The 133300-nt window shown below is 49.4% G+C and overlaps 8 protein-coding genes and 1 pseudogene across 24 annotated transcripts; 5 read left to right on the plus strand and 4 right to left on the minus strand.

Annotated features, from left to right (window-relative positions):
* The first annotated feature begins 4225 nt into the window (after positions 1–4225).
* Positions 4226–8172, plus strand: GCHFR (GTP cyclohydrolase I feedback regulator). The gene is made up of 3 exons (XM_019725475.3): positions 4226–4598; positions 6322–6416; positions 7687–8172. The coding sequence occupies exons 1-3, from the start codon at positions 4563–4565 to the stop codon at positions 7808–7810; spliced, it is 255 nt and encodes an 84-aa protein (XP_019581034.1). The 5' UTR covers positions 4226–4562; the 3' UTR covers positions 7811–8172.
* Positions 8173–8348: 176 nt separating this feature from the next.
* Positions 8349–44521, minus strand: DNAJC17 (DnaJ heat shock protein family (Hsp40) member C17). Of its 2 annotated transcripts, none has more exons than XM_019725473.3 (11): positions 44389–44521; positions 19376–19445; positions 19023–19081; positions 18701–18788; positions 17213–17304; positions 16877–16973; positions 16297–16334; positions 15770–15847; positions 15206–15286; positions 14629–14739; positions 8349–8533 (listed from the first exon to the last, which is right to left on the minus strand). In XM_019725473.3, exons 1-11 carry the CDS (start codon positions 44464–44466, stop codon positions 8411–8413), a joined length of 915 nt encoding a protein of 304 aa, XP_019581032.3. In that variant the 5' UTR covers positions 44467–44521; the 3' UTR covers positions 8349–8410. The 2 variants fall into 2 exon arrangements, with proteins under 2 accessions (XP_019581032.3, XP_074184005.2); XM_074327904.2 differs by lacking the exon at positions 8349–8533 and adding an exon at positions 13738–14532.
* Positions 8530–13671, plus strand: C3H15orf62 (chromosome 3 C15orf62 homolog). Its single transcript, XM_074327907.2, has one exon. The coding sequence runs from the start codon at positions 10991–10993 to the stop codon at positions 11513–11515; it is 525 nt and encodes a 174-aa protein (XP_074184008.1). The 5' UTR covers positions 8530–10990; the 3' UTR covers positions 11516–13671.
* On the minus strand, positions 24912–44487 carry LOC141570599 (elongation factor 1-alpha 1 pseudogene; annotated as a pseudogene). The gene is made up of 2 exons (XR_016020846.1): positions 44389–44487; positions 24912–32713 (listed from the first exon to the last, which is right to left on the minus strand). The product of XR_016020846.1 is annotated as an elongation factor 1-alpha 1 pseudogene (transcript).
* A 99-nt stretch (positions 44522–44620) lies between the features above and the next one.
* ZFYVE19 (zinc finger FYVE-type containing 19) lies at positions 44621–50968 on the plus strand. Of its 2 annotated transcripts, XM_088797144.1 has the most exons (12): positions 44621–44896; positions 45371–45494; positions 46172–46293; positions 46461–46514; positions 46860–46978; positions 47078–47223; positions 47526–47634; positions 49062–49268; positions 49698–49771; positions 50084–50182; positions 50323–50447; positions 50529–50968. In XM_088797144.1, the coding sequence occupies exons 2-12, from the start codon at positions 45480–45482 to the stop codon at positions 50605–50607; spliced, it is 1149 nt and encodes a 382-aa protein (XP_088653270.1). In that variant the 5' UTR covers positions 44621–44896; positions 45371–45479; the 3' UTR covers positions 50608–50968. The 2 variants fall into 2 exon arrangements, with proteins under 2 accessions (XP_088653270.1, XP_019581030.3); XM_019725471.3 differs by lacking the exon at positions 45371–45494 and having other exon boundaries at positions 44624–44896.
* An 836-nt stretch (positions 50969–51804) lies between these two features.
* Positions 51805–69637, minus strand: PPP1R14D (protein phosphatase 1 regulatory inhibitor subunit 14D). Of its 4 annotated transcripts, XM_019725469.3 has the most exons (6): positions 69505–69637; positions 61636–61684; positions 60961–61168; positions 52528–52611; positions 52291–52323; positions 51805–52100 (listed from the first exon to the last, which is right to left on the minus strand). In XM_019725469.3, the coding sequence occupies exons 2-6, from the start codon at positions 61650–61652 to the stop codon at positions 52035–52037; spliced, it is 408 nt and encodes a 135-aa protein (XP_019581028.1). In that variant the 5' UTR covers positions 61653–61684; positions 69505–69637; the 3' UTR covers positions 51805–52034. The 4 variants fall into 4 exon arrangements, with proteins under 4 accessions (XP_019581028.1, XP_019581023.1, XP_019581022.1 ...); XM_019725464.3 differs by lacking the exon at positions 61636–61684; XM_019725463.3 differs by lacking the exon at positions 61636–61684 and having other exon boundaries at positions 60961–61201; positions 69505–69636.
* Positions 69638–69885: 248 nt separating this feature from the next.
* Positions 69886–80897, plus strand: SPINT1 (serine peptidase inhibitor, Kunitz type 1). 2 transcript variants are annotated; one of them, XM_019725462.3, is made up of 10 exons: positions 69886–70360; positions 76826–76953; positions 77161–77299; positions 77390–77560; positions 77739–77765; positions 78115–78240; positions 78357–78407; positions 79130–79300; positions 79523–79570; positions 79990–80897. In XM_019725462.3, exons 1-10 carry the CDS (start codon positions 69886–69888, stop codon positions 80193–80195), a joined length of 1542 nt encoding a protein of 513 aa, XP_019581021.2. In that variant the 3' UTR covers positions 80196–80897. The 2 variants fall into 2 exon arrangements, with proteins under 2 accessions (XP_019581021.2, XP_074184002.1); XM_074327901.2 differs by lacking the exon at positions 77739–77765.
* A 3380-nt stretch (positions 80898–84277) lies between these two features.
* On the minus strand, positions 84278–109828 carry RHOV (ras homolog family member V). 9 transcript variants are annotated; one of them, XR_016020847.1, is made up of 9 exons: positions 109650–109828; positions 107176–107308; positions 105901–106017; positions 94223–97307; positions 93966–94024; positions 93380–93770; positions 92333–92395; positions 90135–90234; positions 84278–88843 (listed from the first exon to the last, which is right to left on the minus strand). XR_016020847.1 is itself a non-coding variant. In XM_088797148.1 (9 exons), exons 5-9 carry the CDS (start codon positions 94428–94430, stop codon positions 90188–90190), a joined length of 768 nt encoding a protein of 255 aa, XP_088653274.1. In that variant the 5' UTR covers positions 94431–97307; positions 98018–98123; positions 105901–106017; positions 107176–107308; positions 109650–109828; the 3' UTR covers positions 84278–90187. The 9 variants fall into 9 exon arrangements, 7 of the variants coding, with proteins under 7 accessions (XP_088653274.1, XP_088653275.1, XP_088653273.1 ...); XR_016020848.1 differs by having other exon boundaries at positions 92328–92395; XM_088797148.1 differs by adding an exon at positions 98018–98123 and having other exon boundaries at positions 84278–90234.
* Positions 109829–110010: 182 nt separating this feature from the next.
* On the plus strand, positions 110011–117859 carry VPS18 (VPS18 core subunit of CORVET and HOPS complexes). 2 transcript variants are annotated; one of them, XM_019725459.3, is made up of 5 exons: positions 110011–110438; positions 111516–111657; positions 113719–113810; positions 113969–115839; positions 116553–117859. In XM_019725459.3, the coding sequence occupies exons 1-5, from the start codon at positions 110348–110350 to the stop codon at positions 117276–117278; spliced, it is 2922 nt and encodes a 973-aa protein (XP_019581018.1). In that variant the 5' UTR covers positions 110011–110347; the 3' UTR covers positions 117279–117859. The 2 variants fall into 2 exon arrangements, with proteins under 2 accessions (XP_019581018.1, XP_019581019.1); XM_019725460.3 differs by lacking the exon at positions 110011–110438 and having other exon boundaries at positions 111520–111657; positions 113676–113810.
* Positions 117860–133300: the final 15441 nt, after the last annotated feature.

The following is a 133300-nucleotide window of genomic DNA, read 5'->3' on the forward strand; positions in this document are numbered from 1 at the left end:
ACCAAAAATTAACAACATTGTTTGGGATTAGTGTCACTATGTTAGCTTATCTGCATCAGTAGAAATGCCTTTCTTTTATTGCTATTACAGTGGTACCTCGGTTTTTTAACATAATCTGTTCCAGAAGACCGTTCGAGTTCTGAAATGTTCGAAAACTGAGGCACGGTTTCCCTGTAGAAAGTAATGCAAAATGGATTAATCCGTTCCAGACCTTTAAAATCAACCCTGAAAACTGCAAATTTAGCATGAATTTTACTATCTAATCATACCATAGATCCATAAAATTTATAGCGTTCGTAAACCAAAACGTTCGTCAACGGAGACATTTGAAAACTGAGGTACCACTGTATTTCCTTTCCTTTTCTCAGACATACCCCTTGCCTTTGTCTCCTTATCAGAATATTATTTGGACTAAATCAATGCTTCTCAAATAACTTTTTTTTTAAATCTCATATAAATGCTTGTTGCTTCTCACTTGGCCTTTTATTTTTAGGTTAACAAATGAACATAGGGGTATGTATATCTTTACAAATAAATGTTTTCATATTAAGAATGTTTTAATATCCTTTTCCCGTATTTTTTCTCATTTTTCTGAAATAAACATGTTTCTTTTGTAATAAGGAAAAATATTAACTTAATTTTGGAGGGAATAAAAATTAATTTCCTCTGGGAAACTTTCCTTGGCAGAATTAATCTTTTTATCTTCCTTTGCTCCTGAGGCTTTGTTACCTTCATTACACTTGGTTCCGTGATTATTTGCTTTCTAGTCCGTCTACCCCACTGGACTGCTCGCTCTTCTAGGGTGGGGTTCGTGCCTGATTTAGCTCCATGTCCCCCGTGTCCAGCACAGCTCTAATGCAGAAGCCATCCCTAAAAGCTGAATGGAGGAGGAAGGTAATGGAGGAGGAATGACCAATATCCAGGCCCTGCCACTTTGACCATGTTTTCATGATGAAAAGCTGAGTTATGGAAGAACAATTTCTCCTCTATTTGTGGGGGAGGAAGCTCTGCCAGACAAACTGACTGTGGCAAGAGATGAGGCCAGATGGGCAGTCCAAGCGAGGGAATTCATTTCCCCCTGGTTATTAAAGATGCTATCTGACGGGTGTGCGGCTGCCAGGGGCAGTCAGCAGTGGGGTGGGTTGTTCTGAATGAAGCTCTCTATCTTATGCTGCATCTGCAGGCCAGTTCTGCAAATGTAATAAAGCCCTGGCAGCTGGAGATACGCACTGACCTTCCATCTCCTTCCCACCCCTCTACAGCCCAGGCTGAGAGAGGTTAGCAGAGCAGGCTCCAAACTCCCGTTTTGCTCTCTGCCCAGAACGTGACACCCCCATCTGCTTGGCTCTTCCAAGACAGGAGACATAGTCAAATGCTTCGGGATGGTGTCCTTACCCCTTGTGTCTAAGTTGTAAGGGACTTGACACTTTAAAAAAATTGGTTTTGGGGTGGACAGGTGGCTCAGTTGGTTAGAGCACAAGTCTGGGCAATGGGGCTGCCGGTTCGATTCCCACATGGGCCAGCGAGCTGCGCCTTCCACAACTGAATTGAAGTCAATGAGCTGCAGCTGAGCTCCCCGGTGGCCAAATGGCTCAGTTGATTGGAGCGCGTCCTCTCAACCACAAGGTTGCCGGATTCGACTCCCACAGGGGATAGTGGGCTGCGCCCCCTGCAACTAGCAACGGTGACAGGACCGGGAGCTGAGCTGCGCCCTCCACAACTAAGATTGAAAGGCCAACAACTTGACTTGGATGGAGCTGATGACTCCTGGGAAAACCACACTGCTGTTCCCCAACAAAAAGTCCTGGAAACACACACTGTTCCCCCATAAAGTCCTGTTCCCCTTCCCCAATAAAATCTTTAAAAATAAAATAAATAAAATAAAAAATTGTTCTTGTTTTTTTTTTTTCAGTTGTTCTTATAAATTATTTAATGGCTACAAAGGAATATGTATAATACACATGTAAAGGTTGAGTACACTTATAACTCTTTGCAGCCACGTCCTAGTATAAGCAAGAGAACATCACTTTTTCCTTTTAAGACGCCTGCGTGTCGGTCCTCATCCCATCCCTTTCCCTTCTCTCCGAGATAACCCTTACCCTGAATTTACATTTATCATTCCCTTTTCTTTATAATTTGACCACATGTTTTTTATCCTCAAACAATATATCATTTAGTTTTACAAGTTTGTGAGCTTTATGTAAATAGACTTGTTCTGTATTTTTCCTAGACTTGCTTTTTCACTGAGCATTTTCGTTGCTATGCATTTCCATTATATGAACTGAGGATTTATAAGAACTTTAATTTCATAACGTGTGGCCCAACACTTGGATTTTTGCCGTTTGAACTCTCAGGCTGCATACAGAGCATGACTTTACTTCTTGGACTTGGAATCTGTCTACAGAACGAACAGTCTCTCTGTGCTGTTTGATTTCTGTTGATAAGTAACCCAAAAGCCTTTTTCTACAAGCCTGAACTAGAACGAGGACATTGACAAATGCCTAATTGATTGCCCATTGTTCTTGTACCACAGCCCCACTTGCTGACCACTGAATCAGCCACTGTTGAAAGTCCAGTTGTCCCCACCAACCGGAAAACCAACGATCTAAGTTTATGGTCTTGTTTTCCCAGCAACCGATCTCTGATGATCAGCTGCGAGCAACTTACACCTTTTAAAAACCCTGTTCTCCCCCGCCCACCTCAGAACATGTCTTTGGTTCATACCAAGGGCTAACTTCTCTAATTTGCAAATCATGTATGAATAAAACTCTCTTTTAATTTTTTCCGTAACTTTTGTTAACAGAATCAACCAAAAATTTACTCCCCTTTTGATGACATAAAGACTATTTGCAGTTTTTTGCTAATCATGTTCTTGTACATGTATCCTGAGCATGTCAGTGAGTTTTCCTGAGGTTTATTAGGAAAGGTGTGGCTGGCTCACATCTTCACATCTTCAGCGTTAACAGATGACGCCAAATTGTTTACCCTGGTACAAGGCGGTTGCATCAACCACAACAACTTACAATCCCACCAGTAGTGTTTCAGTTGTTAGGCATCTTCACCAATACTTGATGTTTCCTTTTTTTTCAAATCATTAAGACAGTATCTCATTGTGGTTTGAAATGTAGTTTAGTTTGCATTTCTGGGATTTCTAATGATATTGAACATCATGTTATATGTGTATTGGCCATTTCCTTTCCCTGTTTTGAAAAGTGCCTATTCGAATCATTTGTCCATGTTTCTTCTATTGATTTATCTTTTTCTCATTGATTTGTAGTTCTTCATATGTCCTGGGCACTAATCCTTTGTCACTTTAACAAATCCTTTCTTAAGCAGAAATACGTTTTATCTGTCTGACTAAACTGTAATCCTGGGGGTAGAAAGCACAAAATTCTAAATTAGACCAATGAGGATCCTTTGGGATTACAACTTCGATTTCCCGGCTGCTCCCTCCACATCTGTCAAAGTGCTGGAGGCACTTGAGTGAAGTTAAGATTTTTCAATGGCTGAGCGGGAAGGTTACAGGCTGTTTTTGTTTTGCTTTGTTTCATAAAGAACCAATCACAAGACTAAGAATATTGAGTTGTCAGATTTTGATACCTCCAGAGGAGGGCGTGGACACGTTGAAGTGAGCTCGCCGCCCTCTCACCGGTGACTGGCGCGGGGGAAGCTGTTTCTTTTGCCCCAGGTGCTGCCTTGTGATCTGCGCAGAGGCCAGAACCTTGTGACCTCTCCAGGTTCGCGGGAAGCTCTCCGACCTGACAGCCAAATTCCTTTGGTTTTAAGTCCCTCCAGACCTGACGCCCAGCCGAGCCCTCAGTTCCTTTACAGCTTTACCTATAGCGCCCCAGAAATGCACGGTCCCGCCGCTGTGCTAGGAATTACTGTCAGGTAGGCGGGAATGTGCAGCGCACCCGAGGTGGTATTTTAGCTGTAGCCACAAGCCTCCTATCCCCCTGTCTTTCCGGCTGAAGGAGTCTCTGGAGAACGTGTCTTGAGGATGGGAAGTGGGGATCCGCTAAAAGCTTTAAAGACGGCCCTCGGTGCGGTGGGCTGGAGCTTGGGGGCTTAAGCGGGGTCGCCGTTTGCTGTCTGCTCTGCTTCATCAGGACAGGGGCGGGCAAAAGCAGGACTTTGGAACCTGTTACTGGAGGTGTTGCAATAAGGGCGCAAGGTCAACATGCGAGCTTGGCGCCGCGGCCCGTAGTAGCCCTCCGAGGCTACCCCCGCCCCCAGGCCGCGGGTGCCTGAGCGGTCCCCCAGAACACGCATCCTCTTTGCGGCTGGACCCCGGCAGAAACCGCGTCACCCGGAGTCCTAATGCGCGGCCCCGGGTTAGGGGCGGGTCCCGAATAGCTGGGGTGCAGGGGCGCGTCACAGGCGCGGGCTCCTGATTGGCCGCCGTGGCGGTCACCGGCGGGGCGCACTGGGATTGGCACAGCCCGAGGCCAGGGCCGGAGTAACGGGACTCTGGGCGGCGGGTTGCAGTCCCGGAGGCCGAGAGGTTGGCGTCGCCGCGGAGCCCAAAGCCCAGGTGGGAGCCACGCCGGGACCCGCGCACCATGCCCTACCTACTCATCAGCACTCAGATCCGCATAGTGAGTACCGCCGCCCGACCAGTGGGGGTCAGGACCCGGCCCCGGGCCGCGGGGGCTGCGGCCGCACCTCGGCGCCTCCCTCCCAGGCAGCGCCCGCCGGTGCTGGGCCCGGAAAGTGCCCGGGACACGCCCCCTCGGGCCACTGGGGAGGGAGGCTGGGCATCCGACTCTGCCCGGATCCCTGGACTCAGAGCTCTGGGGGACCCCGCGCCCCCAGCACCGCGGAGGCCAGGTGCGTGCGCCCCGGCGACCCACCGAGCCCGGCGCTTGCGGCTCCTGTCCTGCCTGGCGCGGGAGGGCCGAGCCGCCGACAGGGACGCAGGAAGCCCTGGCCTCGCACGTGGGGCACTCACTGCGGGGGGTGGGAGGAGTGGAACAACCCGCGGGAAAGAGGTTTGGAAAAGAAAAGTACGTGCTAAGCTACATCCATGTCCCTGCCCCCACTAGCTGCACCTTTAGGCACTTCCAGGAAGTGCTGAGGCCAAAAAGGAAGAGAGGAAAGACCTAGCTCGTGAAGAAAGGGGAGACCGCCGCCGTTTGGGGTTGGAGGTGGGGAGAATACCATTCAGGAGTCTGAAGTCACCCTCTTTCTTTGGGCGCAATTTCCTCCTCTAAGGTGCTGGTCGCCCCAGGAGTCCCCGTTTAGCTTCAGAATTCTCTAACTGGGTCCCCGGGCTGGGCTCCAGCATGCTCCCCTGCCCCTTCCCACTCCCCACTGCCCGGTGATCCATCAGAAAAGACGCAGCTCCCTGAGGGGTGAAGGAAACAGGCGGGCTCAGCACACGCAGAAGGTCTTGGCAGTGCCCTAGGGCAGTGGTTTGAGAACCAGTCACTTGTGCAACTGTTAAAACGTGGACTCCTGGGCCTCTTCGCAGACCTCCCCAAACACTAAGCCTGGGGCACCGCAGGTGGTTTTTTGTTTTGTTTTGTTTTTAATATAGCAGCTTTATCGCTATATAATACGCATACCACAGAATTCACCACTTTAAAGTGTACAATGGGGTTGTTTTTTATAGCATATTCCAAGTTGTGCTATCACCATGACATTAATCAATTTCAGAACATTTCCATCACCTTAGCAGTCACTTCTCATTCCTCACCCCCCACCTCCAGTTCCCCAGCCCCAGGGAACCACTAATCCACTTTCTGTAGTAATATGTGGTCTTTCACACCTGGCGTCTTTCACTTAAAGTTTTCAAGGTTCATCTGAATTGGAAGACGTATCAGTACTCATTCCTTTTTATTGCAAATAGGATTCCACCATATGGCTACACCACATTTTACTTACCCATCCATCAGTTTGAAAAACATTTAGGTTGTTTCCACTTTTTGGTTATTAGGAATAATGCTGCTATGAACATTCATGTACACGTTTTTGTGTGGACATGTTTTCTGTTCTCCAGGTGATTCTGACACACACACACACACACACACACACACACACACACACACACACGGGTGGTGGTGCCTGGCATGAGGGTGCCAGTCGATGGGCACCGCCCAGATCAGCCTGGAAGGGGCTGGTGAAGCCTCACGGCTCAGCCAGATCATGGACCGGCTCCACCCTTTCCCAGCTTGTAGTCAGCCCTCAATGCCCCTCACCTCCCAGTCTAGCCTTTACCTGAAACTGGCTCAGTACCAGCAGACAAGGGTGGAAGGAGAGGCAAGGCCTCCCACCGCTACCTGGCGGCCAGCCAAGCAGCAGCTGCGGCTTACCTTGCAGGAGGCGGGCCCCACCATGGTGGGCGATGAGTACTCCGATCCAGAGTTGATGCGGCATTTGGGGGCCTCAAAAAGAAGCGTCCTGGGAAACAACTTGTAAGTAATGGCATTTCCTAAGTCTCTTCTCCTCCCTGGGCCCTAGACCTGTCCTTGTTCCCTTTACACACCACCAAGCCCACGGACAAATGCCACTGCCCAGCCTCAGAGCCCCTCTGCCTCCTTTCTGGGGCTCTGTCCTCTTGTACGGTCAGTCCCCGTCTGCAGCCTTACAGCCCCCCAGGCTTGCTCTGAAAGCTTTCCCACTGACCCTCTTTTCACAAGAGCCCAAGGACAAAGTCATGTCCCAGGACAAAGTCCCAGGACAGAGTCCAGGTTCCTGGAGACAGGACTACGTAAGTGGACTGTTCCTTGCCCTCTTATCTCCACGCTGGACTCTATCAAGGCAAAGCTACGTAGACAGAGGGAAAGTTTTCTGTCTTGAAGAGCTGGCTGAGTAACAAAGGTAAGCCTTAGAAACAGGGAGCCGGCAGCCTGGGTCCTCCTTCCAGCTCAGCCAGCTGCCTGGGGCTCGTCCACTTCCCTTGGCATCCTTTACACCAGCTCCAAGTCTAAAGGGTGAGAGCTGCTTCCTTTCCTATCCCATAGGCAGGGAGAACCTGGCTCCAGAGGCTGCAACTCCTGAGAAGGGTCCCCAGAGTGAGCCCCAGTGCAAAGGGCACAAAGGGGAGGCGAGCTGGTGCCAGCCCCTGGGGCAGTGGTGGGGGGCTGAAGCCAACCCTCTCCCTTTGCCGTGAGGCGCCCAGCTTGGGGCTTGAGCCCTTTATCTACTTGGCCCTTTAGAATCAATTTATCCTGAGAAAGAAACCAAGCATTCTGTGCTAGGGAGCAGCACCGAGTCAGGAGCTATTAGGGGGCAGCCTAGTACTCTAGGACTGTAGGACAGCCAGCATGGCAGGAGGGGGGCAGAGGCCTAGGGGACCCTGGAGAGAGCAGGCCCTGCCTCCTGAACAGTTTCGCAGCCCAGGGCACATAGGGCTGTCACCAGACAAACAAGGGTTCTACTGTCTTACAACATTGGCAAAGCTACTTAAGCCCTCTGTTTTCTCATTTATAAAATGGGAACAATAATGGTGCCCTCCTCAGGTTTTTGGGAGGAATAAATGAGATCCTGCATGCTAAGTGTCTAGCAGGGGAGGCGGGAAGGGAACGTACACTTACTCAGCCTGGCCGTCGAAGACACCAGCAAATGTCAGTCACTATTCTGAGCATTCCTGACCAGGCCTGGTCTTCCGCAGACACTAGCTTGTATGGGGAGCTTGTACCGTGTACCCCCTCACGATGCCCCTTCACCTTCTTCTGTTCACAGCTGTGAATACTTCGTCAGTGACCCCCCTCGCATAGTCCTGGACAAGCTGGAACGCAGGGGCTTCCGGGTGCTGAGTATGACAGGGGTGGGCCAGACGCTGGTGTGGTGCCTGCACAAGGAGTGACCCACACAGAGGAGCAGACAGGCCACCCCTTCGTTGAGTGGTTGCCATGGGCCGCGATCTCAAGCCCCTGCCTCATTCACTGCCCTGCCCCTCTCTTCCCAAATCGTCATTTTTCCTTGGCCCAGCACCACTGGGCAGTGAATGGCCCTCTCTGAAACCTGCCTCAGCAGGGGGATGGGAAGGGCAGGGCCCCTTGCCCTGCTGCTCCCAGCTGCCCCTCCACCTTCTGGCCTGGCTGAGGGCCCTGGAGGAGGCCATGTTCATGTGTTGGCTGAGGAGCTGGCAAGAGCCGGGAACATGGCCCCTAGACTGGGCGGGTGGGTCCTGTGCCTCTGGTCCAAGCCAATAAAGGGCTGCAATGAGTGGTTGCTCCTCTGCTCTGCAGGCACAGGGACGCTCACTGAGCGGAGCGCCTCTGGGGGTCTGGCCACCGCCGGGGAGGGAGAGCCCGGCCTGGGCGGAGCCACCGAGGCAAAGCCCAGAGAGCAGGGCCACACTTGGGCAGGCCAGCACCCTGCACCTATGTATGCAATAGAGGTAGACTCAAAAAACTTTATTGGTGACGTTTAAGAAAAGGGCTGTGGGCGGCTGGGCTGGAGGCTACGTGAGCTGCGCCACCGCGTCTTCCTGTTGCATCCGCGCGATCAGCTGCTGCCGCTCGGCGGCTTGGCGCATGCGCATCATGACCAGGCTCTCGTAGTCCCTCTCAGACACCACTGAGTCCTGGGGGACAGAGGTGGGGAAAGGAGGGGTCAGGGCAGCAGAGCACAGCCCCACACACTCCAAACTGGAGGACAGGGCCTAGGCAGAGCTAGAGTCAAGAGTCCAGGACCCTGGAACAGCCTGCAATCCCAACTCATCCATGTTTCTTCGGAGCAAGTAGGCCTTTGGCCCCCAAGCCAGCTTCTCAACCCACCTCAACCAGGAATCACCCCCACCTCCCGTTCGCAGGCCCTTCACATCTAGTCAGCTTGGGTTCATCTTTCCCAGGTGACTCACTTCCTCATGCTCTAGCCAGGCCCTTGTTTCCCTTCATTTCCTCTCAGCCCTTTATTTGACACTCCTTTCCTCCACCCCACAGCCTCTGTTTTTCACAAGTTTCCAGTGAAGGGAAGTCATCAGAGGTGTAGAAAGCCACTCCTCTCTGCCAGGCGGAGGCAAGAGCATTGCCCCCCTCCCAGCTGTCCAGCTTCCCTGTGGTCTGGCTCCTGCCCAGGATGCAGGAGAAGGAAGCCCTGCCCCGGACACAGCCTCAATCAGCCCCACCCTAGAAGGAGAGAAACAAGCATGAGGCCCACTTGCCTCCTAAAAATACACACCAAGGCTCCTGGAGGGCAGGGCCTGGCTTTTTCTTTTATGATCTTGCCAGCACAGTGCGGGAGATTAAAGAGGACTATATTTTAACAAAAGAATAATAAACAACCACCTCAATGGGCCAAGGCTGTGGGGTGAAAAGGCAACTCTACAGTGCCACGAGCCAAGCTGCCAACCCCACGCCCTGATAAGGTCTGCAGTGGGAATTAAATCACTTCCTCCCTCAGCGCAGCTTAAGCTCTGTGACGTGGGAAGCCCACTTGGGTTGGCACAGAAGCCAGGCCAGGGGGCTACACAGCAGACAAAGCTGCGGAACCCTGTTCTGCAGGACACCAAGCTGGTCCACTCCCATGGGAGAAGTCAGGAGGAAAGTTCGGTGGCCAGTGACCTGGGGAATAAGAAGGGAATGGTAGGGTGCAGATACCAGGCCCTGGCCAGCTGGTGTGGAGTAAGGGGTGTGCAGAACCAGGAAGTTTTATTCACCCCAGATCCCCTTGCTCCTCCCGACAGCACCCTCCTCTCTCCTCTCCCATGGCCACCCGAGGACTGTTGCCCTCCCGGCCAGGCTCACCTACGTAGGCCTGACCCAGTGCACTGCTGACAAATCAAGGCAGCCCCGTGGGGCCCAGGCCCCTCCACAGAAGGGATCTCAAGTGAGGCCCAGGCAGCCCATGGGGAAGGATGGGAGGGCGGGGTAGGAGGAGGCAGGACCCAGGCCCTCAGCTGCTCTCACCTGTCCTGAGGCCATGTGGTAGGTCGAGGAAGGATGAGGAAATGGAGCAGCCAGACTGGATGTCAGGCCAGAAGGAGGGCAATTCTCCCCTCCCTAAGGTAATACTGCTCTGCTGTGAAAACTCAGAGTCACCCTGGCATGCCCCGAGCCCGGCCCTGGGAGGAGCCAGCCCTTTCCAGACATGGGGCTGCTCCCTGTTACCACACCCTCTACCTCCTTCCCCTCATACCTGTGGGCTCTGCTAATGAGGGTCTGTCACCCGGCCCCAGGGCTGAGTCACCCACAAAAGCAACAGGTCTCTTCCTCTCCCAGCAGTTGTTGCAATAACTGCCACCTTCCCTGAGCCCCTCCTTCCCACACACACACTGGGGGTTAGGGGGCCAGGCCCACCTGCTAGGGCCCAGGGTGGCGGGGGGGAGGGGGAGGACGCAGCATGGCGTCACACAAAGCAGCGCTGTCCCCAGACGAGTCCCCAGAGGAATCTTCAGCTCCCCAGTGCCCTGGGGTGTTGGCCACGGCTGCCCCAGTCCTTGCATGCAGTGCTACAATTACCTCAGAGCATGCAACCCGGCTTCCCACCTGACTGAGTCAGCTGAGAACAACACACCTCCACGTCACACACCAGCACAACCAGCTGGGCACTAATCAGTCAGAGAGCCTCGGCAGTGAGGCACAGGGGCCAGGGAGAGAGGGAGAGCTGTGGGCCGTGAGGAGCGGGGCTAGGGAAGGAGGACAGCCAGCCCTGCCAGCCCTGCCCGCCCTGCCCGCCTGAGAAGATCCATCTCTGACCTCCCCAGAGCCGCCCTTACTCCAGATCCAGTAAGTGCTGCTTCTTCCTCTTGGGGTTTTTTCCACTGCCCTATCAAGTAACCAGGCCACTCTTGTCCCTCTGGGAAACGCTGTCGCCAGGAACTAGCAGTGCTCTGCTGTCCTCTTCCCGGGACCTCGTATCACCACTGAAGATGCTGACCCAAGCTCTGTGCTGAGCAGAAAGCCAGAGACCTCTGCTGAAACCCACATGGGCTGTCTCCGATTTTTGTCATTCACTGCTCCAGCAGGAACCAGATGGTCTCTAGCCACTCCTGAAGTGGGCTTCTAAGGTACCAGGCTGGTCTGCTGGCTCCCTGGGTCCCATGGAGACCTGGCGGAAAGGCTCCTTCCGCAATGCCTCCTTCTTCAAGCGGCTGAGCCTGGGGCGGCCGAGGCGACTCCGGCGACAGGGCAGCGTGTTGAGCCAGGCCAGCACAGCTGGCGGGGACCATGAGGAGTATAGCAACCGAGAGGTCGTCCGGGAGCTTCAGGGGAGGCCAGATGGCCGGCGCCTGCCACTGTGGGGGGACGAGCAGCCCCGGGCCACCCTGCTGGCCCCACCCAAGCCCCCGCGCCTCTACCGCCTCTACCGAGAGAGCTCAAGCTGCCCCAATATCCTGGAGCCCGCACCTGCCTACTCGGCTACCCTGCCCTCGGCAATCTCCCTGGGAGGCGCCCTCCATGAATACTCTGAGGAGGAACTTTTGGACACCTCCACCTTCCAAAGGACACCTGCTCCGGACCTCAATGATCCCTTCTTCTCCTTCAAAGTGGACCTGGGGATTTCACTTCTTGAGGAAGTTCTACAGATGCTGAGGGAGCAATTTCCCAGTGAGCCCAGCTTCTGAATGGGGTGAGGGTGGGCAGAAGTGGGGTGACTAGAAGAGCCGGAAGCCTGGGGACCCCAGGGAAAGAAGGTATAGTTGTGGATTAAGAAAAAGGTGGGGGAAATGGGGGCTAGCAAGAAGATGGTGGCTGGCAAGCAAGGATTGAAGTTAGCATGGTGGATTGCAGCTAGCAAGTGAGGTTGGTTGGCAGAGAAGCAGACGGCAAGTTGCGGATCATGTGGCTCCTGCTTCCTGTGTCTCCAACCCAGCCGCCAGCGAGACTATAGTGACCTTCAAGTGAGGCAGAGGGTGAACGATAAGGCCCTAAAGTCCAAGTCAACAGCCTAAGTTCTACCTTCCTCCAACCAGCTTCTGAGTCTCACCTATGAAATATGATGAAATAACCAGAGCCCAGATTAGTTTAGTAGCCTACCAGCCACCAGCAAGTGATGGAAACGTGACTCAGGCATTCTGCTTGCAAACCAGGTAAACGGCCAGACTCTGCTCTCAGATTTAATTGTGAGGGTTGAAGACACACAGATCCTGGGGAGGTCCAGGCAGAAATGATTGCTAAGTGTCCCCTACAACTCTCACAGCCAAGGAATCAATAATCGGCATTATGTCTCAAAGTCAAACCCCCCGCCCTGTGCCTGACACAAGGCCACTTTGAAGACTGGGCACAAGGTTTTGGAGTGGCAACTATGAGACTCAGGCCAAAATCATGGAACAAAAACTCCTCAAATTTGATTTTCCTTGCAAAAGTTATAGCAGAGAGATGACATCAGCTGACATTTGTGCAAGTTGCTATTTTAATATATACTCATATGAAAGGGTGCCTGAAAATATAATAAAGTGAAGAGATCTTTAAAAAAAAAAAAAAGAAAAAGGTGGGGATAGGAATCCGGGGCCCTGCCTGCCCTGTGGGTCCTCAATAGTCCTCCAGGTCACCCCAGAGTGGATGGACAGAGGCACAGAGGCGAGCTGGAAGTGTTGCTGATGAGAGCTCTGAAAGCAGCTGGCTAGGCTGGGACCAGGTGGAGGCCAGCTGAGGGGGAGGGCAGCGCCAGGTGTGAGTCAGGGAGTGGAGAACACACAGACTGGACAGATCAGATGGGTGCCCGCCTCCGTCCTCTCTGAAGCCACTACCAACAGAGGGAGGTTACAGGACAGGTCTAGGCAAAAGCAGTCCAACTCCAGCAGAAGAGGAAGGTGGGGAAACCTGAGGGGAGAGGGGAGACGGGCCTGACCTGGTCCAACGTGGCAGCCACTAGCTACAAGTGGCTGCTTACACTGACATAACTGAAACGAAGCAAAATTAAAAATTTAGTTCCTCAGCTGCACTAGCCGCATATCAAATGCTCAACGGCCACAACTGACTAATGGCTACCCCAGGGGACAGGACAGGGCGGACATTAACATCACTGGAGAAAGTTCTGTTGGAGAGCGCTGCCCTAGACCATGGCCGGAGCCAGCAGTGGCATGGTGGGAAGGGGGACGCAGAGGAGCCTGCGGCAGACGGGAGAGGCTGGCAGAGTTGGCACAGCGAGGCATGCAGAGATCCAGAGTATAACTCAGGAGCAAGGCCACACAAATCATGAGCAGGAACGGGGGTATGAGAGACACGCTGCCAACACAGCTGCCTGGAGATTGCCTGAGGACGGTGGCTCCGGGGAATGCCAACTGAAGGCTCAGGCACAGCTCGCAAAGGCTGCTTTGGAGAGTTCCCAGAATTATTAGCAATGGGAGCCCTTGGGAAATGCAGCAAAAACAGTGGCAGATTTCTCTCCTTCCTGCAGCCACGCAACATAGGAGGACTGACAAGGGGATGGACAAGACATGTGTGGCTGTTGCCGTGACGTGGTCTCAGAACCCTCCACCATGACTGGGGAGCCCTACTTCGCCTGAACCCTCTGCCGATGGGGGCCTGCCACCCAGGGCTGAGCTCGCTGGGTCAAGGCCCCACACAGTGGCCTGGCCAGAAGACCTGAAACCTAGCCTAGGTCAGCCTGTACTCCAGGCCTTTCCCAGTGTGGAGAGAGGGACAGGGACACTTCTATGCACAGGGCTTCTACAACTCAAATCCGTGCCTCCATCTTCTCTCCTTCTGTGAGGATGTGCCCAGAAGAAAGGCTCCCCTCTAAATGCAAGAGATAATGAATAAAGTTCTGTATAACACAGCCTGTGGCGTATCACCTGGGGCTGAAACACTGGGACATCACGGTGGGGGAATGAGCTCTCTAAAGAACGGTCTCAAGTTGGGCCCAGACCAGTTCCTTTCCCTTCTCTGTCCAGGGTCTGGGACACACTCCTGGGGAGCGACCAGGCGAGGGACATATAGGAGAGAAAGGGTGGCATGACTGGGGCAACGAGAGCAAAGGCCTTGCTGCCTCACCGGGCACTCTGTTCACAGTACCTGAGGCTTCCATGCAGACCCCGGGCTGTTTCAGAGAAGGGAGAGCTTTTGGCCCCAAAGCTCTCTGTCCCACCAAAGTGGGGAGGGGGTGACCAGGGCTGCTGTGTGTGTGTGTGTGTGTGTGTGTGTGTGTGTGTGTGTGTGTGTGTTGCTAAACAAAAGCCTTCATGGAGCTATGAGGACGAAGAGCTAGCATTGGGCACGCATCCGCTGAAGTCTGTGCTTCACCATGAGTCAGGCCGCCAGGCAGCAACGGCCCCAATGTCAGCAGGGTACCCTGTGTTATTTCTAAGGACGAAATACTGCATCTTGACAGCAGCCACAGACACACCTGGAAAATGAGCTGAGGAAGGAAGAGCTGCCTGCCCCCTGCGCCCCTTCCTCACAGCAGTAGATGGTCTCAGTGCCAAGTGCTTCATTTCACAACCAAGCAGCCTGCAGGCCAGGAAAACCCCTTTGGGAGATACGTCTCCAACAGCAGAGTGGGACGTGGGAGAAAAGTAAGGTCTAAGCATTGTGTGTGTGGGGGGGGGGCCCGCTGGCACTCAGAAGGAAATGGGTCAGCACGGAATCCCAGTCCTGCTCTTGCTGGCAGACCTGCCAATCTCTCCCCATTCCTGGTGACCTGGATTTGCAAGGAAAGGGCCCTGAGAAGAGCCCCAACAGGAAAAGGTCCCCCGAACCCTGAACAGGTCCAGCTGAGTGAGGCCTGGCTCCTTACCTGTGACAGTCCTGGGTGGCTGGGGTCCTCCATGCCCTGGGGCCGTCCCTCCAACCAGGAAATCTTCAGAGGGTTATCGAGCAGGCCCACTTCATTATGGACAGCCAGCTCCTGCCAAACACGCATCCAGTTAGTCACATCACTCTGGGCAGCTCTCAAGTGGCTTTCTCTACCCCCACAGAAAGTACCAGAACCAACACTCTCGTCCTCCAAGCAAAGCTGAGCAACCTTCCCACAGCGGTGTGCTGAAGCTTTGACCCTCTTCATGGGGTGGGGGGAGAAGGGGGAAGGGCAGTGGGGGCCCCCACCCTGGAGGCGAGCCAGCTCCCACTCAGCGTGGAGGGTGTGGAGCCAGGAAGCAGGAAACGAAGTCACTCTGTGCTCTCCTTCATCCCAGAACATTCTCCCGCCCAGCCCTTCATTCGCTGCGCCTGTGCTCCTGGGAGTCGGGGGACCACTGGGAGACCTTGGCTCTGAGCTGGGAGTGTGGGTACCTGGCTCACGGTACCGCAGAATTGTTCCCTTCCCTGGAACTGCAGGGCCAGCAGTGGCCCCCAAAGCCTCACGCAGCACTCACCGCAGCCTTGACAGTTGCAAACTCCACCACGGCAGTGCCTGCCTTCTTACTGGAAAGCACCAGGTTGAGCACCTCTCCGTACTGTGGGGACAAGAAAGGCCCAGCTCATGCCAGAGACAAGCCTGAGGCCTGGGGCACAACTTCTCGTGTGAGGTTCCCAGAGAGGGGAGATCAGAGATGAGAAGAAAAGAATTTTTTTCCAAGAATGTAGAACAGTAAAGGAAGTTGAGCAAAGGACTGGGGACTTTGGCAGAGTCGCACAGCTGCCTTGCCGACTACAGGTGGTGACGTGGGCGGGGGTTTTGTGCCAGACGCCCCCCTCCTCTCTCCCATGCACTCAGCTAAGGCCTCTGCTTTTAGGGATGACCTGGCCAGTGAAGGCAAGACAGGTGGGAGGGGATACAGGGCAACACAAGCGAGAGGAAGCCTGGGGAGAAGCCAGGCTGTCCTGTGTCCTAGGAGCTAGGAGAAAAAGGCAGGTGGAGGGGTTAAGAGAAGTTTAGGCGTGGAGACCCTGGGGTGTGCCCCGAGGTGATGGGAACGAGGGAAGTCAGCAGGGCAGACCTTTTGAAAAAGCTGCAGGAGGACATCTTTGGAGTAGCCACCTTTTGACTCATCCTCCTTCTTGCATTTCCATTTTAGCTGAAAAGACAACAGTGGGCGTCACCACAAACACCGACCTTCGCCCGAACAGCACCAGACCCCACACCTGAGCTTTACAGTCTGAGCAGACACTCTTCTGGTCTGCAAGGCACTAGGAATCTAGGGATCCCCTAAAGTGTGTTTCCCTTGAAAATGGACACGCAGGGCGGCCTGCTCACCCACAGCCATGTGGCTAGGCCTATAAGAGTCTCTCATGGAGGGCTTCTGCGACATGCTGCCCGCAGCCGTCAGGGCTAAGAGCAGCCTTCCATGGCGAGCTGAGAAGCCATTCTAATCCCCGGGCAGTGGCAGGATGGAAGGGTGTGGGCAGTGGAGTGGCTCCCAGGGATCCAGCATCCCCACCAGAACTCCTTGAGCCACTGCACACATCTGTTCTTGCTGACAGGAGGTGGTGTGGGGTGGTGACCCATGGATCCCAGAGGGCTCACCTTGAGCTTGGGGGTTCCTCCAGAATTTTCTGCCTTTCCTAGAAAATGTAAGGAAATTAGCAAGGTAGAGTATGAGGGAGCCAGAAATTCTCCCGAAGCAGACACAGCCCAGGGCCTGAAGGACATAGAAAAGGTCACTCTGGCCAAGGGCAGTATCGGCCCCCTGCTGAGGAGGACAGCAGCAATCCCACCCCCAGGGCCGGGAGCCGCCTGAAGGCCACGGTTAGCACTCTGCCAACGAAGGGCTGTGAACCCCTTCTGGAGACAGGAGGGAGAGGGACGGACCACATGGTTCTACCACTAAAACAAAGAGTCTTTCCCCCGGTGACCTGCTCCAAAATAGAGACAGTTCTGCTTGGGACTAAGAGATACCAGGCCAGGAGACCCCGGGCAGAGTAAGAAGCAGACAGGCCCCAGAGACCTGGTAGGAAGAAGGGCCAGGTAGCACGCATCTAAGCGGTGAGCCCTGGGGTTCCAGCAGTTGGAAGCCTCCACAGTGACCACCGAGCGGCCAGTGTGGCTTCCCCAGGCATCTGGAGCTGCTCGGAGCAGGAAGCGGGTTGGGCTGATGGACGCTCACCTCTCACCCGCTGTTCCCGTTCCTTGCGTATCTGCTCCTGGATCAGCCTCTGCTGCTCCTCCAGCTGCCGGGAACCCTCTTCTCGCAGGCGTTGGATCTGCAGAGCGGGGGTTGGGGGGACAATTCTGTGCAGATCCAATTCCAGGTGGGCTCACCTTGTAAAGTCCCTGGGAGGGTCCACCTGCGAGCCAGGGCTCAGCAACCTGTGGGGGGGACAGATCACCCAGCCCCCACAGCAGCAGGTGGGTGGGCGTGTCCCCGTAGCCAGCACAGCCCCCTGGGTCCGCCCCTCCTGCACGCCTGCAGACGGCCGTGGGCCCACGCCTGGATGCTCACCTCCTGCCCGAGCGTCCTGCTGCTCCGGCTCTCCTCCTCCTCCTCACTGCCCTGGGCCTGGGCCTGCGCCTGCCGCTCCCGGGCCTCCAGGTCTAGGCACAAGGGTTAAATGACCCAGTGGCTGGTCTAAGGAGTTTCCACATGGCCTCAGCCCACCCAGTCTGGCTGCTTCCCCAGTCTCACACGGGATGAAACCGTACAGTAACGCTGGCCCCTCCCTCCATGCCCACGTGCTCCTGAATTTGTTCCCACTGAGAAAAGTCACAGCATGGAAGAAGTACAGGCTCCGGCTGCGTGGCCAGGGCCTGGAGGAGTTAAATCAGCTCACACTGACCAAGCTGGTTCTCTGATCAGTGAGCAGGGTGTGGGTGGGCGCTTATGTCAGCAGCCCAGGGCCATGTGTCAGGGTAGCTGTGGGTGGAGCTGCTGGCCTCTTTTCCTGTGGTTTGGCTCCACAGCCTGACAGGAGACCTAGCCTTGGCTTTGATGCTTTTCCCACCACGGAGCTCAGGTTGCCACTGTCTGCTTCACCTCTCCCCCCAGCTCACACTTACGGAGCCTCACTGCAGACCCGGCTACAGCAGCTCCTACAGGAACGGCAGGTTCCCTGCAGGGTCCCGGAGCCATTCCCGCCTTCCAAGGTGGCCCTGGGCCAGGCCAGCCTCTGTGACAAACCCTCCTCTCAGGCCTGGGACTCACTGCTTTCTTTTCTGTACACCTTATTTACCTAGACTCTCCAGTTTGTTTGTTTTTGAGAGAGAGATGGATGTACTGGGATGGCATATGTACATATTAAGTATATGGAGACCAAGTAGGCAAGAGGAAGGGGAGAAAATCAAGTGAAGATGCCAGGACCCATCTTCCTGGGGAGATGGAAATGTTCTAAGATTGATTTACAGTCATAGCGGCTGCATTTAGTAAGTTTACTAAAATTATTGAATTGTACACTTGAAATGGGTGGATGTTATATTATACAAAACACACCTCAATAAAGCTCTTAAAAAAAAAACCAAAAAAAACCCAGAATGCCTGAACCTCCGTGGATCCTCCTCAGGGGACTTCTCAGAGCAAAAGCTCTGTGCAGAAATGAGGCTGGGACAAATAAAAAGACCCAGGATGGCACAGTGACTAAGAACACGGATCTACTGCTACTGCGTGGGTTTAAATCCCGGCTCCAGCAAGTTCTCATCCTGGTGGTGCCTTAGCTTCTTTGTCTACAAAAAAATGGGTTTAGTAATACCCACCTCCTGGGATCACTGTGATAATTAAAGGAGACAATAAAACATTTGTCAGAGCTTAGCTAATAGTAGATCTAGTCGCTGTTATTATTCCTGAGTGTCCTTTAGGACCCACCCCTGAAAACAGGGTTCTGCCCAGAGCCGGGGACAAGAGACTTTGAGCTGCTGGAAGGGAAGCTCCAGGAAGAAGGGTGAGGGAGCTGCATGAAAACAGCCCGGGGAAACCACCCAGCACCATGATGTCACCTACCAAGCTTCACTTTCTTCCTTTTCTCATCAAGTTTCTGGGTCCTCTCTGCTGCCTGTTTCTTGGCTTTCCTGACCTTGTCATACGCAGCCTGGCGGGAGAAAGGAACACCAAGGAACAGTCAGCCAGAGAACAAGCGCAGGGCCCAGCCACCTTCCTGGCCCCGCCGCCTAGCCCGAGTCATCAGGAGGCAGTCTGGTGACCAGGTCTCCAGGCTGGGACAGCAAGGACTGTGCCACATGGCAGAGTATAGAGGACTGAGGTTGAAGCACCACAGGGTCCTCTAACCACTGGGGACAATTCGGATAGAGGGGCATGGGCTTACCCTGGCTGCAGCGTCGGTCAGTACCTCCAAGGCCTGAGAAAGCTGGTGGAAGAGTTCAGCTACACACAAGGATCAAAGAGAGAGAGGAGAAAAATCAAGTTAGACGTGGTGATGGTGCTTCCTCCAAAAAGCACCTCAAAGAAGCCACAGGCTGGCAGAAAAGCCGACATCAGCAGATGACGGACCATGAAGGAAGGCTGAGCACGTGAGCAACTGACCAGGTGCCCCCCACATGAGAGCCAGGCTGTGCACATCAGCATTCCACGGCACTCCCACTCCCACGGGAGCGGCGGTGGGGAAACACCATGCCAGGTCAGCTGGCCTCCTCCTCCCCAGGCCTGGGAGAGTCTCACCTGCTCTGGGATTATCTGGATTTTTGTCAGGGTGGCAGGAGAGGGCCTTCTGCCTATATGCCTTCTTCACCTGGAAGAGTCAGAAGAGGGGGTCGGTCATTCACTCTCTCACCCTGGGATGGACAGGAAAACCTTGCTAAAGTGATAAGTGAAATCCAGAAAGTGCTCCCCACCCCTAAGAGGCTGCTGGCTCCCACACTGAGACCGTCACCTCACGACCACCAAGGAGATTTACAGTGGAGGCAGAGGCCATGGAGGGGGCCAGCCGCGCCCAGCAGAGGGGCTGGGCCTACTTCCTGCCGATGGATCACCTAGTCTCAGCACCATGGATGTCAAATGGCTCCTGGCAGGGGCAGGTTCTCTACAGCCACCTGGAAACAGGCACTCTCATACACTCCTGGTGGGCATGTACCCTAAGGCAACCTTTCTGGAGGAAAATTTCACCATCAAATTTGAAAACGTACTTTCCCTTTGACCCACTCCTAGGAATTTGCCAAAATAAATATATAGGATGCCCTCCATACCACGATTTATATTAGCCCCCAACTGGAACCAACCACAATCTCCCATTTTTAATGAGAGATCCATTAAAAAAATTGTGATAGATGTCTGTATGTGCTAAATAGAAAGATCTTCAAGTCCTCATCACAAGAAAATAAGTGATTCTGTAACTATGTGTGGAGACAGATGTTAACTAGATTTGTGCTCATTTTGCGATATGCACAAATATTGATTCATTATGTTGTATACTTGACACCTGAAATCAATACGTTGTATGTCAATTATACCTCAAAAAAAAAAAAAGGATCTTCAAGGTATAGTGTGTGGAAAAAACAAGGCTTAGAACAGTGTATATAATATGATCACTTTGGGGTTTAAAAGAAAAATCAAATAAAATATAAATAGAGATACTTGGGTTTGTGCATAGCCTTTGTTTTCTTTTCCCCCTAAAGCAATCATAAGAAATATCAGAGTGGTTTCTTTTGGAGACAGGCTGAGCAGTCGGAAAGGAAACATTCACTTCTCATTTTATACCATTCTGTAGTTCAAATTTTCAAACCTTAAACAAGTCTTATTTTACTATCATTTTTTCTAGTCAACAGAGGTTATCTTAGTGGGGAGGTTATGGTCCATTTTTAGTTTTTATCTTTGCATATCTCTGAATTGAAAAGAAAAAAAGTAGTAATTCTTATATTAGTAGAAGATTCTCTTTCATGCGTCACCCACTCCGCTGTTTTAAGGAAGAGCACAAAATCCCAGGATCTGCCCTCTGCTTGCGGAGGCCTTGCCCTCACTTCTGCCTGCATATCTCACGTGCTGCTCAAACCTCCCGGCAGGAGCCTCTGGACCCGGAGCTTCCGTGTCTGAGGGGACTAACAGATACTCCCACAGAAGTGTGCTGTCAGGACGCAGGGGAGGGCCTGCAGGCAGCTGCCGCACTGCACGCCCACCGCACCCGCCCAGACCGCTGGGCTGTGCTGCCACCTGCTGGACCATGCCAGCACCACACCTCCTGCTGCGCCAGGAGAGCCGGGTGACTCTCCTGGCGCAGCAGGAGGCGGCAGGAACCACTCCCAGGACAGGCCTCGAGCCGCAACGGTGGTGTCGTCATGCTTCCCTGTCTTCCCGCCTTCCCATCGCCCACCCATGTCCACCTGGGGCACCTGTTCACCTCCCACCCCAACCGAGGTTTTCACCCTTCAAAAATACCAACAGCAACAACGAAATCTAGCTGTTTTCACTACCAGAAAAGGGGAGGTAACAGTTTTATATACAGTCTAACATTTGAAATAGCATCTTTCCTCATTTGTCTTTTCTCCCTTTCTCTTTCTTTTGCCTCCTCCACTGTGCCACCGGCTTCATTTCCTTTGTTTTAAATCAGGCCTTCAGTGTGTATTCTTTGTATTTGGGGGTCCTTCCTTTTTATTTTTCTTCAGTAAAACAATACCAAAAAATGCATAAAGAGAAAGCTAAAAAACTAATGTTCATTCCTCATTTCCCCAGCCCTCTCTCTCTTCAAGGTGCCTTTCTACGCCTTACTCCTTGCTCATTCGGACATATGTAAGCACCGAACGCACTACAGGAGGCTTTGGGTTTTGTTCCCCCCTCTCTCCCCACCTCTTCCTCTGATCCCACCCCCACCCTCTCTCTGAGATGGGCGAAAAGAAGCAGGGAGGAGGGGTTTCTAGCGCCTCACCTTGCAACACTGCCCTTCAAATGAACTTTCTTAGGACCAGGAGTAGGAGTGTCCTACTGATGTGGGGGGATTTGGGGGAAGATGGTTTCTTTTGTATCATAGGGCTTTTAAAAAGTGCTATAGTTGAAGGGCAGGAACGACCAGTAAGAAAGTAAGAAAGGCCATGAGGGGCAGCCAGTTAGCTCAGTTGGCTAGAGTGTGGTATTGATAACACCAAGGTTGCCGGTTTGATCCCCACATGGGCCACTGTGAGCTGTGCCCTCCTTAAGAAAAAAAAAAAAAGAAAAAGAAAAGGGCCACGAGGTGGGCTGGCTGATAGCATATTCTTCATTTTCTTTCTTGCTTTTTTTTTTGCGAGAGAATGCTTTATTAATTTTATTCTGAAGGAATATTAAATATTGTTTTGTGTTTTATAATTCATCAGAAAACTGTTTTTTTACTTAGGGAAACAAAATTGTTCAAAAATGAAAAAAATTAATTATATAATGGGAAATTAATCTACATGTATTCCTTTGACAAATGTCTATAACCATCTCATCAGATTTTGCTTGAAGCTACTAGTCTAACTAGACCTAGGTTACCTTACTCCCCTGGGACCCCCATCTTACCCCACCCCTCCTGCCTCCCACACTCCCCACATTTACAACCAAACTAGTACCCCATTACTTGATGAATCCTGGACCCCCATTTCTTCAAGGCCTGGCCTGGGCCTCAATTTCCAAACCCCCTTTTAAGGTGTAAGTGGCTGAACATTCTATATTTCAAGATCCTATACGAAAAAATTACCAGTCTCCTGCACTAACTAGATATTAGCATGGAGAGAGGTGAGGCCAGAAAGTCAAGGTCAGGCTGGTATTCATCCCCAGGGAAGGACATCTAAGGGCAGAGGAGAGCTCTCTGAGAGCCCTTCAGTACGACACCAAATCTCCCCCACTCCTGGGTCTGCTGATGGAGCATCTAGGATATGTAGGGGCTGAGCTGGAGCTGGGGATACAGAGAAAAAAATCAGTCATTTCCCTGACACCGAAAGGGAAGGAGACTGCTTAGCAAGCAAGATGGCTGTGAAAACAGTTAATTACATTGCAGTGTGTGAGATGCCATAAGAGTGGTCCATAAGAAAGGGGAAAACAGAGAACGGAGTGACTAAGTTTAGTCCTGAAGGCTTCCTAGAGCAGGCGATATCTGAGCTGGTTCTGAAAGGTGAGTACTTCTCCAAGCAGAAAGCCAGAAAGGCCACTCAAGACAGAGGGTATGAAAGAGCCTGACTTCTCTTCAAGTCCCAGCTTACAGAAGAAATATAAAAGTTTTGCTTTAATGAGGAAAAGGACACGAAAAGAGAGGGATGGATGCAGTAAAACATGGAGATGAAAATAATGTTTCTGTCAACGGATATTTTGGTTAATTAAAAAACTTTAACCAAAGAAAAATAATGGAAGAAAACTAGGAAAAGAACAAATTCAGACAAACAGATTTCAATGCACAGACTTGAGAGGAAGAAATGTTAGGCAGGAACAAGAGCACACATACATATGGGCAAAGCAGTGCAAACTGGGACAAGAAGAGTTGAAAATAAGGCTTAAGGAATGGTGAAGTTAACTCAGGTATGACACTGAAAATACACAACAGTTAATGTGATTCATAAGGTACGTGTGATTCATAAAACAGAGAGTAGGACAATTAGAAGGAAAGCCCCAGGCTGCTTATGAGCCGGGCAAGATGTGGGGAGACTTCTGGGTTCCAGGGTAATGAACCAGGACAAATAACTGAAGAGGCTTATGGGGTCTCCAAGCCCAAAAAACCTGAACCTCAACACTGTCTGCTATAAAAGTGTATCATAAAGCACGACAGCATCAGGCAAAGTTAATGGAACATAAGCCTGGCCAAGAAATAAACCTTAGTAAGTGTAAAAACTCAAGGTACGTTAAAAGGTATTATTAAAATTTATTACGCAAAGTGAAAAGAGTTAGATCTTCATCTCAAACCATGTATCAAAATAATTCCAGATAGATAAAAAAACTAATTATAAAAGAATGAAACTAAAGAAACCTAAAAGAAGGAAAATGATGTGACCTTTAATCTGCTTTTAAGATGGGAAAGAAAATTCCTAAGCATTAAAGTAGAAAACAATCACACGCGCACATGCACACAAACACAAAATGAATGGATTTACAAGGAAAAAAATTGTAATTTCTCCAAGTCAAAATCATAGGCAAAAGACAGGAAAAATGAAAACTAAGGGAAGCATGTATTTTCATGAAATATGACAGACACCAAATCCTTATATATAAAGAAATTACACAGAAAAAAACAAACTACAAGAAAATAGAGAAAGAACATGAAGAGACAATTCATAAAATATAAATGGGTAATAACATGAAAAATGTTCAGCCACACACATAAAAATTAAGTCATTTTTCACCTTACTCATTAACAACAAGTAAAAAAGAAAAAGGTAGTATTTAATGGCTTTTTGGTGAATACGAGTACGTAAATTGACATGACGATTCTGGAAAGCTGCATGTACATATCAGGAAGCTAGGAAAAGTACAAACCCCTTGATCCAGCAAGCCCTCCTCTAAGAGTCTATTCTAAAGAAATATTTAGAAATTCATACAACATTTATAAACACTTCTGTTCATTTGTAGCATTATTTATAACAGAAAATTCAGAAATAATTCACATCCTGAAACAACAAAAATAGTAGCTAGCACTTACATAATGCTTACTGTGTCAAACTCTGTTGGAAGTTTTTTTATTTCCTTAAACTTTGTTTTAATGGGTCTCAAAATTCTGTGACAGATTTTTGGTCAAGTTGTTTTCATTAAAAAGTATTGATTTTAAAAACTAATAACTTAAAAACTACCACACACAAAAAACAAATGGTCCACAAAACATTCTCCTTTCCCTCTGTAGGTTTTACGATGCACTGTAATCATTAAACCAGTCTTTTGCTATTACACTTAAATGGCCAATGGAGACTAACAGTTCTGAGACCCTCCGTCCCACTGATTAAGACTGGGGTGGCAGGTATTGAGGATAATATTCCCTTCGCCTTCTGAGCTTTCTGGGCAGACTTGGTGACCTTGCCAGCTCCAGCTGCTTTCTTGTCCACTGCTTTGAAGACACCCACAGCAACTGTTTGTCTCATGTCATGAACAGCAAAACGGCCCAGAGGAGGGTAGTCAGAGAAGCTCTCAACACACAGGGGTTGCCAGGAACCATATCGACAATGGCAGCATCACCAGATTTCAAAAACTTCGGGCCATCTTCCAGCTCTTTCCCTGAACGACGATCAATCTTCTCCTTCAGCTCCGCAAATTTGCAAGCAATGTGAGCTGTGTGACAGGGGAGCACAGGTGCGTATCCAGCACCGATTTGGCCTGGATGGTTCAGGAGAATCACCCGAGCTGTGATGCCAGCCGCTTCTATTGGTGGGTCATTTTTGCTGTCACCAGTCAGATTGCCATGACTAATATCTTTTTATTTTTTTAAAGATTTTATTGGGGAAGGGGAACAGGACTTTATTGGGGAACAGTGTGTGCTTCCAGGGCTTTTTCCAAGTCAAGTTGTTGTCCTTTCAATCTTAATTGTGGAGGGTGCCGTTCAGCTTCAAGTTGTTGAACTTTCAGTCTTAGTTGTGGAGGGCGCAGTTCAGCTCCAGGTCCAATTGCTGTTGTTAGTTGCAGGGGGTGCAGCGCACCATCCCTTGCGGGAGTCGAACCGGCAACCTTGTGGTTTGAGAGGACACGCTCCAGCCAACTGACCCATCTGGGAGCTCAGCGGCAGGTCAGCTCAAGGTGCCGTGTTCAATCTTAGTTGCAGGGGGCGCTGCCCACCATCCCTTGCAGGACTCGAGGAATCGAACTGGCAACCTTGTGATTGAGAGCCCACTGGCCCATGTGGGAATTGAAATGGCAGCCTTCGGAGTTAGGAGCACGGAGCTCCAACCACCTGAGCCACTGGGCCGGTCCCACGACTAACATCTTTGACAGACACATTCTTGACATTGAAGCCCACATTGTTCCCCCAGAAGAGCTTCACTCAAAGCTTCATGGTTCATTTCAACACACTTTACTTCAATTGTAACGCTGACTGCAGCAAAGGTGACCAGGATGCCGGGTTTGAGAACATCAGTCTCCACTTGGGCCACAGGGACAGTACCGATACCACCAATTTTGCAGACGTCCTGGAGGGGCAGATGCTAAGTTTTGTCAGTTGGACGAGTTGGTGGCAGGATGCAATCCAGAGCTTCAAGCAGCATGGTTCCACTGGCACTGCCATGTTTACGGGTGACTTTCCATCCCTTGAACCAAGGCATGTTAGCACTTGGCTCTCACATGTTGCCACCATTCCAACCAGAAATTGGCACAACTGCTACTGTGTCAGGGTTGTAGCCAATTTTCTTACTGTAGGTGCTGACTTCCTGAACAATTTCCTCGTATCTCTTCTGGCTGTAAGGCGGCTCAGTGGAATCCATTTTGTTAACACCAACAATTAGTTGTTTCACACCCAGTGTGGAAGCCAGAAGGGCATGCTCATGGGTCTGCCCATTCTTGGAGACACCTGCTTCACATTCACCAGCACCAGCAGCAACAATCAGACAGCAAGTCAGCCTGAGATGTGCCTGTCATCATGTTTTTGATAAAGTCTCTGTCCTGGGGCATCAATGATGGTCACATATTTGCTGGTCTAGAATTTCCACAGGGAGCTATCAGTGGTGATACCACACTCACGTTCAGCTTTCAGTTTATCCAAGACCCAGGCATATTTGAAGGGGCCCTTTCCCATCTCAGCAGCCTCCTTCTCAAATTTTTCGATGAGTCTTTTGTCGATCTCACCACATTTGTAGGTCAGATGCCCAGTACTGGTAGACTGGCTGGAAACTGCGTGTCCAATGAGAACAATGTTGATGTGTGTCTTTTCCTTTCCCATTTTGGGTTAGATTCAGCGGTGGTTTTCACTACACCTGTGTTCTGGAGGAAGCCCATTGCAAAAAAAGTTGTTGGACATTCTTTACATGTAATAACTTATTTAACTCTTCATCCCTATGAAGTAGAAATTATTATCTTCATTTTAAACATGAGGAATTTGTGACCTAATGAGGGGTTAACTATGATAATGAAAATCCATTCAATGAAAACTATGCAATCTATTTTAGACAATAAATGTTCTACACCATACAAACATCATAGAAAAAACTGTGACTCCACCCCACCCATGCCATAATGGGTGAACGGGAAGTCCAGACTTCCACCCTCATCAACTATAACAAAAAACCGAAACCTTTGCCAGGGTGGTGTCAGAAAAGGCTGAGAACGGAGTTTAATCTGACCAGATGAAAAAATAAAATTATTCCTGGAAGAGAGGATTATAGTTGATATGTTTTCTATAATGAGCTTTATTCCGTTTCACATTAAGAAAAAAATATTTAAAAAATAAACAGACTAAGTTCTCCAAGACACAGGGTGGCTGAATGGATAAAAAAACAAGAGCCATCTATATGCTGCCTATAAGGGACTCACTTCAGATGTAAGACTCATTTCAGATGTAAGACTGAAAGTAAAGGGATGGAAAAAAAATATTCCATGCAAATAGAAACCAAAAGAAAGCTGGGGTAGCTATACTAATATCAGACAAAATAGACTTTAAGACAAAGAATATAAAAAGAGACAGAGAAAAACATTATATAATGAAAAAGGAGTCAATCCATCAACAGAATATAACATTTGTAAATAGATATGCACCTAACATAAGAGCATCTAAATATATAAAGCCACTACCAAAGACCTAAATGAAGAAAGAGACATCAATACAATAATAGTATGGAATTTTAATATCCCACTTTCATCAATGGATAGAGCATCCAGACAGAAAAACAATAAGGAAACATTAGCCTTAAATGACACATTACATCATTTGGACTTAACAGAAATGTATGGAACATTCCACCCAAAAGCAACAGAATACATGTTCTTTTCAAGCACATATGGACTATTCTCTAAGACAGATCATATGTTAGGCCATAAAACAAGCCTTAATAAAGTTAAGAAAACTGAAATCACATCAAGTATCTTTTCCAGCCACAATGGTATGAAACTAGAAATCAATAACAAGAAGAAAACAAAAATTCACACATATGTAGAGATTAAACAACATAACGACATGCTACTGAACAACCAATGGGTCAAAGCAGAAATCAAAAAACACCTTGAGAAAAATGAAAATAAAAACACAACATATCAAAATTTATGGGATGCAGCAAAAGCAGTTATAAGAGGAAAGTTCATAGCAATAAATATCTACATTAAGAAACAAGAAATATATGGTGATAAAAGGAGAATTGACTCTAGGTGGTGAACACACAATGTGATATATAGATGATATATTACAGAATTGTACATCTGACACCTATGTAATTTTACTAACCATTGCCACCCTAATAAATTTTAATTAAAAAAAAAAGAAAAAAGAAACAAGAAAGATCTCAAATAAACAATTTAACTTTACATCTCAAGGAACTAGAAAATGAAAAAAAATGAAGCCCAAAGTTAGTAAAAGTAAGGAAATAATCCAGATCAGACTGGAAATAAATATAAACTAAAAGACAATAGAAAAGATCAATGAAACTAAGATAAATCTTTAGCTAGACTAACAAAGAAAAAGAGAGGAGTCAAATAAAATCAGAAATAAAAGAGGAGATGCTACAACTGATATCTATTGACTTCAATAATACATTAAAAGGATAATACACCAAGATAAATGAGATTTATTCCAGGGATGTAAGGATGGTTCGACACCTGCAAATCAATCAATGTGATACATCTCATTAAGAAAAAGGATAAAAATCATATGATCATCTCAATAGATGAAGAAAAGCATTTGACATCCATTTATGATAAAAACTCTCAACAAAGTGGGTATAAGCAGAATGTACCTTAACATAATAAAGGCCATATATAACAACTCCACAAGCAACTGTGAAAAGCTGAAAGCCTTTCCTCTAAGATCATGAACAAGAAAAGGTTGCTCACTCTCACCACTTTTATTCAACATAATATTAGAATTCCTAACCAGAGCAATTGGAGTGGGGGGAAGGAATAAATAAAAAAGAAAAGAAATAAAAGGTATCCAAACCAAAAAGGAAAAAATAAATTAGTCACTATTTGCAGATGACATATTATATATAGAAAACCCTAAAGACTCCACCAAAACACTATTAGAACTAATAAACGAACTCAGTAAAGGTGAAGGCACAAAATCAATATACAAAAATCAGTTGCATTTCTATACACTAATAAACTATCAGAAAGAAAAAAAATACCACTTATGACTGTACCAAAAAGAACAAAATACGTGTAAGAATAAATTTAACCAAGGCATTGAAAGAATTGTACACTAAAAACTATAAGATATTGATGAAAGAAATTGAAGACGACACAAAAAAATGGAAAGATATTCATATTCATAGATTGGAAGAATTAATATTGTTAAAATGTCCATCTACCAAAAGCAACCTAAAGACTCAGTGCAATTTCTGTCAAAATTCCAATGGTATTTTTTACAGAAAGAGAACAAGCAATCCTAAAATTTGTATGGAGCCATGAAAGACCACAAACAGCCAAAGCAATCTTTTTTTAATTTTTATTGGAGAACAGTGTGTTTCTCCAGGTCCCCTTAGTTCCAAGTCATCGTCCTTCAATCTAGTTGTGGAGGGCGCAGCTCACTGGCCCATGTGGGAATCGAACCGGCAACCCTGTTGTTCTGAGCTCACGCTCTAACCAACTGAGCCATATAGCCTCCCACAACCAAAGCAATCTTGAGAAAGAACAAAGCTGGTTTTAAACTATATTACAAAGCTACAGTAATCAAAACAGTATGGTTTTACAGACACAGAGATCAATGAAAAAATAGGAAGCCCAGAAATAAACCCACATATTCATGGTCTATTAATTTACGACAAAGGAATTACAATGGGGAAAGGACAGTCTCTTCAATAAACAGTGTTGGGAAAACTTGGCAGCCATGTGCAAAAGAATGAAATCTTACACTATACACAAAAATCAACTCAAAATGGGTTAAAGACTTCAACGTAAGACCGAAATCCAAAAAACTCCTAGAAGAAAACAGGCAGTAAGCTCCTTGACATCAGTCTTGACAATAATTTTTTGGATTTGACACCAAAAACAAAGGACAAAAGCAAAAAAAGAACAAGTGGGACTATATCAAACTATAAAGCTTCTGCATAGCAAAGGAAACCATCAACAAAATGAAAGGTCAACCTACGGAACAAGAGAAAATATTTGCAAATCATATATCTGATAATGGTGAATATAGAAAATGTATAAAGAACTCATACAACTCAATAGCAAAAAAAACCCAAAAAACAAAAGAATCCAATTAAAAAATGGGCAGAGGATCTAAAGAGACATTTCCCCAAAGAAGATGGCCAACAGATACATGAAAAGGTGCATAATCATCAGGTGCATCAACATCCATAATCATCAGGGAAATGTCAATCAAAATCACAATGAGGTATCACATCACACCTCTTAGAATGGCTGCTATCAAGAAGACAAGAAATAACAAGTGCTGGCAAGGATGTGAAGAAAAGGAACCCTTGTGCATTGTTGGTGGGAATGTAAATTGGTGCAGCCACTATGGAAAACAGTATGGAGGTTCCTCAAAAAATTAAAAATAGAACTACCATATGATCCAGCAATTCTACTTCTGGGTATACAAGTATATCTGAAAGAAATGAAAACACTAACTCGGAAAGATGTATACACTCCCATGTTCACTGCAGTATTATTTACAATAGCCAAGATAGAGAAGTAACCAAAGTATCCATCAATGGATGAATGGATAAAGAAAAACCTCTCTCTCTCTCTCTCTCTCTCTCTCTCACACACACACACACACACACACACACACACACACACACACAATTCAGCCATAAGAAAAAATCTTGCCATATTTGACAACATAGAGCTAGGCCTTGAGGGCATTACGCTAAGTGAAATAAGTCAGACAGAAAAGGACAAATACCATATGATCTCACTTATATGTGGAATCTAAAAAACAAAACCAAAAAACAACCCAAACTCACAGATACATAGAACAGATTGGTGGTTGCCAGAGGTAGTGTATGGGGGGTGAGCAAAAGAGGTGAAGAGGGTCAAAAGGTACAAACTTCCAGTTATAAAATAAGTAAGTCCTGGGGATGCAAAGTACAACACGATGACTAGAGTTAACACTATATTGCATATTTGAAAATTGTTAAGCAAGTAGATCTTAAAAGTTCTCATCTCAAGAAAAAATATTCTATAACTACGTTAAGGTGGATGTTAACCAGACTTATTGTGGTCATCATTTCACAGGATACATGTATCAAATCATTACGTTATACACCTGAAATTAATATAATGTGATATGTCAATTGTGTCTCCATAAAAAACACACAGGGATGTTTAGCTTCTTTCTACTGTTCTAAGCTAGGAGGCAGCATGGTTTACTGAAAGAAACAAGGTTCTAGAATCTAAGAGATGTATTTTCAAATTTTGACTCTTCCACATACATGACCTTGGGTAAATTACTGACTCTCACTCAGCTTCAGGTTCTCCAGCTACAAAGCGAGGGAAGTATCCCCTCCACACAGGGCTGCTGTAAGGGTTGTATCACCCATGTGATGGACCCGACAAAAACCAGGCCCTCAGTGCAAGTTCCAAACCTCTCACTGATCCACTCCCGGGAGGGAGGTCAGTTGTGACACCAGCCCAGTATGAGGCCAACCTGACAGTAACTCCAGGGAAGGAGGTGGGTCCAGAGTGGGCCCAGGTCAGCCCAATTTGAATTCTTGAGGTAGACAAGTCTGTTGGGGAGGCGGTGGGGAGGGGGGGGCAGTTCTAAAATTCAATCCTTGGTTTGCCCCCAGGGGCTCTGAAATACTCTCATTCAAAGGGCAGAGGGCATGGGTAGGTGACCTGAGACCTTCCAGAGTGGCTGGGAACCAAACCCCAGCTGGCGTAAGAATGCTGGTCCAGTGTGTCTGTCCTGATTAACTAGTTCTTACTATCTGTAGTTGCTAAGCCTGCTCTGGGCAGGGCCCATTCCTGGGTTTTAGCCCGGAAGGCCAGTTTTGACTTTGAACCAGTTGGCCTGGCATTTGATGTTTTGTGTTACAAACTGGATTCCCAGCTTTGGCCAGTATCTTGAAGTGAGTGCTGCCTTGAAGAATTTCTCATCACGTAAACACAACTCTCCCAAAGCAGGCCTTTGAAAAAGCTGCCGGTGTCAACACTGTTTATTATGAAATAATTCTACCTTACGAGAGGCTCAAGAGGCTGGATTCAGGGCAAAAAGCTCCAACAATATTTATCTTAAAGTTGGGAAGGAAGAGGAACTTTCATTAGAACAAAGAAATTGAGGGCCCACATGCGGAATGATGTGGGATGAACATACGACTGTCTATTCCAGGCCTGAGGGCTGGCAGCTCCTCTGTGAGCTGCAGGTGCTGGGATGGCTTAGGCAGGGCTGCGGCCGCCTCGGGAAGATGCCAGAGGCTCCTGCCGTCTTCACACTTGCAATTTCCTTCTTGACCTATAGGTTTCTCCAAGGTCCTCTGGTCTCCCTGGCACTTGGAAACATTAATTTGCATCTCCTGAGACTTAGCAGAGAGGAGCTAGGTGACAGCTGCCGGGCTTCCCACCCAAACCCGGCCCAGACCGAGGGTTTTCAGAGAACCAGGCTGTCTCCAAGGCCCAACGGCAGAACGACAAAGATCTCAGATGAACATAAGCTCCACGAGGACGGTAACCTCTAGTTTGCAGGAGGGTGGTCTTCCTCCTGATGTCGTTCTAAAATGTCTCCACCTACCCCCCCCTTCGCCCTCCGAGGACATGGCTTGAGTGTAATCCGTCTTTCACATCTCAGGATCGTCATCCAGAGCACAAACTACCAAACAGCGTAACATGTTCAGACGCTACTGAGGGCAAAGAGTCAGGCTGTTGCTATGCTTAGGTGGCGATGACCTCAAGTTCCACACTTTCTACAGTTTTCTCTCTTCCCTAGCCAGGCTCTATCAGACTGTGCCAGATGCCAGCACTTCCCTGGACGCACTTCCACTCTGCAGTTTCTTTTCTGCTCTGGAAGAACAGACACGTGGGTTATAACTGTATCGCAAATGAGAGCACACAGGTGTAGGACATTATGGAGGGTCCCCTCACAAATAAAGGGAACGCATGTTAGGGGGCAGGGAGCTTTGATTATCCCCAGGGCCCAGGACAGTGCCCTGAACAGTACCTGGCACTTAGTAGGCACACAATAAGTACCTGTTGAATGAAAGGGGCAAATAGTCATTTGTTCGCAACCAAATTAGTTCAGGCCCACTGAGAGGCATAAGGAAGTGGGTGCTTTCCCGACCCTAAGAGACCTTACACTATTTCACAATTTCCCCTTCTACCTGCTAACACCTCTTGAGAAATCAAGCCTGGAAAAGGGAAGAATCACTATAGCAGACTGCCGGGAGAACCACAGTGGAAACTAAATGTTACCCCTCAGAGCCCACATCACAGCGGGGAAGGATGAGTCATGAATTAACAGCCACTCAGCCCTTCCCGGAGTCTTCAAAACTGGTTCCACCACTTACAGCAACTTGAGCCTAAGCAGGGGAGGGGCGGGGAGCGGGGTCCCCACCACCTCCAGTGGGCTTTCCTGCCTCCAGTTTCACCTCTTGAGGGAAGTGAACTCCTGACTCGCCCGAAAAAGCAAGGCACTAAGGGGTCCAATAAACATAAAATAGCCATCATTAACTTAAAAGAAAGGTGCCCCACAAAGAAGAGAGATCATTACTTTTATAAAAGGCTACTGTCCTATCTTATAATAAAACTTGGAGCCAGGTAAGTGAGTGGTACAAGTAATGAGGCCAGACTCATAGATGGGACGTGGATATGGAGAGCACGCAGGAAGGCCACTCTGTGTGACAACAGGTACTGAATGAACAAACCACCCCAGTGAATCAGCTGGAAAGGCTGGGTTCCAGGAATGGGAACAGTCAGTAATTTCTCCCCCAGCCTGGGGGAGGCAGACCTCTCCCCATCCCGGCACCGGAACCCGGAGGTTAGGTGACTGCCTGATGTCACAGGCAGGAAGTAAACCGCAGCGCTCTGGCCACTTATGTAAAAGTCCCCTGTGAAACTTACTCTTCTTAAATCTGGAAGGAACAACGTCTGAGAATCACATTCTAGGGTACAACAGAAATATGTGGTTTCCGTACAGGTATTAGCCAGCATACAGGTAAAATAGCCTTTTCCTTAAAGCAATAATAAAATACAACCACCACCACCCCACCCCCTGCAAAATGTCAATATTAAGTCCCATGGTAGTTTTCCAGGTAAATACACTTAAAATTTGAATCTTTGAGTCAGAAGACTGTAGGTCACTACAGAACTATGGACGGCTCCCAAGGCTCATTGCAAACAGGGGGCCAGTCACCCCCAGAGCAGCAGCCTCAGCTCAGCACTCTCCAGATGTGCGCCTGCTGACGGTACCACGACGATTATGGGGACCCTGGCCCTCGCGCCAACACCTCCCTCAGGCTGTAACCATGGCCTGTGATGCAGACTCAGGGCAGTGGCCTGGCAGCGGGACTGCCCGGCACCGCGCACAAGCCCGCCCGGCTTCTCTACGCACGCACGCACGTCGCCCCTGGGCGCCCCCTGGGACCTGGTCCTCAGCCCGTCCTTCTTCAGCTCCTCCCACCCCTGGTTCTCACCTCTGGGTCCCCCTCTTCCTGGGTCCCAAGCCCTGCCCTGCCCTCCTCCGCCTACTTTCCCCAACCAGCTGATCCCCTGGCGCCCAGTCCATGACCCCCCCTCCCCCATCATCAGACGCCCCCTTCTCAGGCCCTGCTTCCTCCCTCCCGCCCTTCCCCTAAGCACCTCTGCATCAGGCTCAGACTCCAAAATACTTGCCTACGTCCTCCTCTCAGTTTGGAGATGCCCACCCTTCAGGTATCAGATACCCTGGGGCTGGCTGCCCCTTGCCTCTCCCTACTGCCTGCTGTCACCCTCACCCCTGGAGACCTGGGTCCCCAGCCCCAAAGCTGCTGTCTCTGCCTGGCCTCTGCCCTCTCCCAGGTGCACAACTCCTTTGTGGGCCCTGGTACTTCCTGTATCTCATTCATTTCTTTTGTGCCTAACACACTGGTTTCATAAACAAATTTATATTAGTAAAAAGAAAGGAGTTGATTTAAAGAAAAATAATATTAACTAAGTAACAGTATTCAGAGACAGCAAAAATAGGGAAGAGCTATGCAAATGGAGACCATTTTGAATACTGCCTCGTTTGAAATGGAAACTCTGGTTCGTTTTAACACAAATGTTAACGCACTTCCTCAAACTGTCCACGTGGGCTTATACCTGCTGGGTTCACCCAGGAGGAGCAGCCTGACTCACCGTCAAATCTCTTGGTCACAGTTAGAGGTGGGAAACTCTCTGGGGCCCAAAGACCCGTTTCTTATGGCCCTAATTGCTCCTGAAGTGTGGGTCATGGGAAAAGCTCTGAAAGAGGAGCAGAAAATTTGGGTTTGGGCAGGCACTCTGCATTTACTAGCCACCTTACGCTGGGCAAATCAATTAAACTCTTTCAGCCTTCATCTTCTCATCTATAAATTGGAGCTAATGGTCCTTGCCTACCTCACAGCCTTGTTTTGAAGATCACATCAAATGAGATAATTTATGTGAAAGCACTTTGGTGTCACATAAATGTGAGGTATTATCCTGCATGCTAATGAGTAGCTTACAGCTTACAAACACAAATGAATCATTCCTTTTGACTGAACAGGCAGCCAAATAACTTCCAAAATCCGGAGCTTCAGCCAGACACGCAAACCCAGGAGTGAGTTAACCATCAGAAAGATGCCGAGACTTGGAGGCCTGGCTCCCAGTCCTGCCCAGTGCTGGTCAGGCTCTCGGTGAACAAATGACGGTCGTCAAGAGCAACCAGGCTCGGTGCCAACCGCAAGGACTCAGCACTGGCCTGGAGGTAAGAAGTCTTGGGGAGGTTTCTGTGGGAGACAGTGGGCCCAGTCAGGCACACCTCAAATCCAGGAAGGGGCCCCAGAGCCCACAGGAGCAAGTTTAACCAGCCTAGGGCCTAGAGGCCCAAAGATGCCACATTTTTCAGCTTTATCTCCTGCCACCTCCTCAGTGAACCCTGGACAATGTCACGCCAGGCACTGTTATATCTACAGCTTCGTGCTCATGCTCTTCTCTGTCCTCCAAAACTTACTCTTCTTAAATCTGGAAGGAACAACGTCTGAGCATCACATTCTAGGGTACAACAGAAATATGTGGTTTCCATAACGGTATTAGCTAGCATACAGGTAAAATAGCCTTTTCCCTAAAGCAATAATAAAATACAACCACCCCCATCCCCACCCCCTGCAAAATGTCAATATTAAGTCCCATGGTAGCTTTCCAGGTAAATACACTTAAAATTTGAGTCTTTGAGTTTGAAGCCGACAGAGGGCTTCAACTGAAAGGCGAGGTGGCTACAGAAAGGAGAGAGAGTCGCATGTCAGCTGCAGGGGAGCGGCAATCATGTTACACTGGGGCTCCCGCCTGGCCTGACACTCCCTCACCGAGTGATCTCTGGCAAGTTCCATAACCTCTCTGGACCTCCATCCTCCTGGCTAGAAAATGAAAAGAGCAGATGACCATGGAGATCCCTTTTAACCCCGCTGTGACATATTCCTTTCTCCCCTCAAGGTCACGCACAAAACCCTTCCCGAGGGACGCCTTCCCTGACCCTGCCAGACACGCATCACGCCTTCCTCTTGATTCCTACAGCATTTTCCTCATACACTTCCCTGGGCCTCTTTCACTCTACCTCCCTGCTTACTGCACTGCGCGAGCTGCCTGCAGGCAGAAGTGGTGTCTAACAGTCCCACATGCACCTGCTCCCTGGTGACACGCTCCACTCATCTGTCCACTCATCTGTCGATTGGAACTGACAGTGACCTCTGCTGATGCTCAGCTTTGTTCCTCCTGATCCCCGCCTCCTTCCTACCCTGACCTCTGCCTCAGGCGGGAATCACTGCTGTCGCGCTGGGTGGATCAGCGGGGTCTGTCAGGACTGGGCTGAGTGAGAGGGGGGAGGAAGGAGGGCAACCTTGTCACGTGCTGTGGGCCGGGGGTATCTGACTTGAGCGCTTACAGTGAAGGAAGATGGAACAATAATAATAGCAAGAACTACCCTGTGGTAGGTACGCACTCTGTGCCAGGCCCGTGCCAAGTGCTTTGCCCGGACTGAGTTTCACAACAATGCCGGCCAGGAGGAACGGCCATCATCCGCACTGTGCAGACGGGGAAGCCAGAGCACACAGAGGTGAAATATTTGCTCAAGGTCACAAATTAGGTAAGTCATAGGACCAGTACTCAGGCAGTCTGACTCCGAAGTCCACTTTCTTAACTAGCACTGGTCGTAAGTACAAAGGCACATTTGTAATTCCCAACATTGCTCAGTGCTCTGTATTATGATTTCCATCCCCTCTCAACACACAGCAGATGTAGCAAGCCACAATTCTTGGCCTTACTTGTCAAGATTAGTATTTTCTACACCAAGTTATACTCTAGGAAATTGTCATCTGATTTGAAAATGTCAACTTCTAGAATTATCAACTTTAACTTCTGCCTTTCAAGATGGGCCACTGGAGCAAGAGACAGGGAGCTGGAAACAGGTGAGATGGGCTGACCCTGCAGGGACCGCTGTCTTCACATTTGACCCCAGCGCCAGGCTCTGGGAAGGGCACGTGATAGGCACTTAATAAAAGTTTGTGGGATCAAACGGTGTTTGTAGGAAATGTTTCTACCCTCCTCTAAAACACACACAGAGGAGGGGAAAGGAAGCCAAAAAGAAGCAGGGAGACCACCATAAAGTTTGATTAAATAAAGGGTTTGTGTGCCTGCTCTGGGCAAGACAGTGGGCACGCAGCAGGCTGCTTTCAAGAGTCAGGGCGGGGGCTCCCAGCAGAGAGACGGGCCATCTCCTACCTACTCAGTGGGAGTACAGGTCGGTACCACCTTTCTGAAAGACAATTTTGAAAAAGCTTTTAAGTTTATTTACTTCGGGGCTAGTAATTTCACTTTGCCACAAAGCATTACTGCCTAAGAAAATAATAACACTCACTGAATCATTCAACGAGGACTTACTGAGCACCTATGAAGGGTTAGGGAGTATTCTGGGTGCCAGAGACAGGCAGTGAACAAAAGAGAAGTCCCTTCCTCGCTGGATTTTTTTACATTCTAATGGGAAAGACCAATGGTAAGCAAATGGGTATGTAATATAATGTAAAGTAATGAGATGTGCTACTTAAAAATATATAGCAGAGTAAGGGTGTGACAGCTAATTTAAATAGGTGGTCAGGGAAAGCCTCTCGGAAAAGGTAACATTCAAATGGAAACTTGAATAAGGTGTGGGAGTGAGAAATACAACTGCCAGGAGAAAGATGTTCTAAGCAGAAGGTTTAGCAAATGTAAAGGCCCTGAAGCAACAATGTGTTAGGTGAGTTTGAAAAAAACGTCACTGGAGGTCCATTTCATACCCATTAGGATGGTTATTATCCAAAATCAGGGAAAATAACAAGTGTTGGGGAGGATGTGGAGAAATTGGCTCCCTCGTGCCCTGCTGGTGGGAAGGTGCCCTGCGCAGCTGCTGTGGACGCCAATATGGTGGGTCCTGAAACCAGGAGACCTGGCGCTGCCCTAGGACCCAACCATCCCACCTCTGGGCAGGGCCCCAAAGAACAGAAAGCAGGATATTTACACACCACGTTCACAGCAGCATTATTCACAATAGCCAAAAGGTGGAAACAACCCAAGTGTCCATCAAAAGACGAATAGGTAAACAAAATGTGTTTTATACGTACAATGGAATATCATTCAGCCGTATAAAGGAAGGAAATTCTGACACATGCTACTACATGGGTGAATCTTAAAAATATTACCTTAAGTGAAATAAGCCAATCACAAAAGTACGAATATTAGAATATTATATGATATTTGTATGTTCGTTTATATGAGGTACATAGAATAGTTAAGTTCATAGGGAAAAAAGTAGAAAAGTATTTACCAGGGTCCGAGGGGAGAAGGGAATGGAAGTGAATGATCAGGAGAATGGAATTTCAGTTTGGGATGATGGGAAAGTTCTGGAGATGGATAGTGGTGATGGCTGCACAACAATGTGAATGTACTTAATACACTCAAAAAGAGTTAAAGTGGTAAATGTTACTTTTTATCACAATTTAAAAAAAAAATCCCAGGACGATGTGGTGGAGCAGTGAGCAAGGAGAGAACTTCTGGTAGGGAATGTGCAGAAAAGGCGATGAGGGCACCATGGGCCAAGGAAGGCGGTCGGGTTTCATTGTAAGAACGATGAGAAGCCAATGGGGAGTTAGGAGCAGAGGTGACACAATCGGATTTACATTCTAAAGACTCACTCTGGCTGCTGTGTGAAGAGGGTCAAGGGGCAAGAAGAGAACTAGAAAAAGGGTCAGAAGGCCACTGCAGTCACCCAGGTAACTCCTGAGGTTATTTCATCTTTTGAGGATTTGCAAATGGCATGAATCCATGAACTACTCTTCATGTTGGCCCTGGGCCCTGCCCATCCTGCGTGTACGTGCGAGTGTGTGTGTGAGTGTGTATACAGAAATGTGCACATGAGCACCGAGAATCTGGGGCTCGCTGCTTCCGGTTCTAGCAGGGGACTGGTCCCCAGAGCACGCGCCTCTCGCCAGGAGCACTGCCATACCACGCCCAGGCCCTCGACTCAAGGCTTTCCTGTAAGAAACGACACCTTGCCCTGCCTGTCTCTTCTAGTGCTGGGTAGGGAACAAAAATGTCTACCTTTGGGAATTGCTCTCACAATTCCCATGAATGTGGTGTTTAGCCCACTTTTGGGCCTTCGGGTTTGTTGTGATAAGAGAGAAAAACGTTTCCAGAAGGGCTACTAGCTCCACATACACAAAGGTGGAGTTGGACTTGTCCCTAACTCTGGCAGACGTAGGCAAACTTTTTCTGTAAAAGGCCAGATAATAAAAACTTTAGGGGGCTACACATGGTCTTTGTCACATATTCTTTTGTTTTTGTTTTATTGTGGTAAAATATATATAACATAAAATACACATAACATAAAATTTACTGTTCCCACTTTTAAGTGTACAGTTCTGTGACATTAAGTATATTCACGTCATTGTGCAACCATCACCACCATGTTTCCAGAACTTTTTTTCATGTTCCCCAACTGAAATTCAACACCAATTAAACACTAACTCCTCATTCCATTGCCACTCCAGTCCCTGGCAGCCACCATTCTACCTTCTTTCTATGAAGCTGACTATTCTAGGAACCTTATAGAAGAGGAATCATACAGTATTTGTCCTTTTGTGACTGGCTTATTTCACTTAGTATCATGTCTTCAAATTTCATCCATGCTGTAGCACGTGTCAGAATTTCCTTCAGTTTTAAAGCTGAATAATATTCCATTGTATGTATTTCCCACATTTGGTTTATCCATTCATCTGCTGGTGGCTACTTGGGTTGCTCACACCTTTTGTCTATTGTGAATAATGCTGCTGTGAACATGTACAAATATCTGCTCAAGTCCATGCTTTCATTTCTTTTGGGTATACACCCAGAAGTGAAAGCATTGAATCATATGGTAAACCTTTGTTTAATGTTTTGAGGAATTGCCATGCTGTTTTTCCACAGTAGCTGCAGCACCAGTTACATACAAGGATCCCAGTTTCTCCACATCCCCACCAACACTTGTTATTTTCTGTATTTTTGTTTTTGTCTTTATAATAGCCATCTGAATGAGTGTGAAGTGGCATCTCATTATAGTTTTGATTTGCATTTATCTAATGACGAGTGGTGGTATTAAACACCTTTTCATGTACTTATTGGCCATTTGTATAACTTTTTTGGAGAAATGGCTATTCAATTCCTTTGCCCATTTTTTAATTGAGTTGTTTGGTTTTTTGTTGTCGTCGTGTTTTTTATACTCCTTTAAACATGTAAAAACCATTCTTAGCTCATGGGCCATTAAAAAAACAGGTCACAAAGATAAACGACAAAACAAAATAAAAAACAAACAAACAAAAAACAGGTCTTGGGCCACTGACTGCCCCCAGGTCTCCTGATTCTCAAGTCCAGTTGTTGCAGTGGCTTCTTTGACCACTACTTGATTCATTCAACAAATATCTATTGAGAGCCTACTCTGCGCCAGTCACCAGGCAAAGGGCTGATGCGGACGTGAATGGACCAGATCCGTCCCTGAGAGCTGAGTACAGGGGAGCGTAAGGCACGAGACAAACAATCACACAAATGAATATATAACTGCAAACTGAACTAAGGGCTGGAACCAGGCTAACGAAGGAGGAAGAACTCTCCTGGCAGAGGGAAAAGCATGTATGAAGGGGTAAGAAATTCTATTGAGGAGCAGCTGGATGGCTCAGTTGGTTAGAGCGTGAGCTCTGAACAACAGAGTGGCCGGTTCGATTCCTACATGGGCCAGTGAGCTGTGCTCTCTACAACTAGATTGAAGACAACGAGCTGCCGCTGAGCTTCCAGAAGGGTGGCCAGACAGCTCAGCTGGTCAGAGAGTGAGCTCTCAACAACAACATTGCCAGTTCAATTCCCACATGGGATGGTGGGCTGTGACCCCTGCAACTAAAGACTGAAAACAGCAACCGGACTTGGAGCTGAGCTGCACTCTCCACAACTAGATTTAAGGACAACAACTTGGAGCTGATGGGCCCTGGAGCAACATACTGTCCTCCAATATTCCCCAATAAAATGTATTAAAAAAAAAAGCGAGCTCTGAACAACAGTGTTGTCGGTTTGATTCCTACGTGGCCCAGTGAGCTATGCCCTCCACAACTAGATTGAAGGACAACTACTTGGAGCTGATGGGCCCTGGAGAAACACACTGTTCCTCAATGTTCCCCAACAAAAAATGTTTCAAAATTAAAAAAAAAAAAAAAAGGGGGCCGGCCCGGTGGCTCAGGCGGTTAGAGCTCCGTGTTCCTAACTCCGAAGGCTGCTGGTTCGATTCCCACATAGGCCAGTGGGCTCTCAACCACAAGGTTGCCAGTTCAATTCGTTGAGTCCCACAAGGGATGGTGGGCTCCGCCCCCTGCAACTAAGATTGAACATGGCACCTAGAGCTGAGCTGCGCCCTCCACAACTAAGACTGAAAGGACAACAACTTGAAGCTGAATGGCACCCTCTACAACTAAGATTGAAAGGACAACAACTTGACTTGGAAAAAAGTCCTCGAAGTACACACTGTTCCCCAATAAAGTCCTGTTCCCCTTCCCCAATAAAATCTTTAAAAAATAAAATAAAAAAAGAATGACTCCAGTTTCCTAGCTCAAGTGGATGGATGGTGGTACCATTTACTGAGATGGAGAAGTCCAAGGAAGAAGCAGGTCTGGAGAGAGTTCAAGAGTTCATTTAGGGATGTAGTAAGATTTAGACCCCTAGAAACATCCAAATGGAGAGGTCAAATAGGCAGATGGATATGTAGATTTGGGATGCAGAAAAGGATTCAGATTTGGTCTGAAAAGAAGTTAAATTTGGTGGTGCTCGTACTTCCACTGAGCTGTACGGGGCTGCAAAGGGCCAGGGTGGCACAGTGGAAGGAGCACCGACCTGGGCTAGGTATCAGGGGATCCGGGTTCTAGTCCCAATTCTGTCACTAACCATCCTCTCTGAGATTCAGTTTCACCATCAGTAACACAGGAGGTTGGCCTAGATTGGGGCTTCTTTAATCTTTTTTGGGATAAGAATGACCATCTCTCCTCAAAAATAAACAGACAAAAAACATTACACATGTTTATTTATTCCTTGGTGCCTTTCTGTGGACCCTGAATTAGGAACTCCTAGACTATATGACCAGACAACCAAAGTTGAGGAAGCCTTCCTTGAATACACTTTAAAATCTGTTGGTCCTCCCGGTCCCCCTAGAGAATATGACAGGCATTGAACCAGGGACAGGGGACACCAGCGCCTAGGTCTCCCCGGTCCTCCCCCGAAAATTATCCATTACCATGAAGTTAGCCACGATATCCAAAGGCCCCAACCTACTTTTCAAGGTTTATCTTCTTTTACCCTTTCTTCTTGGCCTATGCTCCAAATTGGATTACACACATTCTCCCCTTTCTTGGAATACCCTTCCTCTGTATCACCACACATCCAAACTCTGCCTGTTCTTCAAGGCTTCAAATGCCTTCTCTGCTTCCCTCACCGCTTCTCCGAAACTAGAAGCAACTGCAGCCTCCTCTGAACACCCACAGCACTTTCTCTGTATCCTTCTGGAGGAACGTACAACGTTCTCCCTCATGTTACAGTAGTGCCTCCCTACTAAAAGGCAGGAGTAGCACCTGTTGCCCTTTATAAAGTGACTTCTCACGTATCTCTTATCTCATCTGAGTGAAAATCGGATCCCAACCACACTGGCCTGCTTAGACCTTGGTCTCTTGCCTAGACAACAGCCCCACCGGATCCCCTAGTGGCAGTTCCTCAACCTACCCCCCTACTCATGTCCATTCTGCACACTGATGTTGAATGTTTACTTTAAAATCTGATTATGGCACTTCTCTGAGTAATATATACATCAACGGCTCCCAACTGCCTTCCTCAGGAGTCCTCAACTTCAGGGTTCCAACACACTGGCTAGATCAGGTGTGAAATGTCCAAAGTCATTTCTCACTATTATGGAAGGACAAGTTAAACAATTTAAAAATATAAAGCACTTAAAATAGTGCCCAGCATATAGTAAGCATTATGTAGGTTTTAGGCATTATTAATACTGAAATGTTGAGACTTATGAAACAGGTGTAGCAAATGTTTTTGGTGCTCTGTCCACATCCCCATGGCCCTCTTCTGATTTTACCTGCAGCTGCAGGGACAGTTCTGTACAGGCTTACAGCATCTCTCCTCAAGGGCCCTATGGGTCTCCCTGCTTTTCTGTCCCAGAGCTTCCTCTTCTTACAAGCTCACTCAGTCCATGAGGGGGGCAGCATGGAAGTACAGGGGCATAGGTAGGCATTAACTTTCATCTGATGAATTAGTTGCCTCCCCTTCCTACACGGCTACAACTACCAACCATGATCCAGGGGAAGGTAACAGAAATCTTTATTACAGCTTGGTCAGTGTTCCACTCGCTGGCACTTTTATCAATACCTTCCTGTGGAGTTTCAGGCCATCTGCTTTACCCTTCTGGTCCTCCTGCTTTTGGCCCACTGCTACTTTAAGAGTCAATGGGCAGGGGTGGAAAAGAAAACAGAGACGGTAGAGTCATAGGTCCCAATGCCAAGGAGAGGGTGAAAAGAGAGGGGAGGGGCCTTGGGACCTGGCCTTTCCTTTGCCCTAGGCTCTAAGTGGAGTTAAATCAGCCTTCAGGAGAGACTGAATGAAATCCTTTCAGCCACAGTCAAGACAGAAACGGAATCAAAGGCTGACCTGCGCAGGCGCAGGGAGGAGGCTGGGTTCCCTCCCAGGCTCACCCCGCGGCCACAGGGAGAGTAGAGCACCCCGCACGAAAGCCTCCCTGCTGGGACCCCCCCCTTCCCTTCCTTGTGAGGCCCTCAGAGCATGGAACGGTCTGGGAGCCCACCTTCTGAGGCCGTCAGGCCGCTCGTCGCTCCCCGCCCAGAGCCCGGCCGAACCTGGAAAGCGGATGCCAGCCGCGGGCTAGGCGCCAAGACAGGAAGGGCCACCAGACCTCTCGGATCGGCTCTCCTCGCCACGGTTCTTACCTCTTTGTCCGCTGCCTTTTCCTCAATACCTAGCAGCGCGTACAGGTCCATCTGTAAGAGCTCCTCGGTCACCGCCATGGTTCCAACCCTGAAGGGATCGTACTACAACTCCCAAGAGCCTCAGCGTGCGCGGGGATTCTCGGGGACTGTCGGCCCTGAGCCGGCCTAATGGCGCTTAGCCCCCTGGGAAATGTCGTGTTTTTGGGTCAAGCTTGACTGCCTCTGAGGGAAGCGGGCCGTGGTGAATAAACTACGACTCCCAGCAGCCCCCGCGCCCGCGGCTATCGGTCTCAGATTAGGGTGGCAGGTCGCGATTCCCCGGCAGGAGACTAGCTAGCCCGCGCAAGTGGGCGTGGGGGACAGGGGCGGAGGTGGGTAAAGGTAGAAAGGGCCCTGGACCTGGAGGGCATGATCTCAACTCGGTCGACCGTTCTTCGGCACGCCGGGAACCAGGATGGAGAGTAGGTGCTACGGCTGCGCTGTCAAGTTCACCCTCTTCAAGAAGGAGGCGAGTCTTCTCTCTCCGCGGGCTAGAGGGCCAGGGAGAACGCGGAGTGGAGGGAAGGAAAAACATGGGACTTGCAGCCCGTAGACTTGGTTTTATGGCCCCTTTGCAGCTGTGTGATTTTGACAAAGTCACTGAGCCTCGGTTTCCATTTCTGTAAAATGGGGCTAGCACTCCCTTGCTTGCGAGGTTGGTGTGTAGGTCTAGTGAAGTGCTGGAAGTGAAAGTTCCCTATAAACTGTAAAGCGCGCTCCTGGCATTTTTGGAAAGCTAGACTTTTCTGTCCGCCAAGTGTAGGATCTGGCTGTTTTCCTTCCATCCACCTTGAGACTCCGCAGCCGAATCACCCTTAGTACTCTGTGACCACTCTCCATTACACCATGCCCGTTACTCTTTCTGCTCTGAAACCGTCACCATCACGCAGCCTGCCCTTCCAGGTTTCTTTAGTTAGATTTCTGCCCTTCCTCCTGCCCACAGGGCACCATGGCAAAGTCTCTCGTGCCCTCAGCACAGATCCATCAAGTTCCCCTGTAAACTGCAGGCTTCCTCTGCCTCAGCTGTGACCAGGAGATAGGAACCAGACAGGATGAATGGAGAGCAGGTAGGGAGGCAGATCCCTGTAGCACTTAGAAACCTGGGTTTGGGAGTCAGGGTGGTCAGGGTTCAAATTTGAGCTCTGATGTCATATTCACGGGGAGACCCTTGTTTGGGCAAGTTATGTAACCTCTCTGACCCCATCTAAAATAGGAATAATAATTGTGGTCATCAGGATTAAGTAAAATAATGTGTAGAAATCGTGAGGATTAAATCAGGTAATGAATGTTAACTACTGAGCTTAGTACCAGGCACACAATAAGTGCTTAATGAATGGAGGCTATTGTTATCTCATCCTGAGCCAAGCCTCCTTCCATCTCTGCTAGAGCAGAGAAGGCATGGGCTCTGCACTCTCTCTGATGCTCCTTTATTGCAGTGTCAATGGACCTGGAGGGGCTTTGCCTGTTTGTCTTCTACACTCCCGTGTCTGGGAATTGGAGACAGGGTAGAAAGCATGGGAATTTTGCATGAAGCTTTACTTGATTTGAATCCAAGAGTGGAGAATGAGGAGTTGCTTTACCCTCTACCCATTTCTCCCTAGGCCTTAGGGCCCCACTCCCCATCCTCCTCCCAGCAGCTGGTCACAACTTCAGTGTCTTCTCTCTGTGTGTGCTCGGAGACTCCCAGGGAGGAACCTGCAGGGGCAGCTGAGAGGTGGATAACCCTGCCTCATGTTTCTTGTAGAATGGCTGTAAGAACTGTGGCCGGGCCTTCTGTTCCAGCTGCCTTAGCTTCAGTGCAGCAGTGCCCCGGGCTGGAAACACCCAACAGAAAGTCTGCAAGAGGTGCTATGAGGTTCTGACCAGGTGAGAGGCTGACATGGGTGAGGATTCAGCCAAGCATGGCAGCAGGCCGCTGGCCAGCACTTGCAGCCTTGTGCTCTGTGTCCAGAGGTCAGCCCAGGAAGTGTTTGGGGTGAGGGGCACTGACTGGCAGATGGCAGGACTTCTGACATCAGATTTCTTCTCTCTAGAGGATCTTCTCCTGCTAATACCTCCAAATGGTCACCACCTCAGAACTATAAGAAGTAAGTACTGAAGGGACAAATGAAGCCCCAGGGTAGGACTCTCTTCCCAGCCTCTAGATCAGTTGAGCACAGAGTCAGGAAAATATCCACCTCTCAGGCTCCTGACTGCCCTCTTGGGCTCAGAGAACAGCTCATCAGGCCTCTACCAAGGTTCTTGGTAAACCTTGCCCTCTCAGTTGGACTCTCTGGATTGAGTTGCAGGGTGACATGAGCAAGAGCCACAGAAGATTGTCCATTGGAGGCCACCCTAGATGCCTAGAAATTATTTGAATGGAAAACAGTGGGTAGGTGCCTTCGTCCCTCCCTTCTGCTTTCTTCAAGAACCTCTATCTCATATTCTGCTAGGCGTATGGCAGCCTTGGAAGCCAAACAGAAGCCCGGCACTCCACGGAGCCAGGGACTGAGCTACCAAGACCAGGTCATTGCTGAGCGCCTAGCACGGCTCCGCCAGGAGAACAAGCCCAGTGAGTGGGGTCAGGCAGAGTGTCCTAACGGACACCATCTGGGGCTCCTGGGACTGGGATGCCTCTGGATCTTACAAGGTTTCCCCATACCAATTGCAGAGTCGGTGCCCTCACCGGCAGAAATAGAAGCCAGGCTAGCCGCTCTAAGGGATGAACCCCAAGGTCCCATCCCTTCCACCCAGGAGATGGAGGCACGGCTCGCCGCACTGCAGGGCAGAGGTCCGCCTTCTTGGACCCCCCAGCCGGTGAGTGCTATGTCTTGAGAAGGAGCGAGGACCAGCAGAAGCCCAGACACATGTATGCGTATGTACTCTGTAGGAGTTGGCAAGCCTCCAACCCCCCACCTCCTGATCCTCTGGCCTGCTGCCAGGCCCGGGAACCAGGGACAAGTAGCAGGATTGGATGGGGCAGGAAAGAGTGGCTCGTTGGTCCTGTTGGGGACTGTCAGACCGACTTGAGCATCCACCCCTGACCTAGACTGCTCTGGACCTTATGGTGTGGTTCCCCCCCTACCCTGCTCCTCACTGAGTATCCCTCCTCTAAGCAGGCGTATCAGACGCCAGACACCAGGACCCAGGCCCAGCAAGCGCAGGACCTGCTGACACAGCTGACAGCGGAAGTGGCTATTGATGAGAGCCAGGAACAAAGAGGCCCAGGTAACTTCTCTACCTGGGTACCCAGGAACCTGCCCTCCCCTTTCCCCAGGTGGGAAAGGTTCTGCTGCCTACCCTTTGGGAGGTGAATATAAATCAGATCAACATTATAAGAGCTACCATTTATTGAGTGTTTACTTCGACAGAAGCCAGTGTAAACCTAGTGGATAAGCTTGTAGGCTTTAGAATCAATCCATGATTGTCTGTTCTACCACTAACTATCTGTGTCACCCTGGGCAAGTCACTTTCCTCATCTGTAAAATGGAGGTATGTGTGGTAAAACCTACCATGTGGGGAAGTTGTGAGTAAATGAGGTAATCCAATAAGGTCTTAGGACCCTGCCTGGCTCATAGTAAGTGCTCAGTGAATGTTTTTTGCAATGATGATAAGAAGGAGGAAGAGACTATTTAAATTCAATTAAAATTAAATAAAATTTAAAATTCAGTTTCTCAGGGGTACAGCCACATTTCAAGTGTTCCATCGCCACATGTGGCTCATGGCTACCATCTTGGACAGCACAAACATAAATCATAATACGGAATGTTTCTGTCATCATAAAAAATTATATCGGACTTTGCTATTCAAAGGCTTCAGAGCAATGGTTCTCAACCGGGGATGATTTCACCTCCAGGGCCCACTTGGCAGTGTCTGGAGACTTTTTGTACCACTGGCATCTAGAGAACAGTCTAGGGGTGCTGCTAAACGTCATGCAGTGCACAGGACTACCCCACAACAAAGAATTATCCTCCCAAAATTTCAGTAGAACCGACATTGAGAAACCCTGCTGTAGAGACACAATCTCATTGAATATCCTCAGTAATTTTATGAGGTCCATAGGCACTATTATAATCCGTATTTTATAAAGGAGGAAACTGAGGCCTGGTGAGCTTAAGGAACTTGATCAAAGTCACATAGCTATTAGGTAGCAGAGCTAGGACTTGAACCCAAAGCTGTCTGATTTTAAACCTCTTGCTCTGAGCAAAAGGAGACATGTCAAAGCCACACCACTCTGGTAACATTCTCCCTGCCTCGTAACACAAGACCTCAGCTTCTGTCATGTCCTCTCTGTGCTGCTCCCTTGAAATGCTAATTCCAGCCTGTGAGGCAGAGACACTGGCTGACCTTGGCCTCCCCATATCCTGATCCTTTTGGGCAGCGATTCTCATACCATGGGACGCCCACCCTAAGGGCAGCACGTTAAAATATTGGGTGGGGATGGATGTGGTGTGAAAACACATGTCTAAGATTACTGGTTTTTTACATTTAGTAAAATGGAGGAAATACTCATTTGTAATATAAATCACAGGAGCTTGTATTGAACAAAAAGCTGATGATCTATGTTTTTTTTAAAAAAAAAAAAGATCAGAAATGGGCTCAGTGGCTTCTGATGAGAGATCTTGGAATGTCTCTGACTGCCTGTCTCCTTCCAGCTGCCTCTATCCAGAGTGACCTGAACCAGGCTGGCCCAGGCGGCCAGAGTGCTAATTCCAAAGGGCAAACTACCTCATCCCCGGAGGAGAAGAGCAGGCTGCTGGCTGAGGCAGCAGTCAAGCTGCAGGAGGAGAACACGACACAGGAGAAAATCCTGGCCCTCACCAAGCGCCTGGCCATTTTGCAGGGACAGGACCCCGACAGAGGTAGAGGCTAGGGAGCAGCTACTCACTCATGTCCATTGGGCAGCCCCCCTCCCACCCCCAGGCCAAGCTCTGCAAAATGGCTGCACTCCCTGCCAGGCTCAGTCAGGTGCCAGGGGTCCCTGTGCCCGGGGTCTGTGGAGCTCTGCCCAGATGCATGAGGCAGTACTGGGGTAAAGCAGTGGATGAGGAATAAGTGGCAGCCATCGGGGGCAGGGGACCCACAGGCCCTGCAAGTGCGGAGCCTTCTGTCCCTGCCCCCAGCCCTGTAAGGAGGGGCAGGGTCTGGTCAGAGTGGCTGCAGAGGCTGCTCAGCTCTAGAACAAGTGCCACTGGAAACCAAACCACGTCCTGGGGGCAAGAGTACAGCCACTCAGGTGCACTCTCTCAGCCTCCCTCCTTTTCCCCTGCTCCTACCTCTCCCTCTTCAAGTGACCCTCCAAGACTGTCACATCCCAGAGAGTGATGACGATGAGGAGACAGCCATCCAAAGAGTCTTGCAGCAGGTGGGCCTGCCTTACTCTCCTGCCCACCCCTTGTCCTGTCCCTGCCTTCCTGCCTCACCCCCCACCTGGCCCTGTTCACTCTGCCTCCACTCCGACTGGATGGCCAGTCACCCTGCTGCTGCTCTTCTAGTTGGGGCCCCACTGTCCCTGTGACTCAGACCTGCCCCCTGGCCTTTTGAGATAGGGTGTCAGTCGTCACAGGCTACAGATAAAGGAAGGTGGGTTGAGAAGCTAAGGCCACAGAGCCTTCTGTGGAGGAGGGGAAGGCTTGGGCCATGAGCAGGGCACTGTACCTCTTCACCGTGCCCACAGCTCACTGAAGAAGCTGCCCTGGATGAGGCCAGTGGCTTTACCATCCCTGCGGCGCCAACTCTCCAACCCCAGGCCCAATCCTGCAGGGCAGAGTCTGAGGTGAGAAAAGCCCCAGACACCCCCAGGCCACCTCCACAGCCTCATTCCCTGCCTGGCCACAACTTCAGTGTCTGCTCCTGCCCTCCCACTCATACCCCATTGGGTACCTTACTTCCCCCATTCCTCTCTGATCCCTGAAGGCCCAGGCCCTGGCCCCCAAGCCTGACGCTGAGGAAGAACTCCCCTGGTGCTGCATCTGCAATGAGGACGCCACCCTGCGCTGTGCAGGCTGTGATGGAGACCTCTACTGTGTCCGCTGCTTCCGGTGGGTGCAGGTAGCATGTTCTGCACAGGTAGAGAGTTCAGGGGCTACTTGTCATCCCTGACCTGTATCTCTGCTCCACAGGGAAGGCCATGATGCTTTTGAACTTAAAGAGCACCAGACATCTGCTTACCACCCCCAACATGCAGGCCGAGAGTACTAAGGAACCCTGGTCCTCCCGAGAAGACAGCCCTACAGGCAGTCGCACAGGCTGGGGTGCCCACCTCAGAGCCCAGCCTCGGCATCTGATGGAAGAGCGTATCAGGCTAGACTACTCAGGGGTGCACCTTTTCCTGGCATCGGTGTCCCTGGAAGGAGGAAGATTCTCCATTGGAGCTGATGACTGGATGAGCCAGATGGAAGGCGGAAGTTGGGAGCCCTCCACCAGAGAAGCCTGGACTGGGATCAAAAGGCATGATGAGGAAAGATCACACTGAATTTAAGGAGGAGCCTTGGAACCTGCTCAAGAGCCCAGGGCCCTCTCCCAGCACTTGGTGTGTCAAATAAAGTATGTTGATTCGTGGGCCCAGCATCTTTTATCTCGAGAACCCTATAGGCCCTGATCCTGGGCCCTTGGAGAGGTGACAAGAACAGAGCAGGCTCTAAGTCCATTCCTATAGAGTGAGGGAAAGGATTGAGCCTTCCTGCAAGCTTCTCTAGGCAGGAATGGTCCCACCCATCCTGGTGGCCTCTAGCATGAATATTCATTCAACTGAACTCAACTGTGCGTCCTGCCCTGGGCAGCCCAGCTTAGCCCCCAGGCCCCACTATTTGGATTCTCAGCCTCTGTAGTACTCAGACACCTCTTGCACAAACTGGATGCATACCTTGCTTCCTGCCTTACTCCCAGGGCTCTTGTCCCAACCTGCCTGCCATTCTGACTCAGTGTTTGTTTCCAGCAACTCCCTCCTGATCCAACCCTGACCTCTCGGCATGTGCCCTTTACATCCCTCTGCTTTTTCTCTTCCTCTGGCTGAAGCCAGCTCAAGAAACAGTCCTCAGCCTGAGGCCTCCTTTATCATTTAGAGGGGGAGAAGGATCTAGCCTTCCTTGATGCTCCAGACCCTACGAGCTTTTTCCTGTTACCTCTCTAGGATTCAGAACTAGTCTGTGCCACCTGGGCTCCTGTCCTTGGTGATGCAGCGTGCTTCGTGTCTTAGCCTCTAGGCCTTGCTAGATTGTCATCTCTCTGAAGCAGAACCATGACTTTCATTCTTAAGGCCGATTTGGATGGAGAGAGGGAGGGATGGATGGATGAGGTGTGTGGATAGTGGAATGACTCAGGATGCTGGCCTTCTGCTATATCACTTCACCCTCTCCCTCCCCCGTCCCTCAGCACAGATATGCTCCACACTCCAGCTGGGGCTCCTAAAGGTTTTATCCACTTGGCTGCCAAGGAAAGCACTGGGTGCCAGTCGTGGCTTCCAGAAAGCCCAGCTGACAGGAGCCAGCTGTGACTGTACATACACTAGGGGTGTCCAAATGTCCCTCATCTTCCATGTTCCTTGTGTGTCCTGAGGAGCTATTTCCCTCTCAGCCCAGGATCTGGAGGTTCATGGCAGGCCTGGCAGTGCTGAGGCTGCTGAAGGTTTATTTCTGAGGCCGACTGAGTCTCCGGAGTTTCTTGAGTTGATTGAGTAGCTCAGAGATAAAAGGCTGAGAGAGAAACGGGTGAGATTAAATCATGGGGATAAGCCGACCGACCACACTGCCTTCCCTAATCTCCCTCCCACCCCATATCCCCAGAGCCAGGGAAGAGGAGAAAGACCCAGGGCCAAGGTTTCCATTCATTAGCTGCGTCCCCACTGGGTCTCCTCTTACCCACAGATCAGCAGGGCATCCTTACCTCTGTGGGGCGGGTGCAGTCTCGGAGAATAGCCTGGGCAGAAGAGAGCAGACAGTGGGTCCCCGAGACACAGCATTTTCCCACAGCCCCAAATCAGTCTTTCAGAAATTCTTCCCTCTGATTTGGTTCTCCCCACTCTAACCAAGGAGGCAGAGTCTGGGTTCCTGGGATTCCCTTGGTCCAAGCCCAGTTTCCAGCCCCCAGCCCCTGAGCCCAGGGCCCAGCGCCCCATTCTACCTCCAACTGAGTCTTCTGCTCTTCTGTGGGCAGTTCCATGAGAGCCTCCAGGTCAATCTCAGGCTCAGAAGGAGTTGGTTGATCCTGTTTGGGAATCACATGGGGCTCAGAGGGGCCTGGCCAGGTGGTGCTGGAGTGAAATTTACTGTCAGGAGCTCACCTATTTCTCACTTTAGTTACTGAACACCTGTGTTCTACCTGAAACAGCGCTAGGGTTCTTTAAAAAGAATGTCTTTTTAATTCAAAAGTTATATACATTGTTATATACATTGTTATATACATTGAAAAGTGGTGCAGCTCCTTTGGAAAGCTGTTTGGCAGTTCCTTAAAATGTTAAATATAAGGTTATCATCTGACCCAGCAATTCTACTGTCGGGTGGATTCCCAAGAGAAATGAAAACATATGTCCACACAGAAATTTGCACATGAATGTTCATAGCAGCATGAACCATAATAGCCAAAATGTGAAAACAACCCAAACGCCCGTCAACTGATGAAGGGATAAATAGAATATGACGCAGCCATACACCATTACTTCTCAATGAGAAGGAACAAAGCTCTGATTCTTGCTACAACACGGATGAGCCTAGAAAACATTGTTAGTGAAAGAAACTAGTTATGAAAGGCCACATATTATGTGATTTAATTTATATGAAATGTCCAGAATAGATAAATCTACAGAGACATAAAGTAGATTAGTGATTTCTTAGGGAGTGGTGGTGGTAGGGAATGAGGTGTGACTGCTAATGGCTACACAGTTTCTTTTAGGTGATAAAATGGCCTAAAATTAGATTGTGATCGTTGTACAACCCTGTGAAGATACTTAAAACCACTGAATTGTACACTTTAAAGGGGTGAATTGTGTGGTATGTGAATGATATCTCAATAAAGTTGTCTTTAAAAGTTATTATAGTCATTAAAAATTTTAAACAATACAGAGTTTATATAATTAAAAATGAAAGAAGTCCAAGGGACTAAGAAGATAAGTTACAGACTGGGAGAAAATATTTGCAAAAGATATATCTCATAATGGACTGTTATCCAAAATATATAAAGAACTCTTAAAACTCAACAATAATAAATGAACAACCCAATTAAAAAATGGGCAAAAGATCTAAACAGATACCTCACCAAAGAAGATATTCAGATGGCAAATAGCATACGAGAAGATACTCAACATCATATGTCATGAGGGAACTGCAAATTAAAGCAACAATGAGATACCTCTACACACCTATTAAAATGGTAAAAAATCCAAAACACTGACAACACCAAATGCTGGGAAGGATGCAGAGCAATGGGAACTTTCATTCATTGCTGGTGGGAATGCAAAGCCGTACAGCCACTTTAGAAGACAGTTTATCAGTTTCTTACAAAACTAAACACACTCTTTCCATACAATCCAGCTATTGTGTTTCTTGGTATTTACCCAAATGAATTGAAAATGTCCACATACCAAAAACCGCACACAAATGCTTATAGCAGCTTTATTTATAATTGCCCAAACTTGGATACAACCAAGATGTCCTTCAGGAGATAAATGGATAACAAACCATGGTACCTCCAGACAATGGAATATTATTCAGCGCTAAAACAAAATGAGCTATCAAGCCATGAAAAGACATGGAGGAAACTTAAATGCATATTACTAAGCGAAAGAAGCCAATCTGAACAGGCTACATGCTGTATAATTACAACTATATGAGATTCTGGAAAAGGCAAAAAGATCAGTGGTTAGGGGGTCGGGCGGGAGAAAGAGGTGGAGCACAGGATTTTTAGGGCAGTGATACTCTCTGTATGAAATTATAGTGGTGGATACATGTCAATGTACATTCATCGAAACCCATAGAATGTGTAACACCAAGAATGAATCCTAATACACAATATGGACTTTAGGTGATTATGGTGTTTTGATATAAGTTCACCAACTGTAGCTAATTCACTGCTCTAGTGGGGAATGCTGCTAGTTGGGGACACTACTCTTGTATGGGGACAGCAGGGATATGGGAACTCTCCATACTTTCTGCTCACTTCTACGGTGAACCTAAACTGCTCTAAAAATAAAAATCTATTTAAAAAAAGATGGGAACTCCAGGGCCAAGATTTAATCAGCTTAATAATTTTTTTACCGCTTTATCAAGGACTTTCTTCAGTAAAAGCGGTGTGGTGGTGGAGAACGTGGTTACTGGTACACGTTGGTGTCACTTTCTTGATTCATGCAAAGGGTCACCATTGCTTTTGCATCATCAGTGCAAATGTCAACATAGTGAAAAAGGCAAATAACATCTTAGTATTATTATGGAAATAATCATGGAGCCCTGAAAGGATCTTGGGGGTCCCTGGAGTCACCAGAACACACTTCAAGAACGGCTGCCTTATCCATTTTCCTATTAATTTGTTCAGTTTTTTCTTACCGATCTAAAGTCTTTTCAAAAAAAGAAACTTTCAGATTAGCTCTAGCATTCCACATATGAGAGAAATATCATTTGTGTTTGGGGGAGGGGTTGGGGAAATAAGCATATGTGTCTATAGAGTTGAATCTAATGGCCTTTTCCAGTTTAGGTTTTGCTTCCTTTTTTTAATGCTTAGCAAGTTCTTTCCATACTGACTTGGATAAATATTTGATATTCGCCTTCACATTTTTCTAGAGGTTTGATAACTTTACCTTTTCGACTTTATTATTTAATCCTTTGGAATTTATTCAACAAATATGTATCAAATGACTACTATCAATTCAGCATTGTGAACTTGGGAACTTCAGTGAACAAAAGAAAGATCCTGCCCTCGAAGAGTCTACATGTTAAGGGCAGCTGGGGAGACATAATAAAAACAGATGTACTGAGTAACTAAGTTGTATAATTTGTTTAAAGGTAAGTGCTATTGGGGGAAGTGTCCCATATCTTGATTAGGGTAGTGGATACATATGGCAAGTGTATTCAAATATAGATTTCAAATGGGCAAATTTTACTCTCTGCCAGTCAGACAATTAAGTTCACGAACTCATCCCAGAAAGTGCTACATACCCCATCGCTGAATATCACTATCACTATGGTCACCTTCGAAGTACTCCCTTTGAGAAGCTATGCACTGAGGCCAGCACCTAGTCCCCCTTCAAAGCAGTTTCAGAACTCTTTCTGCAATGGCCATCAGAGCTGTCATCATATTACACTTGATGTCCTGAATGTCATTAAAATGTCTTCCTTTCAATATTTCCTTTATCTTCAGGTAAAGAAAGAAGTCACTGGGGGCCAGATCAGATGAGTAGGGAGGGTGTTCCAATACAGTTTTTGTTTACGAGCTAAAAACTCCCTCACAGACAGTGCCGTGTGAGCTGGTGCATTGTCGTGAGGCAAGAGCCATGAATTGTTGGCAAAAAGTTCAGGTGGTGTAACTTTTCCATGCAGCCTTTTCAGCACTTCCAAATAGTAAATTGGTTAACTGTGTTGTCCAGCTGGTACAAATTCATAATGAAAAAACCCTATCAAAAATGGTTAGCAACATCGGTGCAACGTTTGTGAACTTAATTGTCAGGCCTTGTAAAGTTAATTTAAAAAGAAAAAAAAGGCTCATCTATCCTCTCACTCTTCCCACTGCCAAGGGGTAACCACTGTTCACAGTTTTGGTCCTTCAGTACTTTCTGAAAAATAAACAGTGCTAGGGTTCTAAGTTAGCTCTTTCACCCTAAACTCCAGAGTTTCCCCTTTGCTTCCTTGGTTTCTAGCTCATCTGATTCAGCATTCATTCATCTAATGCATATCTATTGAGAGCATTCTATGCACCAAGCACTGTGATGAGTGTTGGGGCCATAGTAGCAAGACAGACACACATCATACTGCCCTTGAAAAGCTTATAGTCTCCTGAGGGATATAGACAAATAAAAAGACAGGTGCAAATAGGGGGATAAGCACTGTGATGAGATACTATGACAACACATGGAAAGGGAACCTCACCAAGCCTGGGGTTTAGGAAGGCTTCCTGGAAGAAATGCCCTCTAATCTGAGATCAGAAGGCTGAGCAAGAGTTATTTATGCTTCTGGTCCTGATGGAGTAACAGGAACCATATTTCTTCTCCCAACATAAATAACTATAAAATTAGACAAAACTATATGAACCACATTTTCAGACATTGGACAACAGATAACTCGGGACTACCTGAGAGAAAAGGGAAATGAAAAACGTAAACTCTATAATTGCCCCGGCTTTCTTCCTGGAGGAAATTTCCAGATGACAGAGTTGAGAGAAAGAGCCCAAGTAGAACACAGTGGTCTTGCTAAATTGATATGACAGAGATCAAAATTCAGGGTAGAGGTGACTGGAAGTTGCTGGACAAAGTTCTGGAGAGGAGGGCGTTATAAAGACAGAGACCTCTAGAAATCTGCATAAGGGGTCTCTTGAGTCTTTGCTGAACACAAGATGCACATTCATAGGGTAAACTTCACAAGGCCAGGTCCTATGAGGCACTGAGAGTACAGAGATGAAAAGTTTCAGACCTCGCAGAGGACTGGAGACAAATCAAAATTCCACTCAGCCAGAATACATAGACAGTCATCAATGATCATGCAGAGATTCAGCAGAGACCTCAGATGGCCATGCTTTACTATTAAGGTAAATTAGTTTCTAGATTAAAGGCTACTCTAGACTCTTGCTAATGGAGCTTAAAAAACAAGTCTCAGAAGGATCAAACTGAACCACAAATAACTAAGCTACCTACCAGGACAAAGCCCAACAGTCTTTATTTACAGTTACTCAACAACATAAAATTCACAATACAATCCAGTACCCAGTCAAAAATCACTAATTCTGCCAAGAAACAGGAAATGTAACCTATAACCAGGAGAAAACTCAGTTAATAAAAGCAGACCTGGAAATGATAGAGATGATAGAATTATCAGACAAGGAAAACATGAACATAGAAATGAGAGAAATAAAAGATATGAGAATCAAATGGAGCATCTAGAGATGGAAAATACAATATTTTAAATAAAAAATTTACTGGATTGAATTCATAGCATATTTGACACTGCAGAAATAGCACCTGTTGAACTTGAAGATATAGCCAATGAAACTAGTCAAAAATTAAGTGCAGAAAGAAAAAAAACCCTTGAGGTGAAAAAGAAGGGAACAGATCAGAGTTTTGGTGACCTGTGGGATGATATCAAGTGGTCTAACATATGTATAATTGGAATCCCAGAAGGTGGAGGGGGGGGTCAAATAATAAAAATATATTCTAATGATTAGAATTCTGCCTCTAAAAAAGTATTAGTGCAGCCTAAAAATAATTTTTATATCACTTATGATGTTAACTATATGTATATTGAATATAAGGTACGTATATTACTGAGTGTCAGATTGCCACTGCAGTCTGGAGTTGGGAATATGGGTTCATATAATAATCTAAATATTCCTTTCCTTAAGTACATTGTGAATTCTCAGAAAATGAGCAGATATATCAAACATCTGCTGAGATGAACAAGTGTAGTACACATGTGACTATTACACGTAGTGGTTTCCTGCCAGATGCTGCCTGATTTGACCCCTTTCTCACCTCCACTACTTACTCAGTCCCCTTTTCTCCTGATCTCTGCCACAGTACCAGCAATAGAGTAAGACTCAGAAATGAGCTAACGATGTTTATTTGACATATTCATTGACAATAATTTTTTTTTTTTTTTTTAAGGAGGGCGCAGCTCACAGTGGCCCATACGGGGATTGAACTGGCAACCTTGGTGTTATTAGCACCACGCTCTAACCAACTGAGCTAACCGGCCACCCTGACAATACTTTCTTAAAGTTGGAAGCTTAATAGATTGTTTCTTAAAATCTCACCACACCAAGAGGGCTGCATCAAAATGCCAGATGCCACCAGGAAAAGATAGTGTCATGGAAGCTATAGAAATGTTTCAAAAATCTGGGGTGGTCAATGGTGTCCCCTACTAATATGTACATTAGATCTCATCCCAAGTGATCGGTGACCTTGGCAAGAGCTCTCAATAGAGTGGTGGGAACATAAGGCAGATTTCGGTGGTTTGAATGGTGATAGGAAGGGGAAAGTTAAGCAAAGGATGTGAATGTGGACAAACTCTTTAAGGAGACTTGTTGTAAAGGATACATGAAATAGGAGACGGTAACTAGAGGGGGGCACATGGTTGAGCAAGAGTCTTTGTAAAACAGGAGAAAGTTATGAGTGTTTATGTCCCTACTTAGAAGCCAAACCCACATTACCTCTGGACAATAGAAGATCTAGGGGCCCAAATCTATTTATTTTGTTGAACCCAGATTTGGCTCCTCTGAAGACCTCAAAACAGGCTGTACACCTAGGGAGAAGAGGTGGGACCCTCCAACAAAGGAAGATTGGGTCCCAGTATAAAAACTAAATAAGTAGTGATGCATCCCCAGAACCATTCCCAGGGATGCCATTTAAGGTAGGCACATTGAGGAGAGCCCTGGTGGGTGTCCAGGGGCTCTGTGAAGGTAGAACTGGGGTAGGGTAAGCCGGGAGACTGTGTTGCCTCCATCTCTGCCCAAGGTGACCAGTCACCTGGAGCTTTCCCAGCCACTTGGCTTCTTCCTGCTGAAATGAGCAGGGATTGGGAGAGGAACTGCTGCTACCTGGCACCTTTGGACAATTGCTATGGCAACTGCGTGCCAGGTATTTTATTTTGGTCATTGCCTGGGAGTGGTCCTCCCACGTGTCCTGTTTTCCAATGTTATGAACTCATTATTGTACAGTCTTCTCCCCCCACCCCCACCCCGTGCCTTAATCTTGTAAAACATGGTTCTGTGATGCCCAGAAGGATTTGCCCTGCGGTGTCTGAAATACGAGACTTTTCAGACAAGTGCACAACAATTCTGAAATCGAAACTGATTCCGAAAGGAAGGTTGCGGGCGGTAGTGAAAGGCAGTGGAGGTGTCTTGCAAGGTCAGAGCAGACACAGGCCAAGAAAATGTGCCTCTCCTGCTCCAGCTCCAGGGCATGTCCCACCCTCCATGAGTGGGCCCAGGATGCTGCAGGGGACATGGTCAACACCTGGACCAAAGTGACACATGACCCAGTGAGCCTGGGCCACGGTATCACTCTTCCCCACGCCCAACCACAGGGCTGCTCAGACAGCCCTTACTTGGAAAAATCACAGGCCCCCACTGCCTCCAAAGAGAAAACAAAGACCTGAGTCAAGAAGAAGGAGAAACAAGAACCGTGGCATATGAAGGAGGACTCTTGGTTTCTGGCTCGGTGCAGTGGTTGTCCGCCAGCCACATGCTAGAAGCAACTGTAGAGCTTATAAAAAAGACCAGTGCTTGGGACCCACTCTAGTATTAGGTTGGTGCAAAAGTAATTGCGGTTTTTGCAATTATTTTTCATCTTTTAAACAGCGGTTACTTTTACGCTAACCTAATAGATCTAAATTAAATTCAGTTGAGGTGCAGCCAGGACACTGGCTCCTTTCTGAGGTACTTCAGGGGTGGAGAACCACTAGCTGCTCACATAAATGCTCAGGTTCTGAGGCAGAGCCCCAGCTGCAGCTCCGGGTCTGGCAGCTTCCTCGTCGTGTGACCTTGGGCTATTTACTCCACATCTCTAAGCCTCCATTTCCTCCATGGTAAAACAGTGCCTACCTAATGGAGTCGTGGGGAGGCTGAATTGAAATAATGCATGTCAAATGCTGGTCACCATGCCTAGCAAATACTTAAGTGCTCAAAATGTTATTCTTGTCATTGAGGCAGCGGTTGCCATTTCTCTAGGATCCCGATTTGGAGGTATAAAAAAGTGCCACTTCTCATGACAAAGGGCCAAGACCCGTCCTATTCAGGGGGGTGGGGGTTGAGGGAAGTCAGTCAGAGCCAGGGCCAAGGCTAGGTCAGCTGCTGGTGTTAGCTATGGTTACTCTGACGTTCTAGTCCAATGCTGCCTATGATGAGACGATGAAAACGTTCTGTATCTGTGCTGACAATATGGTGGCCATTAGCCACGTGCGGCTGTTGGGCACTTGAAATGTGGCTATGAGACTGAGAAACTGAACTTATAATTTTCTGTGATTGTCATTCATTTGAAGTTAAATAGATACACATGGCAGATAGCTGCAGTACTGGACAATGTAGCTCTAGCCATGTACATGTGTTGAAGATGAGAGTAAATAAAGACATAAAATAAAAAATAATAGCCCTTCTATTATCTCATTTAAGCATCCAAAAAGTCCTAAAAGGAAATATGACAGGCATTTATAACCCCATTTTAGAAATTAGGAAACTAAGTCTCAGGGATGGTAAAAGACCTTCCCCAGATTATGAAGACAGAGGCCCAGTCCAGATCACAGGGGCCAGATTTCTGGGTGCAAACCCATGTCCCGTTTCCTGAGATCTCCCAGCAGGCTCTCTCGGCCCTCTGGCTGGGCCCCAGGCCCCCCATGTCCTCCCACCCTTCCCCATGCTACCCACCTGGAAGAGCTCCTGAACCTTCGAATCCACCCATTGCTCCATCTCCAGCCAGCGCTGGAGCTGCCCCCGGTCGTACTTCACTGTCAGCCGGCTGGGTCTCCGGGATCTGGACACTTTGGAGGGGTCAGCGTAAGACTTTGAGTCTGAGTCTGTGGATGACGTCCTTCTCTTCCCAGAAGCCCACTGGACCTTCTTACTTGGGTTCTCCCTGTCAGGGTTGGGAGATGTGCAGGAAGCTGGGCTTGAAGACAGCATGGAAGGATTAGCCTGGGCAAGATGCTGGGAAAAACTGCCAGTTAGAGCAAGGGTGCCAGGGAAGTGAAGAGACAGAGAACAGGAGGCCCACAGGGAAGAAAGGGGGGAGGGAGGAAGGCAGGGCCAAGGCTTTGGGAGAGGCAGGGGTCAAAGATCAACAGGTCTTTGTCTGGTGCTGGGAATGCCAGACTCTGGGCTCCCTGCTGTTAGCTGCCAGAGAGTGGCACTCCTGAGCTGAGTTGTGCCCCAGCTTTCCTTTCTGCAGCTGCTGGGGTCCAAAGTGACATAAACTGCAGATGAGCAAAGGTCAAGCCGGTGCCATGCCTTGGGAGGAGGAAGGGGCCCTTGGGTCCTGAGGGGTGCAGGACTGTGATCTATGCTCTATGGCCAGCTCTGGAACAGGACCTGAGTCACACTCACCTGAGAAGCCTCTGCATTCCACCTCCCTGGGCCTAGATCCACCCAGCCCCTAAGAAACGGCAGTCAGATGGAACCAGCAGGAGCAGTGTCCCTGGCAGGCAGAAGCTCCTGCTCAGAGTATGGCACTTTTGAGGGACAGTCCCTCCAGGGATATTTAGAGGGGTGTTTGTTGGTAGGTCTCTGAATGTCAGAGACCTTGACTTACTGTTAGGTCTCTGAAAGTTAGGTCTCAGAGACCTTGACTTACAGACAGAGCCATGTCTGCAAGAAAACAACATGAAAAAAAAAACACACAACAAAATGTCTGTTGGCCTGCACCTGCAGACAGAGCCAAACTTGTGATAAGAGAAAACGCCACAAAACAGCTACTGGCTCACAGGCAGTCAGCATTTTCTGTTCAAACAATGCTACCCTGTCAGCACAGTCGCTATAAAACCCTCCTCACCCCTCCTTCGGGGCAGCAAGTCTGCTTTAGATATGCAGCCCGGCTGTAGCCATCTGATGCTCAGCCGGATAAACTCTTGCTCTCTTACAATAAAAACTTTCTTAACTTGCCTGACCATGTGTGTTCCTTTACTGGCCGACCTATCAGTTATCTGTTGCCCTCATGGAGACCCTTTTGTGTCTGGGTGTGTCTGAATGTGAGGGAAGAGTGGCTCCTCGCTTAGCCTGGCCCAGTGCACTTGCACAGGAAAATTTATCAAGTGTGTCTCCAATTCCTGTTCCCCAGAGGCAACTGCTTAGGAAGCCATGTTTATTATCACATGACCCTCCCCTGATTCCATCCTTCTTAACACAGAGGAAACTTGCAGACTAACTTTTACCCTGATGTAAGGACTACTACTTTTAGACATACTTGCATTCTAAAGGAAGGGTATTTTTGTCTGTTTAGTCCTTTGTGATAAAAAATTTCTAAACTTGTTAGAAAAGTTACAGAAGAACACTATGATTAAAAAAATAAAAAATAAACAGCTCAGAAGGAAAAACAAATGAAAAATTAAAGTTTCTCCCCTTTCCTCAGCTCTACTCCCCAGAGGCAACCCCCACCAACAGCTTCTGTTTTTAGTTCCCCTGTGGCTACCATTATCCCCTTATGTAATATCATAAATTTGTCTGTTTTAGACAAAATATGAAGGATGAGAAATTAACTCACATTAACTCCATTTCCTTTACTTTTCACATTCCAATTTTTATTTAAATATTTCTTTTTAGGGCTGGTAGCCGTTGCCTTTATGATGTTGAGTTTCTGTTTCCCAGTTATCGACTTCAACCGTCATACACCTCAGCTTTAGACAAAGGCCAACGGATAAGTAAATCCTTAGGGCCAACTTTAGGCCCTAAGTTAACAGAGTAAAGGAGGCGTTTGAGGGCTGGCGGCCAGGATGGAAGCCTGGACAAGCCCAGACTTTGGAGGAAGGCTGACATCTGAATTCAAACTCAGCTTTGCCCTGCATTGGTTTTATGACATTCAAGTTTCACAAAGTTTTTAAGTCTGTTTTCTCACCTGCAATATGGGGTTTTGGGAGGATTCAATGAGATGATGTATGTAAACATTTAGCATGGTATCCAAAACAGAGTCCTTTCTCAGTAGATTCCTATTTCCTTCCTTTCCTCACCTTCCCATTCTCCCTTGCCTGCCTGGTGAGGCTCTGTCTGGCAAAGGCTGGCCCTGAGACTTCTCTGCAGTGGCTTCCTTTCTGGCCCTCTTTGGAAGAGGGTGGGAATGAGCAGGGGAAGGGAGGCATCTAAAATGCAGCCTGTAGACTCTCCTATTACTTTGACACTCTGTGATGGGCAAGCATTATTATGATAGTTACCTCCCTCTTCTGCTTCCAGTCTTCTGAAGGGCTTGGTAGCCTTTTCAGGAAAAGGAACCAGATCAGAAGAGTCAATGGGTTTTGTTCACTCATTAACTCATTCATTTAACAAAGATTTTATGATCTCCTCTAGTAGGCCAAGCGATATGCTCAGTACCAGGGATTGGTGATCCAAAAGAGAACAGTTCCTGCCTTTGTGGAACTTACAGTCTAGTGTGAAAATAAACAAACAATCAACTAATTGACTAAATGTAAAACTGTAACTATATTTAGTGATCTGAAGAAAAGGTAAAAGATGCTGTAAGAACGTCTATTGAGGGTGTGATCTAGCAAGTGGTAACATCTGAAAGGAGGTCTGAAGGATGAGTAGGAGTTAACTAGGCACAGGGGTCAACAGGAATGGATCTAGCAGAAAGCAGAGCATATGCAAAGGCCCTGTGGTGAGATGGTGAGTACAAGGAACTAAGAGAAGGTCCATGGGGCTAGAACAGAGAGAAGAGGGGGGCCATGAGACAGAAGGGATAGAGGGATCTCCACAGGGCCCAGTGAACCATTTTAAGGAGTTTTGTCTCCATCCTAAGAGCATTGGGGATCACTGCAAAATTTTAAGCAATGGTGGTTGGGTACAGATTTAAATTTCTAGAAGATAACCCCGGCAGTTGAAGAGAAAGGATGAGGGTGCAGAAGGGCTGGAGAAAACCAATTAGGAGACCATTGCTGTAGGGCTTGACGGGGGCAGGTAGTGTTGTCAATAATATGAAGTGAACAGATTGAGAGCTATTTAGGGGGTAGTATTTAACAGAACTTGGTGATGGACTGGAGACACATGAATATGCCAACTTCATGGATGCCTACATAGGGACACAGACAGGTTCATGCACGGAGCCTCTTTGAGCCTGTTTCCTCATCTGTCAACAGGGAATTGGTGGGATTCTTCATGAGCACATAGCACGGCCCTGGTGAAACTCAATGGCACACAAATTAGTTATGCCCATTATTTATAATCTAAGGCTCCTTATTTACATCTTTCCATCTCAGCATCGAGACACATCTCACTGGCCTACACATGTCACCATTCATCAGTAAATTTGTCCAAGGTAAGGGAATTCAAGATCCAAGGTAAGATGGGAAGAAAAAAACCAACACAATGGCAGAGCCACATGAGGGCAGGGAAACAGAGAAGGTGTGGGCATGGGTAGAGTCTGCCCTGCTCTCTTCACCTGGCGTGGGTCCAATGGTGGGATAAAATGGGCAGTAGGCAGACTCCATCAGAACTAGGCTGTTCTTAAATGCCTCTTCTTTCTCTTACTAAAAATTTTTATTATAAAAGAAAAACATGTTCATTTTAGAAACATTTCTAAATTTTCTAAAACATTAAAAATTGCCCATAATCTCACAACACAAAAACCACAATTGCTAACATCCTGGCAAGTTTCTTTCTGGTCTTTTCTCAACTATATATATTTAACATAGTTGAGAAAATGCTATATATATATATGTGTGTGTGTATATATATATATATATATATATATATATATATATATATATATATAATTATTTGGGAAACATTAAAAACTATTGTTTTTATTCAAGAAATACATTTTTTAAAAAAGATTTTATTGGGGAAGGGGAACGGGACTTTATTCTTTATTGGGGAACAGTGTTTATTTCCAGGCCTTTTTTCCAAGTCAAGTTGTTGTCCTTTCAATCTTAGTTGTGGATGTCACAGCTCAGCTCCAGGTCCAGTTGCCATTTTCTACTTGCAGGGGGCACTGCCCACCATCCCTTACAGGAGTTGAACCAGCAACCTGGTGGTTGAGAGCTCACTGGCCCATGTGGGAATCAAACCGGCAGCCTTTGGAGATAGGAACACGGAGCTCCAACCGCCTGAGCCACCGGCGGCCCTATTGTGAACATTGCTGACATCAGTAGAATTCTTCAAAAATGTCCCTTTTAGGGCTGCAGCAGTATCTGAGAGGACCTGTCACCTTTAAACAAAGATTAAACCAATGACAGCAGCCTCACCTATTGCATTACTTTCCCCACAATTCCTTATAAAAAAATCTTGGTTCTACATTATCAAGGGAATTAGTGGGCTTTCATTTAGATTATTAAAACTAAAATTTATTCTGTAAATACATTATCCTTCTGTTTCAAGTTATTATTGCCACATAACAAACCACCCCAAAATTTAAAGGCGAAAACAAACAGCCATTTATGTGCATATGATTCTGCAACTTGGGGAGGATTTTAGGTGCAGCTAATCTCTGCTGGGGCGGCTTGACTGGGGCTAAGAATGCTCCTCGGCTGGTGTTGACTGTGACATAGCTGGACCCTCTCTCCCTAAGAGTCTCTCATCCTCCAGGGTCCTGCTATCTTCCAGTGGCCTCTCTCTCCTGCAGGGTGATCAAATTTCTTTGTATCACACTTGGTCCTAAGAGGGAAAAATGGAAGCCACAGGGCACCACTTTGAGGCCTGGAAGTCACATGGCACCACTTTGTTATGTCCTATTGGTCCAAGCCAAGTAACAAAGGGAAGGGAAAGATAGATGCCACCTCTTGGTAGGAAGAATAGCCTGTACATACAGGAAGGTGAGGTTGGATCTACTATCTGGCCATGTTTGTGGACAATCCGCCACACCTACCCCTAGAAACCACCACACCGCCATCTGAGACAAGGCACTCAGTGTTCCTTTTCTAGTTGTGGTGTTAAGGACTGAATCTTTTTACCAAATCACCCACTCCTAAGAGCAATGGTTCGTACTGGTGATACGGCCAATGGGAATGAAGGCTATAGCATAAACTCATGCCTTCTTTTCCCCCCAAGTTCACAAAGGGGGAGTGAGCCACATGGTCTAAAAAAAAAGAGCTAACTCATCCAGACACCTGTCCTTGGGCTTGGAATATAGAATTAGAAAACAACATAATCTGGAAATGCTTTGTAGAAAGGTAGATCAGAATCATGGAAAGGACCCAAGATTGACAGTCAAGAGACCTGACGTCTGGGTTGGCCTCTGCCACATACTAGCGACATGTCTCTGAACAAATCAAGGACAAATCTCTGGGCCTGTTTCCTATATGTAAAGGGAAGGGCTTTAACTAAGGCCCCCAAACAGCCTCGCCACAAATGAAACCTTATGCATTCATCCAGGGAACAGCTGGCTCTGTACACACTGCCAGAGAGGCTCATGGGGGTCACCCAGGGTCTGCATAGGTGAAGGAGAGAGGAAGGCAGGGCTGGAGGAGGGAACCTCATGCAGTGCACAGGGTGGCTGGGAGTCCATCTGGAAGCTGGCACAGAGCCCAGAGCAAGGGCAGCAGTAGCAATAGACATGAAGGGATAGATGTGAGCCATTACCAAGAAAGACTGTCAGGACGCAGGGGCTGGCTGGACATTTGGAGGGAAACCCCAAAGAAAGGCAGGGATCACAGATAACTCTTAAGTAACTGGGACAGTGAGGCCAGGAGAGAATGTGGAGACAGAGCGATTTGGGGCTAAATGTGATGACTGTGGAGGTTGTCATGACATATTTCTCTCTTCCTTATGGAAGCATTCCATGCTCACTAAAGGGAAATAATTTAAAAACTAAAAAGATCTTACCCCGTATTCCCACCATTCAAATGCCATCACTTTCACCACTTTGTTGGACTATCTTTTTTCCCCTTCAGATGTAGTTTTTCTTTTTAGTATATAAGAAGCAGCATAAGATAGTGGGAAAAGTAGTTTGTTTGTTTGTTTGTTTGTTTGTTTGAATGTCAGAGAGACTTGGGATAAAATTCTGGCTCTATCACTTTTCTCCCAGGTAACATTTATTAAGCACTCACAGTGTCAACTATTTTCTCTGTATTCATTCATTTAATCCTTATAACCCCAGGAAACCCTATTTTGTGAACAAGGAGACTAGGGCACAGAGGGGTTAAATAACTTGCCTAAGGCCACACCAATAGTAAGAGACAGAAAAGGGAATTAAACCCAGTAGTCTCAGTGTGAAGCCTACAAGCTCAACTCCTATCCAGCCTTGCCTCCCACTCTTCTTATGTGATCTTGATGGAGTTAGTAAGCTTCTTTGCAAAGTGGAAACTAATCTCAGAGTTGTCATGAGAATTAGCAATTATATATGTCAATTGGCACACAGTAAGCATCTCAACTAATGGTGGCTGCTTACCACTTGAAAATGAGTTTTCATTTCAGGCAAGTTGAATCTGAGGGTGGAATTTGCATCTGAACTCAGAACTGCAAGAGCAGAAAAGCCCACTGTAGCAATGGAATGGGCCTGCTGGGACTCTAGTCCCCACTCTGTCACCTAACTGCCATGTGACTTGACAAGTTAGTTCGCTTGTCTGAGACTGTTTGCTCATCTGTAAAACAGGGATAAAAATAGTACCTACTTTCTTGGTTTGCTTTGAGCATCTGCGGCAATATGTGGAAAGTGCTGAGGAACAGGATTTGGGCATTGTCAGTGTTTGAAAGAAGTAGGTTTTGTAATGGCATGGATAATGGATGTAGTAATGATAAATCTATGGTAATGTAATATTACCATAAGGTAATAGTCTCCTGTGTTAGGATTCCTGTATGTATCAGGTATTGGGGGAGGCAGGAATCAAATCACAAAACTCTTTCTCTCCAGTAACTGCACAATCATTTGCTGTATTCCCAGCATTACCATCATTGATTGCCCTACATCCACCACCGTGCCAGGGGCTGTGGAAAAACAGAAAATCCAGAGAAAGGGAGACAGACCCCAGATCCCACCCCCACCCCCTATAAAGTGGGCAACTGGGAGACGTTGCTGTTCAGCCAGGAAAATGAGCCAAGGGTTGGCTACAAGACCTAGTAGGCAAAGTTGCTCTAGATGACCAATTAAGAAGAATGTTCTCTTTGGGTGGGAGAGGGGGGTGTTAAGTCAAGGTGAAAAGGTGTAGAATCTCTCTATGGGAGAGAATTAATAGGACCAGTCTTGCTCTGTATGGGATGGTCTTTAAGAGGAGTTCTTCACTCAGGAAAAGCAATGAGGAGTCCATGGTTCTGTGAAGGTCATTAACTCTGCGACTTTCATGAGCTGGAACCTCTAGCTTCCAAGGATGGCATTTCCCTGGAAGCAAGTGGCCACCTCTAGACCGGGAGCACCCCTTTGGTGAAGGAGAAGAAACCTGCGATTCAGGGGAAGGAACAGCAGACACATGAGCGCAAACAGGATCTCAGTTCCGACAGACATGAAAGTAAACAAAAGTAAAGGTTAGTACAAGATGAGGAATGGCCTCAAACAACAGGGAACCACTGCCGTCAAACAGGGAAGCCTGGCAGCAGGAACTCGCCTTAGTTTCTCATTCTGGCAGAAAGGAGGGCTTTCCCAGGACGGGCCAGGGCGGTGACAAAGGAGCAGGCACCCAGATTCCAGTTCACAAAGGTGCAGCCACACAGCTTCTGGGATCTCTTCCACGAAATGGAAAACATTTCCCGAGGGCTGACGACGACGACAAGGTCATTCGCTCCGGGCTTTCCCCCATTTCTCCACCCCCCGCCCCTTTACAAGCGCCTCAGGCCTGGAGCTGGAAATGCTGGCCGGGGCCCGAAAAGGAGGCGGGAGGCAGCCGCACCAGAACGCCCAACTCTCATGTGCCGGACTTCGCTAGAGTCCTGGCGTGTCTGAGCCTCCAGGGATACGGGTGCAGGGCCCCCCATCCCAGCGAGGTGGAGAGCTGCGTAGGGCAGCCTCGAGGGACGCGGCCCGGGGCAGAGCGCCCCCAGGCCTCCGCCTCTCTGGGAGGGACCAGGCTGCGGGGGAGGGGTCGGGGATCTTGGAGCTGCGGGGCAGGTGCTCGGGAAACTCGGCTGGGAAGCTCCAGCGGAGGCACTCCGGGCGTGGGCGAGGCCAGCGGCGCTGGGGTTAATATCTACTCCGCCCCGGCCGCTCTGACTCAGTTTCACCAGAAACTAGGGGGAGGAGGTGGCCGATCCCCACCGCTCTGGGCACCTGGGCGGAAGCGGTGGCCCGAGCAGCGCAGGAAGTAGGGACCGGAACCTCAACAGGCCCGGCCCCACCCCACTCACCTGCGCAGGTAACCGGGGCCCTGGAGGTGGAGCGGGATCGGAGCATGTTTAGCCCTTTGTTCTGTGCTCGAGCGTGTGCCCGGAAAAGTGACCTCCTTAGCCATCCATCTGGCCGTCGGTTTGGCGGCCGGGTCACCGGAGCGTGCTTGGGGGGGCCGGGCCCGCGTGCCCCACTTCACTCCCGGGGTGCTGCTTGCTCCGCAGCCCTCCCCTTCACTTCCTCTGGGCTGGCCCGCCTCCCTTGAAATCTCCCCGGCTGATCCGGTTCCCCGGCTGATTCCGTGTGTCTCTTCCTCTGTCCCCTCCTCTTTCTCAGGTCGCAAGCACCCTTGGAGCCCAGAGGCCCGCACTGTGAAGGTGACCCCCGCGGGGAGGAGGGCGATGGCCCCTGGGAGGACGATGGCTGGCACCCGCCTCTCCCAAACCTATTTCCCAGCTGTCGCCGTGTGTCTGCTGTGCGCTCTTGGCCTCGGGGACACCGACGCCGGGCCGCCGCCCACGCCCCCCGCGCTGCCGGCTGGAGCCTCCTGCCTGGACCGCTTTACTCCCGGTGTACCCTCCTTCGTGCTCGACACCGAGGCCTCGATCAGCAACGGGGCCACCTTCCTGGACTCCCCAGCTGTGCGCCGCGGCCGGGACTGCGTGCGCGCCTGCTGCACTACCCAGAACTGCAACCTGGCGCTGGTGGAGCTGCAGCCCGACAGCGGGGAGGACGCCGTCGCCTCCTGCTTCCTCATCAACTGCCTCTACGATCAGAACTTCGTGTGCAAGTTCGCACCCAGGGAGGGCTTCATGAACTACCTCACGCGGGAGGTTTACCGCTCCTACCGCAAGCTGCGGACCCAGGGCTTTGGAGGTAAGGAGAGGGTGCGCGGACGGATGGGTTTGGAGAGACTCAGGAAAGGGGCTGGTTATGGAGTCCTGGGGGAGGCGAGCATCAGAAAGGGGTTGATTGAGAAGAGTCCTATTCTACCCCAACTCCTCCTTAGAAGTAGGCGGTGTAAACAGTAAACAAAGGACAGGCTAGCTGAGTGGGGAGGGATAGACTCCCCACTGAATTCCTAGACTCCCTCCTGAATTCGGGGTGCTGAGTGGGCTCGTGCTCTGGAATGTGTGCATGGGGTGGAGGAGGCAGCTCCTCAGAATTCCCGACTTCTGGCTCTGCTATGCTGGGTCAGGAAGTGAGCTGTCTGGAGGCCACCAGGTGACTAGTAGGCACCCCTGGACAAGTTCCATCTGAGGCCCCTGCAAGTGAGCCTGGTGAAGGAGAGTCTCCTCTTCCACTGCTGGGCTTGCGACTGTTTGCATCTCTCTGCACCCCTTCTTCCTACCTATCGATTGGCCTTTGGTGGTCTGGGGAAAATTGCCAGACCCCGGAAACTAAAGAACAAGCCCAGTCTGAGCTTGACCCAAAAGGGAAGGGGCTGTGTTGTGGGCACAGTAGCCAGAGGCTCTGGGGTGGGGGTGAGGAGGGTTGCTGGGTGAGTCAGCCCACTGGTATATATACCTCCTAGGGGAGGGATGGATGTCAGCTGTCCAGGCAGGTGTGTCTGCACGTGAGCCAGACAGGGCTCCCTCTCCCTGCCTGGCATCTGGTAGCCAAGCTGTCTGCTCAGCTTGTTTACTTCCGGGGATAAGAGCAAAGTGGGGGCCAGGGCTCCCCTTTACTCCTGGGACTAAGCAATTAGCTGGGATCAGGGCCCCTCCAGAGACCTTTGTTCTCCATTCTCTCCACCTGCTGTTTTGGCCAGGTGGGGCTCTAGGGCAAGGATGGGTCACAACTGATAACCTCTGTTAGTACTTTACAGCTTACTGATTGCTGTGCCACTCAACCTCTCACTGAAGCCTCATGACAACCACCTCTGAAAAAGGTGCTATTAACAGTCATTCCATTTTTCAGGTTAGGAAACTGACTCTCATGTTAAATAATCTGCCCAGGAGAGCGCTGCCCATAAATAGTAGATCTAGGACTCAACCCTACATGGGACCTCCAAAAGTCTTGTGCTGTTTTTCACACAAGACCACCTTTCTGGAAGAAGCCTGTCTCTGACCAAGGACAGCCCAGTGGGCTGACAGAATCAGAGCCTGGGGCGCCCAAGGACCAGGATTAGGTTGAGACTGAGTCTGGAGGTGGTCATTCTTAATTCTGGAAAGTGGAGTAGGGACTTTCCTCTCCAGCCTTTTCCTGGGCCACTTTCTCTCCCAGGTTAAGGGTCCACTCTTCTCCCTATCCTTCCAGGAGCAATCCTGGATCTCTGAGAAGTGGGATGAGGATTCCAGGAGGGGGTACCACCTCTGGGCCTGGCAGGGCCACCACGTCCCACTGGACCAGGGCCTGAGCCTGTTCCACAAGGAAGTAGCAGAGAGTGTAGGTGGTGACGACGCTAATTGACCTGTGCCCTTCCTGTGCTGACAGATGCCCCATGGGAGACCCAATCCCAGGCCAGTGCCTGAAACTCTGGGGTCTGGTCAGGGAGTTGAGATGGGTGAGGCCATCTGGTCTTGGGACCAACCTTCCTCTCCTGGAAACCTTCCCACCCCCAGATTGGCCTGTTTGGCACAAGACAGGGTGGAGTGGGGATTTCCTGGGCATTTAGGGAGCTGGGTAGGGCTTGAACTGAGTGTGAGCTTCAGGCCATTTTCATGATGTTGCAGTGTTTTGCGGAGGTGGGGAAGCTGTGTGGTATCAAGGAATCCATTCTCAGCTGAGTTCAGCGAAAGAGGTTAGAGATGGCCATTATGGCAGGCAAGGTGGGCAGGTGCTCAGGGCTTCTAAACCTTTGATTCTTGTATTACCATGTTTCCTCGAAAATAGGACCTAGCCGGACCATCAGCTCTAATGCGTCTTTTGGAGCAAAAATTAATATAAGACCGAGTCTTAGTTTAATATAAGACCGGGTCTTATATAATGTAATATAATGTAATGTAATATATAACATAACATAACATAAAATACCGGGTCTTATACAAGACTGGGTCTTATTAATTTTTGCTCCAAAAGACGCATTAGAGCTGATGGGCTGGCTAGGTCTTATTTTCGGGGAAACATGGTAGGTAGAGAAATCCTCCCCAGGGTGGGTTTGTTTGTTCCCCTTTCCCTGCCTGTGGCCAGGCCAGCCCAGTCCAGATTCCTGTGGCTTCCTGAGCACCCTGCTCCTTCCCCTCCTCCTGCCCTCCCCCTCGTTCTGTTGGAGGAGTAGCTTAGGAGGTGGAGTTTGTATTTGCCTGGAGATGTCCTGGGGCTTGGCAGCGGGGGGAGGGGCTGGCTTTATGACTACTCTGGCCCTTTGCTCTCTTGGAGGTAGGAAGAAGAGAATGGTAGGGCAGGGCATCTGCCCCTTGCTCCTGGGCACTGCGGCTTGGAGAGGACCAGCTGTGTGGGGGTGGACATTGCTGATTTGACACATCACTCTGCCTGCCACTTCCCCTGTGGGGGCTGGTGGGGCTAGCCTGTGAGTCTGCTAGGTAGACTGCCAAGTAGTCTGTCTGTCTTCTTTCCCCTTTCAGACAGCTGATTACTTTCTGAAATAGCAAAGAGGGAGGAACGGGCTCCTCCCAGCTCACTGCCCCCTTGGCTTTGTTTCTCAGAGTTCTGCTTAGGACTGGCCCCTGGTGGCCCTCTCCTGATCTCCAGCCAATCTGGGCATTGGTTCCAGACAAGCACTTTCCTTTCCTGATCTCCCCGTCTCATTTCCCCTCAACGCCTGGAATCCAGATCCCCTTTTCTTATTCTTGTAGGCCTCTGCACTGTTTGACATGTTTCTCTGTGGAAGCTCTCCCTTCCTGTCCCTTTGCTGTCACTGTGTGTCCTGGTCTTCTCATCTCTGTCTGTGACCACCCTCTGTGAGTACCCCATTGTGTTTGCTTTCTCTGCCTCATCAAAGAGGAATCCCTGTGACTCAGCCTCCAAGCAGCTGTTCTTATCTATTTACCTTCTCTTCCTTTGAATTCCCTCTTACATTGGGCACGCTCTCTGTAGAGCCTCTGTGGAGGGCAGTTTGGCAATATTTATCAAAACTGTAAATACATATAACCGCAACACAATTCCACTTGTAAGAATTCATTTTGCAGCTATACTTACGCATGTGTTGAACAACTTACCAGCCAGTTCTTCACTGTAGCATTATTTATGATGGCAAAGACTGGGAAAGATATCAATGTCTATCAACACATCCTATAATTGGATACTGTGATGCTCTTTTAACAATAATAATAAACCCTGAGGCAGCATGGTTTAGTTCTTAGTAGGGAGGGAGGGGAGGGAGGGAAGGATGGAGGGAGGGAGCAAAGAAAGGAGGATCGAAAGCAGAGGAGACTGGTGGACTGGTTTTAAATAAGTTATAAATTATGGTGTATTCATACAACAAGTACTATGCAGCCAAAAGAAAAGAGAACTATATGTATTATTGTGCAATTATTTCCAAGATATTTTATGAGAAAAACAAGAACTTGCATTCTTATGAATTCAGTACTATTTCTCTCTTGATATTCACATACATAAACTAGTAAGATCGGATGCCTCTGGAAAGAGGAACTTGAGCGTTAAGGAGAACAGAGGGTACTTGATTCACACTTCCTTTTTGTACTTTTTGAAGTTTAAATCATGTACATATATAACCTAAGCTAAAAACAAAAGCTCCGAGATTATAAAAACAATCAAAATTACACCTCTAAGCAGGTGGGTGACCAGCAGCGTGGTGTTTTGGAGAATGAGCTGTGGAGTTAGACCACGGTTCAAATCCCAGCTCTGCCATATAGAAACTGAGTGACCCTGGGCAAGTCATTTAACCTCTCTGATGTCAATTTTTCTATCTGGAAAGAGGGGCGAGGATGCAGTTGTGCCAGGGTGGTTAGGAAGGCAGGCAATGTAGATTAGGGCTCAGCAAACTTTCTGTAAAGTTTCAAACAGCAAATATTTTAGGCTTTGTGGACCCTACGATGTCTGTGGAAGCTACTCACTTCTGCTGTTGAAACGTGAAAGAAGCTATCCACAATATGTAACCGAATAGGCAGGGCTTGTTCAGACACAAATTTGAATTTTATATACTTTTCACATGTCACAAAATACTATTCTTTTGATTTGTTTCAATCATTTAAAAATATGCCCAGGGGTGGGGTGGATTTGTCCCGAAGGCCATCATTTGCCAACCCCTGATGTAGATGGTGCAAGTAGATGATACAGCATGGTGCCGAGCACACATCCAACAAGTGACAACTTTGTTGATAATTATGACTCCAGATCTGTCTCCAACTCTGGCTTCTCTGCAGCTCCCAGTGGGTACCTCCCCTCTGGATGGTCTTCCCTCCCTCAAATTTAAATTCTCTGTGACTGAACCCACACGTTTAAGTTCTCTGTGACTGAACCCTCTAGATCTGGTTTCCCTTTTTCCTGTGCCCTGGCTCTTCCTCCCCACTCCCCAGCACCCATCAGACAGAAGCCCAGCATCTGCCCACCAGTGTTGCTTCATCCTCCCTTCCATTCCCTTAGCTGTTCCTTAATTCAAACCACTTCTGTTGCATCTGCCCTGCCCTGCTGCGCTGGTGCACTTGCCAGCCTCCTTGCTCCATAGAAATCATTCCAGACAGATGGGTAAACAGCTGCTGCCCTGAGCCCAGGGCTGCCCCTGCTACCCAGGCCCTGGGCCCCTGCCTTAGCCCTCCTGGACTTCAATCGTGCATCTAGGACGTCAATGCCTGGTGCAGCCAGTCCTTCTAGGACTCTGTACAGATTCTCGCGGCCAGTGTCTGTCTCCCTCCTGTACCACCAGTTGCTAAATATTTGAATGTCACTCCTGCTGTGTCCACATGCCCTGGCCCAGCATTCAGGGCCCTCTGAGGTCTGTCTAGGCCAGCTGGTCTCCTTAATGTCATCAAACCAGCCCTGCAAATTCCCAGCTCCTTGCTTTGGCTCCTCATGTTTTCTGTTGTCATCAACAACACAGCAAGCAAATAAAAACAAGAACAAATAAAAACCCACAACCAAACAAATGAAAACAAAAATAAAAGAATCAAAAAAATCCTTTCTCTCTTCTCCAGAAAACCTTTCCTTATTCCTCCAGTCCGCTGGACCCTGTCCCTTATCTGAATGTCCCTTTCTTTGTCCTGTACATGCGCTGCATACGGCTTCATCTTGTTGGTCCTTTTCTCCTGTTGCTTCATCTTGTTGGGTCTTACCTGCCCAACTGGACTATAATCCCCTCGAGGACAGTGTATTAATTTCCTATGGCTGCTGTAACAAATTATTATAAACTGGGTGACTTAAAACAATAGAAATGTATTGTCTCATATTTCTGGAGGCAGGAAGTCCAAAATCAAGGTGTCAGCAGGGCCACATTCCTGCTGAAGACCCTGGGGGAGAATCCAACCTTGCCTTTTCCAGCTTCTGGTGGGTCCAGGCCTTCCTTGGCTTGTGGCTGCATAACTCCAATCTCTGCCTCTGTCTTCACATGACGTGTTGTTCCTTCACTCTATGTTCTCTTCTGTCTTTTATAAAGACACTTGTCATTGGATTTAGCACCTATCCAACTAATCCAGGATGATCTCATGTGGAAATGCTTAACTTGATGACTTCTGCAGAGACCCTTTTTCCAAATAAGGACACATTCACAAGTTCTAGAGTTTAGACATGGACATACATTTTGGGAGAACCACCATTCAACCCTTTACAAGCAGGAATCCTGCTTTGGGTTTGTTCTCTCTCCAGCCCCTAACCCTAGACGAGAAGCCTCAGGCAAAGGCTCTGTCAGGTTGAGGGAGGGTGTGGTTCCTTCATAACTGGAGGCCTAATCTGTCTGAGGTGGCAGAGGCACCCCTTTCTGTGGCCACTCACCCTGGGACACCACGACTGGCCACATTGCCACCCGGGGACTGTGTGCTTAAGGCCTCTGTCAGAAGCAGTTGGGCAGCAGAGAGGGGCAATGGGTGTTAATCATACATTTACTCATTTGGCTTTTCACAAATATTGTTACTTTAACTTTTTAAAACAATTAGCACAAGACCTGCGTATTGCAGAAGATAGGAATAAGCCTCTCAAAATATAGACATATATACATTTCTTTCCTAAATGGAATCAGATGTCATGTGTTATTCAGGAATTTGTTTTACAAAGTGAGTTTTACAACAGAAAAACGTCTTTAATATGCCAAAGGCATAATATATCTAAATAAAGAGAAAGAAGATGGTTTAGTCGTGGGCTCCCTCCTGCGCCCCATGTTGGTTGCTGAGTCCTAGGTTGGTTTAAGTGTGGCCCACACTGCCTCCCGCCGCCAGGAGAGACCTGGTCCATTCAGTGAGAGTTGACCTTACCTCACCTTCCCCCCAGGGTCCCGGATCCCCATGGTCTGGGCAGACATAGACTTGAAGGTACAGCCCCAGGAGCCCCTGGTGCTGAAGGGTGTGGAGAACACAGATTGGCACCTACTGCAGGGTGACACGGACGTCAGGGTAGAGGTGAGACACTGGGCTGGCTCCCTGACCCCACCTCAGCCCTCCAGGGCCCCCTTTCTTTTTGGGGCCATAGTCCAAGATGGATAGAAGCTGAGGATACACTTAATATCAAGTCCCTCTGCTCTCCCTGGGGGGTTGGATGGCTGGGAGGTTCTGGGGCAGCCCAAGGACATCAGCAGGTCCCAGCCTAATGGTGACTCCTATGTATAGAGGAACGATCCAGACGAGGTGAAGCTGTGGGGACTCAAGGAAGGCACCTACCTGTTCCAGCTGAAAGTGACCAGCGTAGACCAACCAGAGACAACAGCCAACCTCACCGTCACCGTGCTGTCCACCAAGCAGACAGAAGGTGAGGAAGCGAGTGGGGAGGCAGCGTCTGGAGCCACCCGGCTCTGTTGATTGGCCCTGTGGGCCCCCCTCACAACTTTCCTCCTTTTAGACTATTGCCTAGTGCCCAAGAAGGTGGGCCGCTGCCGTGGTTCTTTCCCCCGCTGGTATTACGACCCCACTGAACAGCTGTGCAAGAGTTTTGTTTATGGAGGTTGCTTGGGCAACAAGAACAATTACCTTCGGGAAGAAGAGTGCAAGCTAGCTTGCCGCAGTGTGCAAGGTGAGCCTTTGTGGGGCAGCTTGGGGGCTCAAGTCTGGAGTTTTCCCCAGGGCGGGTGGTCTCTCTTCACCAGTCAGGGAGGTGAGCATGAGAGTCCCCCATTCCCCGGCACCCCCATCAGCTCATCCTTGCTGGGACCTGGCCCTGCCTCCTCTCACTTCTGTTTTCTCTTTCCCAGGCCCTTCCATGGCAAGGCACAATCCAGGTGGGCTTTGCTCCTTTCCTTATTCCCCTCACCCCTGCCAGGTCTCCAGCCCTATCATGTCCATGCCCCTGACCAAGCTGCTTTTGCCCAACCCATTCGTACCTTCAAAGTATGTGGAAGGACCCAAGCACCCCACCTCTTGCAGCTCAGCATCCTCCTATTAGGATCTGCCCAATTTGTGTATAGAAGGTTCATGGGGTCGGGGGGTTGATGGTGTTAGAAGGGAAACAGCAGCTGTGTCATGATGCTGTGTTGGGGTAGAGAGGGCCAGGTAGATAGTGGAGCCTTGGTACTTTCTGGCCTTTGCTGGAGCCTGACCTCACCTCCCACTCTGTTCTGCCCCATCCAGTGTGCTCGGGCACATGTCATTCCACTGAGTTCCAGTGCAGTGATGGCTGCTGCATCGACAGCTTCCTGGAGTGTGATGGCACTCCTGACTGCCCCGATGCCTCCGATGAGGCCACCTGTGAAAAATGTAAGGCCTGGGAGATGGAGGTGTGGTAGGCAGCAGACGGGGAGGTCCTAACCATTTCCCCTGCACCCCTGGGAGACCCTTGTTGGGCCTGTGACTCTGATCTTTCATCTTTGCAGATGCCAGCGGCTTTGAGGAGCTCCAGAGCTTCCATTTCCCCAGTGACAAAGGTGAGAACCCCCCTCCCCCGTCCCCTGCATCAGCGTGGATGCTGGCACTGCCATCCTCACACTTCCCATCAATATGCCAAAAGGGCCTGCTGTGTGTGCCAGGCTGTGGGTGCTCAGCTCTCTTCTTTGGCTCTGTTTCCCAAGCATCAGTCACCCTCTTAACACCTTCAGAAATTTAGCCATGCCCGCATATCACTGTGATGGTGTTTACTTAATATTTATTTATTTATCATTTTTTTAACTTAATGTATAAAAAGGGAAATTTTACATTACTATCATCAGTGGAAATCTATTATATGCCACAAACTGAGATTGACTATTAAAATAAATGTAATCATTTTAGCTGGGCATTGGATATAAATTTTAGCTGGATATTGTTGCTTGCCAGGGCTCAGACTCTAGCCACTTTTGTTAAAAAGTAGACCATCCAGTGCTAGAGAAAAAAACCAAGACCTGACACAATCAGAAAAACTGAAAGAAGATTGAAAGAGAAATAGTGTAGTTTACTTCTGTGTCTAAGATTATCATCCAGGATTTGTCTTCCTTACTTCTGGTAACACTACAGATGTTTCTGGGGCCCCTGAGACCCTCACTGAGTCACAGCTGTCCTCCGCCTGGCGTGGGGCCGGAGGTGGCGGGCAGCAACCATGTGGAGCCTGGTGAATGGTAGCAGGGAGGCCCCGTGGACTTGCTCACCCCTTTGCCTGCTCCTTACCCCCCAGGGCACTGTGTGGACCTGCCAGACACAGGCCTCTGCAAGGAGAGCATCTCACGCTGGTACTACAACCCCTTCAGCGAACACTGTGCCCGCTTTACCTATGGTGGTTGTTATGGCAACAAGAACAACTTTGAGGAGGAGCAGCAGTGTCTTGAGTCCTGTCGTGGCATCTCCAGTGAGCAGGGCAGTGGGGGGATGGATGATGGGGAGGGGAAAGCCTTAGCTGGAGCACTCTGCTCTGTCCAAGGCATGGACTGGTCACACTGTATCCTCAGAGTGTCCTCAGAGCACCTGAAGTGGGGCTGGGAGAAGATGGCAGTGGGGGATTGGGGGTACGGGGGGAGCAGCTGAATCTCAGCCCTTAGTATTAACTTCTCTCTCCCCCATCACTCTGTAGAGAAGGATGTGTTTGGTCTTCGGCGGGAAAGCCCCATTCCCAGCGGAGGTAAGTCCTGGTCTGCCCTGTTACCAATGAGGAGGTATCAGCTCCACACGATTGGCTGTGACTGCCTAACCCTGTGTTGACAAGGATCCTGAGGTTGGCTAGAGGCACAGTGTCACAATCAGTAGTGACAGCTGCCATGTCAGGGGCGGGAAACACAGTAAAGTACATGCTAGATGTTTGCCCTCAGTTCCAAGCTTTTCCCCAAGCTACCTGCAAGTAGAGCCATTGGGGGCTGAGACCTGAGGCCCATCAGAATCCATCCCACTGAGCTCCCAACAGAGCCGTTCAGCTGTCCACATGCTGGCGGTCCTTCCACATGTGTCATCCATTTGACTTGGTCTTTTCAATTCAGAGTGGGGGGTGGCCATCAGAACTGAGCAGGCCCTGGGAGCTCTTCATGCCGCCCTTTCTTCCCCCAGGCTCCGTGGAGGTGGCCATTGCAGTGCTCCTGACCATCTGCATCGTGGTGGTGGTTGCCATCCTGGGTTACTTCTTCTTCAAGAACCAGAGGAAAGACTTTCACACATACCACCATCCCCAACCCCCTACCCCTGCCAGCTCCACCGTCTCCACCACTGAGGACACGGAGCACTTGGTGTATAACCACACCACCCGACCCCTCTGAGCCTGGGGCTGCCTTGACTGTTCGGCTCGGGGTTCTTGCCAGCTCTCGCCTGGCCCTGCTTCCTCCTTGCCAAGACTGAAGCCTGGGCTGCGAAAGACTTGGGGACCACACTCCTCCTGCCTGTTTCCCAGGCCCACTCTGCCTCAGAAGCCAGGCTTCTAGCCTCTCTTGGATATGTCTCAGCTAAGCTCAGGCCACTTGTTCTTGAGGAGGCTCCAGTGTCTGAAAGGAGCAGAAAACCTTACAGCCAGTACTCCCACACACAGATTGGCCTGCCTAGGATTTCAGAGAAAGGTGGAGTTTTGTGTCCAGTTCAAAGCTGCCTGCCCCACACCATGGTGTCGGGAAGGGACCTGGGTTGTGTCAGAAGTTGGAGGCCCCACCCTGTCCTCCAGAGCTACCCTTCCTACTCTGCAGTCCAGAGCTGGGGAAAGGACCTCCCTATGTATTTTGTGCTGTACAGAGTTCCTTTGTTTATTTAATGCCGTGGGGGTGGATGAGAGGAGTAGAAAGTGGCTATGTGGCCTGTGCTACCACTTCCCCTTCTCCCAAGAGTGAGCCCCAACTTGGCCTGGGAGCCAGAGCTGCTCCATCTTCCCCGTACCCCCCAGGGCTCTCTCCAGCACCACACCCCCACTTGCTCCCCTATTTCCCACAGGCCCCAATCCACCCACAGTGTAATAAAATGGTTTGTTCTGTGAGGCTTCTGCCTCTGCTCTGTGGGCCAGGAGAGGGACAGAACTGCTGGGGGGAGATGTGACTGCCCAGTCCAACCGGTTCAGGCTTTGGCCACCTTGTTTAGCAGGTTTTCCGACCCTTTCGAAACTGCCCCAGCCCCTGAGGGTGGAGAGAAGTGCCAAGTTTGACCACCAGAGGGGAGGGGTGAGAGTGCCATGGAAGTAGGGGGCCCAGGCAAGCTGCAGTGCTGCTGTGTAGTAGTGTTTCTTCCTGGTTTGAGCCTGTCAACAAGCCTGTTTGGTAGCTGGGGCGTCTTCACTGCAGTGTGTAGTTGAGAATAGGGAGGGAGGGAGCACAGGCTTGAGCCCTGGTTCTTACCTCCACTCTCTTTGGTATGGGGTCTAGCGACAGGGGTCCCGTCTGTCCCAAGTCCCCACTGTCTCCCCTTCCCACCCACTTCTGCCTGGGATTCTTCACAGCAATGTAGCTGCTCCCCAGCCTCTGCGCTGCTCCCAGGAGCCTTTAGTTGAGGTACACCACTCCCACACGCACCCCTCCCTTTGAACCACATCTTGGTGGGGGGAAAAAGCTTTTAATTCGTGTATTCAACAAATTATTGAGCTCCTATGTGCAAGGTACTGCCAAATGAGGTCTTGTCAAGCTAAACACATAGGAAGCACTATGGGAGTGTTTTGCATAGCTCAAGTTATCGCCTTGGCACACCACCCTGTGATGAAGGTGCTGTTATCCCCGTTTTACACGTGAGGAAACTGACAGCAAAGTTGAGTTCCCAAGGTCTGAGAGCTGTTACAGGAGGACGAGATTCAAACCCAAACTACAGAGGGTGCCAAAAAAAATGTATATGAGTACACATTTTAAGAAAGGAAAAAACTATTAAAATTGTATAATATATACCGATAACAAAAGATTAATACAAGTTATGTGTATACGTTTTTTTGGCACCCCCGGTACATGGCTCCAGAGTCTAGTTTTATAAAAGAGAGACTTAGATTGTGGTAAGTGCTATACAGAAAAATGAAATGGCAATGTGAGAGGTTGGGGGCTACTTTTTAAACGAGTACAATGGAAGTGAATATCCATGTGTCACAAATGTACATACAGCTCATTGAATTTCCTTAACTGCACACACCCAGGAGCAAGCACCCAAATTGAGAAGCAGACATTCCTAGCACCCCAGGGTGGGTCTCCTTTTGTTGGCTAATTTTTTCATACCTCTGTTTTTGAGCCTGTTGTACTCTCATCCTGGCCCACCTTCCCCTTTCTCATCTTTCAGCCTAAGCTCAAGTTTCTATTCCTGAAATCCTGTACACACCCATGGGGGGGGGCACTCCCTGCTCCACACCCCTGTGTCTGTTAACAGGACCCTGAGCACAGGGCACTGCCTTTTCCTTTGCATTTATTTAACCGTCTTCCCACTCGATTGAGCTCCTAGAGGTACAGAGGGCATCTTAGTCATCTCTGGGTCTCTAGCACCCTATTCTCCTTTTATGACCTTAGTAAATGGTAGAAGTTGACTGAATATTGAGTAGATGGCAGGCGGTCTGGCTTGTTACCCACTTTGGCTCTTTCCATTTCATAGGGCAGTGCATTTTTGCTTCCTACTTTTCCAGCCACTCATCTATCAAAGGCTCAACACGGGCTAGCTCCCTCCTCTAGGCCCACCAGCACTACCAATCATTACTCAACTCCCATCATCCCTTGGTTCTCTAAGAGCATTTCCAGGGCTGGGGTGATTAATGGCTCATTAAATTCTGAATCCCAATGCCAAGAACAGTGATCAACACAGAATAAGTGCTTAATAAGTGTATGTTGGACCAAAGGGAACATCCTCTTCTCAGGGAGGGGTGAAGATGAAGTGAGACCGTGCCAGGCAAAGAGCCATCCCAGTAAGAGCCACAGGGATGGAGGGAGGGCACCGCTGAGTCAACTACAGCAGCAAGAGGTGGGATCGCGCAGGGACCGCTAGAGGGCGCGCTCACGGCTACTGGGTGCTGTGTTCTTTGCTGCAAGGGTTTGAGCAGAGTACGCAGTCCCAGGCAGGTGTCAGGTGTGAACAGTGAAAGCTGAGACGCAGCCCCTGCTCTCCTGGAGTGCTGGCAGAAGGGATGCAAATACTGTAACAAAACATTTTGGTTCCCAAACTGCTCATCTCTGTGACTTCCCCAGCTGTCTTCATTCCATCCCCACCCAAGTGACTCCTTTTTCAGAACCTCATGCCTCCATTCCTTTGCACAGGCAGTTTTCTCTATCTCAAATGCCTCTTTGCCCCTGGAAAACTACTTACCCCAGGATCCAGCTCAAAAATGCCTTCCCTGCTTCCCTATTCTGTCATGCTGTACACAGCTCATCAGTGTGCAAATGGCCCACATGGTGTATGTCTGCCCTTATGTGGCTGAGGCTCCGCAGGGCGGAGATGGGGCCTTAGTTATCTCAGCATCCCTCATGCTTGTCCATATGAGGTATCTGACAAATGGCTGTTGAAGAAAACAGAGGCTGGTCAAGCCATGGAGATTAAGAAGGAGGTTGAGAAATGGCGTCACGGAGGAGATATAAAGTGAGATGAGCAGGTGGGTGTGGGTGTTCCAAGCATAACAAAATCATAGTGAACAAAAGCTAGGCACTGGAGATCATGGGCCTTGTTTTGTTTGGGGACCAGCAAGCTGCTGTTTGGCTCAAGCATTGAGAGTGAAAGCTGGGAGGTTGGTGGGTGGAGGACAGATTGGTGGGCACTTGGGGATTTGAGCAGGGGAAGGGGTGATCCAACTCAGCTTTAAGGAATGGACAGGTAAGCAGGCCATATCACTAGAGGTCGCACCACAGGGGGAGGGAAAGAGGGAGGAAGCCACGCCCAGTAAATAAGGCAGGGTAACCTATGTGAAGCACATAGTAGGTTTTATAGTAAAGGCTAGTTGAAAGGTTGTACCTGGCAGCCTGCAATCATACTTTGACCCAAACAGTGGTTTCTTTAGTTTGTTACCAACATTTAAAGAGTCAGGAAATTTAGAAAATCCACATTTCTAGCTTCTTGTGAAAATTTGAGGGACTGGCAATCCAGGACCAACATGCCTGCCAAGTTCAGTCCACTTGTGCTAGGCAGGCACTAACCCGTCCACGGCCCCAGCCCAGCCTGCTGCTCTCAGGCTTTCAGCTTTGGGATTCCCATCATCGCACCCCTTATAACCCATCCTGCTTTCCCTATATTGAGGAGTTTTCTCCAAAACGTATTTGTCCTAACAATTCAAATAAACACTGACAAAAACGGCATTGTTTCTCCCAAACCCATCCCTGCCCACTTAAACAAACAGCCCTGAACAAGGCGTGGTTTGCCCTATTGCACAAGGCCACTCCCTTCCCCACCCAACCACAGCTAGATGACAGCCTGGGAAGGCACTGTTCAGCTCCCCCTGGGAGTGGTTGTCATCAATAGTGCCACCGGGAAGCCCCAGGCCCCCAAGCCCAGCTTCCGCATGGGGCGGCCTAAACTCTTCCACAGACTCTCTGAGAGTTTGCCTGTCCTCCCGCCTGCAGTGGCTCCTGGGGTTTCTATAAATGGAGCCCAGAACCAGGATGACCAAGAAAATAATAAACTGGGAAAGAAATTTAGAGGCCCCTTGCTGTGGCACACACACAAAAAAAGGCTGCATATTTCAAAACAAAACTGAAAAAAGATATTTACTCAAATGGCCACATGTTATCTCTTATGATGAAACCACAGGTGGTTTTTGTTTTCTTCTTTTGGTCAACCTGCATTTTCTAAATTTTCTGCAATGAATATCTATTGCTTTCGTAATAAGAAAAAGTTAACTTTTGAACAAGTGTCATGCAGGGTGTCATGCGGGGTCTCTGGTCCCGCTCCCCGCACAAGAACACAGAATATGGTGAGTCCAAAAAGGAACACCCATGGGGCCACAGATAGGGGAGTCATACCGCTATATTCTCACTGGTGGCTGGGTTGGAGACACAGGAAGCAGGAGCCATATGTCCGCTTCTGCTGTTGCTTCTCTGCCACTGACCCCACTTGCTAACTGCAATCCGCGCCTCTACAATCTGCAATCCACAATCTGCGCTTGCTAACTCAGCCACAGCAGTTATATCAGTGGCTAATGGCTAACCCGTAACAGCTGATGGCCAACTAGTCACAGCTGATGGCCGTCTACTACCCGAGCCAGCACCTTTCCACGTGAGGCCGAGAGCCTGGAAACTGCTCTCTGGGACTCTGTCCCCACAACAAGTATTCAGATATATTTCAGAAAGAAGCAAGTAATCAGACCATGAAGCTCTGAGATGGGATAGATACAGTGGGGATGGAAAAGAAGAGGGAACTTCTGGAGATCTGGGGAAAGAAAGGAGAAGCTCCAAGACTTGGTGACTGGATTATGCAGAGGGACAACCTGAGTCAGTGGAACCTCCAGGTTTTCTGTCCTGAAGGGGAGGTAGTGCCACCAACAGAAATAGGACCAGGTGGAGGAGGGGCGGCTTCTGGAAAACCAGATAGAAGGTGAGAGGCACCAGGTACCAGATGAACACCAGTTTTATTGATTTTATTGTTGGGTTCTTATTTTTTGTTTGCTTATGCCTTGCCTTACTGGGGGAGGATTTAAAGGCAGCTTAAAAGCGACTATAAATGATGACATAACATGAGTATAAAATAGGAACAAGATGAAAAAAAAAAGCAAGAAGGAACATAAAATAAGGCCAGGAAGAAGGCAAAAACATGAGTCTTGTAGTCCTTGGGCCATACAGTTAGCTCTGAGGGTTCAGGCTGCAGTGCAACCTGACAAGGCCTGAACACGCTAGAGGTGAGGATTCTGGGCTTTGTGGAGAGGATGGATTTGGGAGTAAGCCATGTAAGTGTGAAACGGAAGGCTGGGGAGATCACTATGAGAGAGAAGCAGAGCAGGCCTAGAAAGGAGAGAACAGAAAGTGAGGACAGAGCCTCTTCTTGGAGGAAGGGAAAGCAGAAGAGGAAAAATCAGAGGAGCGCAGGAGACCCAGGAAGAGGGAAGTTCAAAGGCAAGGTGCTTCAAAGTCTACCAGGGTCAGGAAGGAGGAAATTGGGGATGATGGGCGGCTGACCATCAAGCATCCTTGAGAGGGCAGTGGCTGCAGAGGAGCCTGGTGGAAACCTCTGGGGCAGGGAGGGAGTTGGGGTGGAGGCTGTAGCAGGTGCAGCGGGGAAGGGAAGAAGACCCAGGGCCCTCACCAAGGACAGCTGTGGGCTGAGGACAGGCCTGTGCAGGCTTTTAGGCGTGGAGGGAGAGGTACAAGGGGCAACCAAACACATGATACAAGATTACATTGTCGACCCACTAACTCACTTGGGGTTTTCTTCCCAGTAGATTTTCTCTGACCACTTACCCTCTCCTGTATGATCCCCTTTGCAATCAGTTTATGACCTTGGGTTAATTAGGCCGACCAGGGTTAGTCTGTGGCCCCCAAGAGGGGGCCCATAGTGTTTAGGAAAAATAAAGGACTTGGACTAGATGACAAGATCCTACCCCAAAACTATGATGTTAACCTCTGGTTACAGGCTGTAGGGCTCCCTGCGTGTATAGCTGGGGGAGGCTATCAGAGCCAAGTCGTTGAGGGGCAGTGACTGGCCCAAGGTCACACAGCCAGTGGTTGGCGACAGAACTAGGCAAGGAGGCCAGTGTTCCTGAGCCCCAAACTTTTTGCTCTGATGTCTCATCTCCAGACGACTAGACTCCTGGCTTTGGTTTCTATCCTTTCTTTGGAAGTGGGACAAAGGAGCCGAGAACCAGGCCAAGAAGCTGTCAGGGCTGGTCCCAAGCCCCAGGAGGCTGGGAACCCAAGATCCACACCCATGTAAACACAGGCCAGCACTGATACCTCTTACTTGGCTCTTGATAGCTTCCTGTAAATCAGTTCCCCGCTATTATCTTGCTTATCCCTGCAGGTCCCCTGGGAGCCAGGGAGGGGCAGAGAGTATTAGCCCCACTTCACAACTGGGAGAAACTCAGACAAGGAGGAAGGCAGTAATTTACCCAAAGTCACCCAGCCAGCAAGTCAGGGGTGGGGTTGGAACAGGAAGCCTGCGGGAGATGGGGTGGTCAGCAGAGCACGTGGCCTATTGGGCTGGGGTCGGGGGTGCCATGGGTAGCGAAATGCACACAGCCCCAGGAATCAAGGGTCCCTTGTCTCTTCAGGAGAGTGATCTCGCCGTCCCTGGAGCGAGACCTCTGGGGACAGGCTTTGCTTGCTCCCCACTGGTGCAGGGTACTACTGGGCAGGGATGGAAGATGGGCAGAGACAGGGGATGATAGCCACAGAGAATACAGGTCTGAGGGAGGAAGCCATCATAGGTCAGGCGTCCTGGAGGGAGGTCTGTGCTGTGTGCTTTTCTTCTAGCTTCAAGTGGCCCCAGGGAACCCCTATGCCCAAACTGGGCCCAAAGTTTCCCCTGTTGCCCCTCACTGCCACAGGGCCAAGGAGCCCTCAGGACACCTGGGGAGAGAGGCAGATTGGCGCCGGTGAAGGTCAAGGAGGCCATGGAGCTGATGACAATGACTGGCTCTGCCTTCCAAAGCAGTAATGAGAAGCGTGACCACAAACCCAGGGTATGAATACAGCTTCCATTCAATCTCCAAACTATCCCGAGTCTGACAATGCATTTTATGGTCATCCTCGTTATGGGACAAATCCTATGTTTGGTGGAGAAAGCCTTGGAAACATTCCACTAGGGAGGCAGGCTTGGTTCAGTGCTGGCACCTCTCCTCACATGTCACCTCCAGCCCGGTCTCCCTTTGCCCCACTCCCTGGCCTACGACAACGTAATCTGTCCCATAAACCATGCCTCCCAGCCCTGCCCTCTAAGAGAACCATTTCTAGGGAGACACAACCCCCTAGATGGCACACTAGAAAGAGGGCTGGGCCCAGAGTCAGGAAACCCAGGCCCAAGGCCCAGCTCTGCCTTATTTTAGTAGTGTGGCTCTGTGCTTCAGTCTCCTCATCTGCAAATTGGAGCGAGTCAGAGCCATCGGGCTATTTTGAAGTTCAGTTGTAAGAATGGAAAATGATATAGGAGTAGAAAAGGCTGCCCAAGCACTGCTGCATACAGGGACAAAAAGCAATAGCTCCCTGGGACAGCTAGCGTTGCCCAGAACCAGGAAGTCACTCCCTGCTCTTACCACAGCATGACTAATGTGTCCTCTCAGCTGGCTGAGTTCTGCTCACCGGAGGATCTGGCCCAGGTCCAAGGAGGGCGCTGACAGCACAGCCGCGCTGGGTGCTGGGAGCCAGGGTTCCTGGCAGCCAGGCACAGTGGGCAGGTCTGACCTGTGAAAGCGGAGATTAACGCCTGGGGCCTGGGCTGGTTGCAAAAGGGGCTGGTGCTCCTGACGCAGTCTTCTCTCTGCTCTCGGTCTCACTCATTCTCCCAAGCTGGTTCCCAGGAGAATGGGGAGCTAGGGGAGAGTGCGTCACCTCTGCCCTGGGCACCATTCTACTCCCAGGAGGTAAGCAAGCAGGCTCCTTCAGGTGTGCACACAACATCACACACCAGCCCAGGCCCAGCGCGCACACCCAGCACGAGATGCACAGGGAGAAAGACGTCCACACAGAATGAAGCCAAGGCAGACACAGACACATAGCCACATGGCCACTAAGAAACTAAGCCCAACCTAGATGTGTGCACACAGGCACAGAGAGCAACATACACACCCAGACAGGCAGGGTGTGCTGGGCATCAAAGTGAAGGTCATGCATCCTTGGGAGCCAAGTGGTAAGATTGGCCCTAAGAAGCCCCTGCCTGACCATGTGAGCATTGTGGAACCCAAAGACGAGATGCTGCCCACCACCCCCTTTTCAGAACAGAAGGGGGGGAAGCCAGAGCCGCCTGCCATGACCCAGCCAGTACCCAGCATACCAGGGTCTCCTTGGCAGCTGCATCTGGAGTCTGGATGTTGTTCTATAAAGACCTTTAACAAAATCTTTTTAAAAGAAAACAAACAAACAAACAAACAAACATAGGATTATATGTAATACACACTGCTCAGGACAGACGTCTGGATATATAAACATACACATATGGACACACACATATATACATCTTTCATAAAGATAGACACCCACATTTATAGACATAGATACACAGACTTGCACATATATGGAATTATTCAGAGTTTTGCACAAAGACAATACCCACTTTAAATACATAAGAGCAAAAACAGGGACACAGAGAAATGTACATGAACACAAATGTGTAATGTATACACACCTAGTCATCATTTCGTAGTTATTGAACACCCACAAGCTGCTAGTCATGCTCCGACAGAAAGAGCTCCTCCCCCTCCAGTCGCACATACACAGAAACCCAAGCTCCCTCTAAAAGTAACTTGGGATTGGTTGCATTGGGGCCCACTCTCTAAGCCAAAGGTGAACTTCTTTTCTGTATGTGGTCACCCATGGTGGAAAAAATACTCAACTGTTGATGTAGTTTCATATAATAGAAAAAAAGTTAAACAACCTAAATATTCCCAAATGGGGATCTAGTTGAAGAAATTATGGCATTCAGGGTGACATAGTAAGCAAACATACAGTATGGTTATAACCTCTGGTCAGAGCTTATTAATAACATGAAAAAACACTGTTGCCACTTTAAATGAAAAAAAAAAACACAAAAAATACAAAGTTGTATATACAACATGATCACAAAAATTGCAAAAATATGCATACAAGACTGGAAGGAAGTATATCAAAATGCTATTATTATCTTTGGGAGTTAAGACTATTAATACATTTTTAATCTTCTAATTCTTTGGATTTTCCAATTTTTCTGAGTACTTGTTATGGAGAAAAATAAAACAGACTTTTAAAAAATCAACTAAGGGTTGATTACACAGACATTAAAAACATACGATAAGGACATACGTACGAGTATACATGCATATGAGTATGTAAGAAACATACAATTTTATCCAGTTAATATAATCAATATTCCTTTAAATTTAGATTCAAGAATGGAGAAAGCAGGGAAAAAGAGGCAAAGGAAAAAGTGATAGAGATTTAAAAAAAAAAAAAGTCCCAGAAAAGGAGAGAGAGAGAGGGAGAGAGAGAGAGAGAGAGAGAGAGAGAGAGAGAGAGAGAGAGAGAGAGAGAGAAGCAGAGCAAGCTGGTGGGTTTGGACCCTCTGGTCCTGCACAGCTTGAGCCCCGCACCTCATAGGGCCTTTCCAGCAAGCCATTGCTCTTCGGCCTGTCTCTAGGCTTCAGTCACACAAACCTGGAGCTGAACTTGATCCTCAGGGTCCCCTCCGTGGCTCACTGGTTGGCTTTTTATCTTAAGCACTTCAGGGTTAGCAGCAAACATTGAGCCCCAGACCCTGTGAGAGCACAGAGGCATGAATGAGTCTCTCTCTCTCTCTCTCTCTCTCTCTCTCTCTCTGTTTAGCGGGGGAGATTCAGCCTCAGCGAGTGACCAAATTTGGAGTGTCCCATGTGCCAAGAGAGCAGTGCGGACCCTAATACAAGAGACACTTCCTGGAGAAGGGGAGTACTAGAAGATGGTTAGAGGGGAAACAGGGCATGGCATAGGGAGCCCTTTGTTTTTTTTTCTTCTTTCTTTTTTTTTAAACTTATTTTAAATGTGTTTTTCCAGGACCCATCAGCTCCAAGTCAAGTAGTTGTTTCAATCTAGCTGTGGAGGGCGCAGCTCACAGTGGCCCATGTGGGAATCGAACCGGCAACCTTGTTGTTAAGAGAACCTTGCTCTAACCCACGGAGCTAACCGGCCACCCCTGGAGCACTTTCTAAACTAGATGATTTGACAAAAGTAAAGACTTCGAGTCAGAAGTCAAGAAACAATTGGGGATCAGGGAGTGGGGATCACTGGGCTGGGCTGGGCTGGTCCAGGTTGGTGTCAGATTTGAGAAGGAGTTCATTGCTGGCAATGAGAACTGGTAATGGTCATGAGTGGGGAGGCGCCAGAGGGAAGTCAGCAGCACTGGAGGGATGAGTGGCGGAGGCAGTGGCAGGGACGTAGGGTGACAGAAGTGCTAACCAGGCAGTGACCCTACAGGAGAGGAGACATAGTGACATGGAGAAGCTATCAGAGAATAAGGGAGGAAGTTCGGAAGGGGTGGCAGATTAGGCTTCCTTCCCCAGCCCATAGCACCTTTAGGGTCCCTTGGAGCACTTTGAAAACCTCTAATCCAGAGTCCTGAGTCTTTCATTTTGCATATGAGGAAAGTGAGGCACAGAGAAGGGAAAACATTTGCCTAAGGTCATGGTTGATGTCAGAACCTAAACTTGAACCCCAGTCGCTGCCCCAGAGTGGGGTGTGTCCGTCGGGGTTGAGGTAACAGCAGGTCATGGAGCCAGGATGGGGGACCCCTCAGGACTTGGCTGCAATGGTGCAGTTCAGCACCTCCACCTGGGGGGCCAGGGGACAAAGGGAGATGAGGTGGCTGGAGCTCTGGGGGATGGGCCCTGGTGGGGCAGGAGTCGGACAGTCTTGATTAAAACTAAACTTGGGGATTATCTGAGGTTTCACTTGGCTGGGATTTCTGTCCCTCAGCCATGCTCTTTCTCTCTCACACACACAGCTATAACTTCCTACAGAGGGAGCTGGGTTGAGACAGGGTGAGTGCTAACCTGGGCCAGCAGCTGCCTAGCAGGTGTCCCAAGTGTGCCTTAGAAATATCTCTCCACAGAAATAACACCCATGTACCCAACTCTAAGAGTTTGCAAAGAGCTCTAACAGCCACTTGGTAATAATTCACTTGAGATACTACCTTTTTTTCTCTGGGGCTCACTTTCCTTCTGGGTAAAACAAAGTGTTTCCCCCAAGGTTCCCTCTAAAATTCCTTCCAGCTCCAATTCCAGGGAATGTTCTCTAGATTTCTGCTCTTCTCAAAGCCCTCGCCCAATGAACCCTCACTCCCATAGGATATCTGGGACAAAACTTCTGTTTAAATTGTTGACAACTGGCACCTGGGCCATCACTAGGTCCTTATGTGAACTTTGAGTGCCAAAGCCGAAGACTGGGTCCAACCAACCCAAGTACAAGAATTTGGCCAATGGTTAAAGTTTAGGCTGTATGAGGGTCCCCTCATGCTCAGGCTCTGAAACAGGGGGCCCCCAACCCGAGACCCTGGGCCCTGAGGACTGTTAGAAGGATCAGAGAAGGAAGGTTAAAAGGCTCAGGATTGCCCCAGAGCCTCAGCATGCACAAGGTGCTGTAGAAAGGAGGGGGAAAGGGGAGGGGCACCACCCGCCCGGTGAGGTCATGGGAAAGCAGCTCTGGCGCTGACACCTGGGGAAACCCGTTTCCAGGCTGCTTCCCACGCTACCTCTCCTGGGAACCAGCTAAGTCCCAAGAGGGGAGCCCCAAACCCACCCCCTCCAGTCCAGTTCCCATCACACTGTCCCATCTAGTCCAGCCCCCACCCTTCAATCTAGCCTCAGTCCTTCGTACCCAACCTGTCTTTATCCACACTGTTGGGCCTTGAGGAGGGCTATGAGAGAGCAATGGGCTGACGGCTCCTGGAAATGACACAAAGACAGCAGCTTCAGAAACTTAAGGCTTTATTTGCAGACTCTGCACTGCCCTACCTTCTATAGGCTGTGACCATGGAGAGAGAGGTGACCCCCACCCCCCCAGCCCCTTCTTCCTTCATTCAGGCTCTAGTTTGCAGCTCCTCCCCCTCCTCTCAGTGGGCCTTGCCTCTCACTTCCTGCCCCACTCCTGGCCCAGCCAGTTTGGGCAGTGCTTAGGGAGCCGTGAGACCCAGTTCTTCCCAGGAACCAGCACCGCCCTCCCTGGCCTTGGGGGTTAAGGGCAGTCCAGGTGTCAGTTTTGCTCCTCAGCTGCCCCACTTCTCTGCTCTCTTTCTCCTTGCCCTTCCTCCTTCCAGACCCAGCTTCGTGATCTGCCTCCTGCTCCCCAGCCTGCCTCCTGTCCAAAGGCTCCAAGTCCTCACTTTCTGCTCTCTCTCAACGTTTCACTGACTCTTGTCTTACCCAGTCCATCCAAAACTTCTCTTCAAACTGGCTGGACACTTTCCAGCCCTCCAAGATACCCAGCTATTCCCTGGACTCGTTGTCACTCCTGTGCCACAAGAGCTCCTAATTCAGCCAGACTGACCTGAGGGCCCGTGATAAGAAACTGGGAATTGGATCCCAAATACTTGGAAGTGGCTGACACTTTTAGGACCATACCATGAAAATCAAAGTGCTGGGATTTCTCTGTAAGCCTTGACCACAGAAATCTAAGCCAGCTTTCCCTCCTCCAGGCCCTAAGCTCACTGTGGCATATGAGTGGGCAGTTAGAGGCCTGTGTCCCCACAGTGTTCAGAATGGAACTGAGTCTCATGGGGTGGCCTGGCCCTGCCAGTAGCCCCCTCGAAGGCCCCCTACCCAAGGTTCCAGATGTCTGTGGCTTTATGCCTACTGCTCTCTACTCTGCCATAGTTGTTCAAACAAAGCAGAAGAACTTCTTCCAGCGGCAGCGAGAGAGGGTGCGCACACCTTTGGCGTTCAATTTCTTCTCCAGACGAGCTTTGTGTTCAATGGCACTGAGAATGGCCGAGTCAAACACCTCCTTCAAGTTCTTCTGCGTCAAGGCAGAGCACTCGAGGTAGCAGCAGGCTCGGATCTTCTCGGCCAGACCCTGAGCCTGGGGTTGGGGCACAGGGCCCTCCCGGCCCCCCTGGTCCAGCTGAATCAGTACATTGACATCATCCCTCAGGTCTGCCTGGGTGCCCACCAGCAGCACGGGCGCCTGGGGGTTGTGAGTACGGATCTCGGGCAGCCATTTCTCTGTGATGTTTTGGAAGGAGCTGGGCTGCACCACGCTGAAGCAGGCCAGGAAGACGTCGGTATCGGGGTAGCAGAGGGAGCGAAGGCGGTCAAAGTCTTCCTGGGATGGGAAGGCGAGGTCATTAGTAGGATTATTCCGTCACAGGGAGCAGGAATTCGCTTGGGACTTGGGGTTGGAGACCTGAGACTCATAAGCAAGGGCCCAAGGCCTTCCCCATTCCTGATCCATCTGGGGTCCTCCCGGCCTCCAGCCCACCTCCCTCCAGACCAGTAGAGGCCGCTCCCAGCTTCTCACCTGTCCCGCCGTGTCCCAGAGCTCAATGCGCACGGGGGCTCCATCCACCAGGACTTGCACTGTAGGGGCCGAGCGGGGGATAGTCTGATTTAGGAGAGCGTCCAGGGGCCCACCAGGCCTCACTAGCGCCACCTCGGGGCCTGCACCCGCCTCCCTCGCGGGGGGCTTCCAAGCTCTCCAACCTGCGCGCGGGCCCCAACCCTCGGGGGCACAACCCCCACCCCCAGCCACGCGACCGCCGGGGCAGTTGAACGTACCGGAGAAGGTGTCCAACGCCGTGGGCCGGTAGCGCGCGGGGTACCCATTGCAGGTGTAGCTGACGATGAGGCTGCTCTTGCCCACCGCGCCGTCGCCCACCAGCACGCACTTGATGCCCAGCTCCGGGGGCGCGCTGCCCCGCCGCGGGGGAGGGGTCGGGGCTCGGAGCGGGGACGACTCCACCTCGCTCAGCTCCCGCGGGGGCATGGCCCGCTCCGGGGACAGCCCGGGACCAGGCTCCGCTGAGCTCGGAGAAGCAGGTTCTGCTGGCTGCCTCTGACTGAGTTCGCCAAGGCCAGGCGCATTGGTCCGCCGCTACCCGCAGGTTTATGTGGGCCCCGCCCACCTCATCTGCATATCCCAAGCGGCCGGGATCCGCCCACCCGCCAGGCCTCCTTCGGGACCTCCCCTAACAGCGCACCCAAAGCACGAGGCCAGGCAATCTCAAACAGCCTGAGGAAAAGAGGCAGGCAGACGACTGACGCTCAGAGGTACAAGGACAAAGAATCGCCAAAATGAGGCAGATCTAGGTATCTTGGTGGAGAAAGATATCGAGGACTTATTATTAGGAGGAAGAAACAAGTTGGGCACACATAACAATCGCGACATGTTCAAATTAAACCTGTGTTTAAATTAACACAAAAAACTGGACATATGTTTGTATGAATTAAAGTCTGGATAATAATTTTATTAATTAAAGAATGGTTTTTTAAAATATACAGATCATGAAGAGGCAGAAGATAAACTCAAGCGTGAACACAACAGTCAGGAATGTATTGGACTCCCTTCCACGGAAGAGCTTCCTCTACACTCAGCCTGAAGGCAAGCTTTAAACACCTTCCCTCTGCTCCGCTAAAGAAACTCCGGGTGCTGGGGAGGACCTTCAGGGGCAATTCTTCATTTGAATATTCTCAGTCCCCAAAGCCCCTAATGTCATCATCATCAAAAACACATGGTTAATTACCTATTTGTTGGTGCTGCTCTGGGCCACCCACTGTCCTTGCCCTCAAGGAGTTTACAGACTGAGACAAGATATGGAAGGTAGCCCTAGGAAGGTCACCAAGAGAGCAAGTGAGGAGTAGCCTGATGCTAATTTCTTCTCTTTATTGCAACCACACCACCAAATGACAGCAGGCCCAGAATCCTCTCTCTGAACTCCAAGGCAGTCTTTCATCTCAGCGTATGCAAAGATCACTGAAAACATGCCATTCAGGAGTTGTTGCAGGAAGAGTGTTGTGAGGGGGAGAGAGCAATAAATATTAAAGAAAAAAGATAATCCTATTTCTCAAATAGTTGATAGTATAAAAATCCACCAATCCAAATCTCTGAATCTCTTGGGAAAAGTCTCAGGATCCTTGATTTCTTTTTCTACTTTTTTTTTTAAGTCAAAAGTTGAGGACAACAGAAAGTTGCTGATTTAACCATCAAAATCTTGACTATGGAGAAATGGTGGGATCCCTAGTATTCACTTCTATATCCCATGTCTACATCCTACATCCCCTATGTCCAAACATCTGGGGATACTAATAATCCCTAATTATAGTCCCTCCCAAAGACTTCTCGGCCACATCCACATGTTTATCCACCTAGCAAGTGAAAGAGGCCCCAAAGTATAATTTTGCCATTGTATCCCACAGAAGGTCTTGAAGGCTGTTCTTTTTGTCCTCCACAGGGAATAGGAGTCAAGAATGGGGATCTGAAAAGACCTGGACATCAAGAGACCTGTCCCAGTATTTCTTGTCCTTCAGCTCATTAGCTGTATGACTCCTGAGAAATCACTTGATCTACCTCAGCGCTATAAAATGACAGGTGAAGTGTGTTTATTTCTGAAAGCCTTTCTGGTGCTAGATATCTGTTCAGGCAACCTAGGGAAGTTGCCTCAGACCAGGTGTCTGGACAAAATTACTACACACACACACACACTTTTACAGTGCTCTTGTCCTCTTACCCAAATTTTAATAATTGTAGCTATAAATATGAAGGTAATCCTGTTTCTTTCTGCAGGTAGGAGGCGTATAAATAATACACAAATGGAAGGCGGTGTCTGCTGCACATGGGTAAAAGCCTTGACTTGGCTTGACACGAGCCATTCTTCTCTGGCCCCATGGGTGGGGACACCTTCTGACCTAGGTCCCTCTGTCTGAGCTGGTTTAGGGACAGTCTTGTCAGCAAGAGGGGGAGGGAGGAGACAACCTGGGGAGCTGGTGAGTCACCTGTTTCTCAGCTAAGGACTTGCAATTCTGGCTGCTACTGTTGGGAAAGTCCCTTCCTAAGGCTGGGTAGAGTCTTAATAGTTCTAGCAAATCATCTGTCCCATCTTCCAGCCAGACACACATTTGCTAAGATTTAAACTTGGCCCTGACATTCTCCTTGGAGAAATGATCAATTCTAGGACTGGGACAGGAAATATACAAGATGAGCCTGGAGCGTTTTGTAGCATAGAAAGTTAGGAAGTGCTAACAAAACAATAGGAACACAAGAGCCAACTGAAAGAGCTTCCAAAAGTCAAATATGGAAGAAGTTGAGCAAAAATATAAAGTAGTATCAGATTATAGCCCAAAATATAAAATAAATATCCACAAGTTTATTTTGATATAAGTAGCTGAACACGTAACAAATTTCCCATGAAGAATTCCAAATAATGTATGTAGCTACTCTGCCCTCAAAGAGGAGTGTAAACCCCAGTTCTTTAATTGTGGGCTGTGCATAGTGACTCCCTTCCTAAGAGGACAGTATCAAATGGTAGAGGGGAAAAAAAAAAGTATCTTTACAGTGGAGAATCCTAACACTCCCTCAATCAGGTGATCGAGGTCAAGATCAACATCGATAAGTCAAGTTGATAGCCGGTACCCTTGATATGATGTAATGCAATAGCATTTTCCTCTGGTCTTCCTTACAAGAGCCCCAGTCTAATAAGAAAAACATCAGAAGAGTTCCAATTGAAAGACATTTTATGAAATGCCTGCCCAGTATTCTTCAAAACTGTCGAGATCATCAAAAACAAGGAAAGTCTAAAAAACTGCCACAGTTAAGAGGGGTCTGTGGAGACATGACAACTGGATGTAATTTATGCTGGATGGGTTCCTGAAACAGAAAGAGGACATAAGGTAAAAACTAAGGAATTCTGAATAAAATACGAACTTTAGTTAATAATAATGTGTCAATGTTGATTTATTAATTGTGACCATATAAGGTAAGATGTTTATAATGGCGGAACTCGGGTGTGAGGTATATGGGAACATTCTTATCAATTTTTCTGTAAATCTAAACTGTTCTAAAATAAAGTTTATTAAACAACAAGAAAACAAAAGAAAGCCAAAAAACTAAAACGTGGCCCTGACATTGAATCATTTTGTTTCCAAAATGTCCAACACAATTGTACAGGGCTTTAGCCTTATAAAAGTGCTTTATTTGCTCTCTCTCTTAAGAACCCAAGTGAGATTGCTGAGAAGAGAGAGAAAGGTGAGTATTTCGGGACCCAGAGGAGTTAGGGGACTTGTCCTAAGATCAAAGAAGCTAGTACGCAAGTGGCAGACAGTCCCAGAGCCAGCAATCCACAGGTCCACCGTCAGGTGTGGCCAAATTCCTAGGCATTTCTGTTCATTCCTTATCTTATTTAAAATGACTGCATCCTTTGGGATACGTATAGCCAAACCTTGACTCAACAAGAATAAACCCAAAAAAAATCTACCCCTACACCACTACCATGATTTTTATACTGCTGAAAAGGGTTTAACAAAAGAACACCAGTAGTAAGCGTTTACTCAAAAAGGCTCTTTGTGAATGAAATGCACCTTGTGCGGTCGTTTTCTATTTTCTCTGCATCGTCCACTACAAGGCCCCCAACTCAGGCCTGCTGCTCAGAACTGGCACAGAGACTCACATGGGCAGGTCAGAAAGCTTTGAAATAAAAAGGATTCCAGAAAAATGATTTTATATTTAACAATTTGTTTGTCCATCATATCACAGTAAAGCCGGGAAAAACCCACTTATTTATCAACATACTAACGATAATAATACTACAATAATTAGACTGCACACTTTTGGAACTTTCCAGTTAATTGGGTTTCCAGAGGTTTTTCTCTACTTGATGTGCTTGTATCCTGGCAGGGAGTTGGCAAACTCAGTGAATGGAGCTGAGTCGGCCCCATTCTACCCCCTGGAACAGGAGCCAGCCCTCAAGCCCCATTGTCCCAACCCCCTCCACGTCGTCCTTTGGTCCCAAGGCTCAGGCTGCCTCCTAGGCTTCTGATCTGCCCTCCCCCTCTTCCAGACCCAGCCTGAGCCTCGGCTTCTCCCTACATTTCCCTCTACCTCCTCTCCAACCAGCTGTCCCCTTGAAGCTCTTTTTCTTGGCCCAGATCTTGTGTTCAAGCCCTGGCCAGTATACTTGCAGGGGTTGCTACCTAAAATGTTCATCTAAAAGGACTCCCCTCTCCTTTTATTAAATGAACTTGCCTCCTAGCTTCCTTATTTCTGACAGTGGAAGCACAATTCTCTGAAGCTAATGAGCTGGAAGGAATGGAACCTGAATAGTCTCCACAGTTCACAATATATTCGGACTCCTTCCCCCTCGGTCCTCAGTCCTTTCTTTGAAGTAGTACTCGACTCCCCTCTTCCTTCTGGCTTCCTTTGCTGTAAGAATCACCTCTTACCTGCCTCCCTGACTTTGTTTTGTTCATTGCTAGTGCACCCAAGCTTCCTAGGACAACAAATTTATCCTGCCCCCCTTCCATTCAAAAACCTACAGTGAATCCCTATGAGCCACAGATAGAGTCTCTGCCTGGCACCCCACATGCTCCAGTCAGAGTAGCCCCTGTCCCGCCTCTCCCCAGAATGGGATAAACAGCCACTGAAAATGATTCTTAAGAGAATTTCAATGACATGGGGAAATGTTAAAAGATAATGTTAAATAATACAGAATTATATAAAAGTTTGAGCCCAAATATTAAAAAACAAGTGTACAGTGAGAACAAAAGAGGGTCCTATATATGAAGAATATATACCAAAATGTGAGTGTCATTACCACGTGGCGTGAAGCCTGTTCTGCCTGACACGTAATGAGCACATGTTAGCTAGTAGTATTATGGCACTTCTCAGCATTTTCTCCTTTTTCTACAATGAACATGTTACTTTTGCAAAGAAGAAAGTCATTAAAATTAAAAAAACATTCGTTGTATATTTAGAAAAAAGAATATACACTAACATGTCGACAACAATTACCTCTGAATGGCAGGATTATGACTAGTGTGTTCTCATTTATTCGCTCCTTCTGTGAGGGCTTCAGGACCCCAGTGTGGGCTAAGCACTGTGGAAAGTTCTCAGCATACAGCAGTGAACAAAACAGGGCTCACCTGTTCTCCTTGACCGTGCTCTGCCGGACATCAACCCCCTTTCTCTGAACTCACTGTTTCACAAATTATGAGAACATTCCATGTTTCCTGTGTGCATATCTCATACCTCAATTAGACTACAAGCAGTTAGAAGATGGGGAAGGTCTTATACAATTTCCAGCTCTTACTGCCCCATTCCAGTGGCATCCCACTGTAGGAGCTTATTAACTAACATGGAATTAATGAATAAATGAATGGTGAGGTATGGTCTGACAAATGATAAAACGACCTGTGGGCAGCCCCACCTTCTCTGATGCCACAAGCACTTGTCCTAATGGCCAAGGCGTGAGCCCAACCAAATCCTTAACTGCTTCTCCGCAACACTGGCTCCAGTGGCCCAAAGCTTCCTCTGGAACAGACGCTGGGGCCTGAAACCACTGAGGTTCATTCAAGTCTCTGGGGTTAACTCTAGAACATTTGATAATGATGATTATCATAAAGAACATTAGCAACTTTACAAAAAGAGGACCCAGTAAGCAAGCATCAATAATATCACCCCAAATTCTCTTCTTGGTATTGCTTATATAAACTCACATTTTACATAGTTGTAATCAGGGATATTTAAATTATTTAGCAACTAGTACAACCTCAGAAAGCTGCTAGTCTTGTGCTGGCGCTGCTTTTTAGAACACCTCTGGTGTGCCTGACATTAACCCTTTCGTGGCTGAACCCTGGAGAGGAGTGGCAGGAAGGGGCACTCTCAGGGAAGTGGATATTTTAACAACTGGAATGCCCATACTGGTGTGTACCTACTGAACTTCTTCAGTCTGGCTGGATTTGGAATGAGTGGGAACCAAGCAAAGCGGGCTTGGGGACAACCTGAAGAAATAGCAGGAATCAGGCTCAGAAGGGGAAAGAGAGAATCTGGTCCACTTTGGAACTAAAAATAGCTCAGCCTGGCTAAGTGGTGAGAGGGACTGGTAGGGAGTGGTGAGAATGAGCTGGAAAGAGAGGCAGGAGCCAGATCCGGGTCACACACAGCTTCTCTCTTCCTTTGGGGTTATTTCCTCGGGGAACAGTTTGACCTAGGGTGACCGGGACTGAGGGCGTGCCAGGAGGCAGTACTTCTAGTGCTAAAACAAGGAGGGCTGGTCGCACTAACTAGACCTCATTTTGCTCCTGCTGCTCTTCAGAAAGACCACAGCAGATGAAACTAGAAACAGAGCAGGATTTTCCAAACCAACATGAAATCAGCTTTCATTATTTTCTGTGAAAGTACTGATATGAAAGGTTCTAATTTTTATTCACATTTAAGTTAATATAAAGCTAGTATTTCTAATCCATTCCCTTTCCCCTCCTTTATCTCAAATTACAATTGTGTCAATAAGAGATGAGTTAGCTTGATGGTCCAGAGCATGGGAAAAAGCACCTGGATTGGGATGCAGGTCGTGCCACTTACTAGCTATTGTCTTCTTTGGGCCTCAGTTACCTTGTCTGTAAAATGGGATTAAAACAGTATCTTCCCTCGTAGAATGCTGTGGAGATTAGAATAGTGCCCACACATAAAGAGTGCTCTGCAAGGGTGAACTATTATTATAATTATCTTCCCCCAGGTCAGAACAAGTTTTTTTCAGATGAAGTCAAGGCCCTGCCTAAGAATGAACAATACAAATTTGCCAGGTTAGTAAGGTTCAGAATTTTGTTTTCTGTGACCAGGATAGGGAACACAAAAAGAAATTAGCATTTATTCATCAATCTAATATACTGGTATTGTTATTATCTTTATTTTACAGATGAGGAAACTGAGTCTCCATAGAGGTTAAGTGGCTTGCCTGAGGCCTCACGGCTAAGAGAGAGTCAGGAATGTGGAGCCCAGGTCTGTCACTCCAACATCATCACCCTCTTTTCAGTTGTGCTCATAAGTTGTGCATGTTTTATTATCTTTTGCCTTATAAACACTAATCATTCTGACATTTGGTCAGAGATCTTTTTAAAATTTTGTGTTGTGATCAACTTTATTGAGAGATCATTTATGTATAGGATGCACCTATTTTAAGTGTATAGTTCAACGAGTTTCGACCAGTATGTCCACCTATGTCATCACCACAATCAAGATACAAACATTTCCATCTCCCCTAAAAAGTTCCTTCTTGCTCCTTTTCAGTCACTGCTGCACCCCATGCCAGGTCGCAGGCAAACACTAATCAACTTTTCTGTCACTATAGCTTAATTTTTTCCTGTTTTAGGATTTCAAATAAATAGAATTATGCTTTATGTAGTCTTTTACGTCTGGCTTCTTAAGCTCAGCACGTCTTTAAGATTCACTCATGTTGTGTATAAGGGTAATTTGTTCTTTTTATTGCTGAATAGTATTCCATTGTATGGATGTACCACTACTTGTTTATTCTCTTGTGGTGGACATTTGAGTTGTTTCCAGTTTGGTGCTATTATGAATAAAGAGGCTATAAACATTCCCATACAAATCTTTGTGTGGATATGTGATTTTGTTCTCCTGGTACGGAATTGCTGGGCCATAAAGGAAGTGCCTGTTAAACATTGTACCGTTTCACAGTCCCACCAGCAATGACTTCCAGGAGTTGCTCTACAACCTCACATCAATTGGTGCTGGTGGTCTTTTTCAACATTTTGGACTTTATTGTTGTTGTTGCTATTGTTTTTAAATACAATAATCTCATAATTTTTAAAAATTTGAAAAGTTTCTGCAAGAGGCCATTGTGGGTGAGTATATAGGCAAGTTTAATTCAGACATATGCAGTGTGACATAGTGTAGCCACGCAAGCGCACATTAGCATGTTAAGTCATGCACTCATTCACCAGGCACTTCCCAAGTCCTTACAGTGTATTGGGTCTTATGATCTACAAGGTTGAAGGCAGGATGAGGGCGGGTTGTTAGATTTTATTGGGCTTCACACTGATCAGAAAAGGTTCTCTGGCTCAGACATCATTTGAAATGTATCCTAGACTAAGGGACAGCTAAGAAGCATAGCTACTGGCTCTGAGGCAGTGCCCTGAAAACCATTATTTCCTGGGCACTGTCCCCATGTGTCTCTAAATGGACTGTCACAAGGGTTTGGCTTTCAGAGAATCACAGAATGTTAGAGATGCTCCGTTTACAGTTGAGGAAAGGAGAGGAGCTTAGGGGGCCAGGTGACTTGGGCAACAGCAGCATCTGGCTGAGTGTGATTCTGCATCCTGAAAAAAGGGTGGCCTGGTGAAACTGCATGGGGTGGTGGTGCTGGGAGAACAAAGGCCAGCCTGTGAGGGGCTCCTGGAAGAGGTGGTGCTGGCACAAAGCATGCACCCCATCAAGATGCCAACACTCCCTAAAAGCTTAAAAAATTATACTGAACACTAAAACTTTTCATTTTGAGACCAAATAGCTTCAAAGGATGTCATTTCTAGCATACATTGAATATTGATGTTTAAATAAAACAATTACCTCATTCTTTTAAATGTATGCATTGGAATCTAAATACCAAAGCAATTTGATATGCTCCATCACCCATGTCAAAAAAAATATGTAGACAAACTTTAACAGTTGGAAATTTTATGTTCTTTATATTCTCTTTCACTGTTTCCTTTCAATCTTACTGTAACATGTGTTATGCTTGAAAGTTTTCATTGATACCTTATCCTAATTATTTGTAATTAGTATATACATTTTTTTGGGGGGATATTATAATGTTATATTTCTTGTTGTAAGGCTCTAAATCTTTTTTTTCCACCCCTCCCAGGATCTGAATTCACTACCTACTTCCCCACCTCCTCATGAATCAGGGGATGTGTGTCTTTCTCAGGGGTCAGGCAGGGTGGTGAGAATCAGTGTCACTTAACTGTCCTAGGCTGTCATCTCCTTACAGTCAAGGCTGTCACTAGTGGATGACCTATACCAGGCCGGGGGTGGAGGAAGGATGAGGGGCAAAATTCTCTAAGTCTTAACATTGTTTTCTTTTGAATTATCATTATAGTTGTTATTTAACTAGTCAAAACATAAATATATTACACATTTTGATAAAAATAATTATACATAAAAAGAAAAATTATATTAGAAATGTATCTCTTAATGAGATACAGAGCTTTTTTGTTTTAATTTTCAAATCGTTTGTGTATTTGTGGATATAATGCTTGACTGAGACAAAGTTCAGCATCAATTCTATTCGTATATATTTTTTGTTTTGTATTGATGTAAATTCGGAGAAACCTTGTTCATATAAATCATTAGATGAGAATGAAAGGAGGTTTGGTTAGCAATGTTACTGGAGTATTTGACCCCCTTCCAAATTACACGACAAAAATATTAGTGATTTTTTTCAGTCAGTTAAAATCAGTTCTCAAACTGTATTCAAATTAAAGATCTAGAAACCATTTGATGTGCAAAGGACTTACTACCAGGTCTTTATTCTCTTTGTGGGAATACCATCTGAATTCCAGTGATCTTCCTGCAGATTTTTAGGCCCCGAAGCAATACACCATGGTCTACAGGGTGTTGGTTTCACCAGCCTGGTCGGTGAGTGTTCTTTTCTTTTGATGAGTAGAAGCAGGGAAGGCAGAAGGGAACCTGCCTTTGCTCCCAGGCACCTTCTCCTGCTGGTTACTTTTCGGAAAGAGCCAAGTGAAGCTGAGGCTCTGGACACCAATTCCTTAAAACTGTTTGACATCCTGTGCCCCATGGGAGAGACTTCTATACCCTTAAGGAAGAGTAAACCATAGGGTGGCCAGATGGCTCAGTTGGTTAGAGGGCAAGCTCTGAGCAACAGGGTTGCTGGTTCAATTCCCACATGGGCCAGTGAGCTGTGCCCTCCACCACTAGACTGAAGACAACTTGAGCTGAGCTGCTGGTGTGTGGCCAGATGGCTCAGTTGGTTAGAGCGTGTGCTCTTAACAACAAGGTTGCTGGTTGAACCAGCGACTGGAGTTGGAGCTGAGCTGTGCCCTCCACAACTAAGATTGAAGGACAACAACTTGACTTAAAGCTGATGAGTCCTGGAAATACACACTGTTCCCCAATAAAGTCCTGAAATACACACTGTTCCCCTTCCCCAATAAAATCTTAAAAAAAAAAAAGAAAAAAGAGTGAACCCTAGTTTTGAAGACTGCTGGCTGACCTGAAGATGCTTTTATTTCTCACCCAGACAAGTGTCTTTTTCCTTCCTGCCTAGTGGCTTCTCTGAGGCCACTAGGCCTACAACCCGAGCAGGTGGTGGGGAAGAAAGAGGGAAGACTGGGTCTGCACAGACATTGGGCGGGGCTTAGACATTCACTCAGTGAGAGAGGAGATGACAGTAACAGGGAGGGGAAGAGGCTTTTTGAGAATTAGGCCAATTCAGGTAGGTTTGGAAGCGTCTGGAAGGGAACCAACAGGGAAGGAGAAGAGATTTATAACCCCTTTGTAAAGAATTGGGAAGAGGTGTTATGAGTGAGCTGAGGGCCCTCTTTCCTTCAGCATACACATATTTCAACAGGGGTCAATAAGGTGCCACGCCCCATCCCAGGAGAGGGGTGTACAAGACACCTGTCCTGCCCTCAGGGGGCCTATCCATTGTGGGGGGGGAGGAGGGATGAGGGAGGAGAGGGGACAGGGAAGAGGAAAGAGAGGGAGAGAGAGGAAGAGGAAGGGGGAGGGAGGGAGAAGTGGAAGAAGGGGGAGGAGGGGAGAGGAGAGATAGAAAGAAAAGTTACCAGGCAGTTGTAACACAGGGTGATCAGCACAGGGGACTCAGGGAGCACCTAAGACGCACCCTGATCCTGGCAGGGGTGAGAGTATCAGAAAAGCCAGTCCAGAGGAGCAAACCTGCAAGACTAAATACCCAAGTGTCTGGAGGAGCGGGGTGCATTCTGGGAATATCCATCGATCAGCACTGAGAGATAAAAATAGACCCAATGGAGTTTAACTGGATATGAGGCAAAGAACTGCTCAGTTTCCTTAATAAATCTTGTAGCTGTTTTAAAATGTATGTATATATCATGATGATTCAAATACAAATTAAATTTAAAAACTAATTCCTAAATCTCCCATGCAGAAGGATGCCAAATGATTTATACTTTACCCTAGAAGAAGCATAAACCCCCACGCCTTAAGTGTGGGCTGTGTGTAGTGACTACTTTCCAAAGACTACAGTATAAAAAATAACTTTATGGCGGAGAAAGCTGACAAACCCTACCTCAAGGTGGTCCAGGTCAACATCAACAGTGAGTGATAAGTCATGTTGATAGTATGTACCCTGAGACAATGGTTCTTTACCTTCCCCAAACCCATAATCCCAGCTAATCATGAAAAAAAAAGATATCAGACAAATTCAAATAGAGAACATCCTACGACATACCTGGCCAGCAGTCCTCAAGGAAACAAGGAAACAAGGAAAGTCTGAAAAACTGCCATGGTCAAGAGAGGCCTAAGGAAACACGACAACTAAATCGAAGGGGATATCCTAGATGGGATCCTGGAACAGAAAGAGGGCATTAGGTGAAAACTAAGGAAATCTGAATAAAATATGGACATTAGTTAACAATCATGATATTAATATTGGTTCACTAATTATAACAAATGTACCATACTAATGTAAGATATCACAATATGGGAAACTGGATGTGAGGTATATGGAAACTCTCTACTATTTTCTTACTTTTTCTGTAAACCTAAAGCCATTCTGAAAAAGAAAGTCTATTTAAAAAAAAAATGAATTACTTGCTTAAGTCAATTAAATCATTCCTTTTGGTCTGGGTCTTCATTCAGTCAACAAGTACTACTAATAGTTAACTTGTATTGAGCATTTGCTAGGTAAAGGCAGAATGCTGAGTGATTTACATAATATCCTGTAATACTCACAGTGCTGTCAGGTAGGTTTTCTCATTGATAAATGTAGAAACTGAAGCATGAGAAAGCTCATTCATGAATTGTTTAATAAATATTTATTACTTATTGACTGCCCCACAGGTGCTGGGTCTCTTCCAGTTAATGCCTTGCAGTGGCCTCTTGTGTCACTGTTTGGATGGAGCTCAATCATGTGACCTCCACCTCTTTCTCCCCATGCAGGCCTTCCTTCACCCCCACAATGGTATCACTGCACCATCTGCCAGGTCTCCCAAGAGCTACCCTGCACTCTTCCTCCTCCCTCCCCCCACATCTAACTTACGACTTAGTAAGTCCAGTGGGCCCTTCCTCAGAAATGTCTTCCCAGAGTCTCCCCAATCTACTCTCTCTTTCTTCAGGATGAACCTTCACCACTTCTCTTTTGCTTCTGCCTCAGGTCTCAACCTTTCTGATGTGGACTCCACCAAAGCCACCACCCATCTTTCTAGAACTCACATCAGATGATCTCATCCCCAACCAAAGCCTTCCAAGGGCCCATTCAATAGCTTTCACAATCTGGCCACAGCTGGTCCCACTTCCTCAACTGTCCTGCTCCCCCAGTATTCTAGCTTTTTGTCTTCAAACATCACACTGTTTGCAGGCCTTTGCTCGTGGTTTTCTTGAGGCCTGCCTAATGCCTTTCCTTCTTTGCCCTTGGAAACCATACATGCACTTCAAGTCCTACCTCAAATTCACCTGCTTTCGTACACCTGTCCTCTCTCTCCCTGGTCCAGCAGTCAGCCCTTACCTGTCTCATGGCAACTACCACATGGATTCTGAGGGGTAGAAGCTGGTGGATCTGTATCTGCAGCTGTGAGTTCCCGAAGGCACCTCTGATTTCTGTGCTCAGCAATCTTCAGATTATTCTCTGCAACCAGATTCTGTTATAGCAAACCAAAATGCCCACACTGCATAACTAGGTGCCAGTCAGTGGCCAGCACAAGAAAAGCCATAGCAGTTCTGAGAGGGAAGCTGTGGTCTAGGGAGGAGGTAGACTTGAAAAACTTGAGAATGACTGTAGGTTCAAGCTACATTTGGAGTTTATTGAGCATATACTTTATGTTAGACATTATGCTATAGCTGTGAGCTTTCTCCTCGATCACCTCATTTACTCTTCAACACAGACCTCCTAGGTAAGTATCATTATACCTATTTCTGTAGATGAGGAAACTGAAGCTGAGAGCAACAAATGTGCATGGCGTCAGCTAGCGAGTGACTGGGATAAGAAGGCTGGTCTTATTACAAAGTCCAGCCTAAGGATTGAGGCGTGAATATGTGGAAGAATACGGCTGTAATCACCTCAAGAGGGAGTATGTACTGAGTCTGTAGCAAGCAAGGACCATTTAGGTCCCACCCCAAAAATCCCAGAGAGCAGTGGAGCCCAAGAGGAAGGTTTTGGGGACAGTAAGAAGGTGGCTGGAAGGACTCTGTATCCCTGACATACCCTCGCTCCATGCTGACCTGTTCCGTGCAGGGGGAACAAACTGCACAGTCCATACCCGAGGAATCAGCAGGAACCCTCTTCCCTCAGCTTGCACTGGGGGCATGGACAGTGTGACTGGATTTGAATACTGCCTCTTGGTTCCCTACTTCCTGGTCACAGGACTTTGGACAAATTGCGCCACCATCTGAACTTCAGTTTCTGCTTTTGCAACATGGGGAAAAGAGCAGTACCTACTTCGTAGCATCAGTGTGCGCGTAAAATAAAATAACGATGAATATTAGGTACTTATTTTGGTGCTTGGCATATTGTCGGTCCTCAGTAAAGTTATTTTTCGTGACTATTGGATCTTTGTCTGTACCTGTTTTCCCTAATGCAGGTGATCTGGGGTGGAGCCTTACGCACGGAGCACGGCAGCTCCCGGGCTGGGATCACTTTTCCAGGGCGGAAATCTCCTGCCTACCGCCCAACTCTGGCACTTTCCCTGCTTGACCTAGCCTACCGGGCAGCGCCCCTGGGTGGGGGAGAGCCACTCTCGGCCACAGGTTTCGGGCGGGAGTAAGCGAGACCCGGAAGCGACTGGAAGTTATCTTGGACTGAGTAACCTGTCACCCCCTCCTGGACCTGGCCACTCCAGGCCCAGAGAGCCCTCGGTGGGAGCTGCTGAGGGTCCAGTTGTCTGAGCCTGGCAGGGAAGTTCGGCAAGACTAGTGTGACCACACAATGTACGTGCAAACCTGGACGCTGTTGAGAGTAAAGGGGACACTCTTAGTCGTTACTCTTGGGCTACCCGTTAAAGCAGGGATGGCAGTGACCCTGGCCAAGAGCCTTCCACTTTAGCAAAGTAGAGTCCTTGGACCCCAGAAAGGAATAGACTCCATCTGGGTCGCCTCGGTGGGTAGAAGAGGGAAATCCAACCACAGTCGCACACGAACCTCGCAGTTCTGCCCCTTAGAACTCTACACCCTCCTCCAACGTCATTTGTCCCTTGTTCCTGCCAGGTTTTGCAGGTATTGTCCCCAGCTCGTCCGAGCTCCCACAGCGCTGTAGCTAAATCACTGGGTACGCCCCACGAGGGCAGAGACTTTGCCCATTTTGCTCTCTGCTGTGCCCCCAGAGCCTGGAACAGTGCCTGGCACAGAGAGTGGGTCCCCTTGTGGAATGGGTGACCTTATGAGCAAATCCATCAATCGCTTTTCTAGCATTAATTATCTATTTACTGGCCCATCGCCCCTGCTGGATTATGACCTTCAAGGACGGTGCTGTACTTATCTCTGTGACCCCAGCTCCTAGCCCCACGCCAGGCACAGAGTAAGTGCTCAACATCATTTGTTGAATGAATGAGCGTAAGTATCCTAGCACCCCTTAGCTGTGCTGTCTTCTCAGCTGCCCCTTCTGTCTCCCCGCACACCGAGGAGCCACTACGGAGCAGGTTGGAGACAGGTTTGGTAGCACATGGCTTCCCACTGGCTGGGGCACCCAGCTCTGCCACTTTCTGGAAGCTGATGGGTCCCTGGATGTGAAAGAAGGGAGGCCAGGACTGCTTGCCCGCGCCTTGCGAAGGTAGGATCAAGACAGCTACGAGATTGAGGAGTGGGAGCATTTCCTGGGGACCCAGGGCAGCGAGCTGTTTGGAAAGGTGGGAGCAGAGTTGGACAGGGAGGCCAATCGGTCCTCTGAGGGAGGGAAGCCTGGGCACGAAAGGTGCTGAGGACCGGCTCCGAGGCTGGGGCTGGATGACGCTGGGCAGGTCCCGGAAGGGCTGAGAAAGCCGGGATTACCTCCTAGTGTCAAAGCCCGGAACTGCAGCAGGGTCCTGGAAGGAGAGGACTGTGTTCCGAAGGGACTGTCCATCACCCGTCTGGTCTCCAACCGGACGAGTCCAGGGCTCCGCCCCAAGCAGTGAACCGCCGCGGCCTTGCGGCTCTGGCCCTCGAAGGAGGACTGGGTCCCGGCCCGCCCCGCCCCCTGCCCGGGCCCCGCCCCGCCCCCGCCCGGGCCCCGCCCCGCCCGGGCCCCGCCCCGCCCCCCGCCCGGGCCCCGCCCCGCAGTCCTCGCAGTGCCTCCCAGTGGTCCGCCGGGCGAAGTTCCTGCGCCAGCGTACGTGAGAGTCTGAGAACCCGGAAGTTACGTTGTAGGCGCGCGTCCGGGGGCGGGAGTCAGCTGAGTTGCCACGGCGAGGTTGGGATCACCTGGGCTCCACTAAAGGCAGCGGGTGATCTCTTGCCGGTGGGAGTGGGGGGCAGGACTGCGCCAGATTCAAGGGGGAGGGCTACCCGGTCTTGTCGCTCTATAAGGCGTGAGCATAAAAATCCTCAGGACTTTAAAGAGGAGGAATCGGTAGCGGATCGCCAGGACCTGTCAGATCACTGTCGAGGCTGGGGAGTGGCAGGCTCCAATCCGGGGTGACAGGGATCCCTGGGGGGGAGCCCTGTTGTAATCCCTAGGCCCGGGACGGAGAGTCCAGAGGCCGGACACCATGGCGTCCATCCTGGATGAATACGAGGACTCCCTATCCCGCTCGGCCGTCTTGCAGCCCGGCTGCCCCAACGTGGGCATCCCCCACTCGGGTAAGGGAGGGGAGGGCGCTGCTGCTCTTCTCAGCTCTCCTGGCACCTGCGTGTGGGAGGAGTGGGGAGGGGGCCTCCAAAAGCTCTGGTTCACCTCCTGGAAGTGCAGTCTGGGTCTAGGCCCCTGATTCTCCTGAGCCTTTCTTGGCCCCTAAGTTAGTGGGTGGTAGAAGTTTGAAAGAACCCCAAGAGCAGCCGCGTGATCTAGACCCTGCCACTAGGGTCCTATAAGAGGGAACTGGGACCCAGATAAGGAAGTGACTTGCCCACAGGACTGCAGTTGGGAGAACTGAGAATAGGCTTCAAGCTTCATCTAATTCTGTGCTTTTCTCACCAGGCCCCTTCTGGAGGTGGGAGGAAGAGAGTGGGCAAAGAAACTAGTGAAAGGATGATGTTGTAGGGGAAGGAGCAATGATCCTAGATGGAATTTGTCACTGAACAGGAGAAAATGAAATATTTTAGGCTTTTGCTAAAGCTGGGTGCAGCCTGGTATTGAGGGGAAATTTTTGTAGAAAATAGTATAGAGTTGGCAGAGGGGTCTGAAGTGCTGAGGTATTTTGGGCAATGGTAAAGGAATGAGAGTAAATGCTAGAAAGTAGCTTCAGTTTGTTAACCAGCTGCTTGGAACAGTTTTCCAGGACTCCCTCTGCCCTCATTCTTCTGTAGACATACTGAGTGTTACTGCGTGGGCAGGGAGGAGGGGAGAGAGTAGAACTAGGTGACTTTTACTTGAGCTGGGGTTGTAGGGCCAAAGACTGCTAAGGGAAAACGCCCAACCCTTTCCCCCATTACCACTGGGAGCAGGTACATCATGGGGTAACAGTATCCCAAGGTTTCAAAAAATCAGCCCCTCCAATGCTGTCAGAAGTGTGGGGAACAGCCCAGTATCCCTAATGTAGAGGTGATCAGCAAACTACTTGACATATTTATATTAAACTGTTTGTTAATCGAGGTCCTGGAGTAGGAATATGTTGGGAAAGTGGAGAGGAGCACTGCTTTTTAATTGTTGTTGTTGCCTCTCCTTGCCCTTCCTCCGTCTCTTCCATAGCTAACCTTTTTTTTGCTTTTCCCCTGTAGGGTATGTGAATGCCCAGCTAGAGAAGGAAGTGCCCATATTCACAAAGCAACGCATTGACTTTACCCCTTCTGAGCGTATCACCAGTCTTGTCGTCTCCTGCAATCAGCTCTGCATGAGCCTGGGCAAGGATACACTGCTCCGGTAAGTGAGGGCTCAAAAGATGTAGGATTAGGGAGTGGAATGGTGGTATTTGGGGATTCTTAACTGACTCAGGCCTTTCTACCCACCTGGGTAGGTGAAACAATAGATTTGGAATTTTCAGGAAATAGCTTTCCCAAAGAGAACCAATGTAGCACAGTAGTTCAGAATCAGATAGACCTGGATTCAGATCCCAGCTCTCCCCCTTACCAGCTATGGAATCTTGAACAAGTCACTTAGTCTCTCTAAATGTGTCCCTTCATCTGTTAAAAGACAGTACCAAGCCACCAAGTTAGTCACATGGATCAGTGGAACTGTCTAGAGTCCTGAAATAAATCCACTCTAAATAGAAATAATGTATCTTAATAAAACTGGAAATAAATAAATAAAATACATGGCAAAGGTGTTAGCAAAATTGTTTATCTGGGATAAAACAGCTAAGCCTCTATCACAAAAAATGAATTCTAGGTGGAATAATTATTTAAATATAAAAAATAAACAATGTGAATATTAAAAGAAATTTAATAAATTTCTGTGTTCTTGGACTGAAGGAATACCGTCATATTTAAACTAGAAAATCCACATGCCACAGGAAAAAGGTAGATGTATTTGATTACATAGTAATTGCTATTGTGACAAAAAACAACAACACAGCACATGAATCAGGTCAAGACAAAAGATGGTGGAAAAATAATGTTTTTCCACATGACTAACAATTTACATCCTTGTTTCTTAAAAAGGCCTTGCAAGTTAATAAGAAGACAACTTAGTAGGAAAGGGAGGGCAAAGAATATAAACAAGCAATTCACAGAAGAGAAACTCTAAATTTCTACTAAACATCTGAAAATATTTTTAACCTCTGGGAAATGCAAATTAAAATAATAGCAAGATGCCATTTTTTAAAAAACCTATCAGATTAGCAAAAATTAAAAACAGTAATATGTGTTGCTGGTGAAGATACACAGAAGTGGGCTCTCATACACTACTGGTGAGAGTATAAATTGCCACCATCTTTTGGAAAAGTAACCTGGCAATGTCTATTATAATTTTACATATATATAACACTGACCCAGCAATCCCATTTTGGGGAATACCTAACCATAGGAAGAAAAGTACCAGCTTTGCAAGGATATAGATACAAGGATCTTGATTATAGCATTATCTGTGGTAGGAAAAACTGGACCCGAGCTGAATGCCCATCACCAGGAAAATGATGATTATATTATGATTCTGCCATAACAGGGAATATTATGCAGTTATTAAAACAATGAGTTAGAGCTGATTCTGTTGACCCAGTAGAATATTCATGAAATATCGTTATGAATCAGGTAGACCTGGATTAGCAAATTACTTGACATATTGATATTAAAAACCTGAGAAAAGAAAGTTATAAACTAGTATACACACACACACACATACACAATATGAAGGCATTTTTGTAAAAACAGTGACAAAACAACCCTATTAATGTTATAAGCATGGAGAAAGATGTTAATATCAGTTTCTCCATTGAGATTAATGGGGATTTGAGAAGAAAATTTTCAGCTTTTTCTTTATACATGTTTGCACTGATTTCTTTAGGTAGCATGAGCATATAATTTGAAAAGAATTTAATAAGGGAAATATAATTCAAACAGGAGCACTCCTCAAAGTTATTGTGAAGATTAATTGAGATCATACTAGATTGAACTCTTGGCGTGGTGCTTGATATATAGAAAGTGCTCAGTAACCATTAGCTACTATTTGTTGTTCGTTCTTTACCCTACCAATCTGGGATACCCCTGCCCATCTTCCCAGATGCACTGGAGATCGGTTGAGCAGAGGGAAAAGACTTTTCTGCTTAGTGACTTCTCAAAATGAGATGGGGGAATCCTCAAAACTGAAGGTTCTTAAGTAGGACCCTATATGTGGTTTAGCGTTCCCTTGGGATTGCATTCAGAGTTTTCGTGTATCTGTAGATGTCAGGGAAGAAAGGCTGTGGGTCTCATCAAATTATAAAGAGGTCTGTGATTTTGAAAAAGGCTCTGCCCTTTTCGGGAGTGATGCTGACTCTTGTCCCGACAGCATTGACTTGGGCAAGGCAAGCGAACCCAACCACGTGGAGCTGGGGCGCAAAGATGACGCCAAAGTTCATAAGATGTTCCTGGACCACACTGGTACGTGCGGTGGAGGTCTGCGGTGGGGGCGGGGTGGGGTGAGGCTGAGGTGAAATCACTGCCTGGGTGGGTGGGATCTGAGGCTGGTAGGGGCAAGGAGGAGGCCCAGGGTGGGAACGGCAGCATCTTCTAGGGTGCCATGCTCTCCCCCACTCCAGGCTCTCACCTGCTGATTGCTCTGAGCAGCACCGAGGTCCTCTACGTGAACCGTAATGGACAGAAGGTACGGCCACTGGCACGTTGGAAGGGGCAGCTGGTGGAGAGTGTGGGCTGGAACAAGGCCCTGGGCACTGAGAGCAGCACAGGCCCCATCCTGGTCGGCACTGCCCAAGGCCAGATCTTTGAAGCAGAGCTCTCAGCCAGTGAGGGTGGGCTTTTCGGCCCTGCCCCAGATCTCTATTTCCGTCCATTGTACGTGCTAAATGAAGAAGGAGGTCCAGCACCTGTGTGCTCCCTCGAGGCTGAGCGGGGCCCTGATGGGCGTGTCTTTGTTATTGCCACCACTCGGCAGCGCCTCTTCCAGTTCATAAGCCGAGCAGCAGAGGGAGCCGAGGCCCAGGGCTTCTTGGGGCTCTTTGCTGCCTACACTGACCACCCACCACCATTCCGGGAGTTCCCCAGCAGCCTGGGCTACAGTGAATTGGCCTTCTATACTCCCAAATTGCGCTCTGCACCGCGAGCCTTTGCCTGGATGATGGGGGATGGCGTGTTGTATGGAGCATTGGACAATGGGCGTCCTGACTCCCTGCTGAGCGAGGAGCGAGTCTGGGAATACCCAGAGGGGGTAGGTCCTGGGGCCAGCCCACCCCTGGCCATCGTCCTGACCCAGTTCCACTTCCTGCTGCTGCTGGCAGACAGGGTGGAGGCAGTGTGCACGCTGACAGGGCAGGTGGTGCTGCGGGATCACTTCCTGGAGAAGTTCGGCCCACTGAGGCACATGGTGAAGGACTCCTCCACGGGCCACCTGTGGGCCTACACCGAGCGGGCTGTCTTCCGCTACCATGTGCAGCGGGAGGCCCGGGATGTGTGGCGCACCTACCTGGATATGAACCGCTTCGACCTGGCCAAAGAATATTGTCGAGAGCGGCCTGACTGCCTGGACACAGTCCTGGCTCGGGAGGCCGATTTCTGCTTTCGCCAGCATCGTTACCTGGAGAGCGCCCGCTGCTATGCCCAGACCCAGAGCTACTTTGAGGAGATAGCCCTCAAGTTCTTGGAGGCCCGACAGGAAGAGGCTCTGGCTGAGTTCCTACAGCGAAAACTGGCCAGTTTGAAGCCAGCTGAGCGTACGCAGGCCACACTGCTGACCACCTGGCTGACAGAGCTCTACCTGAGCCGGCTGGGGGCTCTGCAGGGTGACCCAGAGGCCTTGACCCTCTACCGGGAAACACGGGAGCGCTTCCGTGCCTTCCTCAGCAGCCCCCGCCACAAGGAGTGGCTCTTTGCCAGCCGGGCGTCCATCCACGAGCTGCTCGCCAGCCATGGGGACACAGAACACATGGTGTACTTTGCTGTGATCATGCAGGACTACGAGCGGGTGGTGGCATACCACTGCCAGCATGAAGCCTACGAGGAGGCCCTAGCTGTCCTTGCCCGCCACCGGGACCCCCAGCTCTTCTACAAGTTCTCGCCCGTCCTCATCCATCACATCCCCCGCCAGCTGGTGGACGCCTGGATTGAGCTGGGCAGCCGGCTGGATGCCCGGCAGCTCATCCCTGCCCTGGTGAACTACAGCCAGGGTGGCGAGGCGCAGCAGGTGAGCCAGGCCATCCGCTACATGGAGTTCTGCGTGAACGTGCTGGGAGAGACTGAGCAGGCCATTCACAATTACCTGCTGACGCTTTATGCCCGAGGCCAGCCAGCCTCACTACTCGCCTACCTCGAGCAGGCTGGGGCCAGCCCACACCGAGTGCATTACGACCTCAAGTACGCACTGCGGCTCTGCGCGGAGCATGGCCACCACCGTGCCTGTGTCCACGTCTACAAGGTCCTGGAGCTCTATGAGGAGGCCGTGGACCTGGCCCTGCAGGTGAGCCGATCTAAGATGGGCCTGGAGCACAGCAGCTTCAGATGCTGAAGGGTTGGGGGGGGTGACTGTGGCTGGGGGCTGCGGCCTCCTTTGTAGAGAAGTGCTGTAGTGTAGGGGTTAAGAACACGGACGCCAAAGTCAGGATATGAATTCAGATTCTGCCTCTCGGGCTAGTTTCTGAATCTCTCTGTGCTTCAGATGATTCAGCTGCAAAATGGGGGTAATATGGTAGTACTTTCCTCAGAGGGTTGATTAAAGTACTGTGTATGAAAAGCACTCAACATAGGCCTGGCGCTTAGGTAAGTTCTACGTACATGCCAGCTATTGTATTATGGTCACAGTTGCAGAAGGGGAAGATGCTGAGTGACATTTCTCAAATCATGGATTATCTCCTAAAGGACTTAATCAGAATGTCTGTGGGCGGGGCCCAAAAATCTGTGTTTCGTTTGCATTCCCCAGGTCATTTTCAAACTCACTAAAATTGAAGCCCCACAATTATAAGTAGCTTTTCCAAAGCTGTGACAGAGACAGGCCTGTCACTGGGACAGGTACCTCCCAGCCCTGGAAGCCCTGCCTTGCTTGCTGCCGGGACTGCTGGGAGTCCTGCCTTCCAGCCTCTCCTCAGGCCCAGGGTCTCCCAGGGCATCTGTGTCTTTTATGGTCTCTCCTGGGTGGGGAGGGGCTAGACCCTAACACACACGGTCTCCCCTCAGGTGGATGTGGATCTGGCCAAGCAGTGTGCTGACCTGCCTGAGGACGATGAGGAGCTGCGCAAGAAGTTGTGGCTAAAGATTGCCCGGCACGTGGTGCAGGAGGAGGAGGACGTGCAGACGGCCATGGCCTGCCTGGCCAGCTGCCCCCTGCTCAAGATTGAGGACGTGCTGCCCTTCTTTCCGGACTTCGTCACCATCGACCACTTCAAGGAGGCGATCTGCAGCTCACTGAAGGCCTATAACCACCACATCCAGGAGCTCCAGCGGGAGATGGAAGAGGCCACAGCCAGCGCCCAGCGCATCCGGCGAGACCTGCAAGAGCTGCGGGGCCGCTATGGCACCGTGGAGCCCCAGGACAAATGTGCCACCTGCGACTTCCCCCTGCTCAACCGCCCTTTTTACCTCTTCCTCTGTGGCCACATGTTCCACGCTGACTGCCTGTTGCAGGCCGTGCGGCCCGGCCTGCCCGCCTACAAACAGGCTCGGCTGGAGGAGCTGCAGCGAAAGCTGGGGGCTGCTCTACCCCCCACCAAGGGCTCTGCCCGAGCGAAGGAGGCCGAGGGTGGGGCTGCCGCAGGGGGACCCAGCCGGGAACAGCTCAAGGCTGACCTAGATGAACTGGTAGCTGCTGAGTGTGTGTACTGTGGGGAGCTCATGATCCGCTCCATTGACCGGCCCTTCATCGACCCCCAGCGCTACGAGGAGGAGCACCTCAGTTGGCTATAGGAGGGAGTCACCCTGTTGGGTGGGCAGGCAGGTGGGGGCAGCTGTTTGCTGCTTTTGGGAAGGCTACGTCGCAGTGTGTGCTCAGTCATCTGGAGACTGCAGGGGGAGTGGAATTATAGCTGTCGCCCATGAGGGGTCAGCACCTGCCAGCCGCTTGTGCGGTTCTTCAGAGCTGCCTTGGAGCGGCTGTTACCCGGATCAGCCTGCCTCCCAGCCTGCCGGGATATGAGCCCGGAGAGGTCACAAATCTGACCGAATTCCTGTCCCCCTGCACCTAACAGCTCGTTTTTCCTTTTCACTCTCCGCACACAGCCTGTTCACCGAGAGTGAGAGTACCATTCTTCCATTTCACTCTGTGTGCCTCTTCTCCGAAGAAGCCCTGTCTCCTGTCTGCCCCCGGGTCCCAGAAATGAAAAGAAAACCTCTCCCAAGTCCTGGGCATGAGGGGTGGGAAAGGTGGTGGGCATGCTCTTGTGCACACTGGAGCTCCAATGTGAGGGGTGCCCTGGGAAGAGGGCCTCAGGGGGACAGTGGGAGCTGCTGATGGGATGGAGAGAATTAAACTGTCTGCACTGCTCTGATGGCTCTGGAGTTGATGGCATTGTGTTGATGCTGAACTAAAGGGCGTGTGAGTGATCTCCAGGAGTGGTTGGGGTGCCACAGGGAGGCTGCCAGGTCCCTGCATGCTTTCAAGCCTTGGCCCTTGCTCCTTCACCTGGAGGTGTGACAGGACGATTTTGCCATTTCTTGCTGGCTTCCTTGTGTCTCCACTCTATCCTTTCCGGCTCCAGGCTTCTGTTGGAAATTACCACCCACCATCTTAAGTTTGGAGTAGTAACTGTTCCTCCCTTTGGCCAGCAGGTGGTGCCATTTCCCACAGAATTCTTTGTTCTCTGGCAGCTGGAGGCGCTGATTGGTCCTTTTCTCCACCAGTGCTTCCTCAGTCTATTCCTTCCCTAGTTTCCTAAGAATTTTCTGGGAGTCTCCACTGCCTAACCATGAATCTAAGCCCCTCATTCTTCCTACCCCCACTAGCCCTTACACATGCTAGATGTTGCTTTTGCCCCTCTCTGTCAGCCTGGATCTCTGCGTGCCCAGGTTCTGCCCAGCTTTAATACTGCCATACCACTGTTTGGCATTTAGCCATAATGTTGAGGTTCAACATGGAGGTGAGACTGCCACTGCCACCATCCATGGCATTTGGCAGATATGTTTTCTTTCTATCTAGTCCTGTGACCTGCCCCTCCCTCCAGATTACACTTTTGTTGTGGCTGGCGGCTAAGCCACAGCTAAAGAGTCCTGGAGCGGAGTGTTCCTGTGACATCAGCTGAGCACCTTTTGCTCCGTGGACTGGTGTTCACAGTCCAGTGCCTGGCCCTATGGGTGTGGTCTATCAGCTGCCAAACTGAAATAAAAGAACAAATGAGTGTTCCCGGAATCAGGCTGGGGTCAGGGCACCTGGCTGGTGCGTGCAGGCTTCTCTGTCTCCCTGCAGCCAAATCCTTTCCCAAGACTTATCTCCTGCAGTCCAGGTGGAATCTTGCCCTGCAGAGTTTCCCAACCACTAGAACAACAGGGGCTTTTCAGGCCTCTGCCAACTTAGAGGGCTGGAAACTGCCAATCTTTGATGAGCCTCAGACTCCCTATCTTCCCCCAGAAGCAAGAGTGGGAGTAAATGTGTGTGTGTGTGGGGGGGTCTCACTGGGTGGGTAGAGGGCATCGTAATCCTGTTCCCTTTCCATTGTTCCAGGAGGATTTGGACGGCTCCCACTCCCTCGCCCTATGTTGCCGAAGTCTCCCCCTCACACCTAGACATGCTCAATAGAGAGCTCGGGGGTACTGTGTCCCCCCTCAATCAGTTGCGTATTAGGTATAAACCTTGGCCTGCCATTGGCTGGTCACTTGCTTAGAACAGCTTTGGGCTTGTCTTTGCACATAATGGATGCTTAATACATGTTAGTTAAACAAACTACCCTATTGCTCCCTCCTTCCAGAGCACTTGGTTAAGACAGCCTGGGACTCCCCTGCCCCTTCTCTCCTCTCCTAAGCCTACCATCTGGCCCTAGGCTGCTTCCTCTTTCCTGGAAAAAGGCCCCAGTCTTCCCTGGCACTGACAGAACAGGGTTCCGTTGAGTCAGGGTAACGGGAAGCCACAGCTCTTAGATCCCTGGAAACCAAGCGCCGCCTAGAATGAAGGGGAGAGAGAAGGCCTTGAGGCCTTGGTCCTAAGCCTGGGGGAGGGCCCTAAGGGAGAAGGGTAGGGGAGCAACTTCGTGGGCAGGGGCCAAGATGAATGAGCTGCTCCTGGAGCGGTCACTGGAAATAGGAGTGGCCACAGGCAGTGACGTAGGGATCAGGGCAGGAGGCTTGTAAACAAGGAAGCCACCTGGGGGAGACGCAGGGCGGCCACTGGTCCTGTGGAGCAGGTGCTTCCTGAGGCCCGCCCTTGAGGGCCCTGGGGGGCCGCCCGGCCGAGTCGGCAGCGGGCACTAGGGGTCGCTGTCTACCGACTTCCCAAACTCCAGCAGCTCCTTCCCCAGCTCCCGGGGGCGTGGCCATCGGAGGGTGTGCCGGCCCGCGTCTGAGGTCCCGCTGGCCAGCCTGGCCGCCCTCCCTTCGCTTATCCCTAAGGCAGACTGGCCAAGGGCACCAGCCCTGGAAAGTAGGGCGCGGGGCTCAGAGCCTGGCCAGCATGGGTGTGAGCTCATTGCCCCTGGACCACCAGTTCTCGCAGTTCCAGCTCCTGCCCCCAGGGCTGGGGTCGCAGGCCCTGCCGCCACCAACTACGTTGTTTGGGAGGGGGCTCCGAGGCCAACAAGCTCCAGGCTGCCCTAGGCGCTGCCCCCCTGGCGCCAGGGAAACAAAAGGTTAGGGAGCCCAAAGGGAATTATCTGCCCCCCCACACCCAGCGGGTGTGGGGGGGAGGAGACCAAGAGGGGCACACCTCCTCACTCCCCCAGCTCTGCAGATTCTTCGAGACACTTTCACAGGCGGAAATTCCCAGAGGTCAGAGGAGGGAAACGGTTAATTCCTTTTATTCAATGGGTCCCCCCTATACGCCTCCCCCCAACTTCCTCCCTCCACTTCCTGCCCCCCCTGTGTGAACAGGAAGTGGAGAGGAAAAGGCTCTGAGCAGAGCAGCTGGGAGCAGGAGGCAGGGAGTGGGCGGCAGGCTTGGTGCCAGCCCTGCCCCTCATGGTTACTTGCTGGAGGGCCAGACCCACTGTGGCCTGGGAAAGAACCTGCAGCCCCGCTGGCAACTGGCAGGGGAGTCGGGAAACAGCCTAGTGTTTGAGCCCCTTTCCATCAGCCTGTCCCTGGGTCAGAGGCTGCTGCACTGGCACTGGGACCTGCAAGGCATGCTCTGCCCAAGACCCAGCTGCTCTTGCCACCTCAGCCCCACCCCCACTGCAGGCTGGGTATCCCAAGGCTGGCAGGCATCTCTTCAGGCAGCCGCCAGTCCTGGCACTGGCTCCAGCCACTCAGCCCCTGGCCCTGCCAGTTCTTTGAAGCTCATACAGCACTTCCTGTTTGGGGCGGGCGATGCCAGGGCCCCTCCCCCACCATTGTTCTGTAGAGACCATAGGTCCATCTGTTGCCCCATGGTGGGGCCCCCAGGCAGTGCCACACCGGAGCAGCACCACAAAGGACCCTGCTGGCAGCTTTGCTTACTGGGAGCGAAGCTGGGCCCTGCAGCAGGTTGAGGGTGAATAGTGGCCAGAGGCAGGCTTGTGGTGGGCAGTGGGATAGAAGGAGGATGCTAGATCTAGTTCTCAGGTAGCTGGAGGCCTCAGCTTTCTCCTCCACCTGGAACATGGAGATGATATTCAAGGGGCTATACATGCGGGAGCCACCAGGAGAAGGACACCATTCTTATGCTCAGATTCCAAAAGGGAAAACTGAGGGAGGGGCAAACTTTGGTCTAGGATGGCTGATAAAAGGGGCACAAAGGATGGTTCTTCTTTCATGGGGATTATTAGCGCCTGCTCGCTGAATGCCCCCTGACTGGGTGCTTTCCTCTTCCTGAGCAGCTTTGCCTATTCTCAGCTTTGGCCTTGAAGTAGCTAGCCCTTGAGCTGAACAGTCAGAAGCCATGAGGTCATGGGAAGTTAGGGTGGCCCTAGATTGGTGACCAGCAACCGACGTCCACTGAGAACAAGCTCGGGCAGGCCTGGCAGAAAAAGAGAAAGGGGCATGGGTCTGGCCCCAGGCAGGTGGGTGCTGCTCCTTGTTCCCCGGCTGCCTGCAGTGGCCAAAGGTCTGTTTGTGTTTCCCAGGTGTAGAGGCAGGTGCCGTGTATCTCTGCAGCTCACCTCCTCTGCCGTGGCCTCATGTCACAGCTCTGACCTCGACCTGCTTCCTCCCACAGGGCTAGAAGCCCAGACATGGTCTATCCCACTTCCCTCATCAGATCCTCTGGCTCCTCTCACCAGCCCAGGACCTGAACTGCCTGGATCACAGCTCCCAGAAGGTCAGAGCCACAGAGACCTGAGATAAAGGCCATGGAGTGATATGCACCCTTGTTCAGATAAAAACAAATAAACACAAACTTCACGGATGTGCAATACCTGAAATTCATATGCTGAGTTTCCCTGGTAGAAGCTGGGCTGGGGGCCCACACCCCTATTCTCTGTCCTTTCTTCCCCCATCCCAGTCTCTAGGGGATGCCAGGATGCCCAGGAACCCAGTTTGAAAATCAGGAGGGGGAGATTCGAGCTGCCAATCTCCCCCTCCTGATTTTACAGATGCTGAACCTCAGAGGAGAAGTTGATGGCTGGTGTGAGGCTCCATTCAAGATTCTGTTCCTTTTGCATGAGGCTGAGCATCAGTCACCAGGGATCCCATGCCCATGGGGAGTGAGACACTGTCCTAGACCTTTCACGGTGCTTGCTCTCCATGTCCAGCCAAAGTGGGATGCACTGAGTGGCAGGGAGGGGATCTGCAAAGTGCAAGTCTCTGCTCTGCCACTTACCAGCTGTCAGTTTAATCACACCCTCAGAACCTCAATTTCTTCACCTGTAAAATGCGAGTAAATATAACAGACCTTGAGAGGCTCCGGTGAAGCTTAGACAAGAGCAGTGCAGCACACCTGCCAAGTTAGCCAAGGGCCTGGCACCTGAGCAATTCCTGTTGGCTTGCTTTCTCTTCTGTTTTACTCTGTGCCTCATTCCTCTAGGGCAGGGACCCCGTGAGCCCTCTTGGGGCTCCTCCCTCAGAAACCCCTCTGACTTCTTTGGGAATCAGACTGGAATTGGAAGAAAGAGGCTTACTTGAGAAGGTTTTTCTGTTTTCTCAAACGATGATGCTTGTGGGGAAGAGAGGGTCAGGATGACATGAGAAAGGAAGCCCTCAGGCGTATAGAATATGGCCACTGACATGGGACAGGAGTGCTACCTTGGTGGACAGGGCCTGGTTTCCTGGAGGAGAGAAGGCACGACTCCAGCTCTAGGGGATAGATAGGATAGGCTGAGGGGGCTGGCCCAGGCATGGTTCCTCTGCCAACCTGTCCTCATGGTCCAGCCAGAGCTTGCACAACAGCCTGGCTGACTGGCTAGCTGGCACTCCCCTGGGAGCCTCAGGAAGTCCCCCTTAACCTTTGATCCCTTAGGCCAGAATTCCAGGCAGCTGTCCTCTCTTTTACCTTCTGTTCCTGACCATTTCCCTTAGAGGCTAGGACTCAGAGACACCCCAAAACCTCACCTTACACATGCTCTCCGGGACAGACCAACTGGAACTTTCCTTACGTGAGCCAGTGAGAACCCTTGGCCATGAGCCAGCAGGACCCTTGGAGTCCAGCTGTCTGAAGAACCCAAGCCTTACAGGAAAGCTCTGCCAACAAGCCCTCCTGAACTAGACATTCTCCCAGGTTCCCTGCTTGACTCCATCCTTGTCTCAAAGCTCAGCAGGTGAAGCCAGGAACAGCAGACAGAACCTCCTTCTCTTCCGCCATCCTCTGAGCAAAGTCAGAAGAACCCTTGATACTGTTCCACATGAAACCATGATGTGCCTCACGGCACTCAGTTTCACAATCAAATAATTCCCTTTGGTTTTCTAGCGGAATTTTTGCTTTTATTTTTTAGGGTTTCTCGGCCTTTTTTTTTTTTTTTTTTTAAAGCAATCAGTCTAAATTTGTCATCGCACATCCCCCATTTCCGCCCCGAAGGGCCTCCTTTTCATCCCCTGGAATCTGGAAACCATATGTGTGGGCAGAAACCCCCCAGCATCCCTCACAGCGTCCTGGCCCGGCCTGGCCTCCACAGGGGCAGCCTGTTAGCTGGGGAAGAGTCTACACTCCAGGCAGGGGCTGGAAAGGGAGTTTCTCTTTGGACCTTCCCAGCTCAAGTCATGGAGAAGCCGTGTGGTCTAGTGGTTAGGGCTGGAACACATGGGTTCTGTCCCCAGCAATCTCTTTGACTAACACGAAAAGCCTGGGAAAGTCCCCTTGGTACCCAAGGGACTCAGTTTCCCTACTGGCCGAGGGTCTCAGAGCTGGCTTAGCTTCTATCTACCGTGGTAAAAGAGCTTTTGATGCAAAATTTTTGCTCCGTCACTCATCAGCTGTGTGACCTTGACAAACGGCTTAATCTTCCTGAACTTCATTCAATTTCCTCATCTATAAATTGGAGATTATTGTATCTACCTCCTGGTTGTTGTTAGGGCTAAATAAGAAAACATATTCTCAAGGGCCTAGTGCCATGTATATTGTAAAAGCTCAATAAACAGTAGTTGTTATTGTTAATAACAAGTCGAAATACATAATGGGGGGGGGTGTTCTCAGCAGGCACTGCTCTGAGGCCCAGCTTGCCTGCTCCTGTCTCTCCTGCGCAAGCTGCCCTGTCCAGATCTTCTTTAGGCTTCCTCTGGCTCTAGAAGGGGTAGGGATGCCTTAGCAGTTGTTGTGGATCAGGACTGAGGCCCTGCTGCTCGTCCCTGTCTCCATGACGACCCCAGCCCCTCCCCTCCTTCCTTCCTCAGGAGCTTTCTGTTTACTGTAAACAGCTGTCCCAGCTCAGCCCTAGCTGCTCCTGCCCAGGGTCAGCCAGACCCTCTCTGAACTGGGGACTGGCTTGATGGGTGGAGGTCTTGGGCACAGCATCCTGGGCTCCATGTGGCCTTGAATAGGCTCTGCTTTGCTACCTTGACTGGAGGGGAGGAGCGAAGGGGAGGGGAAAGGCCTGTCACCTCAGACCAGGGCAGCCAGGGCCTAAGAGGCAAGGAGCAGATGGAGTGTAATTGAAGAGGACCGTGCTGAGAGAGGCTGGTAGAGAGATATCTGGTTTGGCCTTAGACTGACCTGGGTTCAAATCCTAACCTGGATTTTGCTCACTGTGTGACCTCAGGCTAGGCATTTAACTTCTCTAAGCGTCGCTCAGTTTACTGATTTGTGGAACAGAGATAACGACGCCTTCCCCAGAGGACTGGTTGCTGTGTATACTGGTGATAATGCACGTACATTATCATGGCATGTTGCTAGCCTGCGTTGATAGTGGCTGGATTTATTATTTCACCTCTCAGATTCTCTCCTGCTCAGGGATCTTGCATGAGTCCCTGCCTATTCCTCTACCTGGGATGCCTCAATCACACAAGCCCACAACACTGTACATTTGCACAGAGCACTTATACACGTGCACACAGCAAACACATACAAGCCAGGTAATGAAATAAAACTTGCAAGTGTCTGAGGCACAGGAGAATCTCTATGAAGGTGGAGAAGAGTCTAGCTGTTTCCTATGCCTGTACCTGGGCCTGAGTGGGCTGACATTGGAACTGGGACCTCTGTATGTACCACCATCACCAAGTCACCACAACCGCCTACCTCTCCCTCCACTCAGCCTCTCGGATTGCACCCACTCTCCCTGTCCAGCTGACCACAGTACAGGAATACAGGGAATGCTGTTAGGGTATGGCTCCCCTTTCCTGCGGGCAAGTTTTCAGGGCAAGATGTCCAGGAGTGAAGCTCTTGGCTCCCAGCTCCCGAGGGTCCCATATTGGCTCCTTTGATTCTCCAGTGTCCTTAGAAGTGCCAGCCGGTTAGGGGAGCCTTAAAGGGTGAGATTTAGAGCTGCCATTCCCCTCACTACCAGAATCAGGGCAGGCTGGGGTTAGGCAGGGGCATTCATCGATTTGAGTCATTCGCCACAGGCCCATGAGTAAGTGTGGCTCTGGATTTCCAGCTCCCACTCCCCACCAAGATGCCTGTTGGGGTCTTCCAGGGCTGGGTTCCTGTTGGTTCCAGGTGCAGTCCTGACGTTCTGCCCTGGGCTCAGCTCCCTCGGGATCACAGAGTAGCTGCTGGAGGCCTGTGGACTTAGCTGACGGTCACCACCACGTCCCCTTGCCAACTACTGGGCCTAACTCTGGAGTTTCTGTCCTCAGCCTAGCCGGGGCTGCATGAGAAAGGAGAGGAGCCCCCAGGACTGAAGTCAGCGCCGTGGACAAGCCTGGAAATCCCCCACTTCTTACCTTGGCCAGTTGAGGAAATCAGCCTCCCGGCAGAGGGCCGCCTCCCGCCAGGGACTTTTCTCCTGGGGGTGACACGGCATACAGGGCAGCTACTGGGACCCCAGCCGCACTTCAGCCTGCCTGGGTGTGAGGGGAGTGTCACACAGGACTACTCTCTCCCTTGCCGCAAGCATGGCAGCCAAAAATTCTAGAACCCACCTGGGACTTAAGCAGGCCCGAGAGAGTGGGCAGGGAGAAGGGAGACCATGGTGGGGGTTGGGGGTGGGAAGTAGTGGCCACAAAGGGCCACACTGCTGGTGACATCTGGTGGTATGCAGGGTTCAAGCAGTTCTGCACCCAGACTTTACCAGCCCCTTTTCCACACTCCCTTCCTTCACCCAGCACCCAATCTGAAAGCCCCTTTTGATAGGATATAAAGCCCTCACTAATCTCCCATGGTGGTAGTCTCCGAACTTTTTTGATTATGAATATTTATGTATAGACGATACACTACGATCAAAACACATACCAAATATATTCAAGTTCGATTTATTTTTTAGATAAAAAAATAAGCCTAAATAAAAATCCTCCTATTTTCTCAGCCTCCCAACAGATGGCCTTGCTCACTCTTAGACACAGCTCCCCGTGGAGTCCATCACACTGATAGATGAAGTCAGGAAAGCCTCTCTCAGAGCAGACCATTCACCTTGCGGGAGGGTACAGGGTGTGGGGGCGGCTAGTTTTCTTAATACACTGCAAACCACAAGCAACTGAGTAACCCATATCTGAAGCCCTTCTATGTGTTGTTGTCAACTTGAAAAGAAACGTGGTCATCTGAGTAAGGCCCGTTGCTGCAGTGGTGGTTATGCTATAGCTCCCACCATAAAGGCCCAGGCAGCCTGTCCCTAGAACCACAGCACCTTGATGTAGAAAGTGAGTGTTTATCAAGGAAGAATGCATAGTCATGTGTGTGTCTGTGTATGTATGTGTATGTATGTGTGTGTGTGTATGTATGAGAGAGAGAGAGAGAGAGGTGTCGCACGTGTGCATATGTGCCTGGGGTACGCCAGGCAAACAGAACTTCATCAGTGACAGCCTCTGTTTTCTGGTCTCCTGGTGGTGGGGGCCTCATGCAGCTCACAGACATCTGCCATTAGCCTCTCTGACCCAAGTCATAAGAACCCCTGACATTGAATCAGATACTTTCTCTCACCTGCGTCCTCACAGCAGAACCATTGAGATAGGTGAGGCAGATATCAATATGTCCATGTTGGAGGTGAAGAGCCCAAGACACAGGGAGGTGAGAGAGTTGCCCAGTCACACAGTTTGGCCGAGCAGGGTTTCCTGTGTGCTCCCACTCCTCTCCGGGGGTCTCTCCTCATGTCCTGCCACCCTGCAGCTGTGTGGTAGCCTGCCCTTTCTGTCCCCTGGAGGGAAGGCAAGCCCAGGAACTTCTCTCTGTCCTTGGAAATGTGCCCCAGCCCATGGATCAACCCTATTAGCAGGGAGCAGGGGCCCCACGAGTAGAAGGCAGGGGTCTGACTTTCCTTTCAAGTCCGGAGTTGCCCGAACTGGCCTGCTGACTGAGCGGCCAGGGCGTCCTCCATTTGAAAGCTCAGTCCTGTAAGGGTGTCATAGGAGGAGGGTGAAGGGAGAGCTCAACCCTCAGCCCCCTCCCCCATCACTGACAGCTGTAATCTGCTTGGGAAAATCTCTTTTTTTTCCGCACAGGAAAAAATATTAGTTGTCCCGATAACAAGGAAAACAAAATCCAGTGCAGGGCATCAGAGACTTCCTGAGGCGGGAAACAATGTCCAGGGAGCTCAGTGGAGAAGCCTGAGCTGGGAGGCTGAGGGGGAACAGAGAGAGGACACTGGTCCAGGCCTATCCGGCTGGTGGGGGAGGGGGATGACAGATCGAGGAACTTGGAAAAAAGATTTCCCCCCCAAAACCTTGAAGTTCGGGCTGTTGAGCTATATCCGGGAAATGATTCAGGACCAGTGCACAGCCCTGAATGGGAGCAGGCCCCTCCAGCTCAGGTGCTCTGAGGCCACCACTTTTTCCTCCAGGTCTCCAGCCTGTTGTCCTGGTGCAGTCCCACCCCTGGCCTGGGGGGCCTGAGGGTGAGGCAGGAGGGTCCCTTCCTGGGGCCTGGAGAGGCTATGGGCACCCCACAGGAACCCTTCCCCCAGGCTTCTTGCCTTGTCTGCCCACAGCTGCTTTCCTGGGTAACTTTCCACTGGGAGTTGTGGGGGTCAAGTAAGGGAGGGCTTCTCCAAAGTTCCCCACCTGCAGGCCTAGGGGACGCTCGTGCCCATTTCCCTCTCTGCCCAGGGCACTTGTGCTATTTGGTCCAGTGGGTGTGGCCTCTGAACACTTTGGGCTCCAGGGAGTGGCAGGTGAGGGCCTGAGATTTAAAGCAGGGCCCTAAGCTCCTAGCAAGCAGTAGTTCTCAACCCTGGCTGCACATTGGGTCCCTTAGGGAACTTTCAGAAAATACCAGGCCTCACCCCAGACCAGTTATATCAGAATCTCTAGGGAGCTGCTCAAGTGATTCTTATGTGCAGTCAGGGCTGAGAACCCCTGCTCTATGACCCTGTGAACCTTTGGTCACTTGCTGGCTGGTCCCCTCTACCTCTACCTTCAGCACTGGCCCCTCAGTTCCAGATTGGAGCCCCTCAGAAATTACCACCTCGCTGGTGGCCTCCTGAGGTGCCTGCAGAGTTCCCTGTCCAGCTGGAGGCCAGCTGCCCAACCCAATAGCAGGTTCTGGGTTAACACCCCCCCCCCCCCCATACACAGACACCTCCCTCTGCTCCTTCTCCTTCCCTCTAGGCAATGACGTCTGGGGCCTTTGTTCTCAGCCAACAGGAGTGTGACGAGAGACCTACCCACAGCTTAATTACAGCCCCATTCACTGGCCATAGGCTGGCCACCATCCACACTCACCTGCCCAGCTCTCCAGCTGAGCATCTCCTCACCCCTACAGCCTGCAGCCCAGGTAAGCCCAGCGCAGCTCCTCCCTCCATCCCAGGGTCATCACCAGCTTTGTTCTCAGGAGGACCTAAGTTTTCTTCCCCCACAATGCCCTCAGCCCTTGCTCTGCCCAAAACGTAGGGCCCTCAGCGAGATCTGGGCTCTGAACAGAGGCTGTGACTTTCCCCAAGGGCTGGGCGTCCCTGCCAGCGTGCTGCTGCTGTGCCATGCCAAATACTGGGCTTCCATGGTAACCTCTTTGAAGTCAGAGACCATTCCTCGTTCATTTGATTGTTCATAAGCATGTACCAGTCACTTAGCGTAGGCACATGGACAGAGCCACAGTCTTTCCTCTCAGAGGCCTTCCCAACACAGAGGGAAGGGCTGTCGGGAGCTACCTCAAGGTAGTACCATTTGAATTCCCCAAAACCTTCCTAGAACTCCCCCACCAGCACAGTGTAGAGGGTATTGTAACTACTCCTTAAATGTTTGTTGAATGAGCATTTGTCTCTTAAGTAGAGTATAGTCTGTCCTTCCCCTAGCAGTACAAATAAAGGGAGAGATCTTGGGTCAGGGACGAGGTGGAGTTCCGATTGCATCAAATGGGGAGGGGGAGGACAAAATGAGCTGGGTCCTGCAGCCTGGCTGAAGAGAACACACTAGGGTTCCTCTTTGCTCCTGGCCAGGCTTTTACCAACTGAGAGGCTTGCAAGTCCCCAGGGTCTGTCCAGAGGGCCTGTGGGTTACCACCTCCTCTGCCCAAGTGGTCTTGCCCACCTGGAGAATCATCAAAGCTCCTGAGAGGCAGGACCACAGAGCAGGCTTCCCCTTCTAAGGGGGCCTTCTTGGTCTGAGATTCCCAGGGGTCTCCCCTTTCCCACTGGAGGAGTCAACCCAGCTCCCATCCCCCATCACGGCATTTTTCCAAACAGGTGGAAGATGCTGTGGACAAGTGACCACCTGGCTGCAGGAGAGGGGAAGCCCCAGTGCATATCCCTGGGGTTTCAATCTCCCCAGGGGGAAATGATTGGCCAAGAAGCTATTGCCTGCTCCCCAGAAGCTTAGGCTCTGACCCTTGGCCTGAACAGCAGGCTTCAAGAGCTTGGGGTGAGGGGGGCTTAGAAGGGAGGGGCTCCAATCCCAGCTGCCTAGCTCTGGGTACTAACAGGCCACGCCGGGGGCAGCCGAGATTGGGGGGGGGGCACCACCACCTGCTTTTCCTTGTTTTGTTTTCAGGGCACTAATTACTGTGCTGAGCTCCGAGCTGCCTAATGAGGCCGTTTGGATTTCCTGTTGTTCTGGCTTCCCAAGACCCTTAAAGGGCCAGCATCACACTAGAAGTGGGCCTGGATGGGACACCAATTACTCTTGTAAGGGTGAGCAGAGAGGGGCTATCCCTAAGTTCGGCCTGATTGCCAAGGGCAGTGACGAGGGGCTGGTCCAGTACTTCCTGACCGCACTCACGTCCTCCATAAGGACCTGCTCAGAAGTGCTTGTGCCGGAAGCAGGAGCTTCAGAACTGTGTAGCCCGGTCAGAGCATGGGTGAAAGGAAGGAGGAGGCAAGGAGGCGAGGGCTAAGGAGGAAAGGCTGGTGATGTCACCAGTGCCCAGACTGTGAGAACCACTGCAGCACCAGGCAGGAGGGAAACGCGGTGACGTCCTGTTCCCCCCCACCCTGGAAAATAAACACTTGTTGTCTGAGAGGCCAGCGCCACTTCCGAAGGGGCAGACTGGCCGGACTAGAGCCCCAGAAACAGGTCCAAGCCCAGCTTTGAGCAAAGGCCTTTGCCCAAGTTGGATGCAGACAGGCCTATGGGTCAGGCTGCCCCTAACTCAGCCCCTCTATGGCACACTACCCAACGGGACTTACTGGGTACATTCGTCCCTGTCCCTTCTATACATTAGGGCTCAGGTTGGCACATGAAGGAGCTGAGTATCGCTGGGGATGCCAGGGAACCCCTTCCAATGCTTGATGCAGGCTGCAGATGGACTGGCAGGTCAGGTGGGGGTTGCCCATCTGCCTCCTGAGTCTCCCTCAGATTTGACGCCCTAGGACTTGTCCCAAGTGCCCCTCAGGCTGCCCGAGACTGTGGGTCCCCTGGGCCCCAGAAGGCCTGGCCTGCAGGGCCCTCCCCCACAGACGGGGGTGACGACATTGTTGTTCTTATACGGGGCCTTCCGCCTGAAGTTCCGGCTCCGCTAAATGGTGGGAATGAGGGTCCCAGGGACAAAGCCAGCCTGGTTCCCGCAGCCACCTCAGAATGGACGGAATCCCCATTGTGTGCGGGCGCCTTGTGCCCGCCCTCCCCTTGCCCTTGCCGGACATGCCAACAAACAGCTCATTGAGCCCCGGGGGAGGGGCCCAGGAGACAACAATGTCCCCCAGCGGGCCAGGGCAGTGAGCTCAGCTGGGGGTGGGGGCTGCCATGGAGGCTGGAGGGCGATGATCTCAGCCTGGGGAGGGCCAGTCCTTGCGACAGGCTGACCCAAGCCTGGCCTCCCCGGTGAGGCTGAGAAGGTCTGCCCGGGCTGGCTCAACCCTAGCTGCCCCACCCCCCAGGGCAGAGCTGGGAACCGACTGGCGCTTCTCACGCTTAAACTGCTCCAGCCCAGGGCGCCAAGGAGGCGCAGCAGGGGGGCCCAGCAGAGCCACCCCAGAACCTGCGGCTGGGGGACCCTCCGTCACTGCCATTGCAGAAGCCGGTCAGCAAGGCCCTGCCCAAACAGAGCCCTCCCACACCACCAGCACACACTGACCAAAGCAGGACTTTGGGATCAACAAGAAGATGCACTTTCTAGTATAACCAGAACCATCTCAAGAGCAGGGATCAACTTGGGAAGAGGGTGAGGGTCCTGTCCCCGGAGGTATTCAAGCCATTGGCTATAGAATGTGGGGTTAGTCTAAGTGCCCTTGAGAGCTCACCTCAACTTAAGCTCTAGCTATAGGGCCACAGCTCATTCCCTTGAGACACCTCTGGACTCCTTTTGTGGGTTCCAGGCCTGAAGGTTGGATGAATCCAGGCCCCATCTAACCCTTTATCCTCTTCCAGGCAAGTCTAGGTGGCAAGGCAAGGCTTCCGAGGGAAAAAGAAGGAAGGGGAAGGGGTGGCTGGGAGAGTGGCATGGCCAAAGTGGACCCCACTCTCAGTACAGGAGCCAGGGGAGCCCTGATGTTGGTCATGTAGGACTCTATCTGGAGAGTAGGGGGTGAGAGGAGAGCGCGGCTGCCAGCAAGGAAAGTGTGGAGCCTATCCCTACAGGCCGTCAGGGGTCTGGTGATCTCAGGTGCTCAGTCATCTCAGGGAAAAGACCAAGGCATCAGTGAATACTTGAGTACCAGCCACAGACGCAGGAAGGTTCCTAGCTGCCTCCGGCCTTCCCTCTGCACCTCTAGGCTCCAGACTACCCTGTATGTCACTGCCAGGTGGTGGTTAAACACCCTCCTCTGCTCAAGAACCCACAGGTTCCCTAATGCCTAGCAGTCAAGCCTGAATTCATCTGTCTGGTGGGTCTCTATATCCTAGCTATCCAGCTCATGTCCATCCCCCTCCACATATGAAGTCTGCTCCAGCTGCATCCACTGCATTTCCACCCTGGTCCTTTTCCTCTCTTCATTCCCCATGCCAGGAATTCCCTCTTTTCTCTTGATCTAAGTTTTGCTTTTTTGCCAGGTCCAGTGCAACCCCCCTCAGCCACAAAGGCTTCTTTGACCCTGGAGGCTCCAATGCCTTCCTGAAACCTGGTTCTGCAGGTTTGTCACACTCCTTTGCATGGGCTTTATTTCATCTGCATATCCCATGACTTCCATGTTCCTTTTGGCCTCGACCTTAGCGCAATGCTAGGCACATAGTAGATCTCATCCACAACTTGGTGAGCAATGGACCCAAACTCCGTACACGCATGACGTCACACACACAGGCCCCAGGGAAACTAACCATGGGGTGCACAGTGCCGTGCCCCACGTGGAACACGTCTTTTGTCTGCATTCTCTCCTTCTGATGGCAGTTTAATGGGCTTGTGCCAGCTTTCCCCAGCTTCCTTCTTACCTGGTGATGGGGATAGGGGATCAGGCCACTTAAGAGAAGAGGGGAAGGAAGAGAGGAGGGAGTCAGCCACAGAGCAACACGGGGTGGCAGAATGCCCCAACAATGGGGGGATTCATGCTGCCCAAGTAGGACGCATGAGACTTGGGTGAGAGGGCACAAAAGAGTTGAAACCTGTCTGTTTCTAAATGTATAGAGTTAGCTGATGCTGTTCATGGGACCCCTGGTGTTGGAGACCCTGAGTATACACCATTGCTCTGGAAATTCCTTCTGAGCTCCCAGACCTTAAATCCAGCCTGCCCTTTTGCTGCAAAGTTCAAGTGACTGGACAGCTCCATAGAGCTTGTTTTTCTGACAGTGGCAGCCTGAGGACTGGGGGCAGGAGAGGCAAAGTGGCATTGGCTCACAGTGGCCTAACATTGTCCAAAAATCTCCTTGGGGCTGAGAGGAGACCGAGGTCCTGGTGCCTCCCAGGTCTCTCTGGAGTTCTTCCCTGGGGAGAATCTAGACACAAGGAGAGTTCTCTGGGCTGGAGGTTCTTTGCTAATCACAGGCAAGGC

The sequence above is a fragment of the Rhinolophus sinicus genome, chromosome 3 (genome assembly GCF_057876585.1).
Source record: "Rhinolophus sinicus isolate RSI-liver-muscle chromosome 3, RSI-T2T, whole genome shotgun sequence".
Lineage (NCBI taxonomy): Eukaryota > Metazoa > Chordata > Mammalia > Chiroptera > Rhinolophidae > Rhinolophus > Rhinolophus sinicus.

What these genes read in the sequence shown, in the direction of transcription:
- GCHFR (XM_019725475.3), top strand. Translation starts at nt 4,563, where the DNA reads ATGCCCTACCTACTCATCAGCACTCAGATCCGCATA. An exon ending in TCAGCACTCAGATCCGCATA is followed by an intron (nt 4,599 to 6,321) that starts GTGAGTACCGCC and finishes CTTACCTTGCAG; the next exon opens with GAGGCGGGCCCCACCATGGT. An exon ending in AGCGTCCTGGGAAACAACTT is followed by an intron (nt 6,417 to 7,686) that starts GTAAGTAATGGC and finishes TTCTGTTCACAG; the next exon opens with CTGTGAATACTTCGTCAGTG.
- C3H15orf62 (XM_074327907.2), top strand. Translation starts at nt 10,991, where the DNA reads ATGGAGACCTGGCGGAAAGGCTCCTTCCGCAATGCCTCCTTCTTCAAG.
- DNAJC17 (XM_074327904.2), bottom strand. Translation starts at nt 44,466, where the DNA reads ATGGCGGTGACCGAGGAGCTCTTACAGATGGACCTGTACGCGCTGCTA. An exon ending in TCCAGATAATCCCAGAGCAG is followed by an intron (nt 19,082 to 19,375) that starts GTGAGACTCTCC and finishes CCTTGTGTGTAG; the next exon opens with CTGAACTCTTCCACCAGCTT. An exon ending in TGACCGACGCTGCAGCCAGG is followed by an intron (nt 18,789 to 19,022) that starts GTAAGCCCATGC and finishes TTCTCCCGCCAG; the next exon opens with GCTGCGTATGACAAGGTCAG.
- ZFYVE19 (XM_019725471.3), top strand. Translation starts at nt 44,843, where the DNA reads ATGGAGAGTAGGTGCTACGGCTGCGCTGTCAAGTTCACCCTCTTCAAG. An exon ending in TCACCCTCTTCAAGAAGGAG is followed by an intron (nt 44,897 to 46,171) that starts GCGAGTCTTCTC and finishes TGTTTCTTGTAG; the next exon opens with AATGGCTGTAAGAACTGTGG. An exon ending in CCAGGAACAAAGAGGCCCAG is followed by an intron (nt 47,635 to 49,061) that starts GTAACTTCTCTA and finishes GTCTCCTTCCAG; the next exon opens with CTGCCTCTATCCAGAGTGAC.
- PPP1R14D (XM_019725463.3), bottom strand. Translation starts at nt 69,608, where the DNA reads ATGGCTAAGGAGGTCACTTTTCCGGGCACACGCTCGAGCACAGAACAA. An exon ending in AGGTTCAGGAGCTCTTCCAG is followed by an intron (nt 52,612 to 60,960) that starts GTGGGTAGCATG and finishes ATTCCCAAACAG; the next exon opens with GATCAACCAACTCCTTCTGA. An exon ending in ACTGCACCCGCCCCACAGAG is followed by an intron (nt 52,101 to 52,290) that starts GTAAGGATGCCC and finishes TTTCTCTCTCAG; the next exon opens with CCTTTTATCTCTGAGCTACT.
- SPINT1 (XM_019725462.3), top strand. Translation starts at nt 69,886, where the DNA reads ATGGCCCCTGGGAGGACGATGGCTGGCACCCGCCTCTCCCAAACCTAT. An exon ending in GTCCACCAAGCAGACAGAAG is followed by an intron (nt 77,300 to 77,389) that starts GTGAGGAAGCGA and finishes TCCTCCTTTTAG; the next exon opens with ACTATTGCCTAGTGCCCAAG. An exon ending in AGCTTGCCGCAGTGTGCAAG is followed by an intron (nt 77,561 to 77,738) that starts GTGAGCCTTTGT and finishes TCTCTTTCCCAG; the next exon opens with GCCCTTCCATGGCAAGGCAC.
- RHOV (XM_088797146.1), bottom strand. Translation starts at nt 94,430, where the DNA reads ATGCCCCCGCGGGAGCTGAGCGAGGTGGAGTCGTCCCCGCTCCGAGCC. An exon ending in TCTGGGACACGGCGGGACAG is followed by an intron (nt 93,771 to 93,965) that starts GTGAGAAGCTGG and finishes TTCCCATCCCAG; the next exon opens with GAAGACTTTGACCGCCTTCG. An exon ending in AACAGTGTGGATAAAGACAG is followed by an intron (nt 90,235 to 92,332) that starts GTTGGGTACGAA and finishes GTGCTCTCACAG; the next exon opens with GGTCTGGGGCTCAATGTTTG.
- VPS18 (XM_019725459.3), top strand. Translation starts at nt 110,348, where the DNA reads ATGGCGTCCATCCTGGATGAATACGAGGACTCCCTATCCCGCTCGGCC. An exon ending in GGCAAGGATACACTGCTCCG is followed by an intron (nt 111,658 to 113,718) that starts GTAAGTGAGGGC and finishes TTGTCCCGACAG; the next exon opens with CATTGACTTGGGCAAGGCAA. An exon ending in CCGTGGACCTGGCCCTGCAG is followed by an intron (nt 115,840 to 116,552) that starts GTGAGCCGATCT and finishes GTCTCCCCTCAG; the next exon opens with GTGGATGTGGATCTGGCCAA.